Raw genomic sequence first — 113558 nt, forward strand, 5'->3', positions numbered from 1 at the left:
ACAGTGACAGTAAGTGTTTTAATACATTCACTTGTCCTATGAAGTCAATTAGACAATTAACAAAAAATGGAATACTATATAATCTACCTATCTCAAACTGTTAAATCAAAAGAATACAACTACAAAGATTGCGATGACTGTGTAAGTACAGTACATTCTTGACAATTACTTTGACAAATCATCTTTACCCTATGTGCCCACTTAATAGCTTTCTCCTGACATTGTAAATGCATATCATGGTCATCATCAACAGATGTCAAGTGGCTAGATGGGAGGCAGGCCCTGAATACAGATAGTCCAGGCAAATAGACAAATTCAGTGATTAATTGATCAAATGAAAGTACATAAGCTTGGGCCATACTGAGGCAGATATAATGATAGTGGAAGGAGTTTGTTCAGAAATCATGAAGTTGGCTAAGATGTGGTCTCATGATTGGATGGGATGTACAGAGTATCATATTAATTGAAATTAGGATTTTGAATCTTCTTATTTCTTTTGTGTCACTGATACTGCTATCCTTTGGTGTATATGTGGTGTTAACAAGCATTTACATTGAGAGAACACAGGACCTCGGCTGGCAAGCAGGGTTTTTCCTGCATTCAAAAAATGTTGGCGCCCGCCAAAGGAATTTTAGCGCCCGCCAAAGGAAAATCCTCAGCGCCAAAGTGTTTTTTTTTTTTTATTTATAGATGAATAAATAAAAATCTACTTAAAACGGCTCCAAATGTGTTTCCATTTCCGCGCCATTCCAGTCATATTACTTGCAATCTCAGTTGTAAAAAAAGAAATCAGGTCGGGGATAATCGGCCCCTCCCTCACCTGATAGTTTCGCTAACGGCTAGTCCAGAGAGTAGCTACGAGGGAGATGTTGCGCATTGCCGGGTGTTTTGAAAAACTTCTAGATGACGAGAATAAAGGTAAAACTAATTGTGTTGTCTGAAAACACTTCAGACTCACAACAAACTAAAATAATGTGCAAGATTTGTCATGCGCGAACACGCAAGTTACATGACATACGCGACCGAGAGACAGAGAGAGAGAGAAAGAAAAGTGATATACGACCTGATCTGCACCTTTAAACATCCCGACCAATTTGTTTATTCACTTTAAGTCAAGTCATAGTGGTCTATGACCAAGCAATCAATGAATGAAAACACAGGAAGTTTAAAGCTCCTTAACTCCTGCCACCACAACTGTCAACACTACAATGCAACTGCCTATCCAGCCAGCTCCATGACATAAATAAATCATGCCCTTACATTTAATGCTAGCAAAAGACGTGCCCTATCAACACCATTTACAACAGGTTATTTTTATTTTGACATATTTTTATTAAATTATTAAAAATATGTTTCACTTATTTAGCCTATTTCTATTCTCCCTGTTTTCAGTTCAATTAGGCCTTTGTTTAAAGTCCAAAGGCATGGTGTTTTTAGAAAAAAAACCTTGTTAAAAGTAAAATAAATGCATAATGTTCTTAAATCAATGATTAACTGTCTTTAATAATCGTGATAACACAATGTGATTACTCAAAATAATCATGATTATGATTTTTTCATAATTGAGCAGCCCTACCTTCTTCCATGGTTTAGATCAATTAGAAACAATTAAAGTATTAAATAGGTAGGCCTAGTCATTATTAGTATTTTGACTTCATATCTACAGGTTGTTTATTGTGATTTCATAAGCGTCAGTGAGCTCCATGGTAATGCAGTGATTGACAGGCTGACTGAAATGCTCTTGAGCTGGACAGAAACTCCCCTCTCCCAACCCAACACCCCTCTTAAAATACACAAACCGTTTGCCTTTACTGTCGCGACCCCAACAAAAAGTTGGTCGCGTACTGACCCCCCAAAGGCCCATTCTGAGCCAGGAAAAACCCTGCGGCAAGGCAGAACCAACAGCAGCTCGGATCTGAAAATCCAACAAGAATTATGCCTATGCCTTGTTACCATTTAGTTAATCTACAATGGTTATGTTATCACCAATCTAACAGTCAATGGGTCACCCATCTTCACCAGTGTAGCTAACTTGTACATGAAACACTTTAAACTGATTTTCTTGACAGATCGTGTTCTACCCTATCTATAACATTATTGACTTTTCTGAATGAGGCTCTTTGATCTAGGAGCTGTAAAGTCGTAGCTTATCAGTATGTAAAAGGTTATCGTTGTAGCTCAGATCACCGCAGCTTACATATAAAGATAAAGATTTTGATTTGGAGTACGTCTACCTTTTACTGTGGTATTTGCTTCCAATCTGCTGTCTCATCAGTTTGTATCCATGTGTTCTGTCTGTCTACAGGTCAACAGAAGAATAATGGACTGGAGGTGCTGATTGGTTTCTCAGCAGTGATTGGGATCCTTGTACTTGTGTTCATAATTGCCTCATCTTACATCTGTTGGAAAAGGAAAAGGGCGTATTGAAATCTGACATTTAACTCCTATGGGGGAAAAAAGTAACAAGAACAGCATTTCATTTTTACAATTCCCTTTTTCTAGGGAGAATTGTTAACGTATAGGTGAAGAGGAGCATGCTGTTAATGATTAAATGTGTACAAATGGATAATTCAGGGTTAAACTTTTTAGGGCTGCTTTATAACCAAGCTAGTTTTTAAGAAAATGATCTGAATGTCAACAATCTGGAAAAACTCAAGCCAGCTGATATTTCTTTATCAATGTTTGCTGTAGCTCAAGCTGTTGTCTTTCAGAAAAGACACCTACAAATAATTCTGCAACTGACTGAGTGAAAGAAAAGAACATTTACACTCAACAAAAATATAAACGCAACACTTTTGTTTTTGCTCCCATTTTTCATGAGATGGACTTAAAGATCTAAAATTCATTCCAGATACACAATTGTACCATTTCTCTCAAACATTGTTCACAAATCTGTCTAAATGTGTGATAGTGAGCACTTCTGCTTTGCTGAGATAATCCATCCCACCTCACAGGTGTGCCACATCAAGATGCTGATCTGACATCATGATTAGTGCACAGGTGTGCCGTAGACTGTCCACAATAAAAGGCCACTCTGAAATGTGCATTTTTTTTGCTTTATTAATAATAATAATAAAATTTTATTTGACAGGGACAATACATACAACATTGCCACAAAAAAATGGGAAAATGTGATGCATATAAGACGTCTAGCTTCAGCTAATTTGCAGTCTTTGTCCCTGGGTCAGGCTTTAAAATACAATCAAAGATACTAAATACAATAAATGCAGTGATAGAGATACAGTGAATAATACAATTAATAGGTACCATGAGTCAATACACACAGCTGTAGTTATACATTTCAGATTAAAACATAATTAAATTTAGCATTAAACATTAGTAAAGTGCTCTATTAAAATAACTTGAGAGACGTTAATGTTCACATTTCTGCTGCTGCTTGAGCCACTGTTTAACTTTCACACTAAAACTCTTTAGTTCTGTTTGGGATTTAATCTCTGATGGTAGAGAATTCCATAGGTGTGTACCTTGCACTGAGAGAGATAATTGGCCAAATGTTGTCCTGCATCTTCGAACTATACAGTTTTGTTTGGTTATACTCCTTGTCATTGTCCGGCAGTTGTCAGTCTTTTTAAAGATCTGAGACATTGCTTGTGGGGCCAGTCCATTTAGGCACTTAAAAACAACTTTCAAGGAACAGAATTTTATAAAGTTGGAAAAAGTCAACAAATTGTATTTCTCAATAATTTTACAATGGTGCCATTTCTGTGGCTTCTGGTCTAAAATTTTTAAAGCTTGTTTATAGAGTGAGAATAGAGGTCTAGTAGCTGACTCAGTGGCCTGGCCCCAGGCAGTGATGCAATAGGATAGATGTGAAAAAACCATGGCATGCAGATACAAATGAGATGCCTTAAAGGAGAGGCATGACCTGATAAGTCTAAAGCAGTTCAGACTAGTTTTTACAGTTTTAGATAGCTTCTTTATATGTGAGTCAAACTTAAGTTGAGGATCTAGAGTTATACCTAGATATTTAAACTCATTTACCACCTCAATTGCTTTACTATCTATAGCCACGGTACTCAAACTCCGGACTCCGGTCCGCCGGCGGACCGCGGGGCATGTCTGTCCGGACCCATTTAGATTTTGAATTAGGCAACGTAATTGCAATGTATTTTCAAAATTATTTTAATGCGTCAAAAATAATTTCTAATGTGAAATTAAGTGTCACCAAATATCATTCATGCAATCTAGCTTTGTTTTACTCGTGTAGCCACCTTGTCCAAGTGACAAAATCATCTGTGTTTGTGTCCGTGTCTGCCAGTCGGCTCTGTGAAACTAAACACTGCCAGGAGACATTCAAGACGAGAGGGCTTGATGACAGGGAATATGAGCCTATCACTCAAAGCGATTTACGTTTTAGCCAATCAGAAGTGAAATAGGGCGGGCATTTGGGGAAACACGTCGGCGAAACCTGTTAGCAAGCCGCATGCGCGAACCTGACGAGCCGTTAGCAAGCCGCAAACCTGTTTCAGCGAGCACCGTCATGTCTCTGTCAAAGTGCCAAAAGAAGAGAAAAGTTGACGAAGAAAATAGAGAATTTAAAGCGGAATGGACAGAAAAGTATGCGTTCATTCTGCCCAAATCCAGCACAAGGCCGATGTGTCTCATTTGTACGGAGACCGTCGCTTTAGTGAAGAGCGCGAATGTGAAAAGGCATTATGACACAAAGCACGCATATTTCGAGGCTCAGTTCCCACAAAATTCTGAGGTAAGGACCACGAAAGTCAACCAGTTAAAATCATCATATGAGGGAACACATTCACTGTTTCGAAAAACACTGACACTGCAAGAAAGAGTAACTGAAGCATCATTTCGAGTGGTTTGGGTGCTGGCCAAACATAAGAAGCCCTTCTCTGATGCAGAAATAGTGAAGGAGTGTATCAACGAGGTTGTTGAGGCAATGTTTGAGGGAAATGAGAAGGATAAACTGTCAGATATGTTTGATAAGATACCACTATCTGACTCCACCGCAGTCAAAAGAGTGGAAGTACTTGCACACGACATAGTGCAGCAATTAACTGAGGACTTGAAAAATGCGCAATGCATCTCACTTGCTGCGGACGAGTCCACAGACCGCACAGATAAAGCACAGCTATGTGTCTTTGTGAGATACCTCAGCAGTTCAAAGGGGGTATTCTGTGAAGACATACTGGGTGTGGCACCTCTTCTTGGCCACACCACTGGAGATGACGTATCTAAAGCCATAATGCAGATGCTTAATGAGAGGGGAATTGATATCAAGACAGTCGTATCAATTGCAACTGATGGTGCCCCATCCATGACTGGAAAGACAAAGGGAGCTGTAAAACGTCTGAAAGAGCATCACCCAGGCATGCTGGCATACCACTGCATTATACACCAGTCTGTGCTTTGCGCCTCTCTTGGAAAAGAATATGCAGATGTCATGGAGAATGTCATGAAGCTTGTGAATTACTTAAGAGCCTCATCTGCCCTTCAGCACAGGCTTTTGCGAACTTTCTTGACTGAGGTGAGGTTTTCATTTGAATTTCTAGCTTTATTTTCTGTATAGTAGGCTATTGCATGTTGTTGTATTTTAGGCATTATTTGCAAATTAATTATACATAATACATTTAGGCCTACCATTATGATATTAAACAATAAATTAAAATCAGGTACCAGAAGTGCTGTAGTAGGCTATGTAGGGCTGTGTTTAGAAGTCACTCAAGGTATGCTATCTTTTCTGTCTCCCTCTACAGGCCAATGCTGAGTATGACGATTTACTTCTCCACAATAATGTGAGATGGCTGAGTAAGGGGAGAGTCTTGGAGAGAATTTGGGCAGTGAGAAAGGAGATTGAGGTTTTTTTGTCAGAGCAAAATAACACCAAAGCCCAACAGTACTTGGACTTTCTGCAGGATGCTGACAAAATGGAGCTTGTAGCTTTTTTAGTGGACATAACCTCTCACCTAAATGAGCTGAACCTCAAACTTCAAGGGAAAGATAATACTGTGTGTGAATTGATGGCAGCAGTACGCTCATTCCAAAGACGTCTGGAGATCTTCAGTAGTGACATCAGAGAGGCACATCTCCACTTTCCCTCTCTTCTGGAGCACACAAAGGGCAAACACAGTCACAACCATGGGGCCTTCTTGGAGAAGTTGGCTGAAAATTTCAAAGGGCGCTTTGACAGCTTCAACATAGGCAAGCAAGTACTACTCTTCGTTGGACAACCTTGCCAAGTGAAGCAGATTGAGCAGTTTGCAAAAGAGGCCAACAGCATCTTCCCATGGGCAAGTCCTGCAGCTCTGCAAACAGAGCTCATAGACCTGCAAGAAAATGTGGCTTTGAGTGAAGCCAATTGTGACCCTGTGACCTTCTGGACCAAGATGGTTACAGCAGGAGATTTGCCCAACCTTCACAAAGTTGCCATATTTGTGCTAACCATGTTTGGCTCCACATATAGGTGTGAGTCTGCATTTTCCACCATGAAGAAGGTTAAAGACTCATTCCGCAGCAGGTTGAGAGATCAACACCTTGATCAGTGTCTCCGACTGGCAATTACACCTTTTGTACCAAGGTTCAAGCAAGTGGTCGCTGACAGACAGTGCCATGCGTCTCACTAGTCAGGATTGTTAAAGGAGCCATAATAGTATTTCTTCACTTGGTGCTGATGAGTGCTGATTTTCATTTTTCATCATTTTCATTTGGAGCTGTTGAGTTCAAAGACTCAAGTTAATATATTATGTTAATGTTACATACTAAAATGGTTGATCACATTGATCGTTTCACTGTAATAAACGTTCTTGCAATTTATCCGGACCTTTGACTTTCATTGGAGAAAAAATATGGACCTTTGGGAAAAAAGTTTGAGGACCCCTGATCTATAGTGATGTCAAATTTCTCTAGGACTTTCTTTCTTATTGAGAAGCACATTGATACTGTTTTTGTGTGATTAAGTGTTAAGTGATTCCTTTGTAGCCATTCTGAAACAGTAATCATCTGTCTGCTTAAGATCTCTGAAGCTTGACAGGGATTCTTTGCTGAAACATAAAACACTGTATCATCAGCATACATCTGACATTCGGTGTCTGTGCAAATGTCAGGTAAATCATTTATGTATAAGCAAAAAAGAATAGGACCTAAAACTGATCCCTGTGGCAGACCAGTCTTACTGTTCAGAGGAGATGTTTTCACATTCTGTAAGCGAACACACTGTTGTCGATAATTCAAATATGAGCTTAGCCAACTGACAGTAAGAGCAGAAAAATTAAATTTATGTCTTAGTTTACTGACAAGTATGTCATGACTTACAGTTTCAAAGGCTTTCTTCAAGTCCAAAAACACTGCTCCAACCACATTTCCATTGTCAAGGGAACATTTTATTCTGTCAATGAAGTGGCACAGTGCCATCTCAGTTGAATATTTTTTGCGAAATCCGAATTGCTTAGAATGATAAAACTGATTGTTTTCAAGGTAGGTCTTTAGTTGATTAGCGATAACCTTTTCAAGTATTTTTGACATTGCTGGGAGAATTGATATCGGTCTATAATTACTGGCATCAGTTAATGCACCAGATTTATAAATTGGGGTAATAATAGACATTTTAAAACTTTGTGGAAATTTCCCTTCTTTAATGGACTGATTTATTAGATGAAGTAATGGGCTGATCAAAATGGCACTATATTTTTTCAAAAATAAAACATCAATTCCAAATGTATCTTTTGCCTTTGAGTTGTTTAAATTCATTATGATTTTTAGAATTTTTGTATGGTCAGTTGGTTTGATGTTAAAATAAGAAGTCTTATCATTAGTTATGTTATTTAAGTTTTGTAATCGTTGAGAATCTAAGTTGGGTTCATCTGTGGTAAGAGTTTTTTGGAAGTTTGATGTAAGTTCATCTACCGATTGTATGAAGTATGTGTTTAATTCATTAGCTATGTCCTTGATATTAGTGGAAATTATTCCTTTAATACTAAGTTCCTTTATTTCTGCATGGTTCTTTGACTTACGATTTAGAAGTGTATTGATATGTTTCCAGAGGCATGAACTGTTCCCACCTGATTTTTTTATTAGTTGCATGAAATAATTTGTTTTGGCCTTTCTTAATTCAGTTACAATCCGGTTTCGTAGACCCTTATAGACAAGGGTATCTGTATGTAATTTTGTGGACAATGATTTTTTTAATGCATGATCCCGCTTCTTCATCAACTGATTAATGTCATTATTTATCCATGGCAGATTTTGTTTATGCTTCAAGTTGAGAGGGCAAGTGAACTTTTGGATTACATCTGCCAGAGTATTTGTAAGAATATCACAACATTTGTCTGTGTCACTAGTTTGCAAGACATTATCCCAATTTAGATGTTTTAATTCATGTTCAAATTGATTGACTTTTTGTTTAGGAATTCCTGTTGGCACATACTTATGATTCTGTTTGAAGGAAAGTCTCTGAAGGCGTTTTTTATTAAGTTTCCTAATTATTAGGATCATATTATGATCAGATAATCCTGTTAACAAATTATATGTTTTTGACACTCTGTCCGGTTTGTTTGTAAATATAAGGTCTATTAGAGTTTGACTTGTCTTAGAGATTCTGGTTGGCTCTTTAATGATTTGGTGTAGTTTATGTTTGGACATAACTGTTTTAAGTTTTTGCTTACAGTTTTTGTCCAGCCAGTTTATGTTAAAATCTCCAAGTATCATGTTTTCCGATCTATGATTTAATGTTTTAAGCAAATCATCAAAATTTTGATAGAATGTTACATTGTGTTTTGGTGGATTATACAAGACAATTATATTAAAATTCATTTTAGGTGACAAGACCACATTTAAAATTAAACATTCTAATCCATAGGTATCCAAGCTAACTTGAGTGCATTTAAAAATGTCCTTCATGTAGATTAACACTCCGCCTCCTTTTCCTGCCAGTCTGTCTTTGCGAAAGCAGGTGTACCCAGGCACATCAATCATGGCTGTTGGGGTGTGACTTGACAGCCAGGTTTCAGTCAAGGCCAAAAAATCCAAGTTGGAGTCTGTTAACAAATGCTGAATTTGATCTATCTTTGGTATAATACTTCGTATGTTCAAAAGACCACCTGTGATGCCCTTCATTTTTTTCTTTGAGTCCCAAATCACTTTTGCATGGTTCACTGTTTGAAAATATTTTACACCTTTTTGCTGAAAAGCTGCTCTGCTGTGGGCCATTTTTTCTTTAAATCTGTCCTGCTGCAGAGGGCAGTGAGATAGTACGGGTGCTTGTGTCTTAAGCAAAATAGTTGGGTTTGAGTCTTTTTGTGGGGAAAAGCTCCTGCTCTGCTTGATGTCTTGGGGGATAATTAGGCTCCCTTCAGTGATTGAGTCCAGCTGAGGAACTAGATTGAAGCAGTCACTTATACCTGCTGAAATCGGAGAAGGTTCCAGTGATCCAGCAATCATTGTGTTCAGCTGAGTGTCCACACCTTCGCAAGTGACAGTTCCTGTTGTTACTGTGTGGCCAATGTTGTTGATTGATGGGCCAGGATTCAGCTGGATATCACCACTTAGTAACAGCATGAAAAATAAAAAATACAAGATGTATCTTTTTTTATTTTTCCCTTTGGTATGTTGTTGTTTGGTCTTGTTTGCTCCAAAAAGATGGTGATCTTTCTGCCAAAATAATGCGTAGATGATCAAGTATCCATGTCCAAAAAAGTTAAGTTTGGAAGTGTCCAAAGTATATTGTAACGTAGTATCTGGAAAAGTGCCTGTAGATGGTTCGTTTGATATGAAACACTGGCTAAGGGGGACACAGAGAAGCCATGAACAAAGCAGAAGCCAAGGATAAGCAGCCTTTTTGTCTCCATGTTGCTCTTGTATAGTACTGGGCAATTGTGTAGTTGTGCAGCATACCTGGATGAATCCCAGACAAAGTGCAAGTGCCCACAGACAAAGAAACCATGTGCAGCCATATCCTCCATAAAAGTTGTTTGGAGTAAGTTTGAGATTACTCTTGGAATGTATCCTTGGTTGGCTGCTAACTTGGTTGTCTTTTACCCCAGCATCTTGAATTAAAGAGTGAGAAGTTTGCAGAGCCAAAAATGCAAAAAGAAAGAGGTTTTGTAGACGAAAAAAGGAGAGAGGAGAGGAGCCTGACAATCCACCCCTGCTCTCGGCAGCCATCTTGAAATCAATACAATGCTACTGTGAGAAAAGCAATATGAAAAAGATTGGGGGTCTGGGGACTCAGAACCAGTCAGTATCTGGTGTGACCACCATTTGCCTCATGCAGTGCAACACATCTTCTTCGCATAGAGTTTATCAGATTGTCAATTGTGGCCTGTGGAATGTTGGTACACTCCTCTTCAATGGCTGTGCGAAGTTGCTGGAGACGGCTTATGGTGGAGAAATGAACATTCAATGCACGAGCAACAGATCTGGTTGACATTCCTGCAGTCAGCATGCCAATTGCACGCTCCCTCAATGCTTGTGGCATCTGTGGCATTTTGCTGTGAGACAAAACTGCACATTTCAGGGTGGCCTTTTATTGTGGACAGTCTAAGGCACACCTGTGCACTAATCATGATGTCAAATCAGCATCTTGATGTGGCACACCTGTGAGGTGGGATGGATTATCTCAGCAAAGCAGAAGTGCTCACTATCACACATTTAGACAGATTTGTGAACAATGTTTGAGAGAAATGGTACAATTGTGTATCTGGAATGAATTTTAGATCTTTAAGTCCATCTCATGAAAAATGGGAGCAAAAACAAAAGTGTTGCGTTTATATTTTTGTTGAGTGTACATGCGGTATACAGTCCATTCAGAAAGAATTAAGACCTGGTAAACGTTTCACATTTTGTTATGTTGTGGCCTCATGCTACAATCCTTTGAATGAATCAAATTTAAGCAAGAACAGGATTTTTTACTTTTTTGTTAAATATATCTAAAAGTTGGGGCGCCCTTAGCTCAGTTGGTAGGGCGTCCCCCCCATGGGCCTCGGCCAGCAATGGGCCCATTTCAACTCTGTCTCTACACTATCAATAAAGCATAAAAATACCCTTTAAAAAAATATATATAGGGGAGAACGGGGTAATCTGAGACACTTTTTACATTTGCTCCCCTCTAAGCGAGCTAAAATGATTTATCACTCAAATTTACACATTTCCCATTAATTCAGGATGTTTCCTAGAAATGGGCATTAGCAGAATTTTTTCAAGACAAAGGGCAGTGAAAATATGATAAACTGCACTTACTTTTTCCACTTTGAAACTACCATAACAACACATATTGTAACAGTAAGAATCCTGAAAGCTAGCCATACATTCCAGAACTAATGTCGGACTAGTAAAAGAATGATGGGGTTTGGTCAATTAAGCAAAGCAAATTTTCTAAACACTTGAAAGTAACAAAATCAAATACAACATATTATAATTCAAAAGGTTTTAATAAGATTAAAATGAAAGATAGAACCAGTTAGATTAGAACACAGTCTGGGGGTCAGAACACAGGACCCTTAGAGCCAGCTTGTGTCTGGGGGTCAAAGCATTGGAAAATCAGAACCAGCGAGAACAGCCTGGGACTCAGAACACAGGAGAAGACCCAACTGGATTATAACATCAGCCTGTCATACTCTACAACTAGGCCTACTCTACATTCCAGCCCTGAAGGTTACAGGGAAAGATGAGAAGGTGCTCTTTCCGTGTGGTTGCCCCAGGTCGTCTTCCTGGTGTATTTTCTTGGCATGATAGCTTTTCTACAATGTGTATGACATTAAAATAAAACATATGTTATGTAATATTACATTAAAATATGTTTAAGACTAAACTTAACTTGTGCCTCATGGTGGGGGAAATTGAGACAGTGGCTCACTTTCCCCCACATCATTTAGCTCACTTTCCCCCACCACCACAATTTGAGAAAAAACTACCTCTCTTAGCATTTCAGGCTAATCTTCAGTTATCAGCATCACATGGTTTCATATGTTGGTAGTTCATCAACACGTACAGTATGATATAAGTTTTTGTACGTGAATACATTTGCTTAGGCACAACAGTTGATTAAGTTGACAGCAAGAAAATGTACTTTTACATGCAAAATACCTATTTTGGTGAAAAAAACATGCTTACCACAGCACCATGAGGTCCTCTCTTTCAGGGCCATGGGGAAATGAGAGGGGCTTGAAAACATATATCTCACATGACCACAAATGTTTTCCGTTGCCTAGATACAGGGGGTGGCTCACATTACCCGAGGCCTCAGATTCCCCCGTTCTCCCCTATATTAGTGCTGTCAAACGATTAAAATATTTAATCGTGATTAATCGCATTAATGTCATAGTTATCTCGCAATTAATCGCACATTTTTATCTATTCTAGCCTAAATGTCCCTTGATTTCTTTTTTTCTCATTTTAATGCTCTTATCACACCCATTCTCTACACCAGTGGTTCTCAAAGTGTGGCCCGCGGGCCGGCGGCCCGTATTGAATTATGAATTATAAAAAAAAAAAAAGAATAATAAAAAATTATATATTTTTTTATTTTTTTATTTATTGAAACGCACGGAGGGGATGCGTCCCCCGTAACAGTAAAAACAGTACAGGGGTCGAAACACTTAAATATCCCTCCTAATTGTTTGTATTCATTCCCCACTTATTAAACTTGCGAAGTTCGGCTGGCCTCTGCCTCTCGTTGCAGACGGCTGGTCAGCCTCCCGCAGTGCAGCAGGCAGTGTAGTGGTCCCAATGTAAGTTGTTAGATAGTGAGCTTGTCAAGCCCAATACGATGCACTTTCTCACATTCAAGGTGAATTAGATTAGGTCAAGTGTCTAAGGATGGATGCTAACATTATCTGGTTTCTAACTCTTTTGCCTAAAGTTTAGCTAACAAACTAACGTTAGCTAGCTGCTGATAGCCATGGAACTATCTGCCTAGTTGACTGCTGATAGCCCACCCTGTTTATTTCCAATGTATAGTGTCATAATAGTTAACACTGCTGCTGCATCATGAGTAGTGAGTCCTACAAAAAAACACTCCAAAAGGTGATACGTTTTCAATGTGTAGAAAGTTTTGAACAATAAAGTAGAATAAATATTTGAATGCAATACAGAATGCCTCAGTGCCTTGATTTATATTCCATTAGATGTGTGTCAATGGGAGTGAGTTGTCTTTTCCTTAACATTTCCACCATAAATAAATACAGAAGACACAAATTACTGCATAAAAATTAACCAAAATGCACAAAATGAAGTGTTCGAACCTCAAATTTTTCTGGGGGACAACCCCCAGACCCCCGCTTTTAATGTGTGTTCCCCAATGTTGAAATGAGACCTAGCCCTTCATTTATTACTTTAAATGTGTTAATTAGTATTGGATGCTGACCAATACATGTAAACTGTAAAGACGCAAAGACGCTGGCCATTGAAATTATTTCAGTTTTATAATTTTTTTTCCTTCGGCGGCCCTCGGTCCAATGTTGGGTTCCTAAATTGGCCCTCAGCTATCAAAAGTTTGAGAACCCCTGCTCTACACCCTTGTAATTCAGTGCATTTCTTCTAAAATATCATAATTTGCAATTCGGTGAAAATAGACAACAATATAGATCGCGAAAAAAACACAACGTTTGCTAGGCCATGACAAGCGTTAATCGCGCGATAAAAAAATTGACGCCGTTAAATTGGGTTTGCGTTAACGCCGTTAATAACGCGTTAAACTGACAGCACTAATATATATCTAAAAGAACAAATATATCACATTGACATAGTACATATTTAAACCCTTGGTATGGCACAACACACATTGCAAACAGGGTTTTCTCTGCAGATTCTCTTACGCTGTGTCAGGTTGGATGGAGACTGCCTCTGTCATTTTCAGGTCTCTTCAGAGATGTTTGATCAGGTTCATGTTGGGGCACTGTCTTGTTTGAAGGTGACGTGTCAGCCCAGTCTGAGGTTCTCGGGCACTGTGGACCAGGTTAAAGATATCTCTGTACTTAGCTCCATTCACCCGAGAAACCCTGACACCATGCCCCCATGTTGGGATGGTACTGTGCAGGAGATGAGCGCTGCCTTATTTTCCCCCCACACATGATGCCTTCAATTGAGTCCACACAGTCTGAAAGTTCCTCAGGTGCTTTCTTGCAAACTCCAGGCTTCCATGTGTCTTGTGTGTTTCAAGTGTTTGATTGAGTACATTCTGTCTGTCTGTGATAGGCCCGATCAGTTAAGTGCTGCAGTGATGGCTGACCTAATGTAAGTTTTTTCCTATCTGCACACGGCCGTCGCGTGTCTTCTCCGTGCCGGGACAAGATTAAATTATAGGGCCCTTGTGATGAGATTAGAGTTCTGAGCCGTGCACTAGTGTGCATTACCAAGAAGGGTGTCATTAGAAATCCAATCAAAACTTAAAGGTGGGCATTACTTAATTATATTTTGTCTTGTCGGTGTCCAACAACAGGCAAGGTTCATAACTGGTTCATGCACTCGCCGGCATTTTTCTGTGGGGTTGCTTCTCTCTTTAAAGCTACAGAACAGTGTCTTATATCTTATGTGTGGGGTGCATCACGTGTTATTAATATCCCAGAATAGACAACTCCTTTCATCACAACAAGTCGAACACAAGTCCTTTTATAGGTGTTTTCGTCTCTTACCAGTGACCCCGCAACCTTTAGAAACTGTCTGCTCTGCAAACTCTGGTATTATAGAGCAGGGGTGTCCAAACTACGGCCCGCGGGCCTCCGCTTTTTATTGGCCCGCGGCCGATTTTAAAAATATAATGTAATATGGCCCTTTGAAAAAAAATAAAACTAGTTAACCCACTAGTGCAGGGGTGTCAAACACTGATTGATTGGCCCGTGGCACATTTAAAAAATATAATGTAATATGGCGCTTTTAATTTTTAAATAATTTAAATGCACTCATTATATTACAGAGAAATATGTCCCATAAAAGAAAAAGAGCAACAAGCCCATCCCAGAGGACCCTGCATAATATTTTATTTTAAATTAATATTACTATGGAAAATCTATGTGTCCTTCTCCAATAGCTTCTAATTCATCTGACACAGTGTCTCCATTTTTTTTCATACAAAATTCTTCAGATTTAGCCTCTTAATTTCCCTCTCAAAGTGCACCAGATTCATGCATTTCACTTTAAAAACTTCAAAGAATCTCCCGGGGGGCATACCCCCGGACCCTCCTAGGAGGGTCGGGACCTCGGCTGGATACTATTTTCACCCTGCTGGACATTGGACGCAAAGGCAGAAAACACTGGGTGTATCATTGGCATATAAACAATAGGGGAAATGTGTCTGTTTAATGTGCAAGGAAAGTGTTGCCGTGAAGAAGGATTACAATTTACGAAGACACTATGAAACTAAACATCAGAGCAGCTACATGTCCTGATAAATGTGTTATTTTTGCGAAGTGGCCCGGCCCTTTGTAGATTTTTCTGTATGTGGCCCTCAGTGAAAAAAGTTTGGACACCCCTGTTATAGAGGCTATTCAAATTCACCACATTATAAAATAAAATAATAATAATAAAATAATAATGTTATGTTGTGAGTACAACAGATAGCTGTATCAATATCTTCCCTAATCTAATCTAGAGACAAAAATGCATGCATCACTAGGCCTATTGAGTATTTTGTGAACTCTGGTCTGAGTTTTTCTGGTTCCTCATTGCAATATGCGTGGAACTTTAAAAGGTTGTTGCATTTGGATGTGAAACAGTTTACGCATCTCATTGTTTTGCCCCTCTGGCTTTGTGTAATTTGTATGGCTGCATGTCATTCTTTCCAAATCTTTACTTCCTCTTTTTACCATAACCTTGGAAAAAAGCAGTGTGTACTATCATCAATGGAAAATGTGTTTAATGATGAGTAGGCCTATAAGCAGAATGGCTAAACATTTATAAGGATCAATAAAGTATAAAAGGTAGATTTAATCATTCTGGAGAACACATGTTGTATGTAAACAAAGGGTGCCCACTATAGCTACAGTATATAACACTATGCCAGTTTACAGTGTGCACACAGTCGTGTGGAGATATTCACTGATTGTGAAAAAAAGTGATTTTGACAAGTATTCTACAGAATCACTGACTCCATTTTTGTAAGTGTGTAATAAAAACAATAGCCTACTTGGTTTAATAACTATCCGATCTATCTACAGGATCTATCTATACATTTTAGAATGTAATATTGTAGGCTACATTAAATGCACAATGTTTATTTGACCTCTATTTCTGATTGGATTAAACTAAATAGCCTGACTGGAAATGTCTTTGACCTACTCACATAGCCTACACACACACACACGCACACACACACACACACACACACACACACACACACACACACACACACACACACACACACACACACACACACACACACACACACACACACACACACACACACACACACACACACACGAACAACGAACAAACACCGCCCTCTAGTGGTTTGCTCTTTGTGGTGCAGTTTAAGAACAACAACAGCACAATGGGAAGGAAATGATTCATTTAAACTGGACCCGTCAAAGAGGCGGGTAAACGTTACTGCTGGAATAATGTCGCTGGGTGAATATTAACATTTTGACTTAGCCTACTGTAGCCCTTTATATTAGCTCCATGACTGTAGCCTACTGTATCTTTATAACCACCGCCCGGGAAACTGGGATAGAAGGACCAGGAAGATGTGTCGGAGATGCACTGTTGTTGTGACGCCTTAAGGACAGACACTGTGCAATGAAGTGACACCCTATAACTTATTGACATTGTTGACTGATAAAACGGGGGCAATTTGTCTCGCCGAGATTAGAGTTTTGCATTCTGGCGCAGTTTGTTTTGATTTCGCAAAATAGAAACAAAATGGAGGGCATTACGCTGGTGATTGTGTCTGGTGAATATGGAGCTGTTGTGCTTAGCTTAGACCGTGGTGTTCATTGTTAGTTAATAGTTTTCTTGATATTGTTGTACAGAAAAATTAAACGGAAGAGATAGCTTTGACGCAGTAACGAAAGCTGTTGGGGGAATAAAAGTAGGCTTAAGTATAAAGTCCACCGGGGTAAGAAAAACCGGATTTGTTAGGCTTCCAAAATAAAAGCGTGGCGTGGCGCCTATGCAATAAAAACAAGATGTTATGTCCCGTGAATCTGTTCATCTACAGTCCTATGTAAAACGGTAAACGGGGGAGCAGATATTAGAATAATGAGCGACTCGAGGGATGCAGCGAGTGTTCCCGGCTCCTCCGGACTGAGCAGCGGGCACGCTCTGGGTTTCACCCCGGGGAGAGGGCTCCCTGGCCGGGTCAGGATCCTGTCCTCACCACCGCCTCCTGGAAGACTGACGTCACTCAGAACCAGGGACCTGACTCTGGGGGGAGCCATCAAGAAACCAAAGGTAATGAATGGTAACAACATAGTTGGCCTGTAAATGAGACTTTACCTGTGTTATCAAGCATTAAGAGACCCAAAAGAAACAACAAGTGATACAATTAATTTCAAGTTAAGGGCTTCCAATAGACACCCTGTTCTTAACCGCAATGGTGCAAACCCAACTTTAGAAGCTCCCTTACTGATCAAGGAGAGTTAGCCTACTATTTGTGTCATTTGTACAGGCCTATTATAACATTTCACAAATTCAAATAAAAAAACTGTTCTGCTGCTTGGAAAGAAAAATCGGTACCCTACGGTGGCGCTGAGCATTCACCAAATAAAAAAAAGTTTCACTGCAGGATCTCGTAATTACGAGATAAGGATCTCGTAATTACGAGATAAAGATCTCGTAATTACGAGATAAGGATCGCCCTCTCATTCATCAATAACGATGTCTGTGTGTGTGTATTTGTGTGCAGACGAGGTGAACCTAGCCATAGGAAAACGTAGGCAATAGCCTTGGTTTCCGGACTACAATGGGCCCCATAATCAATAAACTTATTTTAAATATTTGTTTAGGCTACTGTTCATTCATTAATCAGCGATCGCATCGGGTAGGCTACTGAGGGACACACTTTCGGCTTTACGCCCGTGATCAGCTGCTGAGGTCCGACTGGGCTTTTCTCCTGAATAGTCCCAGTGACTGCATATCTGCACAAAGTTGACATGGCTATCATTGTCATGCCCTCCTTGTAGAAAGTTCTTATGTGTTTGTATGAGTCATGGATTACACCGAGTTTAACGACTGCATTTAATCAAAGCATTCAATAAAACTGCGTTCCGATACAGTAACAAACAGGAGGTAAAAGTGAACTAGCCCACCGGGCATTCTGATTGGATGAGGCAACACAGTACGGTGGCTCCGGTGGCTCATAATGAACAAACTGCATATACAAAGTGAAAGTGTGTCCCTCATTTCCCAATGCGATCGCTGATTAATGAATGAACAGTAAACAAATATTTAAAATAATTGTATTGATTATGGGGCCCATTGTAGTCCGGAAACCAAGGCTATTGCCTACGTTTTCCTATGGCTAGGTTCACCTCGTCTGCACACACACACACACACACACACACACACACACACACACATCGTTATTGATGAATGAGAGGGTGATCCTTATCTCGTAATTACGAGATCCTTATCTCGTAATTACGAGATCTTTATCTCGTAATTACGAGATACTTATCTCGTAATTACGAGATACTTATCTCGTAATTACGAGATATTATCTCGTAATTACGAGATCCTGCTCTGAAACTTTTTTTTATTTGGTGAATGCTCAGCGCCACCGTAGTACCCTTATATGACATGCATTATAAATATTATTGTCCTGTAGCCTATTATTGAATTTGGCAGCTATGTCAACAATAGAATAAACCTAATATATAATTCATAGCATATTGTAAATACCATGTAGCCTATGTGTGCATCTTTGTTTTAAATCCCAAAGATTACATACTCATATTAACAGTGTTTCATATATGTCTCTTTTTTTTGTTTGATTTTCAAAGAAAACCTTTGAGCCCAATGTCCACACTGTGAGGAAAACCAAGGACGAGTGAGTGACCAGATCCTTCCAGCCTCCTGTTAGATCATGGAAGCTTTAAGAATAGCATGCTATGTGCTGTCAGTATGTACTTCCTCCTACCCCCTTTCGAGCATGTAGAAAGTGTGTCTGTATTTTATTTTATTTACTTTTTGCTTTTTGTTTATTTTATTTATTCATCTATTAATATTTAAACTTGTTTTTTTTTTATTGCTTGCATGTTCGAAATAAAGACAATCAATCAATCAAACTGTCTACTGTGTAATGCTCATAAACATCATGTGTTACCTTTCCCCAGGTTGAAGCAGGAGCTCCATGTTGCTCCCCGGAAGGAGAGAAGAGTGAGGGATGAGCGGAGGAGAGAGAACAGAGGGAGGAGGAGAGAGAGGCCTCCAACCATCCAGTCTCACTCCATCTTTGAACAGGGACCGGCTGACACCGTGCGCAAAACAGGTGCACAACTCCTCTGCTCTTTTTCACTGTTTATATAGTTAAGTGTAGTTTATAAAGATCACATAGATACACAACCTTACATACATAACATACAAAGTTAAAAACAAAAAAAAAACAAAGGTGTCATCTTAATTTATACATTGTCAAGTTTATATTCAAAAGTGAGTGAAAAGGTGTAGGTTGATGCACTTCCTTATTGCACCTACCCTTTTTACACTATCTTTTATTTTATTTGTTTTTTTGTAGGTCCCTCAGGATCTTTAAAAAATATATATATATTGTTATTCGTATTGCTATTATTAATACCTGTATATTGTATACACATATTAATTCTGGAAATATATTGGAATCAAGCACACACCACAAGTTTAGTTCCAGAAGAGGCATTACAGCTGCTCTCCCTCCCCGATGATAACCAGCGTGTGTGTGTCCAGGCTGGCGTGGGGCTGCAGACCTCCATGACTCCACCTCCTCTCCTGTGGCTAAGCTGAAGAAAGAGAGGACCGAGTCAGAGGAAGAGGAGGATGAGTTACTCAGTAAACTACACAGAGACGATGTGAGTACTTACTGCTAGCTGCTACTTATATGTTAAAGGAGAGGTTCTCCCATTGTCTGCCTCTCTTAAAGGAATGGCCCAACAACAAAACATGTTAAACATGTTCACAACACATAGCTTTCTAACGCCTTGTTTCCACCGAGCAGAGCGGCTTGGGTCGGGGCGGCTCAGCTCGCTTACGCTAGATCTAGCGATAGCGTGCTATCCTTTAGGTAGGCGGCACTGAGTATCAGATGAGGAGAACAATCTACTTCCTGTAGTTTCTGCAGTCTTTCCTCATGGAAATTCTGATCAGAGCAGTTATTACTCCGCCCCAGGCACATCTAAACAATGAGAGAGAAAAATGTTCTTACTTGGCTCATGTCGCTGCATTTTGATTTTTCACCAACTGATTCATACCAGAGGAAATGGCAGGTGTGAAAGAGAACCAGACCTGTTGAAAAACAAACATCTGGTGAAAACCAATGAGGAGGACTAGAAGTGTGAAAACACCCTGAAAGGTCTCTTTCTAGACCTGTGGGACAGAGGAGACGTGGACATTTGTATCAAATCAAATCAAATCAGTTTTATTTGTATAGCCCAAAATCACAAATACATTTGTCTCAGTGGGCTTTAAGGCCAGGACACACCGGCCCGATAATCGCCGTCGTAGAGTCGGGAGGGGGCGGGGACACGAATCTGTTTGGTGTGTGCCGTGAAATCGGTCGTCGTAGATGTCGTCGGGCTTCTTTTGAGCATGTTCAATCGGCGGCGGGCAGTCTTTCAGTTGGAGCAATTTGATTTGTGGAGGGCTAGCGAATCAGTGAAGCCCGGAAGTGAGGCGGGTAGCACAAACAGCTAACAACAGTTAGCCATCGTTTTAATGTGTTTGTTTGTTTCGTTCAGCGAGTACTCACATGCATCAACCCTTGTTGACTGCTCGACACCATGCTTAACACTCTCTGCTAAAAATTGTGCTCTTATGGTCCATAAATATAAATACGTATTTCTATCTATGTTTATGGTCTAGAGAGCCGTCCCATCATTTCCGGCTTCCGTATTTTTTCGGGCCACAATACAGATTAGCGCCGCCTGCTGTTATGGAGACATTACGTCCCGCGCAAGCGCAGAGCGTACGGAAAGGCAACAGTCGGTTTGGTGTGTTCTTTGCACTTTTTCTGCTGCAACGGGAAGACTGGAGCTCCCTGAATCGGCAGTCTCCATTTTCGGGTAGTCGGACTGGTGTGTCCTGGCCTTTACATTTCATACAATATGATACAATATGACACCCTGCCCTTACACCCTTAGCTCGGCTGAGAAAAAACTCCCAGTAAAAACCCTTTACCGGGATTAAAAAAAAATTAAGAAATCTCAGGGAGAGTCGACAAAGTAAGGGATCCCTCTCCCAGGACGGACATACTGCAATAGATGTCATAAGTAGATTTCTTTGTATGGAGTTGAATGTGTCTGTTTCCTGTCTCAGCTACAAGCAGAAAGCTGGAGGATAGTCTGAGCTCAGTCCTCTGTACTGGAACTGAAAAATAAATAGGTTTGTTTTAGCCCAATGTTTAGCTGCACTGCATTAGTTGTAATGACTGAACCACCAGTGTGCCAGTGAGGTTTAGTTAATATTATCATCCATAATAAAAATCATTTCTCATAAATTGTTCATCAATCATTTGAAATGTCCCACAGTTTATAGATGACCCAGGTCTAAGGAATGATGCCAAGCTGAAGCCCATCCAGCTTCCTCTGACTCAGACCAGCAGCTTCGCCAAGAGTGTACCACTGAAGAGCAGCACAGCTCGTGAGAGAACCCTCTGTTTACTGTCTGCACACTGCTACATTACAGGCCTGCTAAAGGTGGACTCAGCTATTCTGGAGAACGCTTTCTCCTCAAGATCCCCTCTAGCGTACTGTGTGTGCGCTACAACATAATCCAGTGATTAAAAACAGCCTAGGCTCTGTAAATTGGCCTGTTAAAAACGGATATGTAAACCAAGGTGGCCCACCATAGCTAGCAACACGCCCATTTGGAGAGCCTAAGCTGTGTATTAACTCTGGATCTTTCTTTTTGTGTGCCCACAGTATAGACAGGTAAGTGGATCATGAGATATTCACTGACTTTGACAAAAAGTGATGTTGACAACAAGCAATCTCCAGAATCGCAGACTCAACCTTTAACGAGGAGCTCATTTCAGTCACCACACTCATGTGTATTTCTATGGGACAATTATGAGCAAGCTTGACACAGACTGTCTCTTGAGCTCTGAGATGCACACCATGGGCAGGGTTCGTACAGATGCTTGAAAGTCTGGAAAATGCTTGATTTTCAATCGAGTGTTTTCAAGGTTTGAAATGTGCTTGAAATCTGAACACTGTGCTGGAAAATGCTGGATTTTCTCTTTATTGACCAGTGTCGTAATTCATCAAATTCTTTCATTTTTTTATTCTGTAAATTAAAAAAAAAATCTGTCGCAATGTTTTCTTCGCCGCCGTCTTGTATGCACGAGTGCAGTTGCTCCCCGTGTTTTCTTTCCTGGGACACGCGCCACACCTGGCGATCGCTCCAGGAATTATCCAGAACCACGAGTCGCTGCTCATGGACCTATTGCTCCCGATACTTCCATATCAGATATCCGTTTCCATTTGGTTATGACGAGGCCCTAATAACCGACAGGCATAGGCTACTGTACGGTCTGCTTAAAGTACCTCCAGCTGTACACAATGGGGGAATCGGCACTTAGAGTTCCTGCCAAAGGTAAATCAGTTGAGAATTTTTTTTCGTTAAAACGTATCGGACTATGTCACTCTGGTTGACTGTTCAATCATGTTCTTCTTTGCAAGTTACACCAAATCCCGAGTTTGTATGTGTAATTGACTTGTTGATACAAATAAATAGCATGCTAAATTGATGCTCAACACCGTTAGCAATTAGCTGACCAGCTAGTTTTCAATAATGTATTGCTCCAAATTCATGTTGTTAGCTAGATAACGTAAGCTTGGGGGTTACTTCATTGTAACGTGATGTTACACTCATGCGAGGAAATTGAGACCTCCGCGAACGTTTGGAGACAGTTTAGAGACTCCCTCGCGACTGCAGTCTCCAACTTGTCGCAAACAGTCGCAGCCCAGTGAGATACGGGCTTAACAGACATGAGTGCCGTGACTTCCTCTTTCTGAACGCGCATTAACGTTATACTTTGATGTGCACTGTGCATTCGAAGCGTGAGGCGAGCCCCCTCCCTGCACCTTCTCTATGTGTGTTGATAGCGTGCCAAGTTTCCGCTGATAAGAATTGTGTCCCCGCCGGCCGGTGAGCGCGCAATCGCGCATGCATCAAACATATTAACGCTTCAATTTCACTCTAGTAAATTCAGAAGTTCTTTGGATCGTTTTGTACATTGTTTTTGGTACATTTGTTTGAAAATTAGGTTTGCAAAGTTATTAATGGCTCATCCGCCAATAAAAATGCTTTTATTCTTCTGTGTAATTAACTGTATCCTATGTATTGCACATTTATAGCACTTTTCATAACACAAATTAAGGTAGCATAGAGGAGGGAGCCTACTAAAATAAAATATCTGGGTTGGTCCCCAGATGTTTTTATTTTAGTAGGTTGGTTTGCATTGGTGTTGAACTGTTCCCTACTTGTTTTCTTCTTTGAATAAAGCCTAATGCTGCTAGTAAAATACCACCAGCCACTCAACCCTCAATAGTAGACATGATATAGAATAATTACCTTTATTACAGTTTAACCAAATGTTTTAACAATAGGCTACAGGAGATATTTGAAAGCACTACACATGCATTGTAGGCTATTCAATTAAATTTGTGTCAGCGGAACCGTGAATGTTCTCCTTTTTTTCATTAAAATGAATGCAGAAAAGGCACACATTGCTTCATAAAAATTCACCAGAATGCAGGAAATTAAGTGTTTAATGCTCAAAGATTTTTGGGGGGGACCCCCAGACCTCCACTTCTAATGTGTCCACACCCAATGTTTACTTAAAACTTGTCCTACGACTTTGCAATTCATGAATTAGTTTATTTTAATAAGATTTTTGATGTTTTATCACATTTTCCAATTGTCTTTATTTCTGATTTATTATAAACAATATGTAAACTTGCAGGACACTAGCAAAAATAATTGGCTGGGAGAGAGGACACTGCAGCAGCACTGATATAGAGTGACAATATGCTCCATCTCATGTGATATTGCTCAAGTATAGTCATGTTGTTATTAACCTGATAGATGGTCATTTTTGGCATATGAACTAAACTGATAAAGGTCTCCTTAGGGCCATACTGCAATTTGGTGATTGTCCATACACATTATATTATGAACACTCCCATTTTACAGATAAGGCAATGTATGAAATCATAAGCATTTATTTATATACTGTATATATTTAAAGCTTTGGCTTCCTTGAAAAAGTTGACATTGTATCTTGAAAGTGCTGGAAAAGTGCTTGAATTTTACTCTTAAAAAGCTGTACGAACCCTGCATGGGGAGTTGTAAGCTGTGAGCCATGCATGAATGCGTTGTTTTATACAAGACTGAATAAGTGACACATGTTTCTATGGACGACTTATTGAGAGAGATAGGTTGGGGTTAAAAGTGGTTGACTCCCTGTAGGCATTGATATGATATTCTGACACTATGATAACCTTAAGCCAAAATACCACAGTTTCACAGAATCACGGTATTGCGATGACAGCTGTCAAATCTGTTCTTTGGAAATGTCTGGGTAAAAAACAACACAATATATTTCTACATTTTTAAAACAACATAGGGTATTCTGAACATTAAACATGTTGTATGATAACATAATACAACAAATAATTAAATTATTCTGAACAATGTCCTTTAAGTGAGCAGCTCACAAGGTTTTTAGAGACATGCTCACTTCTGACACATTTCTCTTTTAGTAAAAGTTATGATCATGCAGGAATATTCTGAAAATAAATAAACCTCTATGTTACCATCCTGTGTCTTATACTCGGAATGACGGAAAATAATAGTGGTTTTGAAACAGTGACTTTTTCAACCGTGGTATACCTTGAAACTGGCCCATGCCAAATTGTATTGCAGTCATTTCATTGAACCTTTATTTATACCGGAGAGATCAATTGAGGGGTGACCCTAATTTACAATGATGTCGAGTCAAACAAATGCAAACAAAAACAACAATACACAATATACAATGAAAATACATCAAGTCCATTCTTGTATTGAAATGGCAGTGTGTGTGTCATGTGTCCAGGTCCAGAGAACAGTGGTGCGACACGGCCCACACCGGAGCAGCCGTGCCTGGCCCGGGTGCTCCAGGATCTCAGCCTGTCTGGTGGAGAGGAGCTGTTCTTCATGCAGTTACCTGACTGTATGCCGGCCACAGCACACAAGCTCCAGCCCACCACACATCCATCTACAGTGGAGAAACCTGCCAAGAAGGAAGACAAGAGGCCGGCGTATCCACAAGCACAAGTCAGTAAACAAAAGAAAGACTCCAACCATTATGTTTTTCAGCGTAATGGTTGGAGTGTTGTATCCGTGCCATACATATGAATGCAACAATACACCGCAAGCCTTTCTGTGTCCTTTATGCCATTAAGTAAGTGTGTTTATTTGGGCACATATTAGGCACATGACACATTACGTGATCTTACTTTGTATTCAACTGGTCCCCCATTTCCCAGTTCTCGATTTGGACATACAGTATCTCACAAATCTCTTCAAATATTTCATTATATCTTTCCATGGGACAACACTGAATAAATGACACTTTGATACAATGTAAAGTAGTCGGTGTACAGCTTATATAACAGTGTAAATGTACTGTCCCCTCAAAATAACTCGACACACAGCCATTAATGTCTAAACTGACGGCAACAAAAGTGAGTACACCACTAAGTGAAAAGGCCCAAATTGGGCCCAAAGTGTCAATATTTTGTGTTGCCACCATTATTTTCCAGCACTGCCTTAACCCTCTTGGGCATGGAGTTCACCGGAGCTTCACAGGTAGCCACTGGAATCCTCTTCCACTCATTCATGACGACATCACGGAGCTGGTGGATATTAGAGATCTGCGCTCCTTCATCTTCCGTTTGAGGATGCCCCAAAGATGCTCAATAGGGTTTAGGTCTGGAGACATGCTTGGCCAGTCCATAACCTTTACCCCCAGCTTCTTTAGCAAGCCACTGGTCGTCTTGGAGGTGTGTTTGGGGTCGTTATCATGTTGCAATACTGCCCTGCGGCCCAGTTTACGAAGGTTGAGTGTACGTGCTCAGCGTCATATCCAGAGGTTGGCTTTGGAAAATAGACCTATGAATACTGCCAGCATTGCTGAAGGGCTTGAAGGGGTGGGGGGTCAACCTGTCAGTGCTCAGACCATACGTCTGCATCATACTGGTCTGCATGGCTGTCATCCCAGAAGGAAGCCTCTTCTAAAGATGATGCAAAATAAAGCCCACAAACAGTTTGCTGAAGACAAGCAGACTACGGACATGGATGACTGCAACCATGTCCTGTGGTCTGATGAGACCAAGATACATTTATTTGGTTCAGATGGTGTCAAGAGTGAGTGGTGGCAACCAGGTGAGGAGTACAGAGACAAGTGTGTCTTGCCTACAGTCAAGCATGGTGGTTGGAGTGTCATGGTCTGGGGCTAAATGAGTGTTGCCAGCACTGGGGATCTACAGTTCATTGAATGCTAACATGTACTGCGCCATACTGAAGCAGAACATGATCCCCTCCCTTCATAAACTGGGCCGCAGGGCAGTACTGCAACATGATAACAACCCCAAACACACCTCCTAACGACCACTGGCTTGCTAATCAAGCTGAGGGTGAAGGTGATGGACTGGCCAAGCATGTCTCCAGACCTAAACCCTATTGAGCATCTTTGGGGCATCCTCAAACAGGAGGTGGAGGAGCGCAAGGTCTCTAATATCCACCAGCTCCTTGATGTCGTCATGAATGAGTGGAAGAGGATTCCAGTGGCAACCTGTGAAGCTCTGGTGAACTCCATGCCCAAGACGGTTAAGGCAGTGCTGGAAATAATGGTGGCCACACAAAATATTGACACTTTGGGCCCAATTTGGGCCTTTTCACTTAGGGGTGTACTCACTTTTGTTGCCAGCACTTTAGACATTAATGGCTGTGTGTCGAGTTATTTTGAGGGAACAGTACATTTACACTGTTATATAAGCTGTACACTGACTACTTTACATTGTATCAAAGTGTCATTTCTTCAGTGTTGTCCCATGAAGAGATATAATGAAATATTTGAGAAATGTGAGGGGTGTACTCACTTTTGTGAGATACTGTACATTCACTGAGTGGCATCTCTCTACGCAGATAGATTTCTGTTAATACAATGAAGGATGGAATTGTTATTGGTGGTACTTCACCCCTTACTCTACAACCTCACTGGTGCTGAAATGATTCTACTGTAGGTTTGCACTGCGCCAGATCAGAGGCCTTCACTGTACAGCCAAAGATTTATTTAAGAACGTCAGCCTGTTTCAAAGACGTCTCTAACATTCTAACTCATTTTATTTCTATTTTGGCATAACATTTGTATCAATTCCAAAGATGCTAGTATGAGCTTGTTGTTAACAAGTTGTGCACGTGTGCCTCAGGAGGTGAAGGCGGACTGCCCTGTGCTTTCACAATTCCCAGAGGGGTTTCTGGGTAAACTGCAGATCAGGAAGTCAGGGAAGGTGGAGCTGAAGCTGGGGGATGTCCTCATGGACGTCTCCGAGGGAGCTGCGTTCTCATTCCTGCAGGTACTGTGTGTCTGTGTCTGTGTCTGTGTGTGTGTGTGTGTGTGTGTGTGTGTGTGTGTGTGTGTGTGTGTGTGTGTGTGTGTGTGTGTGTGTGTGTGTGTGTGTGTGTGTGTGTGTGTGTGTGTGTGTGTGTGTGTGTGTGTGTGTGTGTGTGTGTGTGTGTGTGTGTGTGTGTGTGTCAAATCAAAACAAAACAAACTGAGCCAGAATGCAAAACTCTAATCTCGGCGAGACAAATTGCCCCCGTTGTATCAGTCAACAATGTCAATAAGTTATAAGGTGTCACTTCATTGCACAGTGTCTGTCCTTAAGGCGTCACAACAACAGTGCATCTCCGACACATCTTCCTGGTCCTTCTATCCCAGTTCCCGGGCGGTGGTTATAAAGATACAGTAGGCTACAGTCATGGAGCTAATATAAAGGGCTACAGTAGGCTAAGTCAAAATGTTAATATTCACCCAGCGACATTATTCCAGCAGTAACGTTTACCCGCCTCTTTGACGGGTCCAGTTTAAATGAATAATTTCCTTCCCATTGTGCTGTTGTTGTTCTTAAACTGCACCACAAAGAGCAAACCACTAGAGGGCGGTGTTTGTTCGTTGTGTGTGTGTGTGTGTGTGTGTGTGTGTGTCTGTGTGTAAACTGTCAGCTTAACCTTAAATCACTTAATTGGAGCGGACGTGTCAATCTCAGGTAGCTCACTGTTTATTTTAAGGAAATAGGTGAACCATCTAGCAAAGTGTTGGAAGTGACAATCGTAACTGCAACAGCAGATTATATTTCTATGTTTCTGTTATAGGTTTTCTTCTTCTATATTCATTGCATTGTTGAGAGGAGCCTGGGACTTAAGACTGCCATTGCCAACGACTGCTGCTGTAATGATTGTGACAATAAAGCGTCTTGAATCCTGTGTCTGCCTAACTGACTGTCGTCGTCTGATGTTGTCTGACAATGTTTTAACCTTGACAATAAAGATAACTTCTATATTCTACTGTGAATCTTGAGATTATCACCTCTGATTCAAAGTGTAGAAGTCACTTTGTAATCCTCAGTCAGTGTGTCACTATGAATGTCTAACCTGAAGCCTGTGTTCTTGTCCCCTGTGTAGCAGCTGGTGTCTGTGCAGCTGTCTGCTGGACGGACTGGAGACATGATGGTGTTAGGAAACGTTCAACACAAACTGGTGCTGTCTCCTGACTTCCAGGCCTTACTGAGCCACAACAACAAGGGCCCAGACACATGACTGTTACAGCAGCGTCCTCTCCGCTACAGCACAGGACACCTCCACTGCACAAAGTTACACATTCTCTGACACGAGGAACAATCTGTTTGAACTCTACGGGATTTTCCCTGAGCGGATGGGATGTGTTGTTTATTTTTTATCACCACACAAAGCAAAAAGGACAGGTGGTTTTAATGTCCACATTCCCTCTGTTTGGAGGACTTGAAGGCAGCTACGTAGTTTGGGTGGGTGTGAAAAAGCACATGCACATTGCACTGATGTACAGCTGGGATTTGTATCTTTTGAACAATTTAGAAAACTTTTAGACATGGTAATATTTTCAATATTGCACTTTGTTTGTAAACCTGCATGTTTTTTCTAAGTACCTTGGCATCATTTTATATATACATGTAGTCTCATCAGATTCATAGCTTCAAGTTCAACTTAACAGCAGCTCCACTTGATGCTGTGCTCCTGTGGTTCAGGTTATCACTGTTAACCTTTGATGGAGATGTTTTTATATTACAGCATCATCATACATCAGCTTCCAAACGTCTATTGCCAATATCTTTTCATTGCGTTTTCAGATCATGTTTGATGCAAGAGAATGCTTTTAAAATGTTGCTAGTCTGTGGGTTGTTGTATAGAGATCATGTTAAGGCTATCCATGGCTCCAGATCATACTTCAATATCGTGTCCACCTGTGGGCTGGTCCTGGGTCAGGAGGATTATAGACATTTGCGTCACAGCTTTAAGGCTTGCATGGCCCTACCTTTAAATCACATCTTACAACTTAGTTGTATTGACTCGTAGATTTTTGTCATGTCTTTTATACTAGAATTTCATTTTTAAATACTCGTACAATAAACACTGTAGAATTTGATCTGATGTGTATTAAGTTTTTTGTCTGTAGAATTGTTTGTACGGTGTATTCTTCCTAATGTTGATGTTTTGATAGATTTTTTTATATACATATACAATTAGGAAAATATTAAATATTAAAAAAGGGTAATTGTTTGCCATCAAACGTAATCACTTGGATTGAGAAAAAATTATATTTTATTTTTAACCGTTACATGTTTTAACAGCTGTTAACAGAATAAGCATTTCATACAAAGCTTGACTGGAACAAAACATGAATTGGAACTTTTTGGTTTAAAAAAACTAAAATGTCAGTAAACGACAAATCGCAGGATTTCACAGTCTGAGGTTGAAACTGTATAAGCTTCAGCTGCACCTAGAACAGCAATGAGACAGAGAATTCAGTCAGGTTGCATGATGGGAAAGCAGGCTACTGTGGACAACAAGCTGCACATTAACCCTGCGTTCCAAATCACATACTTTTTCTTTTTACTACACTACATACTAAAGTACTTTAAGGGCCACAGGAGAGAGAAAAAAATCAGATAAGGAAGATTTTATTTTCATTATGTCAAGAATAAAGATGAATACTGCATAATGCTATTGGAGTTAGTGGGGCATCTAGGTTTTTACAGCGTATTACAATTGACGTGCATGTATTGGGACATACTAAATCTTTTTCTGGCATACTAAATAGTAGGGAAGTATGGGGATTGGAACTCAGGGTTATAGTTCCACAGGTCATATCCACTCTGTAAAAGATGGGGGCTGCTCTCAGTTCAGATTTTCAAAAACCCAACTATATTTGTGAAGTATGTAAGAGCCACTGGGGTTGGGGCTGAGATCCACAGACATAGAATGAACGTCAGAAACTATTGAGAAACATCATGGCTTTGTTGAAAAGACTAATACAGAATAACACCAGACTTGTTTTAATTTTTTCATTAATACTCTTTATGAAATACCAAAAAAATAGAAAAGTGTGGTTGTTTTTGGGACGGCAACAGTAACTTTATATTCCCTTTTACACTCGGGGCTATGAAACCATTGAGACCTTGCAGACAGGAAAGCATGAACACTATATCTGGGCCTCTTTTATCACTTAACATCTCACTCAAATGTCAACGCATTGGAATTTTCATGACATTTTATTTAATTCCATATATCAAGAAGGATTCAAACCAACAGTGAACACCAGGATGTGTATTCGTACAGGGGCTGTCGATGGGTTCACATTGTGCCCTGTAAAATATCCTGATTTGAGGGCTAATATGGTGGAGGTTTCACTGAGCAGAGGCCATATTGTGGGGTTGACAAAATGATCTTGATCTTGTCTGAATGCAGGAAAAAGATATGGCCCTGTTGAACCTAAGAAGCATTCCTGACAAGAGTAGAAACTCTATGACTTTTAAGCCAGAGAGGGAAAAGAAAAGTGAGAAACCTGTCCTTCAGTTTTCATGGACACCGTTTCACCTCTCCAATCGGTAGATTAAAACCAATCTCATGGCTTCTTGGTGGTCCTGGCTGTTTTCGCGGAGCTACTTTTGGTGGTCTTCTTGGTTGTTTTTGACCTTCCTGTATCGGTAGCCTTCTTAGCTGTTTTAGCTTTAGCCTTTAGCTTTGTTCCTGTGGTTTTAACAGCAGCGGCTTTCTTCCTGCTGGACAGCGTCTGCTCTCGGATCAGGTCTTCCCGTCCGATCTCCACCATGTGATCCTCCCACGACTTCATCTCGTTCTTGTAGCGGACCTTGTCGTCCTCGGCCAGCTGTGTGTAGACCTGGAGACAGTGGAACCAAACGCAGGAGATCTCAAGTGCTTGTTTCACACATGCACACAGCTGCATGGAGAACCTTATTTACAATCCATATTAACATTACATATTTATTATTATGTATTCATATAAACACCTGATTTTATATGCAGATTTCATTGTTTCAATGACTTTTTAATATACTTGTCTTTGCTTTTGTTTAGTGTGTGTTGGCTTTATTGCTACACCTGTTTTTAAATTAGCTTGAGTGCTAATTTTATTGTAGTTAAGTAACGATAGGAGGACCAACCTGTTTCTGATGACTGAACAGACTCCTCCAGTCTTCCATCAGGGACTTCATCTTTGCCTGAATGAACGTCAGCACACACATCATAACAGTGACTGTGGTGCAAAGCCATATGTGTCCTATACCAGTGTCTCTGTCTTGTACCACCTTAGGTCAAATGAATAGGAACTGTCGCTGTATTGTATGTTGTGGCATGGGGAGGTGTGTGTTCCTGACCTGCGTGGTTGTTCCTCTGGCCTCCTCAAAGTGCTCCGACATGAAGATGTTGAATGGAGAGCGAGGACGTTTGGGCTTCCCCAGGCTGGTTAACTCCTGGAAAACACACACACGCACACACACACACACACAGACACACACACACACACACACACACACACACACACACACACACACACACACACACACACACACACACACACACACACACACACACACACACACACACACACACACACACACACACACACACACACACACACACACACACACACACACACACACACACACACACAGCATGTGACAGTGATATGATGGGGTTTAGGGCTCAGATGCTTATTGGGGCTTCAAAAATCCTGTCAAAGGAAGCCATAAACTCAAACACACTGTGGTTGAGTCCTACCTAGATATACACTGCACGATGAACATACTATCAGCATCAAGTCTTAACTGGCGCCTCTCCCTGTCCTCTGTCTACTGAGACTCACCCTCTTCTTGCGGATGGTCTTCCTCTTGGCCAGCCTCTGCCTCTTGTCCTGGGCTTGTTGCTGGAGCTGTGCAGGGCTGAGCTGGGCCTGGTAGCGCAGCAGCTCCACCTTAAACTGCTCTCTGGCCTTGAGAGACGCTTCCTGAAACGGCTACAAACAAAACGCTTCGGTCACAACAACACAATGACAAAACCTATAGACTGATGTGTTTTAAACTTAACACGTTAAAAAATAAAAATCTTTATGATTTCTGGTTCCATAAAAAGCATATACAGCTTCAACTGTCAAAGGAGTGAAATACCCGTTTCTGATCTGGGCTCAGTGTTCTCCACTGCTGGGCAATTCTCCTGATGATATCCACTGATTTGAATTCTGAAAGGCAACAATGACAAGATGACCATTAACAACAGAATTGTAGCGTTCGGGTTTTTGACTAGAAATCTGGACAGATGTAGCTGAGTTATGTGCTGGGAAACTTCTTATTTTTTTTATCATTGTGGTTTTAATTTTCTTTTTTGACCCTTTGATACAAGGAGCCAGTGCAGCCATGTCAGTGCAGCAAGTTCATGAAATCAATCATTTTAAAAGGTGAAGTCAGTGATTCTGGAGAATGTTTGTTATCAAAATCCCAGTCTACCACGAGCCGCTACCTGTCCTTACTGTGTGTGTAGATGTAGACATTTGTTTTAAGTGTTAATACAAAGCCTAGAAAACTAGCATGTTGCTAGCTTCGGTGGGCCCCTCTTTTAACATGCCGGATTACAGGGCCTAGGCTGTGGATGAATAACAATACTCTTTTTTACACACAGATCATGAGGAGATATTCACTGATTTTGACAAAAAAGTTATTTTGAGAATTGAAAAAAGTATTCTACAGAATCACTGACTCCACCTTTAAACTGTCTTCAAGAGAAGAGCCCACTGTTTTAGATGTACCTGGGTTTAGTCTGGTTATGACTGGCTGCTGCTGAATAACGTATCTTAAGTATCCGTTCAGCGGTCTCTTTGGAGGGCCTGCTGCCTGAGAGCTCAGGCATCTCACAGGGTTGATGTATGAGGCTGGTAGAATACTGCTACACCTATACACACAAACACACAATATTAAGCAGAGGACATCCTAGCATCCATTGTTTAAGTGAGATCTGTTTAAGAGTGACAAGATACAGTTATTCCCATAGAAATGTAGGCCTATAGCAGTAGGCCTACTGTTTACTTGGATCAGCTGTCATACTCTATGGATAGAGCTTTAAACTACAAGAGGCAACACATTGGTGTACTTTGGTGTACTTGTGAAATAACAGTAGTATTCCATATCCAGTCCTAACTTTATGTGCATTTCCTTTAATATAATGAGGACAATAGAGGCCCTCGACTAGAACAGTCCAAGAACAGTCCTAGAACATGTCCAAAGTGGCTGTGGAATGTATAATGGTTTCCCATAGCTACCAATAATAGCTTCAGGGTCATAATTCACTCATTTACGACTAAGCTAGTATAATGCTACCATTTCGAAAACACATTTTTCCTTTAAAGTAGCCTACCGTACTGGTAATGATTTAAAAAAGAGAAATACATTTACTACAGTATTTTGACTGCAGAGAGAGCATGCTTAAGCTAGCTAGCTAACAGAGTGAAGTAAGTTTCGGTTAGCTACCTTGCCACAGTGCTTGTGCAGGAGAAGACACTGAAGGACTTAGCCAGCCAGCTTGCACCTGCTGTCATTAAGCTGAACGGAGCCATGGCGGTGGAAATAAACGTTAAAGGCCGTAAAGCGGAGTAACGAAAGACAAACGTAACAGTATGTTATTCATGCATTAATCGCGACGTCTCGAAGAGAAGTCCAGCCTCTTGTCCTACAGTGCTTGTTGACATGCAGGCTCTGCAAAAGCCGCCTTCTGTCTCTCCCGGTGCATTGTGGGACTGGGAACCCCTGCTCTCACTGCATTTCCGTTTCCGCCATGGTCCTCGTCGTAAGAGGATTAAACCAAAGATTTAATAGTGTTCGTCTAGCTGCAGAACATGTTCATTCAATCAAATCATCATTAAACCTAAAACTCCATTTTAAAATAGTTTTTAGCTGCTTCGCATGCACAACACTGATCTGGAACCAGCAGGGGGAGTCATCGTCATGCGTTTGATGTAGTGTGCTTCATTGTTGCCATATTCCACTGTTGCCACTTTACAGTATTCAACGAGGAAGTGCATCTGCTCAAATGTAACCCATTATGTAATTCAATCGAGAAACTGTCATACTGACGATATTTGAAAACAACCAGGTAGGCTATGACATGTACCTGGCGTTATGTGTAATATTAATATATATTAGCCTATGTAATCATTTGTAAAACTTCATAGACTGGATTAACCCTCTCAATAGCTCTAAAAGGAGCTTTGGTACCAATTCACTCAACTGGGAAAATATCCACCCAGGGTTTTCTTTGTCAGATAGCTTATAGGTCATTTTTTTTAAACAAATTGCACTTGGGAATATGCATCATGTAAACATATCAACTGAAATAGCAAAATAAAAGAGCAGATTTTGACACAGGGCCCTTCTACAAGACACACTAAGGCCTTTGTTAATTCTGTTTATATTCAACGTTGGTGGTGCGTTATTACTAAACACATTTGGGATTTATCAAATTAACATTTAAACGTATTGCTACAATGGAACCAACACTTCATAGAATGGCTGTAGATCTCCAATAACGTCACCATAGATGAACTATGCCTATAGGAGCTTGTACATGAACACATCCAAGTACAAATAAAACAATCTGAACGATTATACAAAATCCCTAATAGTTTCAGAATGGGTTTGCCCAGTTAAGTCTACTACAGTATTTTGTATAGCAAACAATTTGATTACCATTCTTTAATATTGTACAAAAGGTGCCACAAAGGCAAGGACAAATGTGGGACACTGTTTATGCAGGAGCAGAAAATAGTCCGTTGAGCCTTTTGAAAATACAGACGGACTAGAGGACAAACATCTCGAACCCTTTAGATACAGCTTTCATGTGTTCAAATATGATGTTTGTGTCTGTGTCAATGTAACTAAATATCAGAGGAAAACGAGTACACTGTTTTACTGACTGATTGACAATGTGATGACGTTAGTTTCAATGAAACAGAGTAAAACAGCAATGTATTTCCAAAGGATTTTTTAATTATATATGTTATTTTCATAATGATAATAATAACAACAGCGATAATAATAATAAAAAGAGATGAAGAACACAGTAATACATAACTCGTCATTGCTCCCATTTTCAGGGCGACTGCAACAGTACATTGTTCCATTCAACTTCGTCTGCTACAAGATGCAACAGATCTCGATAAAACCTCCACCCACCACTACCTGTAGGAGAGGCAAGTTGTAATAAAAAGGGGATATTATAATGTTTTCGCTATTCTTTTCTTTTACAGACATGTGTCAAAATAAGGGGCTCACATATTTGGCATTCACCCTTCCACGTTTTTGTGGTTCAGTGTGTTTTCTTGCCGTCTGTGGATGGACGCAGCATTGACTTAACCTGGGATTTTCCAGTTATGGGAGCAGCTTGGTCATACATGTATGCCAACCTGCTGCCCTCTTACCAATGGCATATGGCGGGATGTATGTCTTATGGTCCAACTAGTTCAACTTACAAAATGAAGACTAAATACGTGTGTTGTAAATATAATTGTCCTTGATTCAGAAAACATGCCAACACTTGTCAAAGTATCCATTCAATGACCCATAGGCAATCTTTTTGTTCAACAGTAAAAACCCTCTACTTCCTTTAAAAAACAAATTGTGTATTTGTCATGGTCTCAGATTTATAATGTTAATGACAGTTTAGTTTGATGGAAGTTATCTAAGATTGCCTTATGATTCCATACTAGAACTTACAGTGTGTTTTGACTTTTAAAAAAGGAAGGAAGATGGAAAATTCTCAGCATGTTTTTTTTTGTCTTTACATGGCATACTTTTGGGTCCACTCTTTTGCTAGTCTGTTGTATCTGAGGAGAGAAGAACAGAGTGAAGTGAGTGAATGATAAGCAATGGCGACACACACGTCACCTGATACTGAAATATACGTTACAATTAAGTAGCTTGCAAGCCCCCTGTATACTCACTTGTCTTTGTCGTTCTTGTAGGTGTGTGCTATGTCTGGAACTAAGGGGTCGTCTGGGTTTGGGTCACAAAGCAACGAACATATGGACAATAAAACTGGAATGGAAAGCAGATAAAAAAAGGTCCCGTTAGTTAACATGAATATAAAGAAAGGAACCAACACAACACAACAACCATATCTTCTCCCTGTCCCTGAAGTACACACGTGTCATGTTTCTGCCACCTTGCCATGAGGCTATAATAGGGTTTGAGCTTGGCGCTTGGAGTTCTGCCTATACAGTTAAATTGTTGTCTAATCAGACCAGAGAATATTTTCCTCAAGTTTTTAAAAGCCTTTATTGTATTTTGGCAAACTCCTAGTAGGGCGTCATCTGCCTTTTACTCAAAAGTAACTTCTGACTTGGCACTGCACTGACTGAACCATAAAGACCAGAAGGATGAGATGATCATAATTCCACCAGGTTCTACCATCTCTGCAGACAGCTCTAGTCTGTGTTCATGCCTTCATTTAAACTTATCTTCTTTTTACTTTCTATTCTATCCTATATTCTATTCCTTTGCACTACTTAGTATTTATCTTATGTAAATATTGTGTATCTTATTTAACTTGTATATATACAGGTCCTTCTCATATAATTAGCATATTGTGATAAAGTTGATTATTTTCCATAATGTAATGATAATAATTGAACTTTCATATATTTTAGATTCATTGCACACCAACTGAAATATTTCAGGTCTTTTGTTGTTTTAATACTGATGATTTTGGCATACAGCTCATGAAAACCCCAAATTCCTATATCAAAAAATTAGCATATCATGAAAAGGTACTCTAAACGAGCTCTTAACCTAATCATCTGAATCAACTAATTAACTCTAAACACCTGCAAAAGATTCCTGAGGCTTTTAAAAACTCCCAGCCTGGTTCATTACTCAAAACCGCAATCATGGGTAAGACTGCCGACCTGACTGCTGTCCAGAAGGCCATCATTGACACCCTCAAGCAAGAGGGTAAGACACAGAAAGAAATTTCTGAGCGAATAGGCTGTTCCCAGAGTGCTGTATCAAGGCACCTCAGTGGGAAGTCTGTGGGAAGGAAAAAGTGTGGCAGAAAACGCTGCACAACTAGAAGAGGTGACCGGACCCTGAGGAGGATTGTGGAGAAGGGCCGATTCCAGACCTTGGGGGACCTGCGGAAGCAGTGGACTGAGTCTGGAGTAGAAACATCCAGAGCCACCGTGCACAGGCGTGTGCAGGAAATGGGCTACAGGTGCCGCATTCCCCAGGTCAAGCCACTTTTGAACCAGAAACAGCGGCAGAAGCGCCTGACCTGGGCTACAGAGAAGCAGCAGTGGTCCAAAGTACTTTTTTCGGATGAAAGCAAATTTTGCATGTCATTCGGAAATCAAGGTGCCAGAGTCTGGAGAAAGACTGGGGAGAAGGAAATGCCAAAATGCCTGAAGTCCAGTGTCAAGTACCCACAGTCAGTGATGGTCTGGGGTGCCATGTCAGCTGCTGGTGTTGGTCCACTGTGTTTTATCAAAGGCAGGGTCAATGCAGCTAGCTATCAGGAGATTTTGGAGCACTTCATGCTTCCATCTGCTGAAAAGCTTTATGGAGATGAAGATTTAATTTTTCAACAAGACCTGGCACCTGCTCACAGTGCCAAAACCACTGGTAAATGGTTTACTGACCATGGTATTACTGTGCTCAATTGGCCTGCCAACTCTCCTGACCTGAACCCCATAGAGAATCTGTGGGATATTGTGAAGAGGAAGTTGAGAGACACCAGACCCAACACTGTGGATGAGCTTAAGGCCGCTATCGAAGCATCCTGGGCCTCCATAACACCTCAGCAGTGCCACAGGCTGATTGCCTCCATGCCACGCCGCATTGAAGCAGTCATTTCTGCGAAAGGATTCCCGACCAAGTATTGAGTGCATAACTGAACATAATTATTTGAAGGTTGACTTTTTTGTATTAAAAACACTTTTCTTTTATTGGTCGGATGAAATATGCTAATTTTTTGAGATAGGGATTTTTGGTTTTTCTTTACTTTTTTGCCAAAATCATCAATATTAAAACAATAAAAGGCTTGAACTACTTCAGTAGTGTGTAATGAATCTAAAATATATGAAAGTCTAATGTTTATCAGTACATTACAGAAAATATTGAACTTGATCACAATATGCTAATTATATGAGAAGGACCTGTATATATTATCATTCCAACTGCACTGTGGGCCAGAGATAAACGCCATTTGGATTCTGATGTATGTCTTGCATATAGCAGAACTGACAATAAAAGACTTTGACTTGACTTAAAAGTTCATGTGCAGTTGAAGCCGGGTACATTCATGAGCAGACCGTCATTTAAATCCCCCTTTGACTGTTCAGAATGAGGTTGCATAGTAAAAGAAATCACACCTGTATCGGATTAAAGATGACATGTGAAAGTGGCCCAAAATTGGGATAGAAATGAAATTCACTTTTGCCTGCAGTCTGAACATATTCTTAAAGTGACCACTGGGTTCTCGTTGACCTCCCTCCCTGACCCAGGTTATTTTTGCCCAGTTGTTTGTCTGACAGGCAGACTCTAGGTAGAGTCCTGCTTCTAAACTTCTTCCATCTCACCATCATTGAGGCCACTGTGCTGCTCATGGGAACACTCAAAGCTTTAGGAGTGGTTCTATACCCTTACACTGATCTATGCCCCGCAGCCATTTTATTGCAACATATCCCCTAAATAACACATGCTGTAACATTATGGAATGAAACTCTCAACATACAGGTGAATATGGATTAAATGACAATATTTGACACATTAAAAGACTAAAAAGCCTTTACATTATAGCACTATACAGTATATGTACACTTCACAGCCAGAACGGGGGACATTCAAACATGTTGCACCTTCATATAAAGATAACATTGAAAAGAGACAACAGAATAATGACAGTGTGCAGTTGCTGTAGCAGTTACATAGAACACAGCTTTGTGCAAGAGGAGAATGAAGTTACCTTTAGACACTGTTAGAGCTGGCGACCACTGTGACCGTAAAATGTCCAAACAGATACTCCCGTTGCCGTTAATATTTGGGTGATAAATCTTTGTAGTAAATGCTACCTGTTAAAGAAACACACACACATTATTAACAGGTCTGCACGAGCAGAGAAGATGCACTTCCATTCACTGCCGTTTGACCTTGTAGCAATAGGTTCATTCCAAAAACAAGGCAACCTGTATGTGAGACAGAGAACACCAAAACCTTATCTGCACTGAACAGACAAGCTGTGTCCCAGGTCTATACCACATACTTATCCTTTTCAGTATGTACTATACTTATTGTCTAAGTTGATTTCTTTTAGCTGCAAGTTTACAAAAATATCAAAACACCATTTTATGCCAACACAGGGAATCGTTTAGCGAGAGTATCAGTGAATATCTCTACGTAATATATCTCTATATTGACTCCAGCTTTAACTTCACAGACATGTTGACCTTTCCTAACCATGGTGTAAGCTTAACAACAGCCTCCATGTTTGGATGCTCATGGATTGTGGAGGTAAAGCACCCACTGCTTGTTCTGAATGGGAATCCCCACTGTAACTTCAAAGATAATATCTCTTCCACCATGGAAAAGACAGGAGACGTTTCATTGACTGGATGATAAATGAGTGACAGGACACAGTTTGCAGTGCTAACCTTTGGTGGCTTGAATGGGTAGTCGGTGGGGAAGTGGATGGTGAGAAAGAAAACTCCTCCTTGGTAAGGACTGTCACCCTGACATAAAGACATGTGACATGTTACTAGCAGTAAAACATTTCACAACCAAAGCCTGACAATCAGCACAGTACAGTCCAGAGGCTCTTTGACTGATCTGGGTTCAGCTTTGACACACCTGTCTGATCCTGTCTGACTGCACATACAGCTCCGGAAAAAATTAAGAGAACAGTCTGGATTTTTCTTAAATTTTCATCTCTACATAACTTATCGAAAATGCTCTTAATGACAAAAAAAATGTATTGGAAATTTGGTAGAAATGTCAGTAGTTTATATTATAAAACCAAAATGTTCATTCTACTCAAACATATGCCTATAAATAGTAAAATGAGAGACACCGAAAATTGAGTGGTCTCTTAATTTTTTAAGGAGCCGTATGTGTGACCCTGTTACACCTGGTCTGAACAAAGTCACAATCTTCCCAGATTTCAGAATTGACATTGGTAAATGTTGTATTTGTAGAACCGTTGACTTTCAAAATAAAACCAAAGTTTTTATAAACCCTAGTTGTTCCTTTATATTAAATTACGAATGTAATTTGAGATTGGACACTAACTACCAGTACTTCAAAATAATAAATACAAATTACTGTAATAAAAGTCTTATTTTAGCAACAAATCATTTAATTGGAGAGCTAAGTTATTGTGTTGGTGGTTTGTGCTTAACATTACTTGTCACTCTTGTGTTAAGGCAGCGGTTTGGACCATGCCATGAATGCCTTACATAACTCTGCCATGGTGTTGAATGCTAGTTAATGCTAAACCAGCTAAGTAGGTGTGTTTATGTATGTGTTTATATTCACTAATGATGTCACAGTATTGTGACAAAGGTATACAAGAAAAACCTCTGGAAAAGAAATGCAATAGTAAATCCAAACTAAATCCCCACCATGGGCCATAAGTATGGTAGACAACCCAAGTATCCAGAGCTGCTAAGAGAGCATTGCTAATGTACAGCAGTCTTTATGAGGACTGAAAGCCTGAAGTGATGTCATAATGATACTCACCGGACCCATTATGGTCGCCTGCCAATGAAACACTAGAAGCAATCAAGGGAGAGAGAGCAGAGGAGATTATGAGCTGTATACATCACAGACAGTGTTCATCAGCCATCATCTATCAATAACAGCACATTGTGTCTACCTTGCTCATTCCTCTGCCCAGCTTTGCTCTTTGTTATACAGGTGAAGCCTGCCTTACTAGATCTAGTTGATCTCAGGGCTACTAACAACAGCCTGGGCTATTTGAATAGTAAGCCATCTAACGTACTGAAGGGCTTCCCCAAGGTTGAGTTAGGAGGTGTGGATATGTGGTCTAATACTAGTTCTATTCCCACTATCACTTTCAGAATAACTGGTGATGTAAGAATGGCTCATAATAGACCCTTTGGTAAAACACACTCAGCAGGACTGTCAAGTTACTAGTCACTGCAGTAGTATGTTTAGTCTGTTTGTGCTCCAAGCTGTTTATGTTCAGTTCAGTACAGAACAAGCCTAACCACTGTACATGAGCTGAATATCTCAGCAGACTTAATAGTATTTATGATCAGATTGACAGATTGTCTCTGTGGTTTTTTAATATGTTTTCAACCAGGAAGTAAGATACTGTGACACACACAGCTAGGCTGACAACAATACGCTCTCCAGGAGGAAGATATAGTGCTAAAAGCTACTGCTGTTCACGTTGAAGATGTGTGTGTGTACTCAACACCTCTAGCGGTGTTTATGGGCCCTAACTTGGTCACATGTTAAGCCTTTTACAAAACATCACAAATGTTAAACTGAAAACATCTGAACTCTGAACTTAAAATCAAAGTAAGCTTGTGTTTAGGTGCTAAACACACAATAAGGGGGCAAACTTAGCAAAGTGGCATCATGATTTACAGCAGCAACTGCAAGCTTTAGTGTGCCTCAGGTGGTCCCACTAAAAGAATTCCAGTTCCATAGGTGGCCTATATCTAGTCAAGTAGCATTTAGGGCAGAATTTGCCAGCAATGGCTAGAATGGCATCTGTATTATTTTACATATGAACTGTGCTCCAGTGTTCTGGTGGCTCAATTAGCAGTATTTGCAACGCCCAGAAATGGAATCTGGCCTGTAAATGTCCGATTCTTTCTTCTTTAACTATATGTGTCTGTCTTACAAAAAATTTGAATGTAAAAAAAAAAAAAACTTTCACGCTGTTGCCTCCATACAGTAGCAAGCAGCAACCTTCAAATTCACTCAGGTGAGAGATTGAGACATAAAGTGTGTGCGTGCGTGTACTCACAGTCATCCCCCACTGGCCCAGCAGAACACTGTGCTGGAGGGTCTCTCTGCAGGTCTTGTAGCTCCTGCTCAACGCAGCACACATACTCATGTTAGTTATTCAGCTAATTGAACAGCTTAACAGCTACAAATATATCACTGTTTTAAACCAGCAATTTGAGACCACAGTAACCTGGCTAAATAGGTTGAGACATAGTGGCTGACTACTGCTGCTGATGTCATCTACAGTTGTGTTTCATATGTATGCCTGAGTTGGAACTGAGTTGGTTAAATATTATCTATGGCTGGAACCTCATGAGGAAGATTTGAAATGAGTTCTTTCTGGTGCTGCTCTCCACCACATCTCAGGATATTCCTCAGTGAATAGAGTAAGTGGACCCTGGGATAAGATATTATTTGTAAAACGACTGGTTCCAAAGTCAGCTTTGTGATGGAACACCAGAAACAACATATTTTTTTGTTTTGTGGCAACCTGTTTTTCTCAAATTCTTGGACATTATTTGTGTTAAAGGCATAGCTTTCCCTGTCCGTTTGATAGCCATGCTTCTAGTTTTTAAGGAAAGTTTTCTGTTTTTTAGAATCCAAGCTTAGGTTGAGACATCCAGATCCTTTGGTCTATTTTACATTTTCTATTTAATTGATTATATGGCTGATTCGTACTAACCATGATGACTAGTAAAATAATCGTCATGTATAAAGTTGGTAGAGTTAAGACAACACTTGACGTAATGCATTTGGGAAGTTTGTATTATTTTATGCTAAATGAAAAAAAAAAGGTTGCCAAATTAAAAAGTGACAGCTTGGAATAAAGTGACGTATCGTCATGGAGGCAGCCCGAGTGGTAACTAAGCTAACTTGGCTATTTGTTAGGAAGCTAGCACGAAACTTTGAAGTTGTCATTGGCTGCTGTATGTGTTCAGGGAGGTGTCAATAAACCAAGTATTTCCAAAGACGTTTCAACGTTCTCTAGAAGTTATACTAATGCGGCTATAGCGTTGAGTTATTTGTTAATAAACCTTTTTTGTGGAAATAAGTTCAAACGTTAGCCTCTGCTGGGCCAGTTAGCTAGCAACGATAGCAAGCTAGTCAAACTAACCTTATTTATTCTTTTCAGTGCCATGTTGACTGACGCACTTCGCTCCTCGACTCGCTACCACTTGCTCTTTGGTTGATTTCCAATATTATTGCAGGCCCAGCCAACTGCTTTAGTTTTTTCCCTGAGTACTTCGACCACTTCGACAGCCGACTATTTGTGTTTTTATAAAAACCTCTTTTGTTTCCGCCTTTCTTCTGTTTACGGTCGCTCCCCCGAAGTGGGACATGGGTAATGTAGTTCTGGAATATCATTACTCAATTTAAATTTAACTAAAATGTAATTGCATTGAATGTAACAAAAAAAAAACATTATTATTATTTATCGTATAATAATACAATATTACCCGCGCATATAGCTTAATATCACTACTCATAATAATAACATAGGCTAATTATCACAATATCATAATAAGAATAGGCCTTTCATAATATATAAATAATAATAATTATAGCCTACTGTATATCAATGGGAGTGAAGTCAGAAATATTTCACTGATATTAGGCATAGGCCTACTTCGTTGAAGCCAACTAGATGTCAGTAGATTTCAGTTGCAAATATATTTTCTTTTCTTTTTGTGTCCTCTTTTTTCTTTTTTCTTTTACACCACTAGGCCAGGCAAAGTAAGGCATTTTGCGGCCAAAAATAGAATTAGTTGTAAAAGAATTCCTTTCAGCTCAGTTAATTTATATGAGGTGTCCAGAACAACATACTAAAAGTCCAAAGAAATCCTAGTTGAAAAAATATGTTTAATTCTCATCATTCCGAGATGTGTGCCAATAAGGCGAGACACCAATACACCCAAATGCGGCTTTTTCCCCTTTAGTCCTATGAAAATGAAACTTTACACAATGAAAGTATATTAAAAAAAATTGGATTACAAGTTTCTTTGAAAATTGATTTTCATATGCAAATGAGCTATACACTAATCTTACATGCCCAAAATAAACCCAAATAGGCTTAATTTTTTCCTTTACTCCTACCACAATAAAACTTTACATACGTAGTATAAGTATACTTGAAAAGTAACTTTTTCTGTATTGCAAGTTTTTGTTAGGTGTGTGAGTCTTTTCTTGGCATTTTCAAGCTTTATTTGACAGTACAGAGTTGAAAAGGGGAGACAGAGAGAGAGGTAGGGAGACGAATCTAATTCATTAGAGGCACCTGTTATGGCAGGTAAGCCAGGCAGTTTTTCAGGTTAGAGGCCAGTCTAAAAGCAGCATTGCCATCACCCATTGGCAGTACGATTGGATATTCAATACGTGTGGAGCTCATGTGCATATTCAAATTCATCTAAAAAGAAACTTGTAATACAAAATGTTTTACTTTTCAAGTATACTTTTACTATGTAAAGTTTTATTGTTGTAGGAGTAAAGGAAAACATTAAACCTATTTGGGTTTATTTTGGGCATGTACGATTAGTGTATAGCTCATTTGCATATTCAAATTCATTTAAAAAGAAACTTGTAATACAAAAAATTTAAATTTTCATGGATACTTTCATTGTGTAAAGTTTCATTTTGATAGGACTAAAGGAAAAAAATAGCCCTATTGGGGTGTATTGTTGTCTCGCCTCATTGGCACACATCTCGGATTGATGAGAATTAAACATATTTCCTCAACTAGGATTTCTTAGGACTTTTAGTATGTTGTTCTGGACACCTCATAGAAACTATCTGAGCTGAAAAAAATATTTTACAATCTATTCTATGTAAAATGCTATTTTGCCTGGACTGCACTGACTGGGAGATGTTTAAAGTGGACATGAAACATTCAAACAACTGAGGGTCATTTGATTAATGTATTTTGACTCTAATCAACAAACACACAACGAAAACGAAAAATATCAAATTTTTAAAGAAAATTCATTTTTTATTTTACGTTTCAACACAAGGGCGGCGCCATGTTGCCAGCCCGCAGCTGCTGACGTCACGAGGTTGGTTGGTCCAAACGTTCCATACATTAGTACGGCAGCAGACAGCGAGAGGCGCAGATAGTGAAAGACAGACAGTGACATAGATAGAGATAAAGAGAGAGAAGGACACACAGAAAGAGACAGAGAAAGGGAAGACGGCCTACGTGAGAGGTAGTGAGAGGGAAGGAGAGAGGGAGAGACAGTCTCCCTGTCTCTCCCTCTCACTGGCCGAGGACAGAGGACAGGAACGGTGAGGGATGCAGAGCATCAGGAGAAAAAAGACAAAGGGAAGCCACTACGAGGCAGTCACCTACCACAACCACACAGAAATTGAGAAAATATTCAGACACTGTCACCTCCTAAATTAGCAAATGCATTGATGATGTAACCACCACAAGAACCATCACCAACTGGGCTAACCAGAAGCCATGGCTGACTGAGGTCTGCAGGCTACTGAGGGCCAGGAACACCACCTTCAGAGCTAGGGACAGCGAGGGCCAACCTGTCCCTTGGCATAAGGAAAGCCAAACTCAGCTACACCACCAAAATAACCGGACATTTCAAAGACAACAGAAGCCTGTGGCATTGTATCAGACCATCACGGACAACAAACCCTCGCCACAGGCCTGTGACAGCAACACCTCTCTGCTGAACGAACTCAACAGCTTCTTTGCCAGGTTTGAAGCACACAACAGCACGCCCCCACAGAAGACCACCCCCCTCCCCTCGACCACACCCTGTGCCTGACTGCAGCCAGCGTGAAGAGAACCCTCGTCAAGATCAACACCGGCAGGGCTGCAGGTCCAGATAACATCCCTGGTCGTGCAACGCTACTCTCAGTCAGGCTGTTGTTCCGCTGTACTTCAAAGCTGCCACCATCATACCTGTTCCAATGAAGCCCTCAACATCCACTTTCAATGACTGTCGTCCTGTTGCATTGACCCCCATCATCATGAAGTGCTTTGAAAGGCTAGTCATGGCTCACAATAAATCCACCCTCCCCCACCCTGGACCCTTACCAGTTTACATACTGAGATAACAGATCCACCAAGGATGCTATCTCTTCTGCTCTTCACCCAACCCTCACACACCTGGCCACCAAAAACTAATACAGCAGAATGCTGTTCATAGACTTAGTTCAGCATTAACACCATCATCCCTCAGCAGCTGATCTGCAAACTGGACCAGCTGGGGCTCAGCACTTCCCAGTGTAAATGGCTGCGGGTCGGCAGCAACACATCCAGAACCACCGTTCTGAGCACAGGGGCCCCCGAAGGCTGTGTGCTCAGCCCCCTGCTCTTCACGCTGCCAACTGGCCACGTGGCGCAGAGAGAACAACCTCTTCCTAAACATCGACAAGACCAAGGAGGACGTAAACCCCCACTGACCATCGGCGGTGCTGCCGTGGAGAGAGTGAGCACCACCAAGTTCCTGGGGAATCACATCAGTGAGGATCTCTCCTGGACAACCAACACCACATCACTGGCCAAGAAGTCCCAGCAGCGCCTCTTCTTCCTCCGCAAGCTGAAGAGAGACAGCCCCCTCCATCATGTGCTCCTTCTACAGAGGCACCATCCAGAGCATCCTGACCAGCTGCTTCACTGTGTGATATGGGAGCTGCACTGCCTCTAACTGGAAGACCCTGCAGCACATAGTGAAGGCTGCTGGACAGATCATTGGTGTCCCAGTCCCCTCCCTCCTGGACATTTATGGAACCCACCTCACCCACAGAGCAACCAGGGAGCCTTGGAAAAACCCCGACCGGGGGTTGGAAATCGCTGCCCTAGGCCATACCACCCTGAGAAGGTAATTTGCTAGTGTCTTACCACAGACTCCTGTCAGGGTAGGACTACCAGGGTTTAGTGTACAACCCCAATTCCGGAAAAGTTGGGACCTAATGTAAAACGTATACAAAACATAATGTGAATGTAAAACAATCAAGTTGAAAACAATACAAAGGCAATATATTTGATGTTTTACTCTATCTATTTAATTGTTTTTCATAAATGTATGCTCATTCTGAATTTGCTGCAAGCAACACATTAAAAAGTTGGGACAGAAGCAGTAAAATATTGGGAAATCAGTAGAATGTTAAAAAAAATACTTGTTTGGAACATGACTCACATAAAACTCACATGTTAACTGGTAACAGATGATATTATCATGAATGGATATAAAGGGGCATATCCCGTAAACGTTCAGTCTTCACAAGCAAAAATGGGGTGAGCCTCACCACTTTGTGAAGAACTGCAGAGGAAAACAGTTCAACAGTTTAAAAACAACATTCCTGTAAAGAATTTAAGGATGTCACCATCTACAATCCATAATATCATTAAAATATTTAGAGAATCCGGAGAAAAATCTCTGCACGTAAGGGGCAAGGTCCAAAATTAAAATGTAATGTCCATGACCTCATAAATGACATCATTTTATATAGGATTTCACTACATGGGCCATGGAACACTTCAGAAAACCATTGTCAGTAAACAGTTTGTCGCTATATCCGCAGATGCAGAAAGCCATATATCAACAACATCCACAAATGCAGCAGACTTCTCTGGGCCTGGGCTCATCTGAGATGGACTGACTCAAAGTGGAACAGTGTGCTGTGGTCTGACGAGTCTACATTTCAAATTGTTTTTGTAAATCATGGACGTTGTGTCCTCCAGGCTCCAGAGGAAAATGACCATCCAGATTGTTAACAATACAAAGTTGAAAAGCCAGCGCTTGTGATGGTATGGGGGTAGGTTAGTGCCCGTGGCATGGGTAACACATCTATGAAGGCACCATTAATGCTGAAAGGTACATACAGGTTTTGGAGCAACATGCTGCCATCCAGACAACGTCTATTTCTTGGACGTCCCTTCTTATTTAAGCAAGACAATACCGAGCCACATTCTGCACGTCTTAATACAGCTTGGCTTCATAGGAACAGAGTGTGGGTACTACTGGCCTGTCTGCAGTCCATACCTGTCTCACATTAAACATGTATGGTGCATTATGAAGCACAAATATCACAATGGAGACACTGGAATGTTGGGCAGCTGAAGTTTTATTTCAAGGAAGAATTGTATATGATTTTGCTTTCAAAATGTCAACAATTGATGTCCTCAGTTCCCAAACGCTTACTCAGTGTTGTTAAAAGAAAGGGTGATGTAACACAGTGGTAAACATGCCCCTGTCCAAACTTTTTTTAAATGTGTTGCAGGCACAACATTTCAAATGTGTGTATATTTACAGAAAAGGTAGAACAATAAAGTTAATTGGTTTAAACAAATACATATGACGTGTTTGTGCTGTTTCATATTGAATACACGTTGAAAAGGGTTAGGAAATGATCCCATTCTGTATTATTCAGATTTTACATAACATCCCAACTTTTTCAGAATTGGGGTTGTAGCAGTGTATCTTCTGGTCCCACATATCATCAATTATCAACAACCACTTCATTTGGTGAATGCCACTCAAAACATTTGCACTTATACAGAAATGCTGTTAGAGAAAGACATTTTCCATTCGAGATTTTTCACCAACTTCAAGAACACCTGAATGTTTGCTAAATTTAACACGTGATCTATCTCATCACTAAATGCATATAGTCAGCTTTCGAAAATATTTGTTTAGGATCGATTTTCTTATTTATTATTTTATTTTATTGGTTTAGTTCAGGGACATTGCACACTAATCAACATTCAAAATGTAAGTGAGCCAGAGTTAGCCTAAGAGGCTAGTTTTCATCTGTTGTCCCCTGCCAGATATGTAAAAGGCAACCTAAAATTACAGAAAAAAATGCATGTATAAACAAAGAATAAAAAACTACATAGTCGACTCAGAAAATACAGTAGTTTAATCATTCAACTTTCTATATATTATGTCTGCTGCTGCCAATGGGCTTGCTATGCTGTCAGTACCAAGGGGCCCAGATATACCGCTCAGCACAATCCACAGAGTTTGCTGTCCTGGCTGTCCTTCCACAATGGAGGAACAAGCTTCCCATTCACATGAGGACAGCAGAGGCTTTACCCATCCTGAAAACTCATCTGTCCATGAAAATGGAAGAATAAAAATGATTCCTCTCTTAGCCTTTGTATTTGTATCACTTGAAACTGTTGTTCCTCTTTGATGTTGATGTTCTCACAAAATTCTTTAAACTCTTGGGTTGTACCCCCATGGTTGACTGCACTTGTTGTAAGCTTGGATGAAAGCATAAATAAAAGTTATAGTCGTCTTAATTAGTTTATAGTCTTGGGTACCCTGTTAGACATGAATTGCCTTTCTCTATCTTGATCATTGTATTATTATATAAAGACGGAAGGTCTGGGACTCTACATTCACCTTATATAATACAGACAAAAATCAAGTGCCAAATCAGTTTTCTAATTGCTGTAAGATTTATGTAGGCCCCCAGCATAAACACTATCATTATGTTGTTATGAGCAAGAGAATTGACTGCATGGCCAGCACCTCATTCAAGTAAACAGAGCTTCAATCTGTTTACTGATCCCAGTTCAAGTGTTTATGGGACTTTATGGGAGTGATAGCATGAACTGTATTAAGATTGGCTTGAGCAGATTGGTGTAATTGTCAGCAGCGCAATTAGGGGGCATGGACTAGTCTGGAGATTTTCTCAGGGGGGGCGGGTGATTTGACGTCAGACCAAAGACGAAAGATTACACTGGATTTTCTGGGAGAACCTTGTGTTCTACTTTTATTCATTAACTATCATAGCACTGAGGGTTGTAATTTAGGAAAACGTTGCCTATTTATTATTTAAGGGTCATGCTGCACATCATGTTACAAATCAATTGTTGAAGGAAAGACAAAGTGGCAGACAGCAATGAAGATTTAAATTCTGTTTTTATGTAAACTGATGTTGCTAATTTGTTCAAGAGGTTTACAATCCTGCACAACATTTAGTTTCAATTCATGAAGTAGTGTCACATTTGAATAGCACAGATAGACTCTTCTACAGCATTTGGACAGCTGGACTGTGTCAAAACGAATGGTGACAATCAGTTTGGATGATTTCACAGACTAATTATCAAGTTGTACTGTAGCTGGTATCCAACAGTTATATCGTAAATTCACTGTTTTGCCAGTACAGAATAAATATCATATTTGAGTTTAGTATATGATAAACTACAAACATTCCTACAGACAGTTTGAGACAGTTAGGTCTTATACCACCGTAAGGGGATAATGTCACTATATTAAAACAAGTTTGAAATGACTAAAGTAGATATTTTGGTTGAGATTTTTCTTTCAAAGTTTTTTTTATTAAATCGCAAAGTAGCAAAGCAAATGCAGTACAATGGATTATACATTTTTTCCCCTTTTTTTCCCCCCGAACATACCCCACCCATATCCCACCCTCACACCCAATTTGGTTGAGATTTTTAATCAAATATCATAGGGGAGAACGGGGTAAGTCAAGCCAGTGGGTAAGCTTTAAAAAAAGTGATCATATTAAAATTAAAATTAAAAGTTGTAGTTCACATTACACAATCCATCTTGGACTACAACAGTTACAACACAAAGAAAGTACGCAATTATAGCCTCAAACCAGTGTTGTTAGTGGACCCTGGACCAGCAAGTATCCAGTACCAAGCAGCAAACTATATCAGCATTTGATCTGCTTTCTTCAACTTACAGACAGAAAATATGATTTGACATTTTTGTTATAATTATCATTATAGTTTGATACTACATTTCTCATTGTGATAAGATTTTTGACCATATTGTGCAGCTTTTGCCCCTTGCAAGATAGTAACTATTGTGGGTAACTTGATGTCTGCATCAAACAACACACATTTATGCTTAGTGTTTCCTCTATTGTTTGCATTTCTTCTGTGAATAACTTGATATTTTGAAACTTTTGTAGCCTGGAAATGGGCTCTGCCCCTCCCCCCCTCATGCAAAGTGAATTCATCATGTAAAGTCATTATTCTTGTATCTGATTTAAAAAGGATCCGTTTGGGACATTATGACATGTTAATAAGGTCAGTTTAAGCTTCAAAACAATGTAATAAACTTAGAATAATTGTGGATCTGAGCCACAGCATGAAAAAACCGTTTTGTCAAAATGGAAGTTGTGGTAAAAATGTGCCAGTGATGTTGGTGCAAGTTGGGCCAATGGCTCAAAGTGGTCCATCATTGTGATCAACACACACACACACACACACACACACACACACACACACACACACACACACACACACACACACACACACACACACACACACACACACACACACACACACACACACACCTCCCCCTCTCTCTGAAACACACCTGAGTGAATTTGAAGGTTGCTGCTTGCTACTGTATGGAGACAACAGCATGAAAGTTGTTTTTACAGTTTTTGTAAGACTGAAATGCTACTTGACTAGATAGATATAGGCCACCTATGGAACTGGAATTCTTTTAGTGGGACCACCTGAGGCACACTAAAGCTTGCAGTTGCTGCTGTAAATCATGATGCCACTTTGCTAAGTTTGCCCCCTTATTGTGTGTTTAGCACCTAAACACAAGCTTACTTTGATTTTAAGTTCAGAGTTCAGATGTTTTCAGTTTAACATTTGTGATGTTTTGTAAAAGGCTTAACATGTGACCACGTTAGGGCCCCATAAACACCGCTAGAGGTGTTGAGTACACACACACATCTTCAATGTGAACAGCAGTAGCTTTTAGCACTATATCTTCCTCCTGGAGAGCGTAATGTTGTCAGCCTAGCTGTGTGTGTCACAGTATCTTACTTCCTGGTTGAAAACATATTAAAAGACCACAGAGACAATCTGTCAATCTGATCATAAATACTATTAAGTCTGCTGAGATATTCAGCTCATATACAGTGGTTAGGCTTGTTCTGTACTGAACTGAACATAAACAGCTTGGAGCACAAACAGACTAAACATACTACTGCAGTGACTAGTAACTTGACAGTCCTGCTGAGTGTGTTTTACCAAAGGGTCTATTATGAGCCATTCTTACATCACCAGTTATTCTAAGTTTAAGTTTATTTAAAGGGACATTGCATATTAATAGACATTTAGATGTAAATATACAGGATTGTAGCAAGTGCTAATTTGCATCCTTTGTCCCTTGATTGGTCGACACCAATCACATGAAACAAACATATGCGTGTACTCACAAATAAAAACAGACAATCTACAATCTACAAGTGAGTAAAAACAATTATTCAAATAATGTTAAAAAATAAAATTAAAATTAAATTAAATTAAAATCTATGATAGATTGTGTGAACAGTTTTGAGATTCCAGCAGCCATACTTTAAGACATTTTTTAAAAGAGCCAAGAGTGGGAAGCTCACGTAGAGCAGCGGGTAGTGTGTTCCAGGTATGAGTTGCACGGTATGAAAATACAGCCTGTCCATAGGCACTTTTTCTAAAAGGAACAATACAGTCACCTCGAGAAGTTGCCCTGGTGGATCTACTTTCATTTTTTTGTATAAACATTTGCAATGGTGCTGGGGCGAGTCTGTTGAGAATTTTAAAAACCAGGGTGCAGTCTGCATACTTGATCATGTTTTGCCAACTCAGTAAATCGTGCTTCTTTAAGATATTGCAGTGGTGATAGGTTTTCGGTTTTTTATCTAAAATCTTAATGGCTTGTTTGTATACTGTTTCCACAGATGTTAACGTGGTCTTGCATGCCAATGCCCAGCTTGTCATGCAGTATGTCATATGAGGTATAATCATTGAATTAAAATATAGTTTTGCTGAATCAAATGGCATATTTTCTCTAATGTATCTGAAGTTGGATAAATTAAATTTCATTCTGTTTACTGTTTTTTTTACTTGTTGCTTAAAATTTAATTGTGAATCGATAACAACACCTAAATACTTGAATTCCTGGACCACTGTAAGTTTTTGGCCCTGTATTGATACCATGGAATCTGTATTTTTGTCACAGGCCTTCTTTGAGAAAAACATGCAGACTGTTTTAGTTAGGTTAAGAACCAGTTGGGAGCGCTCTAGATATTCTGAAACACTGTCCATTGCAGCTGTCAGTTTGTGAGCGGCTTGCTCTGTATTTTTTGCATGAACATAGATAACTGCGTCATCAGCATACAGTTGGCATTGCACATTAGATGGACAGATGTTTGGCATATCATTTATATAAATACTAAATAACAGTGGCCCTAATATTGACCCTTGAGGCACACCTAAGTTGTTCTCACAGGTATCAGATATTGTATTTTGCAATCTGACACACTGCTTTCGCTCCTCAAGATATGATCTCATCCATTGTGCAGTACGTGAAGAAATATTAAAAGCAGACAATTTTGCCATTAGTATCTCATGGTTGACAGTGTCAAACGCTTTTCTCAAGTCAAGAAACACTGCTCCAATGACCCCCCCTTTATCTATGCTTAATTTTATGTTCTCCACAAAATAACAAATGGCGGTTTCAGTTGAGTGGTGTTTTCTAAAGCCAAACTGCATTGGGTGGAGATAAAATGGGCTATTGTCAAGATGTGCCACAAGTTGCTCTATTATATGTTTCTCTATTATTTTGGAGACAACTGGAAGAATACTAATTGGCCTATAGTTACTTGTTTCTGTGGGTTCCCCAGCTTTATAGATTGGTGTGATTACAGAGCATTTCCAAGAGTTTGGAAAGACACCTTCTGTTATGGATTGATTTATAATGTTGGTGATTGGTTCAATGAGTGACTGTTTATGTTCCTTGTAAAAGACCGTATCCATACCAAATGCATCTTTGGCTCTAGAGTTTTTCAGTCTACAAATGATTCTGAAAGTGATAGTGGGAATAGAACTAGTATTAGACCACATATCCACACCTCCTAACTCAACCTGTACACTTGGGGAAGCCCTTCAGTACGTTAGATGGCTTACTATTCAAATAGCCCAGGCTGTTGTTAGTAGCCCTGAGATCAACTGGATCTAGTAAGGCAGGCTTCACCTGTATAACAAAGAGCAAAGCTGGGCAGAGGAATGAGCAAGGTAGACACAATGTGCTGTTATTGATAGATGATGGCTGATGAACACTGTCTGTGATGTAGCCTATACAGCTCATAATCTCCAACATACATAGATACATACACATTGCTCCTTGTTCTTAAACCATAACAAGTATAACTTGTTTAAATGTTTACAAACAACCTGAGGTGTAAAACCATCACATTTAAAAAGTAATTTATGTCACCCAGTTATCTCATATTATAGCCTATCCTAGGTTAGTAGGCTAGTAGGCTTTGTCTACTTTGTAAAACATTTATAATATATAACATTAATGTGTTGTTAATAGCCTAATGTAAGGCTATAACAATAATAATGTTATACTCAGACTTTTAATTATGAATTATTCGTTTTAAAGATAGCCTGATTGGTTGATAATAATCGACAGTGAAAGAGAACAAACGAAGCGATATTAATCTCAATAAAAATATATTTCATTCATACACGTAGCTATTTTCGACATATTGGTGGGCTATTTTTTTGCGACAGTAGTGGCAAGTGTCGTAAATGTGTGGGAGGCTTTGGGCGCTGCTCGTTGCATAGAGAGGCAGCCGCCTACACTGACCTGGATATCTAGACTACCGACCTCCATCAATATAATGGACTATTGGACGACAATGCATCGCTTATGTGTTAATCTTCAACGGAAAGACCTTCGTCTTGAAGGTTTGGCAGGTGTGCTGTTCACTTGGTCTGCTGAATTGTGACGCGTGGAGGTGCTTGCTTTTCAGCCTTATGGACAATGTCGATAAGTTAGCTATTACCCTGACTGTATAGACTCTTTATGCAATGTCGGGACTTTATTGTCTCTGTTCGCCCCGCCTGCTTCTGTATTTGCTCTCTGGAATTGGATATCTCTCTTGAGTGTGTCGTAACATCACTAGTACTGAGAGACAACATTATTTACTTCTCTGAAGCTAGGAAGTGGAGCTGCGTCAAGCTGGTCAAGCTAACCGAATGGTATAAAGATAAGCCCGGAAGTTGGCCTTGATAATAAAGGCGCCAAATGTATACATTTTTACTCTGAATAAGAGTTTTGAATTGTGCAGAGCCGTAACACTTTGATACAACGACTGCCTCCTTTTTTATTTGTTTTTTTAATTAGCAACATAATTTCCCGTCTTAATTATTAACGCAGTAGGATTGTTGTTGCACATTTGAAGTAGCTTATCCATTCGTTTTATTTTGGAAGTTTTGAACGGATGTCGTACTTGGGTGTGCTGTATCTACCAGGGTTTGGTTAGGAAGAGGGATGTGGCCAGGATGTATTTATGCTGCTGTTCAAGATATGAAAACCCTTGAATTAGCGCTGCTTGGGGCTCCGTGCTTCACCAGCGGACGCAGCGGGGGTTCGGGCAGTCTTGCCGGTCAGTGTGCTAGTTGTCGGTGGTCGAAGACGGTGAACACGACTGAAGCTGCTCAACTGCTTTCGTCTGGACTGGACCTGTTCCATGAACGCTTCTCTACATCACGCCCAAACAATATGTGTGCCGGGCTGCATTCTGTTTTTAAGTAATAAAAGTATGTGAATCGATACAGTCACATCGTTGACCTTTATTATTTTATTTTATGTTTTTTTGTACAGAGACTTTTTCCTCTTTTATATTTTTTACAAATGTCAACCACTCAGCATCCAGTGATAATGCAGTCCTCTCTAGCGCTGGGCAGACTGGAGCTGCCCCCCGGGTCAGCCGCTGTGACCCCGCGTCCCCCCGCTAAAGATGCGTGCGTCCAGCGGCCCGTGGTGCCACAGGGCCCGGCTCACCTCAACGGCTGCGTCCCGCTGACACATCAAGTGGCGGGTCACAAGTATGGAGTGGATAAAGTGGGTGAGTGAAACATTTATTTGACTAATTTCTCTGCAATTAACCTCCTGTCACAAAACATGACGTCCTTAAAACACTTGGGATATTTTCTTTTTCTTTTTTCTATTATTAAGAAATATTCCTCTAAAAGGAGATCAATTAGCCTAGCTACTTTTTATTTTAATATGACCATTACTTCTCTCATAAACCCCACACCGATGGCCCAGATATCAGAAAATCAACAACAATTTGTCACTCTTAAATTTCTGCAATTATTCATTGTCATATCACGCCTACAATTTTTCACCATTTTTTGAAGAAATTGCTTGAACTCAGTAGCTCATGTTGTTACTTGTTTTGTTTTTTTAAATACATTTTCCCTGGGGTGGCTTTGCTCTAGTAGTTCAACTTCTTCCATGGTCAACTCATTGGGAATTAACCTAATATGAAAGAGAAAAACATTTTTAGTTTAAGTTCAGTTTTTGAATGAAATAAGCTACTTTAGCTCTTACTCTACTGCACTTGTGTGAGCAACAGGTTGTTTTTCATACATGGGGGAGTATCATGCATATAGGATTGATAGAAACCTGCCTCACCCACTCAGCACTGACTGCACCTTGAAGGGATTAGCATGTGAACAGTACATCCCTGCTCCATAGTCTTCACTGACACACACACACACACACACACACACACACACACCTGACCTGACCTTATCAAAGCCTTCATTGTGTGTTATCAGGCCAGTTGTTGTGCTGCTGACTCCATTGTGAACGATACAGTGGTGTTAGTTGGAGTAGCGTCTCGCATGGATGAGTCATTGTTAGTTGATGATTGTAACCTGCTGGAACAGGCATCTTTATATTGTGGGTCCGATAGGAACAGTAGATGTATTCACATTGTCAAGAGAGCGGCTTGTGTGGTTGAGTCAGCCTGGAAAAACCTGTCCATCCACAAAGGTTTATTGGTTCAAGTTGTTGTAGCTTGACAGATATCTTAACAGTGTGCACAATGTTTCTCCCCATGTGATTCAACATTAACTTTTCTTTTCTATTTGTTTTTATCAATGTTCAACATGTTGAATTACAGGCTGACCAAGACTGTATACAGAGGTGAGCTGAACCAAGTAAAAGCTTGTTTCTTTGTTTGATATTAGTCATTTAATTAGATCTGAGATATTGCTGGAGGATTGTGGTGACAGGGAGTCGGAACAGGATGGGTCTTTGTTGTATGAATACTAATCAAACTAGCCCTCGTATATGTAAGGATCATAAATAGTATATACAGTAAAATGGATGTAGCATCCGGGCTGATCTCAGTTATTCCAACTGCATCAAATCGTCCTGGCCTATTCGCGTCACCATCTTGTCAGAGCCTTTTCCCCTCAAAGTGCACCAGATTGATGCATTCTAGTTGTTCTTACGGTGGGGCATGCTATGACTGGATGTATAGCTTTTGATACTTTGCGTTAGAAGTGGCTCTCCTATTGACTTTGTCCTGTCACAGTTTTCTTGTGAAAAAAATAGTGAATACAACTTGGCTAGTGCAAAGAGAGCCAGGCACCATCTAGCTGACGTATACCTTCAAGACCAAGTGAGGGCCAGCGGGCTGTTAGATATCACTCAAGAGGCAGCGCCCCTAGATATTCATGCCGTTTAACCTCCAATAGAATAAAAACTAGTCTGGTCCAAAAAAATCCCCCCCCCCTCAGTGTGATATGACCTAAACATACAGACTAGCATGTTTTTTGGACCAGGCCTTAAATAGGTTTAATAATGCTGTGAAAACGGCATATTTAACATGGGAGTCAATGATAAATTGCTCTGCTTTGGTACCTGCCCATAATGGCCACTCGGTGAAATGCATTTTCTGTCACACCCGCATTAGATGCTGGTAGAACTCTCTGTGGTTGGGGCTTGTTTTTCAAACCAAACAGCCAAAGCATTGAGCGAAGCAGTGGTAGACCTCCAGTGGATCTGACTGTAATGAGCAGTGAACTCAGGCCCTGCTGCTTGGGCTTGGTACTGAACAATCATAAACACAGGACACATACATGCAAACTAGCACGCAGGGGAGAGGAGTATTGACATAGTATTAAGTATCCTCAGTCTCCACATCACAGTGGCAGAACAAGCTGTGGAATCCTGTTGAGCCTGTAGTACTGCTGCTGAGTGAGAACGGCCCCTTGCTCCCTCTACTCCTTCACTGTGTCTCTGACTGAGTGGCCGTGGTGTGGATCTGTCATGGAGAGAAGTCAAAGGCTTGAGGTTTCAGCGGTGTCTCTGTGTGGTTTAGTCTTATGTTAGATGTAAAACCCACACAGCGTCGGTACAAAAGTTAAGTAAGTTAAGGTGTTGTTGTTGGTGTTGCCTTGACACAATATGCCCTCTGTGTTGGACAGTTGTAATCAACATGTGAGGTTGTTTGGTTATATGAGGGGACAGAGGTCATAGCCCAGCCCCTTGTGGTTCTTCATATAGAGGGCAGGGCAGGACTTGAAAGCTAAGACAAGAACCAATACTTTCACAATAAAAGCTGCTTACAACCAACATTGTCAGTAGATTGTGGGACACTGAAAGTAAAAGCACACAGTGATTAACTCTGGTGTCGTTACTTCTGTCCTCCCTCAAACTAAAGGCTACTGTTATTTTGATCACATTAGGTCATCTTGTACCATTTAAATATTTTTCCAGTTTATTGCAATTTGGGTAGGCTCTACTTGTATTAGTTTTGGTCCTATTGTTCAGTTAGTATTAATCTGTACTCTACTGCTGTTGTGGGAACTAGGGGTGTGCATGTTTATAAGTGTCACCGTCCACTTAGTAAACCTTACACATTTAGGAAAAAATAGTTAAGACTGTTGTTTTTCTTTATAATAGTATTGGAAAGGATTTCATGGTGTTGAGGATGCACACATTGATTGATTTCTCATAAAAACAACAGTCTTAGATGAATTTTACCAGAGTGGACTTGTACAGTCAAGCCCGAAATTCTTCATACCCCTGGCAAATTTTGACTTAAAGCTACTTTTATTCAGCCAGCAAGCTTTTTCTTGATTGTAAATGACACAGGCTTCTCCCAGAAGATAATTAGACGATGTACAGATTCATCATCAGTGTTGGGAATAACGCCGTTTAAAATAACGGCGTTACGTAAGGCCGTTGTTTTTCCAGTAACGGCGTAATCTAACTAATTACTGTTTCCGTCGTTACAACTCCGTTATCGTTACTGAACGTTAAATGCGGTGAGTTACTATGAATTGATTGAATAAACTGTGTAATCCGAACGCACCCCTGGCTCCATACTACACAAACTGCTAGTGAGGAGACCGGGTGGGTTTCGTTTTTATAGGTTACAGTGTTTGTTATTTCTTATAGTTTTTTATTCAGTGTGGATGACGTCAGTCAGCCGGAGCGTCTGTTTAGTGAAGTTTCCTTTTCTTTCTCTCTCTGTTGTGTGAGCGTGCAAGTTGCCGCAGTATCAATCCACGGTTGAGACGTGCTCTCCCTGAGTTTGTTTGCATCAGCCTTGTGAGTAAGTGCATGGAGTTTCCCGATTGCTGTAATAAACTAGGCTATCATTTATGCACGTTATTAAACGGACACGATTCGCGGGTCGAAACAGCTGTTTAACGTGTCATCACGAGCGGAGTAGCCTACTGTATTGTTCTTTCCCCGGGATCTGTATGCTGCTGTGCATGTTGAAGAAGAAATAAACAAAGGTTGCGTTCCGAATTGCATACTTTCTACTATATAGTATGTAGAAAAAAGATTTAGGATGTCCCGATTCTTGTGGCCAGATTTAGGATGGTTAGAAGTACCCGGATGTCCTACTTCATGCGGCCAAGATTGTTAGTGTTGAAAACTGCATCCTATTTGGGCGATTCTGACCCACAATCCAGTGCGCACGTGAAGTGACGTCACATCGACGGAGCCTCCATATGAAAACAAACGGGGATGCGACGGATATAAAAGCAAGAGGCAAGATCAATGCGCAATGTTATGATGAAATAAGAGAGTAAAGTATGTCCCAATAGTATGCCTACTGCATCCTAACTAGATTATTTTTATCGTCGGATGTAGTATGTAGAATAGAAAAAAGAAAGAGTATGCGATTCGGAACACAACCATAAAATAAATCCTTACTCCTCCTCTCATCGACTCATGCTTCATAGTCTGACGTTTTTGGCCGACACCCCTGGCAGGGTTCGACATAACCAATGGCCCGCTGGCCCGGGGCCAGTTAAATCATATGCAGGGCAAGTTGATTGGCCAGTCACTGTCCCGCCCGGGCCAGTAACGGCCAATCACAGTTCAGTGTCTTTTTGTAGACTACATCATGGTTCATTGAAATGTGCGTTGAGAGTCGTAATGAAAGCAGTGTTTATCAATATAATAAACATAATATAAAATGTATTTTTTAATGAAAGGCCAGTGGACAAACGATGCGTGGGCGTTTTGACAGGCGGAGCAACAAGCGGGTGCACTCTCGCTCCGTTGGCAGAGCTGCCTACCGTCCGCCTGCGAGACGAAGTTTGACGATAAAAACAATCATCAAACTTCTGGACTTTAAAATAATAAATACTGGATATTCCCTTTAGATTATTATTATTTTTTTTTAAATTATTGACACTAAATTATGAAGAAAAAAAAAAGTGTGTGCAGGGCCAGTGAAAATATACAAGGGCCAGTAAAACTCGGATCCACTGGCCCGGTGGGCCAGTAGGAAAAAAAAGTTATGTTGAACTCTGACTACATCACTGGATTCACTTCAGGGGCCCTGAAGTGAATCCAGTGATATAGCAGATCAGCGCGCTAACGGTAGCTACATCCACCAGTTTCCTCTACTACAAAGGTGGTCGGAGATATAGCACTACTTCCAATTCATTGAGGTCAAAGAATGTTTACTTTTGTTGAGAACAAAATAGGCCTACTTGAAGTGCAGGATAAACCTTGTGCTGTATGTCTGTTGATGTGCAATAAATATCAAAGGTTATGTACAAGTAGGCCTACCTGTCTGTTCTACTCATTTCAACTGACTTGTTAAAACTGCTCAGAAAGACCCAAATTCTTTGACATAGGCTAGCAAATTTTTTTTTTTACAGTAACGCAAATAGTTACTTTCCCTGGTAACTAGTTACTTCTATTATAAAGTAATTCAGTTACTAACTCAGTTACTTTTTGGAACAAGTAGTGAGTAACTATAACTAATTACTTTCTTAAAGTAACGTTCTCAACACTGGTCATCATTGTGGAAAAAAATATTTTCAGCTTTTATTTACATTTGAACAAAAAGTGGCATGTCCAAAATTATTCATACCCTTCTCACGAATCAATAGAAAAAGCATTTATTCATCTTTAGCAATGAGCTCCAACTCTTTCAGGTTGGAGGGTCTGGAATAATTTCAGGCATGACTAGTTACTGTGGATCAGTGCAATAAACCTTCACAAGACAAAGCCAAAAATGTTGCTGTTTTCACACCTGCCTGAAAGATGTGCGCCGAGTGCGGAAGCGCACCTGTGTTGTTTCCACTGAACTAAACACGGCAGGTGTGTGAATACGCCCTTAGTCTCTGTGATGTGTAGTGGTGTACTTTGCAACATGGATATGCTTCAGTCTCCATCTTCTCGTTGTCACATCAATATGTGAATGTAGCCGGAGTTTAAGGCTATAGTCTGCACAGGAAACGCTTCAGCTGTGGTTTTCAGATAGCGTCCTATCAGTAGAGCTGTCTGTCTGTCGGTGGCTAGCGGCTACCATTGTACCCACTTTTTTTTTGTGTGAGCGCTGCAGAAATGCGGCCGACCTACATTCAGTAGTAGTACTGAGCCTGAACGCATCTCGTGTAGACAGTGACGGAGCACTGAAGCTGCTGTGTATGGAGGTTTTGTATTGTGTTTGTTTATGATTTGCATGTGTGCGTGTGTGTGTGTGTGTGTGTGTGTGTGTGTGTGCGTGAGTGAGTGAGTCATAAGAATCCAGAGCTGAGCCAGAGAGCAGAGGGATTGGTTTGTAATGAGCTGTGGTCAGCATGTGATGATGTAACAGGACACTTTGCTTCTTCTTCTCACTGCATCTCTCACCCTACACTAGCACAGGGAGGCACACTCAATGGAACCTAAGCTTCATGCCAAAAACAAGTTTAATACAACACAAATTAATATACAATAAATAAGCTAATTAGTGCCTTCTTGTAATTCTCAAGTTAAAGGAATACTTCACCCATACGGAACCGGCGTTCTATCATTATAAAATCGCTATTATAATATAATGAATGAGGTTTTTCTTCCCTCAGTCTTTCCTCAGTCTTCCCTTGGCCCAGCTGTCCTGTTAATCCTAACCCTACATTTTACCATGTGTGATGTCACATGGCAAAATGTAGGGTTAGACAGAGAGAACATTAAAACACTCTTTCTGCCTTTTCTTAGGCTAGGATGAACCGATTTCTAAAATGTTTGCACATTTATACTACATAGGATCTCAGAGTTCAATACACCTTCATATTTCCACCAGTGAAGTAGGTCTTTAAGGGCAGTCATCATGTAGTGTGCTTAAAGGTGAAGTAAGCGGTTTATTTATGTTAATATAAGTGTTAAATCGCTCTTTATTCATACAGTGATCACTTTTATAATGTGCGTGTTTCATATAGCCGATTTCTCTGTCAGCTGCTCTGCATGTAATCTGCTAATAAACTTTTCGGGGGACACCCGTCTCACTCATGGTCTCACTGCCGGTGCACGCCAGAGCAACAGATGGGTGATTGTTTATGCGCCTACAATGGCGGAGCAGGTAAAAATCCTTCCCAATGTCTGTTTTGATGGTTTTTATCATCACACTTATGGATCTGAGATGATGCTAGATAATTCGCTGCTTGAAGACCGCAGTGCATGTGGTGACGTGGGGACGAGCGAGGGGACTGCTAACTGCAGTAACTGACAGGAAGTTAGCTAAAAGAACCATTCCACTTACTGAACCTTTAAGCCAGATCTAAAAGAATAGCAATAGAGTTAGGAGCTGTACAACCAAATAACAGCTTGTGTTTATATATATATAAAGTTACATTTACAGATGTAGCAAATTCTCACATTTGAGAAGCTGGAACAAACAAATCTTGTTTCAAAATGACATGTTCAATTAGATGATGAGTTCAGATCAGGACTTAAAGCTGGGGTATATGATTTGGGAGACAATAGCAGTTGGGATAGAGATTCGAATCCATATGCCTCATCCGCTCTACTTGGGTTGTTAAACGGGAAATAGGACATGTAGGGGCCGTTGATTGTAGACATTGCTGTTTGTTGGCTGCCGTGGTCAGACTGCTAGGGTCGTGAACGCTCACGCAACTGACGCAACAACGTTGGTGCCAAAGTGAATGGACACTCTCAACAGCCAATAAGAAAGGAGAATCGGAGCTTCACTCTGATTGGTTAAAGTGTACATGAGCGGTGGCAATTTTGGGGGGCGGCACACAGAGGCAGGGGAGAGCAAAGTGATGAGTAGATATTCTCAGACCACTTCACCTACATATAGCTGAATGGTTAATATGACATTTTTGCCAAATATTACAGTGAAAGAGTTACCCACCCCAGCTCTTAGTCCTTAATCAAACCAAATCACCTGGGAGAATAGTTGGTCGGGCAGATCTCTTTCCCTACCCTAAGTTACAAGACAATACAGGTTCTGCATGTTACTTAATATTCCTTACCGCTTCATGCGGCACACTCCTTACTGTGCTTAAGTTGACTAAACTTTGCTTCACTTTGCTTTAATGTCTTCTTTGTGTGTGTTGTAGGTATTTTACAGCATCCAGATGGAACAGTCCTGAAGCAGCTTCAGCCTCCACCCAGAGGGCCACGAGAGATGCAGTTCTACAGCATGGTAATTCTCACCGCTATATCAACACTCTCAAATATATTGATCTGGGGCCGTATTCACAAACCATTTGATCTTAGCACTAAGAGTACTCCTAAAGAGCCCTAAAAGTTCTTAGTTAAGAGTCATTTCTTAAAACCTATTCACAAAAAAATAATTGAAAGTCATTGCAATATATTATTAACCAGCACAGTGCAAGTGTAATCTAATTTCTGACGCCTTGTTTCACCACGACTCATAATGCAGGAATGAGATATCCTTTTGTAAAGTCTCTCCCTCTATATTTACAGTTGTAAATATATTTGAATGAGCAGTTGGATGGAGAAATGTAAATTCTTAATAATGAGTCTCTAGACATCATTCCATTCCATATGGTAGCTACTATGTAAAGCCATGTGTTTGCTTTAAGGCTCAGCTGCACTGTCAGCCTTAGCAGCTCTCATACAAACAGCAGTGAGTCATGGCATCACACTGACCTGGCCTACTGCACAGCACTGGAAGGCTACTTACTGTTGGGAGACAACACACCATTCAACTGTTCATAGTCTAGTGGAAGGCTGCTTTAATACTGTATGTAATGCTGCTAATGTCTTCATGGTAATAATACCATCAGAAATGTGTCATTAGGGCGGAAAGCCTCACTAAGAAGAATGGAATTCTACTGCATATGATCTAATAGTGATGAAATCCTGAGTTAAATAATTGATTGGCTGATCAACAGAAAAATAGCCAGCCACAGCTTTGATGTGTGTGTGTGTGTGTGTGTGTGTGTGTGTGTGTGTGTGTGTGTGTGTGTGTGTGTGTGTGTGTGTGTGTGTGTGTGTGTGTGTGTGTGTGTGTGTGTGTGTGTGTGTGTGTGTGTGTGTGTGTGTGTGTGTGTGTGTGTGTGTGTGTGTGTGTGTGTGTGTGTGTGTGTCAGGTGTTTACAGCGGACTGCAGTGATCCCTGCCTCCTGGAGCTCCAGAACCATCTGCCCAAGTACTACGGCACCTGGTCATCTCCTGACTGTCCCAATGGTAGGGACATCCTCAAGCCATGCAGCTTATGGCCATTTTTATTACTATTAGTCCTTTAATAAAATGGAACGATATTTGTGAGATTAGAATATAAACACTGTTTCTAAAAGACCCAAGGTTTTTTCATTTAATAATATATCTAGTATAAATCAAAATTGGCGAGACAAAGATAGTTGGAAAAACTAAGACATATTGACAGGAAGTCAAGGAAGGACCTCCATCATTTCAGAGACATGCCCTGAGTTCCAATCCCCATACTTCCCTACTATTCAGTATGCCAGAAAACGATGTAGGACGTCCCAGTACATGCACGTCAATTCTAGTATGCTGAAAATACATAAATGCCCCACTAACTCCAATAGCATTTTGGAGTATTCGTCTTTATTCTTGACATTTCTCGACATAATGAAAAGAAAGTCTTCCTTATCTGATTTTTTTTTTATTCTCCTGTGGCCCTAAAACTCTTCTGTACTTTAGTATGTAGTGTAGTAAAAAGACTAAAACTCTTCTGTACTTTAGTATGTAGTGTAGTAAAAAGAAAAAGTATGTGATTGGAACGCAGAGATGTTGGCTTTTCTCTATGACTTGTTGAATAAAAAGCCTCCATCAGTCTGTCATGCTCATGCTCAGACCCAGGCCCAGTACTAACGTGTGTGTGTGTGTGTGTGTGTGTGTGTGTGTGTGTGTGTGTGTCTGTGTGTGTGTGTCTGTGTCTGCTCTGCCTGCTCTGCCTCAGACCTGTACCTGAAGCTGGAGGATGTGACCCGGCGCTTGGTCAAGCCCTGTATCATGGATGTGAAGCTGGGCCAGAGGAGCTACGACCCCTACGCCTCACAGGACAAACGGGAGCAACAGATCAGGAAGTACCCTCTCATGGAGGACATAGGCTTCCTGGTGCTGGGCATGAGGGTGAGTCTCTCAGCTACAATACAGTCTGCCTCATACACTTTTATTTTATTTGAGTTTGAAGCTTGTGTACTTAACATGCATTCATAAGGCTTTATTACTCTGCACTGATAAATGCTGTGGGTTCGGGCTCCCGTTCACCTTTATTTCTCTAAAGTGACCTGTTTGCTATACATTATCCCTTACCTTACAACACATTGGAAATGCTTATAATCCTGCATGACAACGTATAACAACGTTTTGTAAAGGACTTTAAGCGCAGGACATAATGTATTAAAAATTCAGAATGCTTTCAAGGTGCTGTAAACTCAGCTCTAAACTGACACCCAGCTGAGCCTATTCTCAGCATCAACAATACAGTAACAATTATGTTTCACATCGTAGGCTACACGCCACATAACGTGGCATTGACATATGCCTACATATTATAAACATATGAAACAACAATAATTTGATGTGTTTCTTATTATTTATAGGCTAGATGTAGGCCTATTTATGTATTAGTTTTAACCCCATCAAACAGTATGTTATGCAGTAGTCCACCCCCCCCCTTCCTCTCTCTACAACGTAAATGACTCGCAGTCTAGCCTACAGATTTTACTGACACACAGCTGTTATTTGCCGATAGGCACAAAATAAACACTATCGCAATATCTCCATGATTGTTAACAATTTTGCAGTTTTCACTTGGTGCTTCTTGCTTCTCTCCACCCCAGAATGTCTGTCCAATGAATGAATGACATTAGCTCACGTGTGGTTTTGCTTCGTAATGCTGGTTCACTTTACTCACAATACGTAATGTGCACCACTATAAGGTGTCGTGCATGTTTTATAGAGCCTTATCAATGAATTATTATGTATTGTGAATGTGCTCATAGCCTAATGCATTCTAAACATGACCTTTATAGAAAGTGTGACTGTATCCACACACGCACGAACGCACACACACACACACACACACACACATTCATGTCAGCGTCTCATTAGTTTGCCCACGTCGGTGAGACAGGCAGATGACAGAGGAGAAATGGAAAATGTGTTATCTGTGTAGAAAGGAAGACAGTCACTTAGCGAGACCTTTATCTCTTTGATCAGTTTCCATTGCAAACCTACTGTGTGCATCATCATGGGTAAGTGTCCTCGGGCCTGTTGTCAACATGGGACACAACCCATCCAGCCTAAAGAATATCCTGCCTATTCTCAATCAAGCACTTTGAGATATTATTTGGAAATCCTGGATAAAGTTATCTTGAAAAGCAGTGAGACCTAATTTTGAAATAAACCCTGTGTTCCAATCCCCATACTTCCCTACTATTTAGTATGCCAGAAAAAGATTTAGGATGTCCCAATACATGCACTTCAATTGTAGAATGCTGAAAGTACATAGTTGCCCACTAACTCCAATAGAATTTGGAAGTATTCGTCTTTATTCTTGACATTTCTCGACATAATGAAAAAAAAAAAAAAACTCCCTTATCTGATTTTTTTCTCTCCTGTGGCCCTAAAACTCTTCTGTACTTTAGTATGTAGTGTAGTAAAAAGAAAGGGTATGTGATTTGGAACGCAGGGGAAGGCTAAATGAGCAGAGAGTTGTAGCTATGATCAGTATTTATTATAGTCTTATGTTGGGTTCTGCATTGTTCATGGAGGTCACTGTGCTCCACAATCTATGTCCTGTTTGAACACATTGATCAATGTTAAACAGATGGATATATTACCAATGAATAACTGATGACTGATGTTTAGTGCATGGTTGTAAAGTGAGCTCAGCACAGTCAGCGGTTAATCATTTACTTTTAGAGTGTTCAAAGGACACATTCACATTCTCCTGTCCAACTGCATGTGCTTCTGACAGTGTTGGTATATATTTGCTCTTCTCCAATGTGTTGAAGTCAGGTGATCAAACACACCTACAGGTTTGAAGTATCCAGCCTGTACCCTTCTGTAGACTAGCCCTGTTTTCCAAATCTTTTTTACTACACTACATACTAAAGTACAGAAGATTTAAGGGCCACGGGAGCGAAAAAAATCAGATTAGGATGACTTTTTTTTCATTATTTCAAAAAATGTCAAGAATAAAGACGAATACTCCAAAATGCTATTGGAGTTAGTGGGGCATTTATGTATTTTCAGCATACTACAATTGACTTGTATTGTAGTATGCATTGGGACATCCTAAATCTTTTTCTGGCATACTAAGTAGTATGGAAGTATGGGAATTGGAACGCAGGGTAGATTATCAAATGTTATCAAAGGAGGGGTGTCCTTAGCTCAGTTGGTAGGGCGTCCCCCCCATGGGCCTCGGCCAGCAGCGGACCCGCGGTCGTCCTCTGCATGTCACTCCCCTCTCTGCCCCATTTCAACTCTGTCTCTACACTGTTATCAAAGGAAATATATCCATCTTTGCGGGTCAAAGTTTGTCAAATAAATCCCAGATAACGGCGTGAAGGGAACTTTGAATAGCTTTAAAGTGGAGCACTAAATGAATGCCTCTCGTCCAATCAAATTACTCGTCTGAATTAAAGCCTTCCTTCCACTGAGCAGTATGGTACGGCATGCAATTATTTGCGTTTTTTCACTGAAAAAAAGGGAAACTTAATTACACAAATATGTTATAATAAATAATAAGGTTTCAGTTATTACTTTCTATTATATCATTTTTCAATGCCAAAAGTGAGTCACTGTCCTGGCTCCAAGCAAATATTGAATCATTATTCATTACATTTTGAAACAATCTTTTCTTCATATTTGCTGAGTTGTTTGTACAGCTCTATCAAATTTCACATTTTTGCATGTTTGGCTGACCATATGTGCCACGGGAAAAAGACAAATTTAGACGAGCAAATTAAAACCTATTCCAAAATGTACTCATCCGAACTGTAGTTTCTCTCATTTGTTGGAAGTGACACATTTTTGAAAACCTAATAATCCCCAACCTTTTATATCACACCACAGAATGACCCTGTTTTTTATATTCAACCTAATAATAAAATGGACTTTTGAACATTCAGATTGATAAACTAAGTATGCTTTCAATGTAGGACATCTTGATTTGATTATAAAAGGCCTGGTTACAGGACTGTATTTAACCCAGTTATCAAGTTGTTTCTCAGGACAACACAGTCCGCTAGGTTTATTCTCCTAAGATTTTAAATATCCACATGAATCCACAAACTCATAACAGCATGACTTAGCTCTTTAACCTTTTTATTTATACAGGTAAATCCCATTGAGACTGGAGACTGTTGTTAGCTTAAAGAGAGGACAGTTGTGGAGGGTGTGATTGTGGGCTGAGAGAAGGTCATGAACTGTGTCTTTGTGTTGGGTGAGGATCAGCCCAGATTGGTGAATGGATGCTATTGAACAGGCTGATAGTATAAATGAATGATGGGACATGAGCTTTATGGCTGCCTGTTGTAAACTGCTGATAAATGTACGGTATGCTCTCGGAGCTCTGACATGTGCTATGTGGTTTCTATGGAGACAGGTGGAAGGTATTTGATCTGTGCTGCAGTCCTATAGGCTAAGAAGAAGTCACAAAGCACTCATGTCAAATCAATCATTTAAAGGTTGACTCTTTAAAAGGAGGCAGACTGAGGACGGGCGGATTTGACTTGAATGTGTTTTGAAAGGAAAAACATTATTAAAGGAATAGTTCAACATTTAAATTTGATATAGAAATGGGCAAAGGTCACTCATCCAGGTTAGCTTAGCTCAGACACTGGTAGTCAATAGGTAGCGTTAGCATCTTTTGACCGTGAGCAACCAATGTGGGCATAGAAGTCAGGTATTCACGTCATCAATGACAGGTCTTTTCCCCTCGCCTTAAGAGTTCTCCCTATTCCTCAATAGAAGTTGGTCTTAGAGGTGTTAGCTCTGAAGAGATCGCTGTTACCAACTTTTAATAAGCGGAATGGTTCTTTTAGCTAACTTCCTGTCAGTGACTGCAGTTAGCAGTCCCCTCGCTCGTCCCTACGTCACCACATTAATGCACTGCGGTCTTCAAGCAGCGAGTTATCTAGCATCATCTCAGATCCATAAGTGTGATAAAACATGATAAAAACCATCAGAACAGACATTGGGAAGGATTCTTACCTGCTTCGCCATTGTAGGCGCATACACATTCACCCATCTGTCGCTCTGCGTGTGCACCGGCAGTGAGACGGGTGCCGATATGTAGCGGTCTCTCTTCTGATTGGTTATCAGTAGTGGGATCCCCGAAAAGTTTATTTGCAGATTACATGCAGAGCAGCTGACTGAGAGATCAGCTTTATGAAACGTGCACACTATATAAGTGATCACTGTATGAATGAAGAGTGATTTAACACTTATATTAACATAAATAAATGGCTTACTTCACCTTTAAGAGAACTCTTAGTGCTAATATTAAATTAGTTGTGAATATGACATCATCATATTATCAGCATGATAACGACATTAGAACCTCCTCATGTTTTACAAGCTGATCATAATGTTCTATCTGTTATATCTTGTTTTGTTTGTTTGGTCATGAAGCCTCCATCACATTGTATGATCCCTTATCAATAGAAAACAGCATGGTCTCTATATGTCAAATCTGCAAACTAATACAGTAACTATAAATGCCACTTAAATGAAGTGGACTAGAAGTATGAATACTGCAATATGTATAAATACTTGGCAGCAGTTAAGTATGAGTTTGTGCAGTATGACTGGGTTGTATGGTTCAAGGCTACTCAATGTGTAATGTAGCATTAGCCCAAGCTGTAGGTTCAAAAACCAAGATAAATCACTGTTACCTTAGAACAGAATGTGCCCGGCACGGAGCCAGGAAACATTCCCATACTAATGTGTTTGGTGTGTTTGTTTAGAGGACACACTAATGAGCAGTAATGATCTTCCCGGTGGAGGGAAGACAGTTAGGGAGGAGAGAGATGGAGAAAGATGGAAAGTAAAGATAAAGAGAGTCATTAAGAGAGAAGTGGAGAGAAGCTTCTGCTCTCAAGTGAAAAGTCAAGTAGACTGCATGGACCTCATTCATACCGGCTCACACTCAGTGCGGTTACATGTAACAACTAGATTGGATTAAGACATATACCAAACATGCCACTCGGAACGGACCGTGTCTCTTGTCTGAGTATACATGGCCTTTCAAATATTCAATAAATGGCCGGAGCATGAGTTATCCAGGTGTTCTCATCCGACTTCTCTTGTCCGTTAATGTGCCGATTTGTGTGCAAAGTAGATCGGATGAAGGTGTTTACATGCATTTTACAAGTCCTGTTAAAGTCTTATTTGTTTATCTAACCGATTATGAGTCTGCATGTAACCGCACTGACAATGTCATCGTGTTCATTCTCATCCAACTCATTTGGATCTTAGGAAGAGCTTCAAACAGTGAACTCACATATAAGTATAGGTTGCCCTTTATACCCTTTAAAACACTTAAAAAAAGGAAATTGTTTTAATGACACCAACAGATCATCATTAACTCATCTGCATGTTGTCATCTAAAATGTAATTTACGTTAAACTTTTTAAATATATTTCTAAATGGGCGCTATTTGTATCTGGAAAAAAAAACCATGCTGGTCAGATGCCTGTGTTTCCACTGAGCTTGTATGGCTCAGCTTGCAGCAGCTTTCAATGTGGATCTGGATGTTCTTACTAGATGTAGTCTAGGTGTTGACCACCAGATGGAGCCAGTGTTTAATGAGTGAGAGAGACCCTGTGTTCCAAATCACATACTCTTTCTTTTTACTACACTACATACTAAAGTACAGAAGAGTTTTAGGGCCACAGGAGAGAAAAAAAAACATATAAGGAAGATTTATTTTATGTGGAGAAATGTCAAGAATAAAGACGAATACTCTAAAATGCTATTAGAGTTAGTGGGGCATTTATTTATTTTCAGCAGACTACAATTGAGGTGCATGTATTGGGCCATCCTAAAACTTTTTTTTGGCATACTAAATAGCAGGGAAGTATGGGGATTGGAACGCAGCAAGAGTCATGGTCAGAAGGTCACAATGCATCCTGTACAATCTGTTGCCATGGAGAACATGCAACATTAGCGGTGTCACCATTCACCATCATTTTTATGTTCCTATGTCATGCCATATTAGACTAGTCTAGTATATTCTAGAATATTTGGATTTATGCCATGATAACTCATTTAATCTTTTAATATTCATTGCAAATTATGGTCTACATGGTGTCATAGCTGATATAATCTCCATTATTAGTTATTTGCAATGTACCACTCTGAGACATTATTGTCAAATTGAATTCATTTATTTACAGTATGTAACAGTAACTTGTTTCACCAGTCAATCTTAAACACTTATGTGAACAAAAGAATAGTCCTAGAGGCAACCTGAATCTTTCTTTATCATTTGATTTGTCATTGATTCCTGACTTACAATAAAGATTGTGACCCCTCTATGCAACATTCTAATGTTCTGTTGTTGTGTGTTATATGGACTACTGTCAACAGGCTCCTAACATAAAGCCTTTTCTTCTATTTCAGGTGTATAAGGTGTGCAATGACTCTTTTGACTCCTATGACCAACACTATGGGAGGGGACTGCTTAAGGACACCATTAAAGACGGTACGTGTTTGTTTGTGTGCCTGTCCGTGCAGGTTAACCCATTGTTGACGGCTGCTGCGCGATGCCACATTGGCTCTCCTGCCTGATGCTGCGTCGCGCAGCATTATTACTTTATCTAATTTTCATGGCATTCCCAGCATAGAATGCACTGTCATTGGTTCAAATACACATGAGGGGGTTTTGTTGATTTTTTTTTAAGACCACGTGACCACCCAAAAGTTGTGTGGTTTGCCGAAAATCATGTCAATCAAAAAAATTAAAAAATAAAACAAAATAATAAAAAAAATACGCCAGCTATGTCGGCGACAGAACAGTTAGTGGCGTTTGGTGCACAGAATCAAGGTCTACTATAGACTACTGACGAAAATCACACAACACATTGCATCTATTTATTAACAATATTTAATACTTTTCTAATTCATCTAATTTTGACGATTTTTAGAAATATTTGTTGGTTTGTAAGCGCTAAGGGAGCATGTTTAAATAAAACCTGTGAACCTTAACTTTTAAATTTATTTTATTTCATGTTTCTATGTGCTACACAGGCTTAGATATTAAGGTTTTGGTAGACTTGACACTTTGTACTATTTTTTTCAGAAAACCCTCAGGCATTAAGGACATGCATCCTAGATTGCCATAGTCATCAATGGGTTAAGACCTTAGAAGTGAGGACATTTTGGCCGCTTCTAAAAAAATAAAAAAGTGAGATGTAAAAATTGTGTTCAAAAAATGTTTTCATTTCTTTAAACCAATCACAATCGTCTTGGGCGGCGCTGCAATTTGGTGCCAAGCAACACCATTAATTAGGGCCCGACCGATATTAATTTTGGAGTGCTGATGCTGATGCCGATTATTTTCAGAGAAAAATTACGATTACGATTAAATCGGCCCATTAAATAAAAAAATTAATTCCCCAAAATATATATTGAAAACATTTACTTTTTTGAACCCTTAAATATATATATATACCTTTTACTGTTGAAAATATGTACAGGAACTTTTTCTTTATTGCAATACGCACTGTCTAAAAGAAATAAAGTGTAACAAATATGTCTAAATTTAGACATTATGCATTTTATCTTACTGCACCCAACCCTCTGGAACTCCCTCCCCCCAAACATCAGCATCTCACACTCAATAAACTCATTCAAAAGTCAACTCAAAACTCACCTCTTTAAGGAAGCATAATGACACCTGACTCCACTTCAAACCTTATTTTAATTTTTTCTGTATTTTGTTTTCTTTTTCTACATGTATGATTCTCTATGATGTAAAGTGTCTTTGAATGACCTCCAAAAAAGCACCATATAAATTCTATCAATTATTATTATTACAGTTTTTCACAATTGCTTTAACACAGTTCCTGATAGACTACCTCACTTTTTCAAAACCCTAAACACAAAACTCAAACACAAAATGCAAAATCCTTCACTTCTCTTGCAAAAGCACACTTTACCCTCCAACTAGCTCATCTTTAAAGATACTAATAGTTGCCTTTAAAGGTGAGCTAGTTGGACCTTTTCGGGTTGAAGATGGGCTCAAAATCAACTACCAAAGATACTTTCTTCAAGCAGTGGTACAGGAAAAAGTCTTCATCTTTCAAGAAGACCATCATTTTTATGCAGGACAATGCTCCATCACATCGAAGTACTCAATTGCATGGCTAGCCAGTAAAGGCCTTAAGCCTGAATTATACTTGTGCGGTACCGCGTGCGCAGAGCCTCCGCGGAGCCGCAGAGATCCTGTGCGGTGGCCTCAGACCCCCGCAGAGCCGGGTCGCGTACCAACTGAAAATTGTGACTACGCGCCAGACGCCGCAGAGTTTTGATTTGGCATCAAAGCAACAAGGAGGGATTTCAACAGCACAGGAGCTCTTCCTCATTGTCATCAAACTCAAAATCTTCCAGTTTTCATTTGTTTAGCAACGGATTTCGCCGATTTACATCAAAAGTGCAGCGTGCAATCTGCAACACGGGCGAAACTACTACCAACGGTTCATGAGAACGTTCGGTGTCCGTGCTACCCAGCAGAGAACGCAGAGGCGCAAAGCCGCACAAATATGAATCAGGCATTAAGGATGAAAAAATAATGACATGACCCCCTTCCTCACCTGACTTAAACCCTATTGAGAACCTATGGGCCCTGCTTAAACGGGATATTTACAGTGAAGGAAATCAGTACACCTCTCGGAACAGTGTCTGGGAGGCTGTGGTTGCTGCTGCACAAAAAGTTGATCGTCAACAGATCAAGAAACTGACAGACTCCATGAATGGAAGGCTTGTGACAGTTATTGAAAAGAAGGGTGGCTATATTGGTCACTGATTTTTTTTTTGTTGACATGTTGGAAATTTTTATTTGTACATTTTGAGTTGTTTTATTATTCTCACTTTAACAGATGAAAATAAACAAGTGAGATGGGAAAATTTGTTTTTTTATTTAGTTGCATAATAATTCTGCATATTAATAGTTGCCTAATAATAGCAAAACATATATATATTCTCGTAAGAAAGACAAAACCTCACTTCTACTTTCGTAAACATTCAGGTTTAGGTTCTTTTAACATTTTGGATTGACTGAGAGCACTGTTGTTGTTCAATAATAAAATGAATCCTCAAAAATACAACTTGCCTAAAAATGTTGCACACAGTGTAGGCTATAGCATTAATGCTATTCATATAGGCTACCTCCAGGGCAGCAATACATTTCACACATGATTACTTGAAATTTTTATTTTTTTTTTAAATCGGCAAAAATCGGCAAAAAATGGTCGATGCCGATAATTCCGAAATATGCGATAATCGTCCGATATAATGGTGAGCGCGATACTTGTTGTCTATGTTAGCCAGACTAGTATATTGGAACCCCAACCCTTAGTGTAAGTGTGTGTTTGCATTTTTGTGTGTGTGCATAACTTTTCCCACCTCATTCCCTGTCCTGTCCAGGCCTGGCTACATTCTTCCATAACGGTGTTTCTCTGAGGAAGGACGCGGTGTGGGCCAGCATGCGCAAAGTGCAGCGCATCCTCCACTGGTTTGAGTCCCAGACACAGCTCACCTTCTACGCCAGCTCCCTGCTCTTTGTCTACGAGGGCCTCCCCTCTTCTCCGTCCCCTCTCCCTCCCTCCATCCAGCCCTCTCTCACTGCTAAAGCTGTCATGATGTCATCAACGGGCGACGGCGCTGGTGACCACGAAGGGAAATGTGTTGAGGAAGGGGCGGGGCAGGGAGAGCTGGCTGAGCACAACAACAACAACAACATCCAGGTGTGTGACTACAGCCTGGCCTCCAGGTACACCAAACACGCTAAAGCAGTTAGCCACTGTGCTAACGCTGTGGAGACCTCGGTCAGCTCAGGTGTGTGTGAAGAAGACAACTCTCCATACAACGGGAACGGGAACAGCAAGTCTCTCCTGGAAGAGAGGGAGGGGGAGGGAGGAGGAGAGGGACTGATAGACAGGAGTGATGGAGCCTCAGAGGTGGAGGTGAGGATGATAGACTTTGCCCACGTTTTCCCCAGCGAGGGCCATGACCGCGGCTACATCTACGGCCTGAAACACTTGCTGACAGTGCTGGAGCAGATCCTCTGTGACGCTGCATAGACGCTCTCTTTAACCCTGCTGCCCCCGACAACACAACACTCTCCTTTAAAAGAAAGAGAGATAATCAAAGACATGAAAATAACTGAACCATTGTCTTCATCTGGCCTGATTTTGAGGGTAGGGTCGGGGGGGTGTGTGTGTGTGCTCGTGTGTGTGAGCTAAGTGGAGGCAGTTAGGGGCTGACAGCTTTGTTTTGCCTGTGATCAGCAGCACTAATCAGTTCATGAAGGCATCACGGCCCCGCACCTAAACACATCATCTTCAGCTGCTGATGCTCACATACTGTAGCCTCCGGACTTAACCCATTCCACATGGAAAATAGGGTTTTGACAAAACCTCATTTTATACCATGACCATTGCAATTAGCTGCTCTGTTTCCATTCAATTGTACATCAGTACACCTCAAGGTAAGGGGTGGGCTGAATGAATGAATATAATGACTATTGTTTTTGACAGTCAGCCACCAGAGAATTGTCAAATCACTACTAATAACTCATTAAAATGATGTGCTATAGATAGATTAATAAAATGGAATTCTGACTCCTGGTAAAGAAGAGGTGTGCTATGCAGTCTTATTAATAAACTAGTTTGACCACCCAAACCTACACTGTTAAGACGTAGTACATGGAACTTTCAAATCCCACATTTCACATCACAAAACAACACTTCCTCGGTTGGTCTCTCCATTGAATGCAGCCAAAGCATGAATGGAATGTCCCGGAAGGATTTAGAAGGTTAAGCTGAAGCAGAGTGGCTGTGTGTGTGTTTGTGAGCATTGGACTAAACAGCGGTCTGATGAGGTTTAAGTCGGGGTCGTCCTCTTGTGTTCTACCACTGTCTACAGGTATGGATCTCAGGTAAATTTACTGTAAGATAAAAACATATGCTTCATAATACTACTACTACTATTATCCTCTCAGCAAGTGGATCCTCATGCTGTCTTGTTTTCATGTAGTCTTACTCTGTTTCTATATCTCTCATCATTGATCTCATAAGTGTTGAACCTTGTCATGTTTTGAAGCGCCTAACCTTACAATGAGCTCACATGTTATGTTGTCTTCTAACCATGGCTGTCTATGTCGCCACATTGCCTCTCCTTTCTAAAAGCCTGTGCTGTTTGCTGTGCGCTCCTTCTCTGTCTGCCCTATAGCTTTAGGATAAGGATTATATTGCTGATGTCATTACTGGCTTGCACTCCCAATTTTTAATTTTTTTTTTTTAATAGAAACCTTTATGAAAATGTAACATTGCTCATGAGTGGGTTGGACTTCAGTGCCATTGCTCTAGCATTAACCATTGATTATTATTGGCTTGTATCTTATTGTAAAGATTCAGAGAAATTGGGCAAGAAAAGGTAAAGAAATCAAGCATTTCCTTCTGAAATTCTTGAGAGATGATTGTTTTGGAATTTTAATTTTTTTTAATTCAATGTTATGTTCTACTGTATGATAGATGATGTGCTGTGATTGATTTAACATTATTTGACCTAATGATTTCCCTAAAGGTATTTCAGATTGTAATGGAAAGATATTGTAAATGTGCTGCTTTAATGGGAGTGGACTGAGCCACTCCGGAATGCTGAAGAGACAAAGACAGCAACTGAATGGTTCCTCTATTGCTTTTTAGTTTTTTTTTCTCTAGTTTTTATGTTTTTCTTCTTTTTTTTTTTGGCTTGGCACTGATGGGCAGAGTACTGGTTACTAGTAAACCCTTTTCTTACACTAATCTCAGCTGGAGGCAAACGGCTTCATTGTCCTATGAGTTTACTAAAATGGATTCCTAGAGACACAATGTTGATGCTGCATTGGTCTACTTCAAAACGTTCATGTCAGGTATGTATTTCAAAAAGTTCAAAACTGTATCAAGACCAAAGCTCTCCACTGATACCAATAATAGACCCCAACACAAGCTAAAAGGTTTTGTCTTTACTTCAGATATATTGAAGTGTTTTGTTGTGCAATCATGACTTCAGTATCTCCTTTTTGTCCAGCCAAACGAATAGACACAAATACGTCATCTCAATGTTTGCTAGCTTGGAAAGGTCCTCCTCATGATAATCATTAAGTCAATTATTTTAAAATGAACTTCAAGCTCAGATTCTATTTAGTTATGCAAACATGTATTTATATATATATTTTTATCCTGAGTTTTGATTTTGTCATGGTCCCAACCAGTAACGACTGCACTATGGATGGATACGAGGCAGCGCAGGTTCACTGTATCTTTTGATGAATTTTCATGCAGTTTCACCATTAATGCATTAAAGGCCAAAACCTAGTCACTTGCTAAAGCACAAGAGAAAGTGAAACTGTTTTAACTTAAGCTTTTCATAGCAGGGTTTACAGATACACAGCCCTAAAGATGTGAAGCCAAGGTCTTTATCAGTCTAAAACATTCGACTGTCCAGAGTGTGTGTGTGTGTGTGGGGACAGCCAATCAAATGCTCTGAAATGGAATGCTTTCATCAGTCAGCTTCATTGTGTCCACTGTGTGTCTTTCATATCATTTTCTGTTGTACATTGTTTTTTCACATTGTCATCCTAACATGCTGGGCAGTTGAACATGAAACCTCTGCCTGCTATTAGGGTTTATATTCAGGGTTCACTGACTCCATACTAACATGTGAGCTGCTTTTTAATATGTCATATTAATATCTCACTGCTCCAGTACGCCTCAAAACCCGCTGAGATTTGAACCAATAATATGCACAGTCCTCTGCCATTTATGTAGCTTTTTAATTTATAGACATAATGAGCTATTTGAAAATCCTGATTGATTAGACATGAGGTGATTTTAAATTGGAACCAAAAGAGACTGCAAATAATACAATCTAATATGTTCTCGGATGTTTCTTTTTTTAATAAACTTGATGATTTGTTTGAAATTCTTTATAAAGGATGTTTACAGGATAATAGAATATATATGTATCACTGCCTTATTTTTCTGTTGTCTCCATGTCATCTCTGTGTATTGATTATTGATCATTCCGGCAGCTTTGTGAATCTCCTCTGTGTTCTAGCCTGTGGTATAATGGCTAACTAACAAAAAGCATATCATACATTTGTATAAGGGACATAATGGATGGGATTTTTTTAACAGTTGACTGAGCCATAGCCAATGAGTGTAAAATCAGTCTGTGTTGTCAATACATTATAGTTCAGTGTAGGTGAATGGTCCTGGCATTAAACTAAGTGTACTGCATTGGTTATCCTAATTATTACATAGCCATAGCCCTCAGGCAGCCATTGGTTTCAATGTGTCTACATGTAACTGTCTCATGTCAGTGATTTACCACACAACACTAGATATGTTCTCAATGGAGCCTGTAGTGTGCCAGTGGAACTATTATTATAGGCTTTTACAGTGTTTGTAATAATTAATGAATTATTTCCTAACAAGTACATGAACTGGCAGCATGCTCAATGCAAAAACACTACTGCAGACAGAGGAATCACATTTGTTTTAAAAGATGCAATATACAAGTCAAAGTTAATTTGTTTATTTTGCCAATTATTTTTCTATAAAGTCCACAGATGAGATTGTTGAGTGATGTCACAGCAGGCACTAGGGGGAAAATCTACATTTTAAAGAGTCTTCCAAGTTGCCTGTTGCCTGGTTCATTTATAATGAAACACTAAAGGTAAAGGTTATTTTCAATGGCAGCTCCAGCCTTGTGATTGATAATACAGTATCAAGTATGTCCAGACATCAATGGCTGCCTTCAGGCTTAAAGAAGACAACATCTCAGTTATATGCAGTTGGAAGTAAATGGGTGAAAACATGCGTAAATACTTATATGGTCATTTACACCTTCAGTGCCCTGTACCTGTTGTAACCATAGCAACACAGACACATCCATCCCTTCCTAACCAATGACTGACCTGGTCACTTTAAACAATCTAACATGAGATCATGTGGCGTGTTTGGAATGTAGTGTGAGTCTGGATGCATACAATGTTTATCAAAATGGGTATAATAATTTAATGTTTTGATTCTGAAAATGTGCTTTTTCATTTAGATTTTCTTTTCTTTTGTCATTTACCCTGACTGGAACCTGATATTAAATATAACATCTATGATATCTATGATGCCAAGAGTCTTGTATGTAGAAAATGCACCGAATATACTGCGTCATATTAATCATATGGACCACACTGATTAATACATATTGATTTCCATTGGTTTTTTAGTTGTCTATCCTTCACTGCAGACTAATATGTAAAATATGTTGAAAAAATCTATTTTCAAATGATCTTTCTGGAACCAGTGGCTTTTCACTGTAGGGAAACTAACCCTGAGTTCCAATCCCCATACTTCCATTCTATTTAGTATGCCAGAAAAAGATTTAGGATGTCCCAATACTTGCACGCCAATTGTAGTACGCTGAAAAAACCTTGATAACCCCACTAACTCCAATAGTATGTTGCAGTCTTCGTTTTTATTCTTGACATTTCTTGACATAAAAAAAAATCTTCCTTATCTGATTTTTTCTCTCTCCAGTGGCCCTTTAAGTCTTCTGTACTTAAGTATGAAGTGTAGTAAAAAGAAAAAGTATGTGAATTGGAATGCAGGGAGGGATCCTGTGTAGGCTACTGCACATTACTGCCAGCCATTATCAAAGCATGGACTCTGTCAAGTGTCATCAACATCTCTATTAAATGAACTCTTCTTTTATTTCTGTATTCCTGTAACTAGACACATTTGCCTGTTAAACTTATGATGAAGTTCACTTCCCACCATCAGATCTTCACTTACATATATTAAATGAACCAAATGGAAAACATGGACAAAACAAAGAAACACCAAAGACAGTGAAAGAAGCAGTCTTATCTTCATCTTCATTTTTGTCTGTTACTGGGAGTGTATGGGCAGAGATTTGTGTCAGTAGAACTTGAATTCGAATTGATAGAACTTGAATTCGAATTGATCGACTTGAATAGGAATTGATCAACCTGCATTTGAATTATTGATACTTGAATTCGAATGTATACACTTGAATATGAATTATCCATTTGAATTTGAATTAATTGTACTTGAATCTGAATTTTATTTACTTGAATCTGAAACAGTTAATATTCCAAATGACTTTCAAATAAAAATTCAAAATTCAAGTTTTCAAATTCAAGTAGAAAAAAATTCAAGTAGAAAAAATTCAAGTAGAAAAAATTCAAGTAGAAAAAATTCAAGTAGAAAAAATTCAGATTCAAGTAAAAATGTGCACATCCGGTTTCTTTGAGGAAGAGCAATCGAGTGCAGATCTCTGATCCTAGGCTACAGCGTCTGGCCGGTGACCGTTATTTAACGTTCAGGAAATATAAAGTCATACATTAATTTGTTTAATCATCGTCTGTATTTTTGACCTCTTGTTTTATAATCGAAGTATCTTTTAGAACACTAATCACGTTTGAGAAATGAAACTGAAAGTAGTTATAATATCGCCAATATGCTATATCAATGAAAACAGACGGTCAAACAGCGTCCAAATGAGCTAAAATCCTAAATCCAATAAACAGTAACATGGCAAACTTATTTTTAGGCAAGCTCTAATTGATTATTTATTCATTTTTTCACACGTTTACATGTTTAGAGGCGGAGGATTCCTCCCTCTGTCCGGCTTATCAGACAGCACTCAGCTGTCAGTTGAACTGGACAAGCAAACGTAAAATCATCAGGAAATGATAAAAACATCCCGATGGAGATTTCTATGCAGTGATTTTTTGATTTTACAGGGTCACGTTGTGGCAGTGACACTCTTTCATCAGTCGGAGCTGCAGCGTAAAGTGAAAACAAACTCAGAGTAGGCCTATATATATAGTCATTAATAAACACTTAGGCTACAATAGATAAGAGATCACCACCGCCTGCACCCCCTCTCCGCCCCCCTACACTTTGCCCTGTGCTCCCGCGATTGCTCTGTAAACAGTCTCATAGCCTATGTCCTCTTTCCCATCTCCTGCTCCCTCACATCAACTTGACAGATCATAAATATACACTATAATATATATATACAGTTTATAGGCTATACTGTATAGGCTACAGTATAGGCCTATGCCCGTCGCATTTCTTCCCCGTGCCCAGGACAAGATTACGTTTGTGCCCCGCCTTCCCATGCGCACTTCGGTAGAGTCAGAGTGCTGAGAGGCGCGCACTAATGAGCATTAGGTTATCATTAAAAATCCAGGGTAATGGCACAAAGCAGTAGATAACTTCAACATAGTCACTATACGTTCGCTCCGTCTGCTAAGCGCCCTACCACAGGAGAGAGAGAGAGAGAGAGAGAGAGAGAGAGAGAGAGAGAGAGAGAGAGAGAGAGAGAGAGAGAGAGAGAGAGAGAGAGACGCGCTGACAGGATGCAATGTTCACCTGCGCATCTGCTCCTCCAAGGTGTGTGCCGGTATCGTGCCAAGTTACCGCTGATAAGAATTGTGTCCCCGCCGGCCGGTGAGCGCGCATGCATCAAGTAAAGGGCCCATATATGTTCGCCTTTGACTATAGTATGACTATATATATAGGCCTACTCTGAGTTTGTTTTCACTTTACGCTGCAGCTCCGACTGATGAAAGAGTGTCACTGCCACAACGTGACCCTGTAAAATCAAAAAATCACTGCATAGAAATCTCCATCGGGATGTTTTTATCATTTCCTGATGATTTTACGTTTGCTTGTCCAGTTCAACTGACAGACAGCTGAGTGCTGTCTGATAAGCCGGACAGAGGGAGGAATCCTCCGCCTCTAAACATGTAAACGTTTGAAAAAATGAATAAATAATCAATTAGAGCTTGCCTAAAAATAAGTTTGCCATGTTACTGTTTATTGGATTTAGGATTTTAGCTCATTTGGACGCTGTTTGACCGTCTGTTTTCATTGATATAGCATATTGGCGATATTATAACTACTTTCAGTTTCATTTCTCAAACGTGATTAGTGTTCTAAAAGATACTTCGATTATAAAACAAGAGGTCAAAAATACAGACGATGATTAAACAAATTAATGTATGACTTTATATTTCCTGAACGTTAAATAACGGTCACCGGCCAGACGCTGTAGCCTAGGATCAGAGATCTGCACTCGATTGCTCTTCCTCAAAGAAACCGGATGTGCACATTTTTACTTGAATCTGAATTTTTTCTACTTGAATTTTTTCTACTTGAATTTTTTCTACTTGAATTTTTTCTACTTGAATTTTTTTCTACTTGAATTTGAAAACTTGAATTTTGAATTTTTATTTGAAAGTCATTTGGAATATTAACTGTTTCAGATTCAAGTAAATAAAATTCAGATTCAAGTACAATTAATTCAAATTCAAATGGATAATTCATATTCAAGTGTATACATTCGAATTCAAGTATCAATAATTCAAATGCAGGTTGATCAATTCCTATTCAAGTCGATCAATTCGAATTCAAGTTCTATCAATTCGAATTCAAGTTCTACTGACACAAATCTCTGCCCATAGGAGTGTGCTGAAAAACAATCTGGTGTTAATAAACAGCTTAGGCTCTGTAAACTGGCACTCACAATAAGGACAGGAGGCAGATTTTGAGCAGACACTCAGATTTGTCAAAAAAGGGATTTTGTCAAAATTCTCCTGAATCACTGACTCCATCTTTAAAAGCCCATGAACATACAAAACAGCTGTATTGTTTTTCTCTTTGGACATAGCATTACGGAAAGGAAGGTTTAATGCTCACATTGTACTCAAGGGTATTCTCTAGTGTAAATCATGGACCTATCATAAAGTAGAGGTTGACATGTGGTGTGCTTCTGATTGGCAGTTGAATCATCCAAAGCTTATCTAATGTTGATCCACTATGCTGCGTGACAGAACCTTTCACATGTCATTACACACTGATGGCTGATAGAACACAAGCCCTGCATTCCAAATCACATACTTTTCCCTTTTACTATACTACATACTTAATCATGCTGGTTTCTGTACTTCAAAATGCAATTGGATGTATTAGGGCATCCTGGTATTTTTGGCATACTTCCTCTGACAGGCATGTATTGGGACATTGTTATTCTTTTCGTAGCATACTGAGTAGTATGGAAGTATGGGGATTGGAACGCAGGGATGGACAGGAGCTCTAACTGTTTAAATCCCTCTACAGACATGATACTCATTATTTTCTCAACAATAAAAAAATATTAATCAAAGTGTTTAATGAGCTGTTTCATTTCTGGAGTCCTGTTTGGGTTTGTGTGGTTAGCATTGTGTTCTTAAGATTGTTAAGGAACCAACTTACTGTAAGCTTGATAAACATATATTGTATTTGTAATTTTTGTGTCTTATATTTAAATGTTAACTTAAGGGGAATTTATTTGAGTTATATTAAATAAGATTGAGGAAAAATGGTATTTAGATGGATTAATGTGGTTGGTGGTCATACATTAACCACATTCAGAGAGCCTATAGGACCTTTTATGGACATACTTCAGACAAACAAACCTTAACAAATACTTATTAAAGTAATTCACCTTCAGTAAGCTACGTCTGGATGATAAGACATTGTATCAGTTTGTCTTCTCTGTCCTCTCCAAACACTATATCCTTGTCTCCATGTATAGTATATGTATGTTGTATGTATGTATGTAGTATGTGTAAATGGTATTTTTGCATATCTTTTAGTTATTCATAGTGGACTTCTGGTGACTTAACTGCAAAACTATTATTTCTGCATTTTAAAAAGGCCTATATTGTCATTAAATAGCCTTGTAATATTGAATGATTCTGCTCCATTGTTGATAACATATTAAAGGCTGGTTATGAACATATACAGTATGATTAGAGGTGGTGGTGAAGCTTCAGTGGTGATTTGTTTTAAACATAAGTGCATTCCAGTGAATCAGCATATTTGCTATATTAGGAGTGGTCCATAAGGATACAATCCTTTATCACAGTAAATGTCTTCAAATAATACATTTTCTGCAATAAATAATTAACATTTGGTTTCTCCAGCAAGTGAAATACCTGAGCAGGTGAGATCCATCCTCATATTGAAGCAAACATCACATTCAAATCTATTCTGGTCATAGAACAGTTCTGCTAACACCCCACAGCCTAGAATATTCAATAATACTGAGCTTATACAATGTATGGCAGTCTAATATAAAATATAATACGTGGTTGAAAGTACCAACTTGCTATTCTTGTGTCATCCCCATTGTCCATACTGTGTTGTTATGTTGGTCTGTTGTGACTCCCAGGCAGAGGGCTCTCTCTTCAGCTTCCTTCTTCTTTTCCTCTTCAACCTTTTATTGAATTCCATTTTCAACACATCATCTGTACAATAAGGAAAGGGGCCTATCTGTTCCTATGGATGGGTGTAAGGTTTCAGAAAGATGATTTAGTAATGGAGGTTATGAAAATATTGGTCTTTATAAAAGCTATGGGAAGTTTTTGCTTTACATATTCCATCATGACGTGATGGCTTTGAATGTGCTGGACAGCTGGAGCCTGTTTGCTTCAGTTTCCTCAGGATCCTGATTGGTGTGTGTGTTTGTGTCAGTAAAAACAACAGGCGATGAGATGGAGAATGAAATGATACAGCCTGAAGACTTTTATCACATGCCTGAGTTGGAGGAATCTCGTCAATTTAATTAATCAAAAAATACAAAAATAGCATTTATACGAGACAGAAACCAATATTGTGCAAACTGGAATGTACATTATGAATGTAAGCTGTGCTCATCTACTGTAGTGACTACGTCAACACAGCACTGTCTATTCTCTCAAAGTCAATAGACAATATTCAGACAATATTTCAGAAAGTGGTTGATGTGCATCTCAAACCCTATATGAATTTTCTTATAAAAAATATATATGTAAAAAGAATACATCTAGGGACACAACAGTTATCTGCTAATGTTAACCATGAGCAATTGCTCAGCATTTAACAAGCCCAACTGTTCAATAAACCTTTACAGAAACTCATTTTGTAATTGTCCAATCTCATTGCCTGACAGTTATTCAAGACCTGCCAGTCAATTTGACCAGAGTAAGACACAATATTCAAATGATATTGAAACCAGAAGGCATAGGCACAGAAAGTGATAAGCCTAGGTCAAACATGTCAATGCCTATCTGATATCTGTAGTTGTAGTGTTATTTAAGAACAGTTCTACATGCTGGGGAATGTGATTATTTGCTGTTTTATGTATGACAGGGAAATGCTTGAATGTATTTCAATCTCTTTTCTTGGTTAGGGCTCTGTCCAAAGTGAAAAAAAGAACCAACAAGTGTTACATGCTGTACTTTGCTTGTTTAAAGCCCCTATCTCACTGGGCTGTGACAGTGTGCGACAAGTTGGAGACACAAAATTGCGAGAAAATATGCGAATTAGCGACAATTATCACTTGCAGTCTCACTGAGTTGGTACTTATGACACGTTTGAGAATGTCCTGGCCAAAACTTGCCGGGAGCTCGCATTTATTCTGCGAACGTCTGGCGAGCGTCGCACAAACGGAGTCAGTCTCATTTTTGTCTCAAATCAGTCGCAATTTAGTTTCATATGTCTCCAGACCCTCGCAAAGTTGTCTGACATTGCTCGCACTTTCTGACTCGCGGAGACTAAATTGAAAAGGGTTTGTGACGCGTGTGACACACCTGCGACCACTCTGAGACTATTTTGAGAGTAGATTTGTCGCACACATTTTTTTAACATGTCCAAAATTCAAGCGACAGGACTGCGCGGCTCTGCGACTCATGCGAGGAAATTGAAACCCCGCGAACGTTTCAAGACAGTTTAGAGACTCCCGCAAACAGTCGCAGCCCAGTGAAATACGGCCTTAACCTGTAAATGAACATAAATGCAACAATAGCAACAGCTTAGCATAGTGACTGTGAGGCTTCCTGAAGTAGCAAGGTTCAGTACCATTGTGACTGTACGCCGACCTTAAAGAAAACCTTTGCTAAATGACTGGTAACCAGCTCATAGCAAGAAATTCAGCACAGAGCTGCCGGGCGGATGGACACTAGTCTGGTGTTTGTCAAGAAATAGTTCCATGGGGGTTACATTGTCATTTTTACATTTCCGTTGGTACGCAGGTTAAACGGTAGAATGTGATACAGCATCAATGTTTTTACTTTGAGGCCAGCTAAGCTAGGCTAACCATGTCCTGATTCCAGCTCTTTACGAACAGAGATTCACCTCAATCTTCTCATCTTTCTCTGGGAATGTAAATCTGCATATTTCCAAACACATTGAACTGTCTCTTTAAAATCAGAGAAGTACCGATAGACATAACATCACACCCAATCAACCAGTCAGTCACAACTTCTCTTTCCTTGTCCTATTGAATAAGGCATGATTTGATATTTGCTCAATGTAAATGTAAAGTGAAAAATCCTTTATCCATTACTGATTGTACCTGTGGACATTGACTTTGTTAGATGTTGTCCATCAGCATGTTTTGGATAGCCATGGACCAGTGGAGGATGGAGGGAGACATGTTTTGGATAGCCATGGACCAGTGGAGGATGGAGGGAGACATTCTTGTTGCTGCAGCTCTGAGCCAGGCTTTAAGCTATAGTCTCTTTAAGGCTTGTGGATAATATTTCAGGAAGATCCTGCGAGCGATCTGATAGGTGTCTCCCTGAGGCTTGGTGGGGTATCTCCGGCTGTTGAAAATGAATCCCTTCTCCACCTGGAACACTTCTTGGTTGAAGGCGTCCTGCTTGAAGGGCCGCCCACTGTTCAGACACTCCACCAGGGTGTGAACGAACAGAGCCCAGCGCTGGGTGTAGTAGTCCTCCATCAGACCCCCCCACTCTTTACTGGCGTAGTCCAGGATCTCCCCACTGGGCCCCCACAGAGTCAGCTGGTTCCTGGCATTCATGTCATAAAGCTGAGCCTCCTTCTCATTGAGGGCTAGGGACCGCGCCTGCTCCAGCCACGTGCCCAACAGGAAGCTACGCTCGCTGCTCAGTAAACGATTGAGCTCGGGCAGGAGGTCGTAGACCAGCACCCCTCCTGCAGTCAGCAGCTCTGGCAGCTTGTGACTGTTGAAGGCTTGGACTATATCCTGGTAATAGGACGTGGTTAGGACCTGCAGCACCTGCCGAGTCACGTCCACCAGATCGTAGCGGAAGGTTTCCTTTGCTATGAGAGCCGGAGCCGCCTCCATCATCAGCTTCCAGGCTTTGAAGACGTGAGCCGGCTCGTACCAGAGGCCAGTGTTCATGTGGAGGGAAGGCCTGCGCACCAGCGGGCTGTGGTTGTGGTTCTTGTAATGGGGCACTGTGCAGTTATAGACGCTGGAGAACAGGAGCCTCCAGGCAGCAGTCAGGTTGTCCTGTGTGCTGCCATAGCGCCGTATTGCATACAGAGACACCCACTTAGACAGGTTGACCGGCTCCTTGCGCCAGGCCAGCTCACTCATCAGCTCGTAGATGACTGGGTTCTGCTCTATGCCCTCTGGGGTCATGCCCAGGCCCACCAGGGAGGAGTTAGGGAAGTGTAAGGCTTTGAAAGGACCAGAGTTGATGCTCTCCACTGTGCCAAAGAAACCACTGTTGCCCCCAAAGTTGTGCAGCATGCACCAAATGAAGGGCTGTCCGTAGAAGGACTCTGTGTAGGAGAAGATGGGCTCAGTCTCTGCAAACAGGTCCAGCACTATCAGCCTCCCCAGGGGCACACCCTGCAACAGGGCTCTGATCTGGGCCGGCTTCCAGAACGCTGCTTCACTGAAGAACAGCCAGCCCTGCATCAGCCAGATGGCCTGGGGATCCACTGGGGAGAAGAAGGGCCAATCAGCAGGGAGTAGAGACAACAGCTCATCACACTAGGGCTATTATTATATTGTAAATAAGGTTCCTCATATTGCACATTTCAAATGATTTACTTATTTTATACCGTTTGGTTTTGCCTTTTGTTGCACCTAGAATCTATTGACTGTAACAACACAATGGGAAAGTAAAGACAAATAGAACTTTGATTTCAATTCATTAATTTAGTCATTTCATTTTTATTTGAATGATGAAAAGCTACTTTAAAAATAGCCTGTGTCCACGTCATCATAGGAAAACTCTGAAGCTGTCCATCTATTGTAAAATAAAATCTTAAAAGATATGAAAACATATACAGTGCAAAGTGAGTCATTTAACATCCTTGCTATTAACATGGACAGTGAATTAAAAAATAGTCAATGTCCACAGCATCACCTTTGCCACTAAGGCTTTCCATGGCAACCTACAGGAGGTCGCCAGCGAAGCAAAGTCCCCAAAAAGATGAAGTGAAAAGCTCCTCTACGGGCAGATTAGTGTCTGGTGCCATACACTCTGTTTCAGTGAGTACATTGGGATTATTAATGTTGGTTTTGATGGTGTGTTTTTTAAGAACCAGTATTTGAATATTTGCTTTGAAAAAACCAAGGCGTATTGGAGGCCTGTCAAATGGTATTGGGGACAGCCCTGCTAGCTTCCATTGTACTACTATGAGCATTGAGACAGGAACAGTACGCTACTCACCTGATGTCATGGAGGCAAAGACAGCCTGGCTGACTGCAGACAGGTAGGCGGGGTCAGAAGAGGGCGGAGTCATCTCATTGAAGGTGTCAGTGTTGTAGATGTGATCCGTCCCAAACTGCTTGACCACCTGGGACAGGTAGAGGGAACCTATGTGGAGGAACAGGGGGTCCAGAGGGTCTAGGATGTAGGCGCAGGAGATGCTGCAGTTGAAATGAGCCCAAGGCCCCAATCTGGTTACATTGGCCTCTGGATATAACCTGAAACACAAAGAATACTTCAGTCATACAAAAGATTTGGAGTCAGACATTTACTTCTGTGTGCAACACAAGCATTACTGTTTCTGACAATGTCTTCATGTCACACTGCTTATCTGAAACTCAGACACAGAGTAAACAGGATTTAGACCTATTCTGCCTCGCTACACTCAGTCTTCAATGGGGATAACAGTGCACATTGTCTTCCCCAGAAAACCTTCTGCACTGTCAGACCCAAAACACACTAAAGTAATATGGTGAAGAATAAAAGAAGTGAACTTGAGAAAGTTGCAATCCCATCAACTTGGGCACCTGCTGCCAGGGACACATTCCTCTGCCAGTCTTTTATTCATGATGTAAGCATACCAACTCACACTAGGCCTTGTACCGTGCTCAAGAGTCCTGACGTCAATATAGAAATGCAACTGGTCCCCTCGACGGATATTTAAAAAAAGTTGTTAACTAAGAGTGTGTGTTGGTCTGATGTGGAGGTGGAATGTTTGCTGCCAATTTGGCGGGATGAAAATATTAAAAACACACTAAAAGCTAAACCCGCGTATTTTCCAAACAAAAACACGCATCCTGATGACTTCAATCAATGCATGTGTCATATGAAGCCAGACTGACGTATAAGCAAGAAGCAATGGTGCCTAGGCCTGGAGCTTAAGGAGCAGTGTGAGTGGGCACAATCCTGCTTAAGCACGGAACGGATCAACCGGGCCAAGTGTGAGTGCACATTTAAAAGTTTTCATCAGACCCATAAGTATTTGAATCCAATACCTCATGAAAAATAAGCTTTGTCAAATGTATTGTAGTTTTACTTATTTCAATGTGTCCGATACATATTTAATCAACATTTAGGAAAATATAAACATGTAAACATAAGCATAACAACTGCAAAATATCTAGAGGACTAATCATGGCCACAAAAAAAAGAACTGGTGATTGTCTATTAATATACTGTCTTTTTATGTCTGTTGTTGTTTTAGTTTTTTCTGAGGGTAAGTTCTGAGGGGGGGGGGGGGGGTGCTTACGGAAAAAAGGTAAAAAAAAGAAGAAATAACTATGAAAGAACAATATGAAGAAAAAAATAATAACAATTGGGAATCATCCCTGCTTGAAAAAGCCAGCCTAGTACACTTGTCAATAGAGCAGGCAGGCAGCAGTCACCTGAGGATCCCCTTAGGAATGCTCCCAGAGAACGCTGGCAGCACCGGAGTCATGCCAAACGATCTCATTCGCTCTAGAATTCTAAACTGCAAAAAGAGAGGAAATGTCACGTGAGAGCAGATAGTAAGATGAAATCCATCAGTCCACCTTAAATATATAGATTAGTTCTTCTCTTACATGGAATAGAAGGAAAAAAAGCAACAGTAAAATCCTGATTATCAGTTTATGTAGTTGTATGAGCAAAGTGTTTCTATGAAGGGGTTACTAACATCATTTAATGTTTTCACTTTCAACTTGACCTCTAAATAAAGTTGCCTGAGAGTGAGGCAAAAGCATTGTAAATGAACTAGAGCTGGCGGTAAGAGAGATGTCCTGCTTCTCTCCATAGTAAGGCTGGAACCATACAAAAACTCACCATCCCATTTGTCATTTTTGACCACCGATACATACCACGATTGTTTTAATTAAAAAAGCATTTTATTTAAATAACATTTATAATATCATCTAACTTAATGTAACATTTAATAACACATAACCTGAATGGATTTGAACACAACAAACTATATAAGCAACATGAATAAATGATTGGCGATTCTCGGTTGGATACACATATTGTTAGAGCCCTCCTCCATAGTGTGTGTAGGGGGGTGTCAGTACCTGCAGGTAGAGCTGGCTCACATGCCAGGACTGGGGCAGAGGTCCACCGAAGCGGAACACGTTTCCCATACGGTTCCAGGCCAGAAACGCTGGGCCGGAGAAGTAGTCCTCTATCTCTGACTGGTTTAACCCAAGTGCTCTGTAAACCTAAATGTACACAACTACAGCTCAGTTCACTAACTTTTGCACATACAACAGTTGGAAAATAATTTGTTTTATTTCTTTTAACAAATGATTTCTGGAAAAGAAAAATTTTGAATTGATAAAAAAAACATCTGTTATTTCATATAAAAAATACTGGTATTGATAAAAATGAATTAATAATGGTTAAACACAATAAAATTCCAAAATGCTCAAGGGGTTCACAAACTTTCACACAGCACTGTAGATCAAAGTGTTTTGTATACGCTCCACATGCACACAGATCCAAAAAATTGAACTAAATGGCTTTAGTAAGCATTATGGGTGTGAAGGGTCGACATTGCATTGTTCACATCAACTGGGATACGTCTATCTTTAGTTAAGTACGGGCCCTCAGGTATTGAGGGTCCGGAACTTTTTGTTATCCACCATACGGCCATTCGGAAAAAGGTAAAACCATTTTATGGAACGGTAGAGGCCTTTGGGAAACAGAACTGCCATTTTACAAAAGTGGCCTGTCAGTGGACAGGCGGTATGTCGCAGTAGAAAATATGCATGTGACAGTAGGAAATGGCACCGAAATAGTACAAAAAGGTTTATGACACTGAATCAGTGTTAAACGATAGGAACCTGTAGGCCTACCTTGATAAAACATTAGTAAAAAAAATAGATGAAAGTCTAGTCAAAAGATGCAAAGAACCAACCCGGGCGGGACGCGAACTCAGGTCTGCTGAAGGGTTTGCGGACTCTCTTCCCACTGAGCTAAGGGAAAAGCTGCAAGTTAAGCCCTAGGCTACAGTATTTCTAGCCCTAGACCACAGTGCCACCCCCTGGTAGATAAAGGGGCCTGCCTCTCTAGTCAAGGCAGTATGGTGCTAAATCTCTGTTATCGATTAGTCAGACCTGCTCAGGTGGCTAGGCTAACTGCTGTCACCGGAGCAAGTCCGACTGTTATATAAAGCATCTGTCATTTCAACAGATCGCACATATCCTTACAACGGAAAGGACCAGAGACATGAATAAATCCATTTATTTACGGTGCTATGTTGTGATATAGTGTCAATAAAGACCAAATATATTTAGCTTTACATTTACGGCAATACCTGTCGTGAAATTCTAGGGGGGAGGCGGGGCGTGCCGGTTGCAGAATACCATTGTTTGGACTGACACTACCGTTACAGACCGGCACAAGCCATGGTATGTCAGTGGTCGCCGTGGCACATGCCACATGCCGTTATACGATCTCGGCGTCTCTCCCATAGGGGTCAGCCATGATTTTTTTTCATCCCTTATTTACATGACCTGAAATACAGTCAAGTGACATCTACTTTGTGGATTTCCAACCTATCATCACCAAATTGTGTACACAGCATCAGGGGACCAACATACACATGTGTATAAAGTTTTAGCCAGATAACTCAAAAAACATGGCCGCCCTTAACGTAAACGTCTTCGCAAGAGCGGCCATTTTTCTGCAGATTTGCCACGACTGCAACCTTCAATTGGCCACAACTTGGGACTGGAGTTTGGAAAGCGCGCAGCAGCGGTTTGTAGAAGCGTTTGAGCCGGGTCGACGGGTGGGACGTCACCGATGCAGGGCTGGTGGTCGGCGCCGGGGGGCACGCACAGGATTTTCTAGTTTATCTTTCATCTCTCTGCCGTGGCTGTGACTGTGCGCCTGTGTGTCTGTTGTGTGTCCGCAGTGCTGGTTGATACACACACTCACTGAGGGGGACAGACGGAGATAGCTTTTATCTTCTCCAAATATTTTGTGTAATTTCTTTTTTTTTTTCTCAAGGTTTATTTATTGGTATTTTTGACGTTTTACAGAATGCAATGCAGATACAATTAGATTCATACAATTATAACCCTCCCCCCCCACCCCCACCCCAACTTGCTCCAACAGAGCCCCACCCCTTTAACAGTAACACTGTACCATTCTATAACAATAGCATTCAGGGATCACATTTGAAATGCACATAAGTAAAAAGACAAAATCAAAACAAAACCAGAAATATGCAAACGGTTAAATAACAGTCTAAGGGGAAAATACAAAAAATAAATACAGATTGAAATTAAAATTACACCTCAGTAAATCAGCTACAATAGAGAAGGAAATGAGGTCAGCAGCACTAAACTCCCATACTAGCATAATCTATCCTCTCCACATAGGTCAAAAAAGGTTTCCATATAGCATAAAATTTCTGAGCACACCCTCTAGTGGAGTAACGAATCTTCTCTAACACTAAGTGATGCATCATATCTTTAATCCACATTTTAAAGGTTGGGGAGAACTTCTCTTTCCACTTGAGGAGTATAAGTCGTCTGGCCAAGAGAGATGCAAAAGCTATAACTTTTCTTGCTTGGGACGTAAGATGTATATCCTGTGGAGTAACTCCAAATACTGCGATGATAGCAGAGGGTTCTATATGTACTTCTAAAACATCTGAGAGGGTTTTCAATATCAATTGCCAAAAATTATTAAGTTTCGGACAGGACCAGAACATGTGTGAAAGCGTAGCCGGCACTTGCTTGCATCGGTCACATATGGGATCGATAGGTGTGAACTTTGCCAGCTTTACTTTTGACCAGTGAAGGCGATGTAAGACCTTGAACTGGATGACTGTGTGACGTAAACAAATAGAAGAAGAATGTATCCTATCTATGGCCTTCTTCCAAACTTCATCAGAAAGCACTGTCCCCAAATCTCCCTCCCACCGATTCCTTACTGATGTCAAGGGTTCCAGATTTTGTGAGTTTAATAAAGAGTAAACTGTCCCAATGGTCCCTTTGGAACATGGGTCAAGTTTCAGAATGGATTCTAAAAGAGAGTTGGGTGGTTGTGATGGAAAAAGAGAGTATGATGCCGATATGAAGCTACGGAGCTGTAAAAATCTAAAAAAATGTGAGCGGGGAATATTATATTTTAGCATTAACTGACCAAAGGATATGAAAGTATTATCTACAAAAAGATCCTCTATTGTATTCACTCCTCTTCTCTCCCATTCATGGAAAGCTCCGTCTATAACTGATGGCACAAAAAGGTGATTTCTCGCAATAGGGGCACAAATCGAGAAGTGTTTGAGAGAAAAGAATCTCCTAAACTGTTTCCAGATCTTTAAAGAGTGTTTCACAATTGGGTTTGAGGAAAATCTGGATATAGGATCTGGTAGGGGGAGTCTTGAACAGAGCAGGGAGTACAAGGAAGTTGAACAGGATAAGTTCTCCAATTGTAACCACGCAGGGGCATTATCATTAGATGGGGATTGCTTCCAATATAACAATGTCCTAATGTTGGCAGCCCAATAATAAAACTGAAAATTAGGAAGAGATAATCCCCCTTGCTGACGATGCCGTTGTAACATGCTTTTCCTTATTCGAGGGTTTTTCTTGTTCCAAATAAATGCAGATATCAATTTGTCAATTGACAAAAAATATGATTTAGATATAAATATAGGAATACACTGAAATGCATACAAAAATTTGGGTAGCACATTCATTTTGATTGTATTAATCCTGCCTCCCAATGACAAAGGTAGTAGACTCCAGCGTTCCAGATCTAATTTAAGATTAGAAAGTAATGGTGAGAAATTAGCTTTAAAGATGTCTTTAACTGTGTGTGTTATCCAGATTCCTAAATATTTAAATTTTTGCACACTTATTTTTAGTGGAAATGAGTCTAAATTAATTTGCTTAGCTGCAGTATTCACTGGCATTATCTCACTTTTTTGTAAGTTTATTTTGTAACCTGATATTTTGCCGAATTCTTTGAGGAGATCAAGTGTTATTGGAAGGCTAGTTAAAGGGTGGGTCAGATATAAAAGCATATCATCAGCATAAAGAGACACCTTGCTCTCCGAGCCGTTTCTCTGTATTTCCTTTATATCAGCCTCATTGCGAAGGGCGATTGCTAATGGCTCGACTGCAAGAGCGAACAAAAGGGGTGACAAGGGGCAACCCTGTCGGGTGCCACGGTGGAGAGGAAAATAGGAGGAGAGATTATTGTTTGTTCGGACAGCAGCTAATGGAGAGGAGTAAAGCAACCTTATCCAAGAGACAAATTTCTCACCAAACCCAAATCGTTTGAGGGTGTAAAAAAGGTAATCCCACTCCACCCGATCGAAAGCCTTCTCGGCGTCGAGTGATATCAGTATTTCTGGAATGTCAGGTGAAGCGGGATCATAAAGTATATTGAACAGGCGTCTAATATTAAAGAAAGAATTCCGTCCTTTAATAAAGCCTGTTTGATCATCAGACACAATTGAGGGCAAGATTGTTTCTAAACGACGGGCCAGCATTTTGGAAAGAATTTTACTATCCACATTTAAGAGTGAGATAGGGCGAAATGAGCCACATTCTAGTGGATTTTTATCTTTTTTAGGAATGAGGGAAATTACTGCTTGGCGCATAGAATGAGGAAGGGAGCCTGTGGCAAGTGACTCTTCAAATACAGATAGCAAGACCGGGGCAAGTTTGTTGGTAAACTTCTTAAAAAATTCACTTGGGAATCCATCAGGTCCTGGGGATTTTCCATCTTGCATGGACTTGATTGCACTAGTAAGTTCCTCTATGGAAAATGGTTCATCTAGATCGAATGCAGTCTCATCATTAATTGTAGGGACATTTATTTTCCCAAAAAATTAGTCAAACAGAGTGTGGTTCCCAAGGGTTTCTGTAGCATATAACTTTGAGTAAAATTTACGAAAACATGAGTTAATTTCTGAATGATCTGTATGCCTAGTGCTCAATTCATCATTTATCTCAGGTATAGTTCGATCTGCAGTTTTTTGACGGAGTTGATGGGCGAGGATTTTTCCAGCCTTTTCGCCAAATTCGTATGTTCTACTTTGTGTTTTATTAATAAGGTTTTCAATGTGTCTGGTTGACAATAAATTGAACTCTGTTTGAAGCGCCAATCGTAATTTAAGTAAATCATTAGTTGGGGTAAGAGCTATTGTTGCGTCCAGATCAAGAATTTCATTCGTTAGTTGTTCAAGTCTTGCATTGCGACATTTTCTTTGCCGTGCACTGTATGATATTATCTGTCCCCTGATGTATGCCTTCATTGTTTCCCACAATAATGAAGCAGATATTCCTGGAGTCTGATTATGCTCGAGGAATATAGTTATTTCAGAGGAGATAAATTTAATAAAATCTTCGTCTGAAAGTAATAACGAATTGAGACGCCAGGGACGATAGTTGGCATGAGAGACCGGTATGTGTAGAGTCATCAACAGGGGGGCGTGGTCAGAGATAACTATTGCTTCATATTCACATTTAGTCATTAATGGAAGAAGCTTCTTATCCAAGAAGAAGTAATCTATGCGTGAGTACGTCCCGTGCACTGGTGAGAAGAAAGAGTAACCTCTAGATGTGGGATTTTGAAAGCGCCAGGCATCAGATATACCGTTTGTGTCAAGAAATAATTGTATTTGTAGAGCTGTATTGGATGTGGTTGTAATTCTGGATGAACTGCGGTCTAGGGCAGGTGATAGCGCGCAATTCATATCCCCTCCAAGTATAAGATTGTGCGTATCCATGTTAGGGAGTAGAGCAAAAAAGGTTTTGAAAAAAGAGCTGTCTTCCCAATGTGGGGCATAAACATTAGCCAGGATAACTGGTGTATTATATAGTCTGCCTACTACAATTATATAACGCCCTGAGGAATCTGTTTCAACCTTTGACATAACAAATGGAATGTTCTTATTAATAAGGATGGCCGCTCCTCTGGACTTTGAGTGAAAATTAGAATGGTATGATTGACCGACCCATCCCCCCCTAAGTCGAAAATGATCAAAAGTTTTAAGATGTGTCTCCTGTAGGTATGCTATCCCCACGTTTAATTTATTCAAATGAGACATTACTTTCTTTCGTTTGACTGGATGATTTAAAGACTTTACATTCCAACTTATAAAGGTAACATCACAACTAGCTGATCCTCTAGAAGTGTCTGTGTTAGCCATGATCAAATTTGAGAGAAGAGAAGATTGGTGTAATGAAAGTTTTGCATTTCCCAAAGTGCTGAAAATATCCCTGAGGAATAACAGTAAGATAAAGAAAAAACATACAGTTGACTGAGTCAGGTACAGTGAATCCCCACCCCTCACCTATCCGAACAAGGTGACTCCCAACCCCCTCGCAGAAGTATCTACACATTTAAGTGCTTGTAGAAGGATGCGCTAGTTTACTTGAAAGGCAGAACTCTGCTAAAACTTATATAGAACTTAGATTAGCATAAGGCACATTGAACATTACATATATCAAAATGTTCTCAACCCAAAGGCGTAGAGTAAAAAAACAGTAAAATAATCATTGAAATAAATAAAATAAAAAAGGGAGAAAAAATAAAATAAAAATAGAATATCTATTTAAAAAAAATAGAATAATAAAATAGAGATAAAATAAATTAAAAAAGTTCACTGTCTACCATCTCAGTATCAGGATCTCAGGTTCATAAATGTATAATAAAATGTTGAAATAAAAATAAATAAGGGAAGACAGCGTTGCATGGCAGATTAAATACCATGAGAGAAAAAGTAAATAAGAAAGCAAAATATGGCTGTAAAGGAGTATCAGCAATCACCTTGTGTCTCCTTTTTTACATGACAAACAGCTGAGTGATTTTAGAAGGTCCTAACATAGAATCAGATGAAATAAAAAAACAAATAAATGTAGGAATAGGTCTACTAGAACACAATATCTGCAATATCCTGTTCAGCATACTGATATCTCTCGTCAATTGTAAACACAAGACATGACTAAATGGGACCTTTTTTAAACAGATGTTGGTTGTTCTGTGCTCTCCACACGTATTCATTCATATGGCCTAAGTAATTATTATTCGGAGCTATACAGTCTTTCAATCAAAACGATGTGTTCAGATAATAACACAGCACCAACCTTTTACTGTGATGGAGGATAAAGTCACGTCAATAAAGCCATGGTTTACCAGCCTTATGTAGATCCATGAAGGATTTTGGTTTTCACGTAGGTCATGGCATCTTCTGGGCTTTGAAACTGTCTCTCAGTTCCATTATGTGTGATCCGGAGTCGTGCTGGATAGGAAAGGCCATACCTGATACCATCTTGCCCACGGAGCAGCCTCTTCACTTCGTTGAAAGCGGATCTGGCCTGTGCGACACTCGGGGGGTAGTCCGGGAAAATGGAGATGGCGGTCCCTTTAAACTTGAGTGGTCCGGATTCCCTGGCACGGCGCAGAATGTCAAAACAGTCTTGGTGGTAGTGTAATTTTGCCACGATGACTCGGGGTTTGCCGTCAGGTTTCCTTGCCTGCAGTCCTCTGTGCGATCTGTCTATCAAGACGTCTTTATCCAATTTCAAAGCTTCTTTTAGCAGTTTAGAGACCGCCGCAGGTGTGCTGGAGAGTGGGGTCTCTGGGACGTTTAGTATCCGAATGTTGTCCCGTCTCATTCGCCCCTCCATGTCGAGGCATTTCTCCCGTGTGTTGGTAACCTCTGTCTCGAGTCTTCCCACCCTAGTTAGAAGTGAAGTCACGTCATCGGAGCATGAAGACAGCCCGCGTTCCATGTCGGATATAGTTGTTTTCATCGTGTCCACCTCGGAGCGAATTGCAGAAGTGTTGTTAGCCACCTCCGCCTTCACTGCATGTAGCTCGGATTTGACGGATTCAAATTCCTCAGACAGGACGGACTTTAACTCCGTCCTAAGCAGGATAGCGATGTCCTTCTTAAGTGCTGTGAGGATTTCAGCTTTCATGTCCGCGGACTCCATTTGGCTAGCTGGCCGAGGCGAGTTAGCGCTGATGCTAGCGGATGTTGAAACACTCGTACTCGGGGCTTCAGGCCCAGCTGCTGGGGATTCTCCGGGGAATTTGTATTTGTCGAATTTCAAACGCAAACTGTTGGCCATTGGCGTAACGCTTTCAAGTTTTAACTTAACTAAAATGAGAACAATACACTTATAATAGTATTTCGTCGCCTTTTGAGGGTATAAAGTGCCAAATAAAACTTTTAAATTCAAGTTTCAGCAGAGCATGTCGTTTTGCTGCCTACTCCATGCTCGCTCACTAGCCAACCCCATATTTTGTGTAATTTCTGATTTGAAATGAATGAATGCGTGTTTCCAGACACATTGAATTCATTTTCAATAATATAAAAAAATGATGTTTTCTGATTTACTGAGCGGTAACAGGTGTAGACGTGTACATGTGCACACCCCTAGTACACATGCCAGGCCAGTAGATGGCAGTGACACTTTGTAGTGGATAGCCCTTGTGGTGCAATTTGGTGCATGTAAATAATCTGTCTCCTATGGTCTCAGCTGACCACAATGACGGACACACCGTGCAGCAAATCTACACTTTGTTGGAGCAGCGTTAAGAAACCTAACTCAGAGATAACTGCACACACACAGCTCGGAAATCTGCTGATCTGTTTATGTTGTCTTCTAACCCGTGTGGCTATTTGACTGCTAATGTAAAACACATGTGTGGAGTGGAGCCGTGATGTCATCGTTATCACAGGGAACAACATTGCTATTCAACATGGTGACGCTTGAGTTACATATTCAAATGATTCCACTCTGGAACCTGGTATTGAAAAGGTTCACGTTCAGTGCCCCAAAACGCTGTTGACATGTAAACGAGCGGCCCCCAAACGTAAAAATACTTTTGAATTTATGTTGAAAACTTTACTGTGGCACTGATAATTAATTTGGTATCTCCTACTTTCCTGCCAAATATGATCATTTTAGAATTTCATTGTTGTTCTAAATGGTTACAGAAAATAATACATTTGAATCCTGCGAATGATGCATTTAACAGTGTATTGTGGCTGAATGTAGACTGAGGCATGTCATGACTTGTCCTGTACCTCCAGCCACAGGGCTTCCTGACCGGTGAAGGCCAGAGGTAGATTGATCCCATTGAGGGCCATCCAGTCCACCTCTCTCTCCCAGCGGGGCCAGTCCCACCACACAGAGGAATAGCTGAAGGTGCACACATTCTGGTAATACCGGAATCTAGACACAAACACAAACAAATATATTGATTAGAAATGTGTGATAAAGTCTGGAAGAGGATTTGATGCGATGGAATGAGATAATATAACCCAGCACATATGAAAATACAATTTGAAAATCCAACCAATCAAATTTAAGAAATAAGCTGCAAGACAACAAAGAAAATCTTGTCTGTAATTCAAGCAGCTTCACTCTCATTTATCTTCACCTCTTATCCGGGGTTGCGTCGCGGGGGCACTTTCATCATGCACACCGTTTTCAGAAATACCGTGTGCATGATGATTTTTCACCGCGTAGAACTCTTGAAAACAGAAGACATGCTGCTAGTGACTGGAGCGCTGCTGGGCTGTGTCAGCAGCTACTTTCCTGTCCCTTTCTGCTCAAAATAAATATCAACTCACGTTTGTTCTAGTGAAATGCTTTTAATGTGAAGCCAGTGAAATGCTTTCATTTGAAGCAGCAGCCCGATGCTCTGTTTTTATTACAGTTTATTTCCATCACTAAACCACAGTGGGCACCACTGGAGCGACATGTGCAAAACTCTAACAACACTATGCACAGCAGCGGTTTGTGTGGACTAAACTCTAGCTCGTTTTTCATTACAATTTTAAAAACTCTACACACAAAAACTGTAACAGTAACTTAACCTGTACGCTCTGATCTATAGATAGTCTTTTTTAATGTAGAAAGCCATGTCCCGGGCATTACTTGAGTTTATTCGTTGCTAGAAAAGCCATCAGAGTACACATCTTTCACCAGCCAAAGTGGCGGGTGGTCTCTCAATAACTTACTACTCGCTTAGACTACACCCACATTCGAGTCATGCACAAGACTCTCCGCTGATCACAGTGATGGTGCAGCAGACAGAGACACCGTGCATGTTGCCTTCTAACTTCTTACTCACATGTGGCTATTTTGACAGCAAATTGAATAGGCCTTTTTTTATTAACTTAATTGAAAAGGATTTAGCAATACATTAAAAGTACTCCATAGGTCTTTATTGCTATTCACATGGTGACGCTGGAATTGCGTTTTTAAAAGATCCCACTCTGGAACCTGGTTTCAAAAGTTGATACCTGTTGACGCTGTTATCATGTTAATGATAGGCCACAAACCTAAAAATACCTTTTAAAAAGGGACACTGTGTAACATTTTAAGTAATGTATTAGCTAAAATCAATATCCTCATTCATAAATATGTCCTCATTGGTGTAAAATCACCTCTGCCAATAATCTGAATGATCCTCCTGAGCGGAGAATTACAAATATTAATATTACATTTTTTACATTCTGCGGGCAAGTCTTATGGAGGAATCCATGTTGGAAGCATCATGGTTGGAATGTCATTAGGTGCATTGTTTTGAATTTAGAATTGTTCTTGTCCTTGAATGCCACTGTAGCTTCTGTTATTATTCGAAAGGGGTGGGGTTACCCAGGGAGTGTTGCATTCTAGAACTTTCACCACTAGATGCTAATATATAATTATTCAGATATTACACACTGCACCTTTAATAAAGTGCCCCTTAGCTTCTCTCCCTATGGCTAAGGCCCAGGCCACACATCCTGGGTCTACCTCTGTAGTGTCTGTATACTGCCAAGTCTCACTTTCTATTGTTGTTCACACATCCAGCATCTCACTTCTAAAAGCCCTGTTTTCTAAATAAGTCACTTACTCTGTCTTTCCGCATATCCCCTCTCAAGTTAGCACACTTAGAGGGGGTCAGTGTACAGGGTCAGCCATAGTACCTACTAAACTGGCATTAAAAACCTGCACTGTAAACCATATAAAACAATCACAGAAGCACTGTTGCTTTTTACACCAGTGGATATACGTAGGTCTCAGACACATGCAGCAGATAAATGATTGGTAGTGTGTTGCTCTTCACCACTTAATGCTAGTCATGGGAAAACTGTGCCGTGGTTTCTTCAATCTAGCTACTGTGCACATGACATAACTGGGGGGAGCTGATGCGAGTCTAATGCACACCAGATAATTGAAGGGAAGGGTACTTTAAAGGACCCCGCCGTGGTACAAGTGTCCATAGTGGCCACAGTAAACAATGAAAAATAATGCTTGACAATGCTCCATTTGTCATTTGATTGCAGTGTTGCAGTTGAAAGGGGCCTGGGTTACGTGACCCTGACAATCCAAACACATACAGAGCATGGCATCCTCCTTTGTGAACTGTATTGTGCTACGTCACAAAGATATTTAGTCATTTTATTCGCCACACGGCATAGAAAAACTAACTTGAAAGAGGAAAGGCTCCCGTGGCTGCTACAGAGAGCAGCTGGCACACATCCAATGTACAGCAGCAGCGTGACTTGGATTTGGTGGGAAAACATTTACGAAAAAGTTGTTGCTGATGTCAGTTAAATGACACTGTGAATGAATTGTACAGAACACACACACACACACACACACACACACACACACACACACACACACACACACACACACACACACACACACACACACACACACACACACACACACACACACACACACACACACACACACACACACACACACACACACACACACACACATACACACACACACGCCATAGTGTTTACAATGCAACAGCCACCTATATCTTCCTTGCACTGCAGCTCGTTTTAAAAAATAGGCCTTCCTGAGATTAGCTGAAAATCAGGGTATAGAGACATAGGGGAGGACGGGGTGAGACATCAGGTAATGTGAGACACCCCCTGTATCTAGGACACAGAACAAATTTTTGGTCATGTGAGATATATGTTTTCAAGCCCCTCTCATTTCCCCTTGGCAAAGAGAGGACCTCATGGTGATGCTCTAAGCATGTTTTTTTTTCACAAAAATGTCTTTTTTGCATGTAAAAGTAAATTTTCTTGCTGTCAACTTAATCGATTGTTGTGCCAAAGCAAATTGATTCAGGTAGAAAAACTTCTATCATACATGTTGATGAACTACCAACATATGAAACCATGTGATGATGATAACTGAAGATTAGCCTGATTTGCTGAGAGAGGTAGTTTTTTCTCAAATTGTGGCAGTGGGGTAAAGTGAGACAAATGCTGTGGGGTAAAGTGAGACAGTGTCTGTGCCCTCTTTTAATGAATCCATTATATTTGAGGTAGCAAGGAGACTAGTTTGAATAAGACAAAAGACAATGTGGGCTGGAGGTGGGGATTGATGGTTGAAGGGGTGTCAGCAAGGGCATGGTTTGGCACGTATGTATGTGGGGGACAGGAGAGTGACCTTTAACATCAATAGACTGTAGAAACATGTCTTTATTCAATGAATGATCCCAATAAAACTAATTCTGAAAAAAAGACTCAAAAGATAAAGAAAAAGACAGCTGATTCTAGTCCTGTGTTCTGAGTACCAAGCTGTTCTAGCTGGTTCTGATTGTCTTTAGCTCTGACCCCCAGACACTAGCTGGCTCTAAGGGTCCTGTGTTCTGATCCCCAGACTGTGTTTTAATCTAACTGGTTCTATCTGTCATTTGAATGTTAATTATTGAATATGAATTATATTTTGCATTTCAGAGTTACTTTCAAGTGTTTAGAAAAATGTTTTGCTTAAAGGGACTCACACCCATCGTGCAATTGAGAATTACAGCACTATCATACCATCCCGCCTCCCTCCAATGCCCCCACACCCTCGTTCCATGCTTGTATCACTGGTTTCACTTCAGAGGTGTCGGCCAGAATACCACTTATGGCCAAAGGCGTCAGACTATAAGCATGAGACTAGGAGAGGAGGAGTAGGGTTTTATCCGCTCTTTATTTTCCTTCTTTCACAGGCACAGTCGCATATAGATCGCGGGAAAAGAACAAAGGTTTAAACTCCGCTCGTGAGGAGACGTTACAACAGCTGTTGCGACCCGCATGCAAACTATATTATAACAGCGATCGGGACTGCATGTACATACTCACACACGGGTGATTCATATTTAAACTCAGATAAACACGTGTCCATGTGGAATGATCGCTTACTGCGGCAACGCTCACACATCTGACCGAGGGAGAAGAGAACGGAAACTAAACAGGCTCTCTGTCCGACTGACGTCACGGCCCTAACTGACTGCTATCCACACTGAACAAAACACATCTTAACACACTATAAGAACTAACAACACTGTAACTTATGAACGTTGGGGCCTTTTCTACAATGGTCGCTACTCGCTACTGTCTGCCGTGGAATCAAAACAAACCCTCTAGTTGAGAATGCGCAATACAGGCAAACAGACAGGTCTGTCGGCCAATCAAATCGTTTGGTCCGAACGATTTGATTGGTTGAATTTTATATATATTTTTCATAATATTATGAGATTGGATTTTCTGGATTTTCTTTTTGATATTCTGTCTATCACTGTTAAAATAAACCTAGCTTTAAAATTATAGACCGCTCATTTCTTTGTAAGTGGAAAAACTTACAAAATCGGTGAGGGATCAAATAGCCTACTTATTTCCTCCACTGTATGTCTTCGGCCATGGTTGTCAGCTATTCACTGCATCAGCTAGGGTTAAATAACTTGTTGCCAACTGGTCACAGACTTTATGAGACTCTCCCCTCTGGCAGGAGGCTGCGGTCCATCAGGACCAAAACCTCCTTCCACCTGAACAGTTTCTTCCCCTCTTCAGTGGGGATACTTAACAGGTCCAGAGTCCGCCTCCCCCACTGACTGACACTGACTCAATTCGTAAATGTTTACAAATTTTAAGTATCTTTACCTTAGTTTTTATTCTATTTTATTCTATTTTAACTTATCACTTGTTTATATATTGTGTTATATTATATTACAGTCACTGTTCGTTCATTGTTTATTGTCTTATTGTCTAACTGTATGCACCTTATTCACCAAGACAAATTCCTTGTTGGTGTAAAACCCTTCTTGGCAATAAAATCCTTTCTGATTCTGATTCTGAAACATATTAATCACTGCAGTTTTTGACCGATGGGGGACTCGTGCCTAGCCTGGTCCAACCAGACCATCGTACTTCATTTCATTTGTACAGAAGGTCTGGAACTGCTCTATTGGCATAAGTTCACTCACTTGGAGGCGGGTGTCGAAGTTTAAAACTATTGGATCTGCCCAGTGCCACTCTGGATCAGCCAACCAATCGCATAACGTTTGGTCTTGACGTATGTCATGAGCCAGCTTCTGGCGGTGCGTTCCAGTTGTACTGGGAACTAGAAAATTTCCGACTTCACTACATATTGTAGTCTATGAATCTACCGGTACCTGACAACGGTAACTTAGAGCCTAACGTTTAGTAATTTGGATGAGGAAGGTTGTAGGCGTCCATACTTTCCCGAGCAGATGCACTGGAACACAGACAGGTCGAAACTCGGAACTACCAAGTAGTAGTTCCGAGTTCCGAGTATAAAGGAACGCAGCATTCAACTGAAACTGGAGCGCGACTTCGACGTCATCGTTCTCAGCCACTCGCTCTGTTCGCTTTGAACTGCCAAAAGTCTGGCTGGAGAAGGAACCCATGAATACACCGCAGCCCCAGACTGACTACTGAAGTGAAATGAAAATTGAGCGGAAGTAGGTAGGCGGGCGGTGCCAGGCTAGCTTGTGCCTATTTCCTTAGTTAAATCCAGGTGGTGACTTGTTTTTTTGGATCGGGCAGTGTAGCCTATTTGAGAGAAACGCTAAGGTGGACAAGCACAAATGAGTCATTGAAAATGTACTTGTAATTGTTTTCATTGGCGAGCGTGTGTCTTCTTAGTCATAGGCTACCTTGCGCTCCCATAATAATAATACATTTTATTTAAAAGACGCCTTTCTCGGCACCGTACAGACATTTAAAACTTTTAAAAAGCAGCAGTGAGCAAAATAAAAGCAACAATAAAAACAACAGAAAGAAACAGAGCAATTGACATCAAATGGAATAGGCAGTTTTAAACATCTATGTTTTGAGTTGTCATTTGAAATTGGGGAATAAACCAATGTTTCTGAGTTGGGAAGTAGGCTAGTGAAATCTAGAGACGAGGAGCAGAGCAGCTGAACGCTCTGCTCGGTGAGACGGCCGGAGGGGACAGACAGGTGTATGGAGGAAGCTGAAAGGTGAGCGTGGACGTATCCAACGGTCTCCATGGCAACAGTCATTGTTTTAGAACGTTCGTGCAGAGAACTGCCGTGAGTGGTTCAATACAAATACTCGTTGTGCAATAAGACCAGCATGCAACAGGATTTCTGTTAAGTTTATCAAACCTAAAGGACAATATTTTTACTACTACAACTATCATGCAGCTAACTCACCAAATGACATAGTCGTTTGTGGATTTGGGTTTACAGGGCTTTAAAAGTGAAATAGGCAGTGCGTGGAGTTGTGGATGTGTGTGAATGAATGGTTTGATAAAGTAGGCTATGTTGTTTGGAACACTGACCTGTGCTGGGTGTTGATCCGCAGGACGCCGGTGAGCCTGGGCAGAGGACGGGGCAGAGCCAGCTGAGAACCGGACCACGAAACATGGCAGTTGCAGAAATACTTCAGATAGTTGTAAATGCCCGAGGCCACGGCCACTCCGCTGCTGCCCGTGGCCACTATCTTATTGTTCTTGGTGGAGCGGAGCTCACACACGTCCAGGCTGTCGTTGGAGAGGCTGCTGTTGACCGACAGGATGAACTCCGTGGAGCGGGTCCCCAGCAGCCGCTTGAGCAGCTCCACCACGGCTCTGCCCTGAGTCTTGGCGCTCGCGCTCGCTTTAATGTGCTCCAGAGTGGGAAACTTACAATGAACCGTTACGAAAACACTCAACACGACGACCACAAGCAAACTACAGCCGCTCCTGGACGACATGTCGACCCTCTCAGCCAGACCAGGCCAGAGTTTCCCACCGAACGACACGTTTAAAAACAAGTTTAGGGCCGTGTCTGAACTGCCATACTAGCGTCCTACATCCTACATACTCATGCATACTCTCTACTCAAAGATCGATTGTGTATGCGAGCTGCGTCTAAAACGTTCTCAGTTGAAGTATACTCAATCAATGAAGAATTTCTTCTTCTTCTTATAAGATTCAGGCAGTTTAGACACTGTTAAGCTTATAACCGCCCTCTACAGGTTAGATATTGAACTAGATTTTTACAGTCCTGTGTTCATCATCTGTGTTTTAGACCTCTTGTTTTATAATAATGATGTTTTGAGGCGGAGGATCCCTCCGACGCTCTCTGTCCGGCTCATCAGCACTCAGCTGTCTGCGAGTTGAGCTGGACGAGCCGCGGTGTGTGTTACAGCGATCTGTTCTGATCTCTCTCCACTATCAGACTCACAACACTCATTTCACTTAGTGACTCTAATGTTGTTAGGTATTTATCTTCATCTCTTATCTATTGTAAGAGTGTATGAATGACTGCACGTACAGTTGTCAGATCGCGGAACCCCAAACAATGTTGTTGCCTAGCAACTTGCTCGAAAATATTTCATTTTCCTGGGCGGGTAGAATTGACCCAGTGCATTGTGGGGCGGTTGAGTAGGAAAAGTATACGATCGATTCATACCCAAAATCTTCCCGGAAGTTAGTACTCATCCGGGAATTTCTCACATACCCAAACTCGCATACCCAACCGTCACATACTCAAATTGAAGTCAAAATGAGTATGAGTAGGACGTTAGTATGGCAGTTCAGACACGGCCTAATTCTCTATTTGGGGGGATCCCGGAAGTGTCGCTTTACTGCAGGGCTGCTGTCCAATCAGAAGCGGAGCTGCTGCCTCCGTCATAACGCACAGGCAACCAGAGCGTGGAGAACCAGAGGAGGCCGTTTCCGTAAAACGGTCATCGAGATGCTGCGACCTGACTCGAACATAGACGGAAGTAGCCGATTGCACTCGGGAGATCATGCCTGTATCTACCGTTGAGAACACCGAGGTCGTGTCCTTTGAAAATATGAAATAGCCTGCAGCGCTAATAAGTTGTTCTTGATCTTGCATTGTATGTTGTGTATGTATTGTTGTGTTTGTTTGTCGACATCATTGCAAATGAGGGTCACCCCTCCATGATATCTCGAGTATAGATAAAGGTTAAATAAACAAACAAATAAATAAATAAATACAAAATCTTATTGAACTAGCCTACTTGTTATGTGATCATGTATAGACACACACACACACACACACACACACACACACACACACACACACACACACACACACAGAGAGGCTATAACAGAAGCCTTTTATAAAATCACAGGTTGCAACATTAGAGTTCATTAGCATAGATATTATTAAGGTGAAGTCAGGTCATTTTGGGACATCAAGTAGGCCTAAAGTGGGACATAGGCCTACTGCTTTGAGGCACTTTGCTCTTCAAATAGAAACAAGAACGATTTGAAATATACTGTATGCAGCAATGTTGAATTGTTGCTACATTAGGCCCACTAGCATACTTGTCAAAACCAACATCACCTCAAGTAAAATATTGATATGAACTATAGGCCTATAATTCTGTCCTATAGCCTACAGTCAAAAAGAGGCCTCTCTAAAGAGAACAGTATGGCAAAGGTCATATAGGTCACAGGGTCATTAAGCCAAATCCCCTGATCACTAGGACCTTTGAATAGAAACAAGCAAACTGTGTGTAACTACACTCCCTACACAGCGCAAAAGATCAACATAACTAAAGGACTATTTAAAGCTGGGGTATGTGATTTCTGATTGGTCAAAATTAACATGAGCTGTACACTTTGACCTATCAGAGCGAGGCTCCGATTCTCTGTTTTTATTGGCTGTTGGGACCGTCCATTCACTTTGGCATGGTGTAGAGCGTGTCAGGGAGGGACCATAGGGGAGGGACCAAAGAGAACAAGTGGAGCGGTTGAGGTATTTGGATTTGAATCTCTATCCCAACTGCCATTTTCTCCCCAAATCCTCCACCCCAGCTTTAAGCTATGATTCTAACAACGAAAACAATCCATGTATTTAAGGTTCAAAAGTAAATGAAAACAAACAGTAATCTTAAAAAAGAGAGAATATATTCAAACCCCACACAGCTTTATAATATAGTTTACATTAGATAGCTTACTTAACAGACTTTAATCAAACATGTGTAGTCCAGCATATTATGATTACTGAATATTTTCAAAAAGCCTACATTTATTTCCCTTAGCTCCCAAGTCATTTACAATCCTAACTAAGGATTAAGAGATCATCTTTTAGATTTGGGTTTGTCAAACTCCTAAATCATGATTCAAATAGCCATAGTTGTATATTACTCTACTGCTGGGTAGAGATCAATTCCAGTTAAGACCTTCATGAGCAAAGATGGAGACCAGAGCCATTAGGTACAATATCATATCGATATCATAAGTTAACATTGTAAGAAAGCATGCTGGAGTAAAAATTGCATTTATTTGCAAGGGTTAAAATACAAATAAATGACAATAAACCACAACGGAAAATGATTAATTAGAAAAAAAACTTTTATATTCATGTCCCCAATAATCCCAACATCAAAACTTCCAGCAGAAATGTTGCACAATATGGAAGTAAAGAGGATCCCAAACAGGCCACAAACTAATACAGAGACGAGCAGCAAGCAAGCTACACAACACATTCCACTGAAGACGGACATACACATGAGGTGGATTTAAAAACAAACTAACTGCATTAGCAAAAGAACTGCTGGTGTGATGTCATCAAAGTGCGTGTTCATTGATTCAAAGTTTGTTTCTAAAACTTTTATTAAACAACTCATCAAAAAAGTTAGAAGTGTCAAAAAGCATTCCATCTCCGCCGGAGTCATCATCAGCACACATCTGGTTGATTTGGACTGTCGTTCACAGTGACTTTCCTGAGGTTTAACTCTCATTGTGGGTGAGTTGTGTTCTCCTGAAGGGGATTAGACATTCCTTGGGTTTAGGCTGGTTGTGGTGGTGGTGGTGCGGGGTTAATAATGTCAGTGGATTTAAAAATGTCCCGCAAGGCACAGAAATATCTACAGAGCCTAGGTCTCTCCACACAGACATTTACTGAAACTTTAGTTCAAGATAGGTGATGATCTGGAGAAAAGCTTTTTCCATACAGAGCAGGATGGAGTCGTGCCATGAATTCATTCATCACGAGGCAGAAGGATTGCATTGAGGCACTTTCAGAAGGTTTTGAACCCCTTGGTCAAGAAACACTTCTGGCTGCAAGGAGTAGTATACAAAAAATATGAGGTTCTGGGAATTCTAGCAAAAGGAATCTATTGTAGAGATCACAAAGAGTAGCTTAACAAATACGGCACAAACAAAGAACTTATGGTTCCCCTTTGACAAAATATATTTGTAAAAAGAATATGTCTAAGATTATATATATATACATGCCATCCACTTTAGACTGACACAATCGCAAGCCAAGACTTGGATAATGGAGTTGACAACAGAGTTAGTGAGTTATTTGTGTTTGAGACATTCAGCACTTCCGTGTACCCACTTTGTCTGGGTTTGACTGCTCAAGATTGGCAATAAAATACACAGAAATGAAATCGGTGAATTTTATTAACAGGGTTCAAGCTGACGAGGGGTTAATGTCAATCTCACTCTGGGTTTGGACGGTTCCACTGCACACTGTCAATTGAATAATAAAGTGGAAATACAATGTGATGCATCTTTATTGGTTGAGCTTAGAGCATGTCTGCTTTCAGTCAAAATGAGGTTGGAGCCCATTATCTTACTTATGACAATAAATAGCAAGGATGCATGGCACGTATTTTAATAACGTTTTACTTATGAGGTATTGATCCCGGAGGTTCCAATCTGTCAATATCTTTCCAGCTTTAAGTTAAGATAAGTTACTTTATTAGTCAATGGTTACATTGAAATTTGTCTTTTCACATCTCCCCTCTCAAGTTACCACACTTCGGATGGGGTCAGAGTGCAGGGTCAGCCGTAGTACAGCGACCCTGGAGCAGTTTGGGGTTAAGTGTCTTGCTCAAGGACACAATGGTAGAGATGGTGGGCACCGTAGACGTAATACCAGCCTCTGCTAGTTTTACAACTAACACCCTCCTGTCCGGTGCCGGGGATCGAACCAGCGACCTCATGGTTACTGGTCGGCCACCTTTCCTCTAGGCCATCCTACCACCCCTAGCTTTCCCCGGTCTTTAACTTTCAAGTGTATCTCCACTTTGTATATCGCCTTTGTACACGATATTGTATTTCGTCTTGATTCCCAGCATTTGATTTTATTCTCTAGGTGCATAATTTAAAAAAGAAAACTACCCTTGCATTCCGAATCGCATACTTTCTACTATTTAGTATGGAAGAAAAAAGATTTAGGATGTCCAGACTCTTAAAGGAGCTGTAAGCGGAATGGTTCTTTTAGCTAACTTCCTGTCAGTTACTGTAAACATAAAGTTTAATTGCTTATTACATGCAGAGCAGCTGACTAAGAGATTGGCTTTATGAAACGCGCACATCGTGTAAGTGATTACTGTATGAATAAAGAGCGATTTAACATTTATATTAATATAAATAAACCGCTTACTTCACCTTTAAGGGCAGATTAAGGATGGTTAGAAAGAACCGGATGTCTACTACATCCGGCCAAGATTTTTAGTGTTGAAAACTGCATCCTATTTGGGCGATTCTGACCCACAATCCAGTGCGAACCTGAAGTGACGTCGCATCGACGGAGCCTCCATATGAAAACAACCAAAACAAACTGGGATGCGACGGATATAAAAGCAAGAGGCAAGATCAAGGCGCAATGTTATGATGAAATAAGAGAGAAAAGTATGTCCCAATAGTATGCCTACTGCATCCTAACTAGATTCTTTTTGTTGTTGATGTAGTATGTAGAATAGAAAAAAGAAAGAGTATGCGATTCGGAACGCAGGGTAAATTTTTTCTCTTCTGTTGCATTATGGGAAGTATAGGGTCTAGTGATTGTTCTTTTCTACAGATTAAGATCAGTTTATTTTGGCCGCGATTTTCCCAATAAAAAAAAGATCTGTCTCTCCTCTGTTAGCCCAACTTTATAAGAGTGAAATAAGAATTGACTGGGGCATATCTTAACAACGTAAAACTGAATCAGTACTTTCTAAATACTCTGGGTAAACATACAACAGTTAGATTTACGTTAGAATTAATTCCTTACCATAGTTACAGGCTTCAAATTGAAAAGATAAAAACAAATGTTTAAATAGTTTGACAAACATTCAGCAGGGACTGAGTATTCACTGACTACATACGACAACATCTGTATTGAGCTAATTCAGTAACATTTAATGCTCTTCCTCTACTGATTTGATAGACTTAAATAATGACCAAATATCACTGGAACTCATGATTGTCATGATAAGCAGTTGAAGAAATGATAGCATCTCATACCATATGTAGATGTTGCTGTGAGGCAGTTGAAAAA

At 40.4% G+C, this 113558-nt stretch overlaps 6 protein-coding genes across 10 annotated transcripts in view; 3 read left to right on the forward strand and 3 right to left on the reverse strand.

Moving 5' to 3' along the window:
• The window catches only part of enpp7.2 (ectonucleotide pyrophosphatase/phosphodiesterase 7, tandem duplicate 2), a gene marked incomplete at its 3' end in the record, with an annotated part of 8189 nt that extends 3898 nt beyond the window's left edge, over positions 1–4291 (forward strand). Inside the window, exons 4-6 of the mRNA XM_080049013.1 lie at positions 1–9; positions 2306–2367; positions 4280–4291. The exon at positions 1–9 is cut by the window's left edge and continues 214 nt beyond it. Of these exons, the coding sequence (XP_079905139.1) occupies positions 1–9; positions 2306–2367; positions 4280–4291 (83 nt within the window). The remainder of the gene's footprint in view (positions 10–2305; positions 2368–4279) is intronic.
• Positions 4292–16440: 12149 nt separating this feature from the next.
• LOC307266951 (DNA-directed RNA polymerase III subunit RPC4) lies at positions 16441–29794 on the forward strand. 2 transcript variants are annotated; one of them, XM_080049093.1, is made up of 8 exons: positions 16441–17355; positions 18906–18952; positions 19239–19393; positions 19828–19949; positions 21624–21735; positions 25196–25416; positions 27573–27719; positions 28828–29794. In XM_080049093.1, exons 1-8 carry the CDS (start codon positions 17164–17166, stop codon positions 28960–28962), a joined length of 1131 nt encoding a protein of 376 aa, XP_079905219.1. In that variant the 5' UTR covers positions 16441–17163; the 3' UTR covers positions 28963–29794. The 2 variants fall into 2 exon arrangements, with proteins under 2 accessions (XP_079905219.1, XP_079905220.1); XM_080049094.1 differs by having other exon boundaries at positions 28831–29794.
• A 222-nt stretch (positions 29795–30016) lies between these two features.
• tfam (transcription factor A, mitochondrial) lies at positions 30017–34446 on the reverse strand. The gene is made up of 7 exons (XM_080049499.1): positions 34218–34446; positions 33500–33642; positions 32865–32935; positions 32564–32713; positions 32076–32171; positions 31863–31919; positions 30017–31579 (listed from the first exon to the last, which is right to left on the reverse strand). Exons 1-7 carry the CDS (start codon positions 34301–34303, stop codon positions 31304–31306), a joined length of 879 nt encoding a protein of 292 aa, XP_079905625.1. The 5' UTR covers positions 34304–34446; the 3' UTR covers positions 30017–31303.
• Positions 34447–35718: 1272 nt separating this feature from the next.
• ube2d1b (ubiquitin-conjugating enzyme E2D 1b) lies at positions 35719–44009 on the reverse strand. Its single transcript, XM_080049083.1, has 7 exons — positions 43828–44009; positions 42733–42796; positions 41472–41503; positions 40388–40465; positions 39703–39808; positions 36686–36779; positions 35719–36568 (listed from the first exon to the last, which is right to left on the reverse strand). Exons 1-7 carry the CDS (start codon positions 43849–43851, stop codon positions 36523–36525), a joined length of 444 nt encoding a protein of 147 aa, XP_079905209.1. The 5' UTR covers positions 43852–44009; the 3' UTR covers positions 35719–36522.
• Positions 44010–55385: 11376 nt separating this feature from the next.
• Positions 55386–80608, forward strand: ipmkb (inositol polyphosphate multikinase b). 4 transcript variants are annotated; one of them, XM_080049239.1, is made up of 7 exons: positions 55386–55416; positions 56372–56570; positions 64339–64424; positions 65338–65434; positions 66171–66343; positions 72848–72929; positions 75872–80608. In XM_080049239.1, exons 2-7 carry the CDS (start codon positions 56384–56386, stop codon positions 76525–76527), a joined length of 1281 nt encoding a protein of 426 aa, XP_079905365.1. In that variant the 5' UTR covers positions 55386–55416; positions 56372–56383; the 3' UTR covers positions 76528–80608. The 4 variants fall into 4 exon arrangements, with proteins under 4 accessions (XP_079905365.1, XP_079905364.1, XP_079905366.1 ...); XM_080049240.1 differs by lacking the exon at positions 55386–55416 and adding an exon at positions 56244–56262; XM_080049238.1 differs by lacking the exon at positions 55386–55416 and having other exon boundaries at positions 55896–56570.
• Positions 80609–86170: 5562 nt separating this feature from the next.
• naglu (N-acetylglucosaminidase, alpha) lies at positions 86171–108071 on the reverse strand. The gene is made up of 6 exons (XM_080049097.1): positions 107600–108071; positions 101071–101218; positions 92078–92224; positions 91421–91506; positions 89997–90253; positions 86171–89259 (listed from the first exon to the last, which is right to left on the reverse strand). The coding sequence occupies exons 1-6, from the start codon at positions 108010–108012 to the stop codon at positions 88055–88057; spliced, it is 2256 nt and encodes a 751-aa protein (XP_079905223.1). The 5' UTR covers positions 108013–108071; the 3' UTR covers positions 86171–88054.
• Positions 108072–113558: the final 5487 nt, after the last annotated feature.

This window comes from Ammodytes marinus (assembly GCF_949987685.1).
Source record: "Ammodytes marinus genome assembly, chromosome: 20".
Taxonomy (NCBI): Eukaryota; Metazoa; Chordata; class Actinopteri; order Uranoscopiformes; family Ammodytidae; genus Ammodytes; species Ammodytes marinus.

Bases quoted from the DNA above. Each gene is read 5' to 3' on its own strand.
- naglu (XM_080049097.1), bottom strand. From the start codon at position 108,012: ATGTCGTCCAGGAGCGGCTGTAGTTTGCTTGTGGTCGTCGTGTTGAGT. The intron at 92,225-101,070 runs GTACAGGACAAG...GTGTACATTTAG, and splicing joins AGGAAGCCCTGTGGCTGGAG to GTTTACAGAGCACTTGGGTT. The intron at 91,507-92,077 runs GTACTGACACCC...CTCTTTTTGCAG, and splicing joins TGAGCCAGCTCTACCTGCAG to TTTAGAATTCTAGAGCGAAT.
- LOC307266951 (XM_080049093.1), top strand. From the start codon at position 17,164: ATGAGCGACTCGAGGGATGCAGCGAGTGTTCCCGGCTCCTCCGGACTG. The intron at 17,356-18,905 runs GTAATGAATGGT...TGATTTTCAAAG, and splicing joins GAGCCATCAAGAAACCAAAG to AAAACCTTTGAGCCCAATGT. The intron at 19,394-19,827 runs GTGCACAACTCC...GTGTGTGTCCAG, and splicing joins TGACACCGTGCGCAAAACAG to GCTGGCGTGGGGCTGCAGAC.
- ube2d1b (XM_080049083.1), bottom strand. From the start codon at position 43,851: ATGGCACTGAAAAGAATAAATAAG. The intron at 39,809-40,387 runs GTTAGCACTGCA...TTTCTTTAACAG, and splicing joins ACCCATTCAAGCCACCAAAG to GTAGCATTTACTACAAAGAT. The intron at 36,780-39,702 runs GTAACTTCATTC...TTTCCATTCCAG, and splicing joins AGCTCTAACAGTGTCTAAAG to TTTTATTGTCCATATGTTCG.
- ipmkb (XM_080049238.1), top strand. From the start codon at position 56,357: ATGTCAACCACTCAGCATCCAGTGATAATGCAGTCCTCTCTAGCGCTG. The intron at 56,571-64,338 runs GTGAGTGAAACA...TGTGTGTTGTAG, and splicing joins GTATGGAGTGGATAAAGTGG to GTATTTTACAGCATCCAGAT. The intron at 72,930-75,871 runs GTACGTGTTTGT...TGTCCTGTCCAG, and splicing joins TAAGGACACCATTAAAGACG to GCCTGGCTACATTCTTCCAT.
- tfam (XM_080049499.1), bottom strand. From the start codon at position 34,303: ATGGCTCCGTTCAGCTTAATGACAGCAGGTGCAAGCTGGCTGGCTAAG. The intron at 32,172-32,563 runs GTGAGTCTCAGT...TGTGTTTTCCAG, and splicing joins AGACCATCCGCAAGAAGAGG to GAGTTAACCAGCCTGGGGAA. The intron at 31,920-32,075 runs GTCAGGAACACA...ACGTTCATTCAG, and splicing joins CCAGAGGAACAACCACGCAG to GCAAAGATGAAGTCCCTGAT.